The 142949-nt window shown below is 31.4% G+C and overlaps 15 protein-coding genes across 25 annotated transcripts; 8 read left to right on the top strand and 7 right to left on the bottom strand.

The window, feature by feature from the left end:
• Window positions 1-1636: 1636 nt before the first annotated feature.
• On the top strand, window positions 1637-11098 carry LOC137838001 (zinc finger protein BRUTUS-like). Of its 3 annotated transcripts, XM_068647200.1 has the most exons (14): window positions 1637-2242; window positions 3094-3303; window positions 4090-4284; window positions 4411-4769; window positions 5498-5726; window positions 6080-6248; window positions 6333-7568; window positions 7653-7824; window positions 7953-8171; window positions 8244-8381; window positions 9362-9596; window positions 9757-9816; window positions 10307-10378; window positions 10519-11098. In XM_068647200.1, exons 1-14 carry the CDS (start codon window positions 1940-1942, stop codon window positions 10648-10650), a joined length of 3729 nt encoding a protein of 1242 aa, XP_068503301.1. In that variant the 5' UTR covers window positions 1637-1939; the 3' UTR covers window positions 10651-11098. The 3 variants fall into 3 exon arrangements, 2 of the variants coding, with proteins under 2 accessions (XP_068503301.1, XP_068503300.1); XM_068647199.1 differs by having other exon boundaries at window positions 1638-2242; window positions 6080-7568; XR_011085542.1 differs by lacking the exons at window positions 9362-9596; window positions 9757-9816; window positions 10307-10378; window positions 10519-11098 and adding an exon at window positions 8827-8868 and having other exon boundaries at window positions 8244-8528.
• Window positions 11099-12741: 1643 nt separating this feature from the next.
• Window positions 12742-15039, top strand: LOC137838002 (uncharacterized). The gene is made up of 3 exons (XM_068647201.1): window positions 12742-13670; window positions 14506-14578; window positions 14685-15039. The coding sequence occupies exons 1-2, from the start codon at window positions 13170-13172 to the stop codon at window positions 14575-14577; spliced, it is 573 nt and encodes a 190-aa protein (XP_068503302.1). The 5' UTR covers window positions 12742-13169; the 3' UTR covers window position 14578; window positions 14685-15039.
• Window positions 15040-17596: 2557 nt separating this feature from the next.
• On the bottom strand, window positions 17597-18845 carry LOC137838005 (uncharacterized). The gene has a single exon (XM_068647202.1). It carries the CDS (start codon window positions 18388-18390, stop codon window positions 17614-17616), a length of 777 nt encoding a protein of 258 aa, XP_068503303.1. The 5' UTR covers window positions 18391-18845; the 3' UTR covers window positions 17597-17613.
• Window positions 18846-28618: 9773 nt separating this feature from the next.
• On the bottom strand, window positions 28619-34738 carry LOC137838006 (AMSH-like ubiquitin thioesterase 1). Of its 2 annotated transcripts, none has more exons than XM_068647203.1 (14): window positions 34346-34738; window positions 33258-33322; window positions 33041-33116; window positions 32778-32957; window positions 32537-32634; window positions 31798-31903; window positions 31671-31717; window positions 31049-31400; window positions 30784-30873; window positions 30322-30384; window positions 30157-30231; window positions 29912-29974; window positions 29616-29668; window positions 28619-29079 (listed from the first exon to the last, which is right to left on the bottom strand). In XM_068647203.1, exons 1-14 carry the CDS (start codon window positions 34460-34462, stop codon window positions 28905-28907), a joined length of 1560 nt encoding a protein of 519 aa, XP_068503304.1. In that variant the 5' UTR covers window positions 34463-34738; the 3' UTR covers window positions 28619-28904. The 2 variants fall into 2 exon arrangements, with proteins under 2 accessions (XP_068503304.1, XP_068503305.1); XM_068647204.1 differs by having other exon boundaries at window positions 34281-34723.
• Window positions 34739-37777: 3039 nt separating this feature from the next.
• Window positions 37778-41321, top strand: LOC137838007 (cysteine-rich receptor-like protein kinase 44). The gene is made up of 5 exons (XM_068647206.1): window positions 37778-38102; window positions 38964-39174; window positions 39275-39512; window positions 39589-39739; window positions 40807-41321. Exons 1-5 carry the CDS (start codon window positions 37902-37904, stop codon window positions 41167-41169), a joined length of 1164 nt encoding a protein of 387 aa, XP_068503307.1. The 5' UTR covers window positions 37778-37901; the 3' UTR covers window positions 41170-41321.
• Window positions 41322-42067: 746 nt separating this feature from the next.
• On the bottom strand, window positions 42068-44384 carry LOC137838008 (small ribosomal subunit protein eS7-like). 2 transcript variants are annotated; one of them, XM_068647207.1, is made up of 6 exons: window positions 44263-44384; window positions 43378-43460; window positions 43200-43273; window positions 42992-43115; window positions 42509-42691; window positions 42068-42365 (listed from the first exon to the last, which is right to left on the bottom strand). In XM_068647207.1, exons 2-6 carry the CDS (start codon window positions 43450-43452, stop codon window positions 42246-42248), a joined length of 576 nt encoding a protein of 191 aa, XP_068503308.1. In that variant the 5' UTR covers window positions 43453-43460; window positions 44263-44384; the 3' UTR covers window positions 42068-42245. The 2 variants fall into 2 exon arrangements, with proteins under 2 accessions (XP_068503308.1, XP_068503309.1); XM_068647208.1 differs by having other exon boundaries at window positions 44268-44343.
• A 1101-nt stretch (window positions 44385-45485) lies between these two features.
• LOC137838908 (transcription factor MYB62-like) lies at window positions 45486-46968 on the bottom strand. Its single transcript, XM_068648117.1, has 3 exons — window positions 46806-46968; window positions 46544-46673; window positions 45486-46095 (listed from the first exon to the last, which is right to left on the bottom strand). Exons 1-3 carry the CDS (start codon window positions 46966-46968, stop codon window positions 45486-45488), a joined length of 903 nt encoding a protein of 300 aa, XP_068504218.1.
• A 14796-nt stretch (window positions 46969-61764) lies between these two features.
• On the top strand, window positions 61765-63666 carry LOC137838009 (transcription factor BEE 3-like). The gene is made up of 6 exons (XM_068647209.1): window positions 61765-62233; window positions 62364-62483; window positions 62678-62743; window positions 62832-62900; window positions 63020-63097; window positions 63374-63666. Exons 1-6 carry the CDS (start codon window positions 61838-61840, stop codon window positions 63464-63466), a joined length of 822 nt encoding a protein of 273 aa, XP_068503310.1. The 5' UTR covers window positions 61765-61837; the 3' UTR covers window positions 63467-63666.
• Window positions 63667-71017: 7351 nt separating this feature from the next.
• LOC137838010 (uncharacterized) lies at window positions 71018-79350 on the top strand. 6 transcript variants are annotated; one of them, XM_068647212.1, is made up of 10 exons: window positions 71018-71362; window positions 71932-72201; window positions 72384-72618; window positions 73036-73205; window positions 75634-75776; window positions 75913-76090; window positions 76166-76745; window positions 76879-76991; window positions 78141-78384; window positions 78895-79350. In XM_068647212.1, the coding sequence occupies exons 2-10, from the start codon at window positions 72011-72013 to the stop codon at window positions 79120-79122; spliced, it is 2082 nt and encodes a 693-aa protein (XP_068503313.1). In that variant the 5' UTR covers window positions 71018-71362; window positions 71932-72010; the 3' UTR covers window positions 79123-79350. The 6 variants fall into 6 exon arrangements, with proteins under 6 accessions (XP_068503313.1, XP_068503311.1, XP_068503312.1 ...); XM_068647210.1 differs by having other exon boundaries at window positions 71025-71362; window positions 73033-73205; XM_068647211.1 differs by having other exon boundaries at window positions 71026-71362; window positions 71937-72201; window positions 73033-73205.
• A 366-nt stretch (window positions 79351-79716) lies between these two features.
• LOC137836540 (VQ motif-containing protein 20-like) lies at window positions 79717-80708 on the bottom strand. Its single transcript, XM_068645206.1, has one exon. It carries the CDS (start codon window positions 80564-80566, stop codon window positions 79850-79852), a length of 717 nt encoding a protein of 238 aa, XP_068501307.1. The 5' UTR covers window positions 80567-80708; the 3' UTR covers window positions 79717-79849.
• Window positions 80709-87222: 6514 nt separating this feature from the next.
• Window positions 87223-95100, top strand: LOC137838012 (uncharacterized). Of its 2 annotated transcripts, XM_068647217.1 has the most exons (15): window positions 87223-87333; window positions 87409-87823; window positions 88668-88742; window positions 88822-88929; window positions 89556-89588; window positions 89697-89786; window positions 90390-90515; window positions 90780-90923; window positions 91457-91870; window positions 92050-92184; window positions 92819-93040; window positions 93156-93425; window positions 93699-93836; window positions 94067-94369; window positions 94563-95100. In XM_068647217.1, exons 2-15 carry the CDS (start codon window positions 87629-87631, stop codon window positions 94788-94790), a joined length of 2481 nt encoding a protein of 826 aa, XP_068503318.1. In that variant the 5' UTR covers window positions 87223-87333; window positions 87409-87628; the 3' UTR covers window positions 94791-95100. The 2 variants fall into 2 exon arrangements, with proteins under 2 accessions (XP_068503318.1, XP_068503317.1); XM_068647216.1 differs by having other exon boundaries at window positions 87265-87823.
• A 2240-nt stretch (window positions 95101-97340) lies between these two features.
• Window positions 97341-103567, top strand: LOC137838013 (CRM-domain containing factor CFM3, chloroplastic/mitochondrial-like). The gene is made up of 10 exons (XM_068647219.1): window positions 97341-98259; window positions 98981-99446; window positions 99526-99656; window positions 100225-100569; window positions 100933-101089; window positions 101167-101459; window positions 101544-101603; window positions 102268-102357; window positions 102678-102873; window positions 103121-103567. The coding sequence occupies exons 1-9, from the start codon at window positions 97510-97512 to the stop codon at window positions 102789-102791; spliced, it is 2406 nt and encodes an 801-aa protein (XP_068503320.1). The 5' UTR covers window positions 97341-97509; the 3' UTR covers window positions 102792-102873; window positions 103121-103567.
• An 870-nt stretch (window positions 103568-104437) lies between these two features.
• On the bottom strand, window positions 104438-107686 carry LOC137838014 (caffeoylshikimate esterase-like). Its single transcript, XM_068647220.1, has 8 exons — window positions 107357-107686; window positions 106760-106789; window positions 106402-106528; window positions 106162-106308; window positions 105633-105763; window positions 105409-105549; window positions 105203-105301; window positions 104438-104829 (listed from the first exon to the last, which is right to left on the bottom strand). The coding sequence occupies exons 1-8, from the start codon at window positions 107504-107506 to the stop codon at window positions 104593-104595; spliced, it is 1062 nt and encodes a 353-aa protein (XP_068503321.1). The 5' UTR covers window positions 107507-107686; the 3' UTR covers window positions 104438-104592.
• A 16950-nt stretch (window positions 107687-124636) lies between these two features.
• LOC137838015 (NAC domain-containing protein 100-like) lies at window positions 124637-127489 on the bottom strand. The gene is made up of 3 exons (XM_068647221.1): window positions 126933-127489; window positions 125795-126060; window positions 124637-125696 (listed from the first exon to the last, which is right to left on the bottom strand). Exons 1-3 carry the CDS (start codon window positions 127093-127095, stop codon window positions 125145-125147), a joined length of 981 nt encoding a protein of 326 aa, XP_068503322.1. The 5' UTR covers window positions 127096-127489; the 3' UTR covers window positions 124637-125144.
• Window positions 127490-134493: 7004 nt separating this feature from the next.
• On the top strand, window positions 134494-138252 carry LOC137838016 (uncharacterized). The gene is made up of 6 exons (XM_068647222.1): window positions 134494-134888; window positions 134969-135393; window positions 135613-135969; window positions 136405-136782; window positions 137060-137277; window positions 137459-138252. Exons 1-6 carry the CDS (start codon window positions 134743-134745, stop codon window positions 137702-137704), a joined length of 1770 nt encoding a protein of 589 aa, XP_068503323.1. The 5' UTR covers window positions 134494-134742; the 3' UTR covers window positions 137705-138252.
• The last annotated feature ends 4697 nt before the right edge of the window (window positions 138253-142949 follow it).

Raw genomic sequence — 142949 nt, forward strand, 5'->3', positions numbered from 1 at the left:
TTATCTTGTTAATTATAATCCTCTGATTTTTGAAATACTTATTTATTTATTTATTATTATTGTATTATTATTTTAAAGATTAAGATAATATTAATTAATATTTGGACGAAGTATTTGAATGTGTTTAGGTGGTAAATGGATAGGTTAATGGAAAATGGTGTGATTGGTTTGACATACTAGTAGAAAGGGATAAGAAAAAAGGTTAATAAATGAAGAGATTGTGAAAGGAATGAAGAAGGATTGGATGGTGGAGGAATGTGTTGTGCAAAGCCAAGACAGGCATAAGCTTGCACCAGCATGGGGCTATCAAGTGCCAACTAATCCTCGCCACACACTCTCCTCGTGCCTCCCTTGTGCCTTTCTTATCCTATGCCAACTCTTTCACCTTTCCCTTTCTCCCCAAACTAACATATAATATAACTATTTCCTCATAAAAACAATAACTTTTCAAATTAAAATAAATTATTCTAATAATTTTACACTAGAGACAACTAAATGTAAAATTTGAATCACAAAACTATAGTACAAATACGAAACACTAAAAACAAATAACATTCCACGTCTAATGCTTCTTCTAGTCTCATGTTTTCAACCCTGACGAATACAACCTATGAGGTTCAGACACTTTTATTAAATGACGTATCTGTATCCGACACATGTATCGGTAGGATACTTATCGCTGAATTGTTCAATTCAAAAAATATTTGTTGGATTTTTTAAAATTTCAGCACGGTTCTAACACAATTTTAAAATGTATAAATACAATTATTTTCTAAAAATTCAAATTTATTGTATAAATTTTTATTATGATTATAAAAAATAAGGAATAAATTCTTTTGAACCAGTAATGAAAAATATCTTCCTGCTCCCAAAAGAATCTGGAACATACTCACATAAATATTTATTTTTAATTTATATAATTTAAAATTATATAATATATAGATTCGTGTCTCTGGATCTTACATTTTAGAAATTATACATATCTCCGTATCCATATCCGTATCGTATCAGTATCCGTATCCGTACTATATGCTACATAGGATAGAACACTTTCTCATTATTATTACACTAACTCTCGTATACTCATCCTCTTCCCACTTTCTATCATTCATCAATCTTCAAAACCCTTTCAACCATCACTTTATTTAAGAAGAAAAATTATGATTCCAATAAATAATTGAAATAGTGATATTTTTATCGCTGTAAAAGTTATTTTTGGTTAGAGAAAAATAGAGTCTCACATTTTTCAAGTAAATGAAAAACTTACTAAATCGAATTTTCAGAAACACAAGGTCTAAAAAGCCTCATATTCATTGCAGAAATAGCAAATGCAATATATTTTTAAAGAAAAATAAATAAAAAAGAGCTCATTCTAATTAAGTTTTTAAGAAAAAAGGGAATATTTAAATTTAATAAATTAGAATAGAAAAACATAGATGACATCAAAGCTAAAAGAAATAATAAAATATAGTAAGAGGTACGACGAAGTAAGAAGAAAATGCAAAGACGAAGAAGCAATCCAAAATACTCTCGTCGTGACTCGTAACCCTCGTTTGACATCAGCATCCTACGTGGCGCATTGTAGCCACGTGGCGATGACTGAAGTATATAAACATGATGATATACCTCAGTCAGTCAGAATACACCAACCTCGCAGGTTTTTTAATCTTATCGCACTAACCAAACAACCCCTTCTTCTCCGCTGAGAAGTTAGAATAGAACGAAACAGCAACGACACGAAAAGAACGTTACTCTTAACTCCTGCAATCAAAATAACCCACCTCTCTCTCTCCCTCACGCACGCGCTCACGCGCACACTCCATTTCCAACTAACAAATCTCGCGAACCGACGCGCCCTGCAGACCTAGGGAGAGAGGACCTTCCCGGAAAATTGAGCCGCGAGAAAATTTACCGACGGAGGAGAAAAAATTAGAAGCGGATGGCGACGCCGCTGACGGGACTGCAGCACATGGACGGCGGCGGCGGAGTGGCGGTGCTGGCGAATCCGGTGAGCAAGGTGGATTCCTCCGCCAATGGCGGCGGCGGCTTCGGCCGGTCGCTGTCGGAATCGCCAATTCTGATATTCTCGTTCTTCCATAAGGCGATTCGGAACGAGCTCGACGCGCTGCACCGATTGGCGATGGCGTTCGCCACCGGAAACTGCTCCGACATCCAGCCCCTCTTCCAACGCTACCAGTTCCTCAGATCGATGTACAAACACCACTCCAATGCTGAGGATGAGGTGCAAGTTTCGGAACCGTTGTTATTCCTTACTTTTTGTTCTTAATTTGATTTTTTTCGTTCCTTGTTCGATTGAATAATCGAGTTTGTCTCCGTGAATAGTGTTGAAAATGATGGTTGATGTTTGATAGCTTTAATTTAAGTTTCAGTGCAAACGTATAATTATATATAGTCTTTTTGTTATTCTCGTTACTTTTTTCCGCATTTTGATTTTAAAAACATGAACTAGATGTATAATTATATGTAGATTATGGAATCCGAATATGATTCCCAACGCCTTTGCTTTTTCTTTATCCTCTACAAAGATCGTAAATCAGTTCAACCGTCCATGTCGCTATGGTTGTTGAGCTATGTATAGTGATTATGCAGTTAACGGCGGTGGGGGTTGAACTATGCGGCTGTCACTAAATAGCTGTAATTAGGTTTAAGAGAATGTATTCTGATTCATGACTGAATTGAGCTTTTATATGACGGTTAATAATTGTCGTTACCCAGTAGTGATCAGCTAGCAGCACATAAATTAATTCCATTCTAGTGTGGTGGATGTGAAATGACTGGGCTAGGTGACTAAAATGTTTGGTCACACCTGTTGCACGGATTTACTATATTTTTTAAAAATATTTGGACGAAGATGCTGTGGACTGTGTTTGATTTACCTTTTTCAGAACATCCTATAGACTTCTTGATAGAGTCCAATGGCTGCCTTTTTGTGATTTTAAGGCTGTATGCTACATGTTTCCCACGAGGAATCCTTTTCTCAAACCAGTACCATTTTTCTATTAATATTGATTAATATTTGCTGCTTTTCTGCTGTGTTCAAACATTCTGAGGAAAATCTGTTCTCGATTGTAGGTGATTTTCCCAGCTCTAGATATACGGGTAAAGAATGTAGCACAAACATATTCCCTTGAACACCAGGGTGAAAGTGAAATTTTTGAACATCTATTTGAGCTGTTAAACTCTTCCATCCATAATGTTGAAAGTTTCCCAAAGGAGTTAGCATCCTGCACAGGAGCTCTGCAGACATCAGTTAGTCAACACATGGCTAAGGAGGAGGAGCAGGTATAAGTTTGATGAATAATTCTTTCCTTGATTTCCACTTGAACTCTGATTAAGAGATAAAGGCAACGTTTAAGATATCAGAAAGATGGACTTTGTTTTTTCCTCCATACAAACTAAAAGGCCTATTATTTACTATTTGGTTATTTCAGGGTAGGCGCCGAATCCTAAGTGCTGTAGCTATAGCAATTATATTTTCCCTATTTTATGCATACTTTTGCTTACTTGATGGGTTAAATATTCTGGTTATTACTCTTAACCCAACCATGAGGTCTTAAGCTAGTTAATAATAATTAAAAATTGGTAATCATTCATTAGTATAAATTTTCTGGCAACAATAGACTTATCAGATGCTGTCTCTAATGTTAGCAATAACAGATTTTGCTTCTATGACGTTCATTGCTGTGATTGGATTACACAGTTTACGACTTTAATAACTTCATATCTTCTGTCTAGAAAAAAAAAAGTGCCTGTCATTTGACAGAATTCAGACTATATTTCATTACTTTGTTTTATTTGTTGACATGGAAATACCATTTAGGAGAAAAACATGCATGCAGATTTGTGAATGTTCATGATAAAATTTTAAAATTTGTGCATGTGTATGAGGTTATCAACTAGAAGATTCAAACAAGCATGCTTAGATATGTTCATGTCTGACTGTCGATCTTAAGGAAGTTTACAAACCAATATCATAAATGGTTCACAGTCACACCCTTCATTTAAATGGCTGAAAATCTTGTTGCAGTAGTGATTTATATGATATTTTTGCTCGTTGGATGATATCAGGTATTTCCACTGCTTCTTGAGAAGTTCTCCCTTGAGGAACAGGCCTCTTTAGTTTGGCAGTTTCTCTGTAGTATTCCAGTGAATATGATGACAAAATTTCTTCCGTGGCTCTCAACATCTATATCACCTGATGAATCTCAGGATTTGCGGAAGTGCTTAAGTAAGATAGTTCCAGAGGAAAAGCTTCTTCAAAAGGTGTAGTTTTGTGTACTGTTTTACATCTTGTTCTTTTCTTCTCAATGCTACATTATGCATTGAACAAGATTTTTGTACATTTGATTTTCATGGTAATGTATCTGATTAAATTCTTGCTTATTGAAGGTTATTTTCACCTGGATGGAAGGGAGAAGTCGTGCTAACAACACAGTTGAAAATTGTGTAGATCATTCTCAGGTGCGATGTAGTCGTAATCCTTCAACCCATCAGAATGGGAAAATAAAATGTGTATGTGAGCCCACAGCAACTGGGAAAAGGAAATATTCTACGTGTATCATAGATGTTTCTGATACCATGACAACACATCCTATAGATGAAATATTGTTCTGGCATAATGCGATAAAGAAAGAGTTAAATGAGATAGCAGCACAGACCAGAAAGATACAACTCTCTGGAGATTTTACTAACCTGTCAGCTTTCAATGAAAGGTTGCAATTCATTGCTGAAGTTTGCATATTTCACAGGTATCATTTTAATTATTTTAATTATTTTTTACACTTCCAGGTTCAAATTGTGTGAACAACCACTTCACTTGCAGAAGTTAGTCTGTGTATGTATATCCTAAGTATCTGGACTAGCTTTTATGAGATTATTAGTAATACTAAATGAATAAGAAAAGGAAAATGTCCATCTTAAAGAAGTGAATAACAGTTGTCAACAAACTTTCATGGAATGCAGCATAGTATTTTTCTATCAGAGGAACTCTTGTGACGTAGCATGTTTGATTGACAAAACAATTGTCATAAAAGATACATGTGTGATAACTATCTTAAAATCTATCTTTTGTGCTACATTTCTTATGTAGTGCTAGAAGTACATGACACTACAATGAATGGGTAAGAAATAAGGTGTCATTGAATATGGTTGGAGTAATTTTTAATGTGATTGACCAAACAATTATCATAAAAGATTAATTTGTGGTGCTATCTGAAAGTTATCCTCTATACTGCATTATTTGTCTGGTTAGAAGTCTGTGACCACTATAATGAATGGGTAAGAAATAAGGTGTCATGGAATGTAGTTGTAGTAATATTTACAAGAGGATCTTATGATCTACTATAGTATATAGAGTGTCAGAATGACTGTCAAACCAAAGGTATGCTACATTCTTAAATGATATCCTCTATACTTCATTCTTTATGTAGACTTAGAATGTACAAGGAATGTTAATTGTTTATTTATATGGATGCAGTATTGCTGAGGACAAGGTTATTTTTCCAGCAGTAGATGGAAAGTTTTCTTTCAGTAAAGAGCATGCTGAAGAAGAAAGCCAATTTAATGAGTTCCGTTCTTTAATTGAAAGTATTCAAAGTGAAGGAGCAACATCTAGTTCAGAAACTGAATTTTATTCAACATTGTGTTCACATGCTGATCATATATTGGAAACAATACAGAGGCATTTCCATAATGAAGAAGTTCAGGTAATTCTTCGTTTGTGATGAAATAATTTTTCTCAAGAGCTCCTCAAGCGAGATGCGTATGTGTTAGTATTACAATAGGATGATTAGTAAGTTGCTTGGGGGGGAATTTTTGTCCTATTTGCAGAAGTTAAATCGTAGCTCATCAAAGGTTGATAACTATGAGCGTTTGTTGTATTACCTAATTATTATTGTTATTGTTGTTAGTTTGATGGAAATGTATGACTCAGGAAGGGGAGTTCTCTACTTCTTAATCCAAAGTTGGGCATATATAGGAAGCATTTCCCAAAATAATAGCCTTTTCAAGCTACTTTTTAATGTATTTTTTCCATGTGCCTAATTCCTCATTTCTGTAGGTTCTTCCTCTTGCACGGAAGCACTTTAGCTTCAAAAGGCAACGTGAACTTCTCTATCAAAGCTTATGCATGATGCCATTGAAGTTGATTGAGCGTGTCCTGCCATGGTTGACTAGTTCATTAACTGAAGATGAAGCACAGATGTTTTTGAAAAACATGCAATTGGCAGGTATTTTGCTTCTTTCTGAAAGAAAATATATTTTTAAGATATTTAGTTGTCTTCTATATTTGACTATTTTTCAATTTTTTCCAGCTCCATCAATAGATACTGCTCTACTCACACTTTTCTGTGGTTGGGCTTGCACAGCTCGTAAAGATGGTCTGTGTTTGTCTTCTAGTGTGTCAGGCTGCTGTCCTGCCCAGCGAATTACTGATATTGAAGAAAATATTGTTCAATCTTCCTGTCCTGCTTCTGCATTGTCTGATAGAGATTGCTCAATATTAGCTGAATCAGATGGGACCCAACAAAGATCAGTCAAGCGAAACATACAGCAGGTGCACAATGAAGATGTCTTTGAAATTTCAGAAAGTGAAAGTACTCAGAAACAATGTTGTAGTTCGCGGTCTTGTTGTGTGCCAGCTTTAGGAGTCAGCAGGAACAATTTGGGGCTGGGTTCACTCACTACAACCAAGTCCTTACGCTCTTTGTCCTTCACTGCTTCTGCCCCGTCCATTAATTCTAGTCTTTTCATATGGGAAACTGACAACAGCTCAAGTGATGTTGGCTCTACAGAAAGACCAATTGATACCATATTTAAATTCCATAAAGCCATACGCAAAGACTTGGAGTATTTAGACATTGAATCTGGAAAGCTTTCTGATGGTGATGAAACAATTATTCGGCAATTTAGTGGAAGATTCCGGCTTTTGTGGGGTTTATATAGAGCTCATAGTAATGCTGAAGATGATATAGTATTTCCTGCACTCGAATCCAAAGAGGCACTTCATAATGTCAGCCACTCTTATACCCTGGATCATAAGCAGGAGGAAAAATTATTTGAAGATATTTCCTGTGTTCTTTCTGAACTTTCTGTCCTTCATGAAGTCTTGGTGAGAACCCCTATGTCAGCAGATTTAAGTGAAAATAGTTTTGCAATTCCTGACGCCAATGATAGGGATAATATCAAAAAGTACAACGAGCTTGCAACTAAGCTTCAAGGGATGTGCAAATCTATTAGAGTAACCCTGGATCAGCATATTTTTAGAGAAGAGCTTGAGCTCTGGCCACTGTTTGGAAAGCATTTCACTGTGGAAGAACAAGATAAGATAGTTGGCCGGATAATTGGAACTACAGGTGCTGAAGTTCTCCAATCAATGTTACCATGGGTAACTTCTGCGCTTACACAGGATGAACAGAGCAAAATGATGGACACATGGAAACAGGCAACCAAAAACACCATGTTCAATGAATGGCTAAATGAATGCTTGAAAGAAAGTCCTGTATCTACAACACAGGCAGAAGCTTCCGAGCGTAGCACTTCTCAAAGAGGTTTTTATTCTGAGTTTCTTTTATAATCCCATGGAAATTGCAGAAGGAATATGTAAAGTATAACATGTTATAGTTTTGTTCTAGGTGGTGATTATCAGGAAAGCTTGAACCTGAATGATCAGATGTTCAAGCCAGGTTGGAAAGACATTTTCCGGATGAATCAGAATGAACTTGAGTCAGAAATCCGGAAGGTCTATCGTGACTCAACTCTTGATCCAAGGAGAAAGGCATATCTTGTGCAGAATCTAATGACAAGGTTTGTTCCAATTATCCTAATTCCCTCGTTTCATATAATTACAACATAATAAATTGCATGTTCATTTCATAGTAGTTTACATATTGTCTTCTTCAAGCTTTTGTTGATTAGCTATTTATTTACTGTAGTCGCTGGATAGCTGCCCAACAGAAGTTACCTAAGGCTCCATCTGGGGAATCATCCAGTAAACAAATAGAAGGATGCTCACCATCTTTTCGGGACCCAGAGAAACAAATATTTGGTTGTGAGCACTATAAGCGAAATTGCAAGCTTCGAGCTGCTTGTTGTGGCAAGTTATTTACTTGCAGATTTTGTCATGACAATGCAAGCGACCACTCAATGGATAGGTATATTTTTCTCAGGATTTCTTAATATTTAGTAATGGAATGTATTTCTTAATATCTGTTTAATGATTACAGAAAAGCAACAATGGAAATGATGTGTATGCGGTGCCTTACTATACAGCCTGTTGGGTCTGTATGCATATCTCCTTCATGTGATGGACTTACAATGGCGAAGTACTATTGCAACATTTGCAAATTCTTTGATGATGAAAGGTACTTTTTGGTTCTTTAGAAATCAATAGATTTAGTAGAAAACTGTTGTTTTCTTTTGTTTTTTGGTTACAGAAAGAGGCCTTAGTTATAGGCCTAAGAAAGGGGTCAGGGCCAGAACAGAATCCATGATATCAAAAGCACACCACTGTAATTATCATTCTAGCTGTCATGTGAACTACGAGCTCCTTGCCTGCTTTTTCCTTCTTACTGTCTTTCTATACTTGCCTATTAATGGGCTAATAGTTGGAACTTACTTTCTGAAGTTGGCAGAATCTTGGTTAATCGTTAATCCTTCTCTTGGTTGAACTTATATTATTATTTCCCAACATACTTCTTTTCTTAATTATGTTCCCCGCCTACAATAACTATCATATAACAACACTTGCCTATCTAAAAAATTATGCTCCAGAACATCAGTGTCTTAATATGCCCTTATTTGTCTCAGTGATTGCAATGGATGTCTTTGAGATCTATGGCATGGGCCAAGGTACCTTGAGTCTCACAGTTAATTGCATTAGGACATAGAATAACAACTTTGTACTTATGGGCAATCGGTAGTTCCAATCCACCATTCTATCATAGCTACACTTAAAAAGTTATGCATGTTACAAAGAAGATATACAAAACATTGAGAACTTATTAAATGGTTGAAGTAATGCAAGGCCAGATCCATACACTTAGAGTAGCAAAATCATCTCTTTTGGAAAGAGATGGAGAATGTTCTGACAGGTTTGAAAAATATGTATTCTTTAACATATGTATTGAGAGATTGGGAAGTTGTTACATTCATTTTCTTTTCTGTTGATAGTTCTCTATTTTCTTGGTAGGTTTAATGTTATATGATTATCTTAGCAAGAAACACTTGGAAACAGATGTCATGTACGATCTAATTAATTAATAACCTGTCAACTTTGGTAGTTTATTAATTTTAACTTTTGTTGTACCTTTTTGGTTGTAAACCTTGCATCATTCTTTTTCAGGAATGTTTATCACTGCCCATTTTGCAATATATGCCGTGTTGGACAAGGGCTTGGAATTGATTATTTTCATTGTATGAAATGCAATTGTTGCCTGGGGATAAAATCAGCCTCTCATAAGTGCCTGGAGAAAGGTTTAGAAATGAACTGCCCAATTTGCTGTGATGACTTGTTCACATCAAGCGCAACAGTGAGAGCTTTACCATGTGGGCATTACATGCATTCATCTTGCTTTCAGGTATGTCGTGTTCATTCGAGGGTTAAGTAATGGCAGGCTTGAAAGGAAAAACAAAACTGAGAAAATCTGCATTTGAATCATTTCTCTTGTCTCTTCTTCGAATGAAGTAGTCTGAAAGAAGGTTTTGGATTCATTCTTATACTTTGTTGTAAAATGTTAGGCATACACTTGTAGTCACTACACGTGTCCAATCTGCAGCAAATCATTGGGAGATATGGCGGTAAGAATATTCTTTTTTTTATATTTACTATGAAGTCGAATACTGCAAAGTTGTTTTGTTGATATACATATAGTTCTATACATTTATTACATTTATTGATCCTGAACAATTTCATTTTATGAATGTGTTGACACACTATTAGGAATTTGAGATAATTGAAGAGTGTATATGTAACTACTATCCCATTGGCACTTGATTAAAAGATTTATTGAAAAGAAATTATAATTACAATGCTCTGTTAAGTCTCAATACCTTGTAGTCTTTGCGGTATGATTAACTAAAGAGGTAACTATAGAAAGTTAATTTTTGTCTTATCTCACTGTTTAAGTTGTGATCGAGCGAGGGCTTTGTGAACCATTTGTTGTGGGTCCACTTCTATTCTCGGTTGGGTATTGAGATATAAATATTAAGTCAAAAGCCATGTGTATTGAAAAGTGAAGTGCTTTAAATTTCTTCGCATGCAATACTAAGCTGTTTCTTACCTACCCAGGTTTACTTTGGTATGCTCGATGCTTTATTGGCCGCTGAGGAGCTTCCTGAAGAGTACCGGGACCGCTATCAGGTATTACTTCTGTCTCTGTCTCTCCTTAAATATTTATTTGGTCCATGCTATATTACTGGCACCTTAAATTCCCTCTCAAAAGTTATTGCGGTGAGTTCTCTAGTTCATTTTTTTTACTCATTTTCACAATTACGGTGCAGGATATACTCTGCCATGACTGTGACCGAAAGGCCACTTCACGCTTCCACTGGCTATATCACAAATGTGGATCTTGTGGCTCATACAATACCCGGGTAATCAAGAGTGAGGCAACAAATTCTAGCTGCATTTAGCGTGCTTATCTTTTACCATGGAAGTTCAGAGTGTGTAAATATCTGTATAGCCCATCCAATTTTCCCCCAACCAGAAAACTGGTTACATTCCCTTTTATACCAATGCAAGACACTTGCACGGAGGCCTCTCATGAGTTAACTTATCTTCTCGTAAGCCGGAAATAGATAGAAGCACCAAATCAATTCCATAGTTGTCATGTATAGATAAGCTTTCTGCCAAACTTTTTGCTGTGGATTCTTTACCTTTTCCACTTTTCTGCTTCTTCTATTTCTAGGTAAAGTTCATTTAAGTGCGCACTAGCGTTTCTTACACACCCTGAGTGAAGCTAGAGTAATTGAGTCATGTCAGATTCTGTTAGATTTTTTAATTTTTTTTAATGTGACGATATATACCATATGATTTTATGGGGCGGGCTTAATAAACAACACCATATCATTTTGAGCACAACTGTGGTGACTCTATCAATTTAGATAGTGATGGGCGAACCAGAGCAGGAATTGAAATCTCAGTGTAGTCATCGCGTGTAAGATGTTATATTATTACTTTTGCACACTTGTAACGGCCATTATTTTGAATAGCAGTTTGCATATCCTTTTCAAACCACCCAATCATAAAATATACTAAACTTCTTTCGTGTCAACTACCAAACGAAACCTTAGCATCTACTCTGAACCTGTCCTATGTATAATTTCTCTAGGATATAAGATATCCATATATTATATAATAAAAATTTATGTGTATAAATATATTTTATTTTATTTTTTTAAAATGTTTTTTTATTGTTGTTTCAAAAAGATTTGTTTCTTATTTTATAAACATATTAAAAATTAATGTATTTTTTTTAAAATAATTGTGTTGGAACGGTGTGTTAAAAATATCAAAAATTTAATAAATATTTTTGAATTGGATTCTTCATTGATATTTATCTCACGAGTGTCGAAGTCTAATACGGTATTCAACATGGATATACCATTTAAGATAAACCATTGAAAAGTCTTTGTTTTTCAATTTATCTTCTGTTTCTTTTCTGTCAAAATCACCATGAAAAAGTATCGCCCTGTTAATTAAAAGCATGCATTTTTTTAATAACAGTTACATAGACAGCCAATTTCTAAAAGAATATTAATTCATTTAAAAAAAGGTAGTTTAGGCTAGCGTTTTCAATTAATTCCTAGTTTTCTTTAGTTTGAAAAGCTCGTGTTTAATCATATCGTAAGTATTTAGTAAAAAAAAAATATTTTTAATAGCTTGTAGATTTTTTTGAACCATTAATACTTTAATTCATAACTTTTTATATTTTATTTTAATTCCACCTTTAAAAAATTTACTATACCTTTTTTTACACTAGATAGCAATATACTATCATATCAATCAACATAAAGAAAGTGTCGATGTCTTAAGTGATTTTTTTATTTTATTTTATGCTGAAATAGAAATATTTTGATAAAAATATAATTAAAATCATTAATCTTTATATGAAAAAATGCACGAGCGCAAAAACTAAAACTAACATTATCCCGAAATATGTAAAATAGAATTAAAACTAATATTAAAAACATATTATATAAGCATATTTATCACATTACTTTATATTTATAATTCACTTGAATAGATTATCTTTCTAGACATTTATTATTTAATAAGTTAATTTAATCACTTTTGCTAACTTTTCAATTACTCTTTGCTAAAGATACCTCTTAGATTTTTCAAACACCGCTAAAAATAGTTGTAAGGAAATCAAAATGATAACAAATATTATATACAGATTGCAATATTAAGAGTAAAAATATGAATGAATAATATAATATTTCCATTTCATTTTTTTATTCCATCATTCATTTACAAATTCTAATATATATAGTTAATTCAATCATCATAAAAGACACAAAAAGGTAATTTCTCATCAGTTGAGTATTAAAACCTTTATACTAATAGTTTATGTTGATTAAACTAATAAAATATTTATATAAAAACACAAGTTCAATATCATTGATATGCACTTTCATAAATTATAACGAAATCCATCTATTTATTAATCCACGTCCTTAAAAAAAATTGGAGATGAATGGCAAGTTGGGTTAATTAGAATCGGGAAATAAAATATTTAGTTTATGCAACGTTAATCTTAATGTTAATTTTAATGTTAATCTTAATCTGGTCTGAACCTTTCTCTCTCTCTCTCTCGTGTCTCTGTTGTGTCTGTCTCTGTCATTCGTTCACGCTTTCATATTCGTAATCATAATAATGCATACATAACACAACAAACAAATCAACTCATTCTCCATCTTCAATTCTCAATTCTCAAATCATTCAAACCTTCATTCTCTCTGCAAATTCAATTCAAATTCAACCCCATCATTCATTCTTTCCTCAAGCCCAAAAAAACAGCTTGAAACACACCACACAGAAAAAAAAAGAACCCATAAAACTTCACAGACACACAGGTACACCAAGAAGAAAAACTCAACGAGGAATCGAAAAGTTCAGTTTTTTCTTCAGTGTGATCATCGTTTCGTCGATGGCCACGGGACCCGAAAGATCGAAGCCACTGCACAACTTCTCGTTGCCCTGTTTGAAATGGGGCACCCAACGGTTACTTCGCTGCGTCAACGCCGACCTCGATCGCCGATCCTCGAGATTCGACGCGCCTCAGAACGACGTCGCTCGAGTCACCAACAAGCGCAAAATGAACGACGGCGACGCCGTTTTCTTGGGGGGACTCAGAGAAGAAGCTAGTGGCGTGGCCACCAATGCCATGATGCCTTGGAATTTGAGGACGAGAAGAGCTGCGTGCAAGGCACCACAGAACGAAGAGGAGCGACGGTTTTTCGATGTGGGGTGTTGTTCTTTGCCGCCGGTGAAGGAGAAGAAGAAGATGGTGGTGACGGGGAATGAGAGAGTTAAGTTTTCTGTTTCCCTCTCTAAAGAGGATGTGGAGCAGGATTTCTGGGCCTTGGTTGGAACTAGGCCCCCCAGAAGGCCCAGGAAGAGGCCCAGGATTGTGCAGAGGCAATTGAATGTGAGTTGATTCAAGTAACTAACTAGCAACAATTTGGAGGTTGGATTGTGTGATCCATGAAATCATATCTTGTTTTAAGGTTCTCATGTTTTGTTGGTTTTTCTTAGCTTAATTGGCATGCCATGCATTTTCATTTCGAGAACTTTTATGCTGTTGTTGAACAAACCAATTAGAAATCGTTCAGGACTTTTAAGGTAATTTTAAAGAGAACAAATTTACCATACTTGGTGTTCTGTTTAAATGGATAACAGTATAAAAAACCTGACTTTTAAGGTATTTAGCTATTTATTATGGAAGTCAGTGAAAGAAGTTGAAAAGAAGGATTTTGGGTATGGGATTCCTTATGTTCAATGCTGAATACAGATCAAAAACTGCTAGAAAAGAGTGAGAATGAATGTTAGATGCAAACCAGAAGGTGTTATACATGGTGAATGTGCAGGAAAAACTGTTAAAAACAGTTGGCAGTTACTGCAAATCAGGGGCCCACGCAGCAAGATAGTTAGCATGCACAAAGGATGTGTGACTATGCCCAAGGCAGAATGGGGTCCTTGGAAGGACACATGTTATGGCCTTGTTTTGATGTCATGAATCTGTGACTTGTCTGGTTGAGGGCTGGTTGGAAACACTTACCATTACCACCACATTCATGTCAATCTGTGATTAAAGATAATGGAGAAAGCCTGAGTTTTAAGGAAGTCACAAGTTGTAATAGTCAGCAAACTTACCATAATGTTTGTGATTAGATGAAAGTGTATATTAGTTGATTTTTTTAATTTTGTTTCAGTGTTGTGAATTTGTGTTACTTATGTTGTTTTTGTGGTTCAATTTATTGCAGACACTTTTTCCTGGCTTATGGCTGGCTGAGGTCAGTGCAGAGTCATACAAAGTGACAGATGTTCCTGAATGAGGTAAATTTTGGTGATAGTTCTTCTTTTCACTATCAGTGTAACTGCAGACATGAATTTCAATTTGGTCTTCAACTGGAATTCATGGGTAAATGGCTGTGTTCTGCAGGGGCTGGCTAAGCATGGTTCTGTTCTGATTCTGAATGGATGATCCAAATATTTTTGCTCGCTGACTTCCCATGTGTTGTGACATAAATAATGGTAAATTCCATGTGTAAATGAAAGGTTTAACTCAATAGTCATGAAATTTTGGAACTTTGCCATCAGTTGTAGTTGTCTGAATGTTGTAGCTGGCAGATTGTATGAATCAACTTCTTTTCACTTCTTTGAAGATAATCTATTCCCCACTAAATTGTAAGAATTTTGTTATCCTGTATAAAACAGTTTTTCACTTGTCAATTGTTTATGTAATCCATACTTACTCATTAAAATAGTGAAAAGTCCTTTTGGTTTGTTGTAGTAAATCTTCCATTTTTGCTCAAATGTTGGAGACATCAGGTTTTTTGTTCATTCATCACAGAGCAAGTTCGATATTCTCTTAGCAGAATTTCGAATGGTGTTGGTGGTAAAATTTATTGAGCCTAATCTTTCTGTAGTCACTGCGTGAATCTGCTTCAATAAGCTAAGATCTCCAATGTTAAGATTTTTTTTATAGCAAGAAAAAAAAAATCATAATAATGGAGAAAATTTGGAATGCAGATATTTCCGTACTGCATGGACATGTTTTATCACACAATCACTAATTATTTATGTTGAAAATCTTCTATGATAAAATAATTTAACTGATAAACTTGCTTCATAAAAGCTTTCAATTCAATTATTAAATCACTAAAATTAACATTTAATTTTTGTAGAAATGAGTTTGATAGAGTTTAGGAGGTATCGAAATTACCAATTTTAAATTAAGATGAACCTTAAAAAGTTAAGTTAAGAAGGATAAAGAAAACCAATTTCAAATTTGAAGCAATCCTAGAATCGTCTTGTAATCATTGTTTTTGTATCTAACTTTGATTCTTAAAGTGAATTTCCTAATATCTATGAACAATCCTTATTGATTTTCGAACTTAATGTCAACATCTACCCAATTGAATTAGTATAAGAATTGAAAATTGTCAGAGGACATTGATGCTAAAACTGAAAAAGAGTAATTTCACAATTCATTAATCTTTTCCAACCTTAAAAAGAGTTAAAACTGAATTTCATTCTGGCTATTTTTAGAAGAGTAATATATATTATCTAGAATACAAATGTAACCAAATAAAATAACTCAATTAGTTGATGGAGTGATTAACACTTACAAAAACGATCGATGTAATAGGAAATAACAATTTTGAAAATACAATATCAAATCTTTATTTTATCTTTAACTATATCCACAACAAGAAAATTATTAAATAGAAACCAATATTAAAGACAAAAAATAACTAGATGTTATATTAACATTAAATACTATTTTAGAAATTAAAAAAATTATTGGTATTTAAATTAGTTTATATTATTGATAAATGATTTTTAAATTGATATCTAATTAAATATCAAAGTTTTAGATACTAATTTTAAAATCTAAATAATTGATAACTAAAACTTAGTAGCTAATTAGATACCAATTTAGAAACTATTTATCAATAATAAAAATTAATTTAAAAATCAATAATTTTTTTATTATCTAATTTAGTTAATATAAAAGCTAATATTTTTTTTTCTCAAAAATTGCTTTCTAATTAATAATTTTCATTCTAAAATTTCAAACATAACAAAAATTTCTACAAATTAACTAACTCAAATTAAAATATTCCCAACATATATTTAATATCTATTATCCTAATAATTCACTTTGTTTATTACTACCTAATATAATCATGAATGCCTCAATCCGTTGACTTCAATTTCCTTTACAAATGTACCCACCAAAAAACTAAAAATTCATTACAAAGGTCCAAATTAATCGATGTTGGTAATTATTTTGGGAATCCAAACCCCACACATTATGGAAAAAGAAAAGTAAATGAATAGAAGTTTTTTGACTTGTGAAAGTAAATATATATGATTTCTAAAGCAGTGTGCAAACCACCAGGAATTATGAGAGTGCATTTGTGAAACTTAATCATTAGTTATTTTACTTTAAGCTTTGTAATGTGAAACAAAATTCATTGGAAGTTCAACTACTAGATAACTGATGAAACCTCCCCAAATGGAATCAAAGTACTTTCTTATTGTTCAATACATAAAACATGAAGGGTTCAGTATATTTCCATGTGAAATACATCAACTCTAAGACAAAATGGGACTTGTTAGATAAACAAAAGGAGTAGGATGGTCCATGATTAGGTGAGTTGAGGGAAAAAACCAATTCAAAAACCAAATTTTCCACAAGGTTTCATCAATGACTTGTTTGTTTTCCCATGAAACTGTCACCTTAGTTGTCATACATTTGCAATTAGAGACAAAATGTTAGTTAAATGGATGAGGAAATATTACTCAAATAAAAACCAGTGTTTGTCTGAATAAACCCCTAAAGGCTAAAGGTTACATATTTATATATTTTTTTAACATATAGATTATCATCTAATCTCTCATTTTGTTTGTATTGTTTTTTTAATAATAATGTTTTCATGTGATGTGATGACAGGTAATAGTTCTTATTTGATGTGTGAGTCTAACTTAGATGTCAAGTTTCATGATGATATTTAATAATGAAAGATTTTATAAAAAATATTGGGAGGAATCACATAAGAAAACAAAATTGGACAAAACACTAAGATGGATTCCCATTGTTTATGTCTGCAAGCTGGAGACCTTTTATCTGCATGGCCATGGCATTCAGAAGACCCATGATCTGTTACAATATTATTTAAATTTACAATACTAATAATTAATCATTATCTTCATATAGCTTCATCAACTTCATTGATTACATTTAGTAATTAGCCTTTTATTAATTCTCAATTTCTTAGTCTGATCATAGCAAACAATGATTGTGATAATAGAATAAACCAGGATGATTTCATGACATGATGATGATATAGCAGATGAACAAATCACTTCTTGCTCTTCTTAACCTTACCAACGCGTAAAAATGAACCCAAACTGAAGAGATTTGCACTTCCCTTTGAAACACAAGGAGTTGGTACATTCAAGACAGGGTTAATCCTAAGGCCATTGGGATAATACCCTCCATAACCCTTCCCTGAAGCAGATTTTTGCATAGGATACATATTTAAGGCAGAATATGAATATGATGATGATGATGATTTATGCTTGTTTGAACTCACTTTCTTTGGATTCGGCACTGACCCTGTTGAGTTGCTTCTTGACAGAAGAGGTATAGAGCATACCATGTTCTTCTTTGTATCACGATTCAGACTCTTGCTTCTGTTGAATCCCCAAAAAGACTTGGAAAGAGGCTTTTTCTCATGATCAGGAGCCACATCTATGAGTTCTCTAATGGTTTCTTTCTTCACTTTGTCAACACATGGGCGAGGAGGGAGTTTTGTGTGAGGATGTTCCACATGGTGAGTGAGTTTTCTAGCTGTGGTCTTGTCTTGCATCTGAATTGGAAGGATCACTCCATTGGAGAAAAGTTCATCTGCTGAAGATGATTCAAAGTTGAGGCTGGTGGTGCTAGTGCTGAACTCAAAATCAGAATTTGAGTCATGCAACAATGTGTCTCTACAAGAAATATCTTGTTTCATTGGTGAAACTTGTAGTTCAGAGAGATCATGGGAGAAAGAGAGACGGGGTGGACTTGTTTCTGAGCACATCACAACACAACAGATTCCTCCCACACACACAAAAAGATGCAAACAAAACAACATGCACAGAAAAACAATATGGCTTTAAGGACTGAAAATGAGGTTGCTTTTGATTCAGAAGTTCAGAAAACAAGGAACAGAAAGGACCCTTTTTCATAGTCTTTCAGATATAGAGGGATGCAAAAAGAAAGGGCTAATCATGAACATTTATTCAAGTTTCATGGAGTGGAAAGATTGTGTGTGAGTTGGAAGATCAGAGAAGATTTTGTGTGTTACTGTTGGAGAGTAGAAGCAAAGGAGCAAGAGAAATCTGTGAGAAATTGGAATTGTAAAAGATGTTTCACTCTAGAAAATGAGTAAAGAAAAGGGTTGATTAGAGGAAAGTGACTGCAATCACAAAGTAATTCTGCTGAATTGAAGGAATAATGTTTGGAGTGATTGTCTATAAAACAGGCAACCTACAAGACTTGTTGTGTAAGATATAGACTTTGGGGGGTTTTCATTCTAACCACTGATTAAGCCTTTTGTTCTTTTCCCTTATAATATATCATATTATATATAAGATAAAGGGACCTTGTCTTCTCTAATTTAAACAACCATGGTATCAGAAACAAAGCTACTTCCTAATACACATTCAAATCAATGTTATGTTCTTCTTTCCATCATATTTTGTTTCTTATATATGATTTCTTAAGTACATGATCATTAGAAAAGTACTCTTTTGTTCCTCACCACGTTGTATAACAAAGTTAAAAATGAATGAAATGATCACATGATTTTGGACAATATTTTATAATTCACTGTAAGAATTAGATAAGAACTAATTTTACATACAAAAATAATTAATTACTATTAATTAAATTAAATATCATAATTTAAAACTCATTTTTCTTGTTTCTATTTTTATTTTACATGCATCATTTATTATATTTATCACTTATTATTTAAGTTATGTATTCTTTCTTTTAATTCATTTGTGTTTCTAAATTATTTTCATCTCATAATGTAATCTATTCTTATTTCACAACAAAACCTTTTATGATATTTAATTATTTTGTGTGTGTTTTTTAATTTTTTACTGAAAATTGGTATCGAAGAGGATATGCTTGAAAAAGAAAAGTAGGTTCATATTTTTCTATCCAACAATGTTACATGACTATTTCTTTTATAAAAACACACACGTCACTTTATAACGTAATACATTATTAAAAAATATTAAATAAAAATTAATTTTAAAGATAAATATAATTAATAGTTATATTGATTAAATAAATTTTATTATTATAGAATAAAAAATTGTTAATATTTAAATTAATTTTTATTATTAATAAATAATTTTTAAATTGATATACTTATTTAAATTTTAAAGTTAAAAAAATATCAATTTAAAAATTAATTTTGATATTTTTAAAATAATATTTAATTTAATTAATATAGTATGTAGAAAAAAATTAAAAAATATTACTAATAATGATGTGATTAAAAAAAAGATGTAAAAAATAGGAAATTTAGTTGTATTAACTAGTTGAGAAAATGGGGAACAGAATTGCATCCTCTCTTGCATCTTATCATCAATTTTAAGGCAACAATTATTATGGTTAACTTTAAAAGTAAAGAAAAATCTGCTGGATTTGTTGAAACATGATGAAGTTAGAGTTCCAAGGAAATAAACAAATACAATTAATGAATTAATTAATAAAGTTCCCTTAGTTCAAAACCTTTGAAATGTGTTTGTTGTATAACTAGGAAAGAGGTGCAATGAAAGAACTTCTCATCTGCCAACAAAATCTGTAATATTCAAAGGAAGGTTAGTGCTGCAAAAATGTTACACTTAACCACTCTTCTATTCATTAGGTACCATTCTCACTCTCTTCACAAATTTCACATCATGATGAAGTTGACAAAGATCAACACCATAGTACCTTATTACATCATCATAGACATAAGATTTTTTTAATAATAGAATGGTAGATTTTTTAAAATTTTTCTATCACTTGAGGAGTGTACATCGTAATATATAAATTCTCAAAATCAAATTTTTTTTCGATTGATATTTTAATGTATATAAATGTTTAAAATTACTGATGGTTAAGGATCTTCTTCTTCTTTTTAGGTAGATTCTGATTTGGGTGAGAGGGAATTTTGTTGAGTGTGATTTAATCTCAGATACTGAATAGGAACAAAGAATCAACATACTTTTGTGGAGATGTCATGTCTTATATCCTTGACATGAATTATGTTGTTTTCTTATTTTTTGTATTATAGTATGTTGTATATTGACTAAATTAAAAGAAAATTATTGAATAGAAACCAATTTTAGAAATAAGAATAGTTAGTTGTTATATTGACTAAATTAGAGATCATTTTAGAGATTACAATTTTTTTTTATTTCTAAATTAGTTTCTATTATTGATAAATAATTTTTAAATTGGTATCTAATTAGCTACCAAATTTAGAATCTAAATAATTGGTAGTTAAAACCTTGATAGCTAATTAGATACCAATTTAGAAACTATTTATCAATAATAGAAACTAATATAGAAACCAATAATTTTTAATTTCTAAAATTAGTTTCTATTTAATGATTTTATTATAGTGTATACGCAGATTTTGAGACAGAACTAAGCATTTTATACCTAGATTGGAGTACCTCAACAATGTCATTTATATTATTATTTGTTAGTGATTAAAAAAAATAGTACCTTATTAGCATGGGAAGTGTTAATACCACACCCAACTATAAAAACTAAAATGCATCTACAATCTTCCCATGTTCTGAAAATGTGATATTGAAGTGTAGTTTGACAATTGACTCCACAATAAATAATGAACATTAAAGAGAAAGTTTATGTGACATGCTATCTATCCACTTTTACTTGCTCAATTGGTTTGATAAATGAATGAAAGAGACTTTTTTTTTTTATTGTTTTTAGCCTAAAGATTAAAAGGCCGGAATATGATGCTTGCCAAATATCATACCTTACTTCTATCAATGGCAAAATGTAATGTCACATAAATTGCTAGTACTTTTCATTCAACAGGTCAAATTCAATTTCTTATTATCAAATAAAATGCTATCTATAAATAAAAGAATTAATTTTGGAAGGTTCTTTTATAAAAAATTAAGTTAAATATAATTTTTGTTTCTCAATTTCACGTAAAATTAATTTTTATCCATAGTCTAAACTTTAGAATTTTTAACTATTTGTAATAAGTAAAGTATAAGAATAGGTTATTGTAATTTTCTTTTTACGTGACAAATATAATTTCAATATAAATAGCACACCAGATGGATCATTTAAGTTGAAGATGAAGAGTTAACTGAATGTTAAAATATTTTATACTGACTTATTGATAATCGATAACAGACTTATCGATAACACGAATACTATATATTATAATATTATATTAAAAATTTATTTGTTATAAAAAAATACATAATTTTCTTATTATAAATATTCAACAAGTTAAATTCGAATAACAGAAATAAAAAAAACATATTTAACCCTAATTTTTTTACGTACACTAGTGATCAAAATAGCATTTTGTCTAAGTTATTGAGTTGTATTATACATTGTGTGAGTTTAACTTTTTTTTTGTTGATAAATTTGTAAATTGAAAAAAAATATAGGTTTTTGAGGCCTTGATGGGCATGTAGTGTACATGGCATGGGTTGTGGGGGATGAGATATGAGGATGGAGCCAAAGTCTCTCCACCACATAATAACTATTTTCTTGATTTCAGCAAGACAAATATCCCATTTTTGTGAACTTGGCATGTGAACAATCTCCCAAATTGGAAAAATGAATAAGCTCATAACCTTGATGACAAAATAGTCCTTCAACCCTTATTTGGGATGCTGAATTCTAGCCACAACATGGGACCCTACCCCAACCACTATTTGAAGGACCCCCAAAACCATTTCTGGATCAAGAAGTGGCATCACCACAAAAAGTTGTTTGGTGCAAGAAAAGATGTAACCAAAAGTAAAATATGAACTAAAAATGCAATGCACTTTAGAGACTTGCCTCATATTCTCATCATATTGCTTTGTTCAATCCAAAATCACACACAGAAGAAAATGTATTTTGGCTATGGCAAATAGATAATAATTCGTTTATGTAGGTCGTGGTGGTTGTGTTGATGGTGGTGCACGTTAAGATGCCTTGTCATGTGTGAAGAAAAGAGCTTTTCATTGGGAGAAAAAAAAAACAAGTATTGAGGACACTGTTTCGTCATTTCCATGATAATCTTTAGTGATGGAAAATTGAAAATCTCCAAATCGAAACTAACCATTTTTTTTATCAACAATAAAAAATAAATAAATAGGAATCACTTGAGGGATGGTTCAATCTTTTTACAGGAATACATAAAATTATTCTCCTAGGTAGACACTCATAACAAATGGACTAAGAAACAGTCAAACCAAACCAAACGCTAACTAACTTTAAAGTGTCAGCCGCATACAAGCCCAATGATCCAAAACCCAACTAGGATAGGAAAAATAAGCTAAGCGGGACTTTGCAAATATCCAAGACCAAACATTTACTTGCACCGAAGCAAAAACTTCTAACACATCTGTCACTCCTCCATTAAAGATGACCGAGTTCCTATTTTTCCAGATTTCACTCACAATTCCAACCCAAATTGCCTCTCAAACATCATTAACCAAATCGGAAGTCTAGCTCAACCTGAACTGGAGAAAGTTTTGCAGAGGATCCAAATGAATTACGAATGACACTCCAAGCCACTCAAAGCAAAGACACCAGACCCTTCAAGCGAAGTCGCAAACGGAGAACAAATGACTTGACTCTTCAACCTTCCTGCACAAACAACACACAAAATTTTCAACCACCACCCCACGCCTTACCAAATTAACCCTGGACGCAATCATATTCTCCAACACCCTCCAAGCCATGAATAAAGCATAAGGCAAGACTTTACACCTCCACAACCTACTGTATACCGGAGAGGACTCCCCACCTCGATCCCTCCTTACCCGAACATAAGCTGAGTTAACTGTAAAACTTTGAAACCCCCCAACCTTCCAGACCCAACTATCCACCTCCCCCAAACCCAACTTCACCCCTTGTAGCAACTGACCCAACTGCTCCTCCAACACCTTCTCCCAATCGAAGAAGGATCTACGCCAGCTCAACTGCCAAATCCAAACACCTTTAGACCAATTTCCGAGCTCGACCACCTTAGCAGCTTTGGCCGAGCTAAGAGAGAATAATCTCAAAAAAACTCCCTCCAAAGCACCGCAACTCAACCAGCTGTCCTCCTAGAATGAAATTTCCTTTTTATCACCAACTTTCCACTCAACCCCATCTTCAAAACTTTTGTACCAATCCTCTGAAGCCCACACCTCCTTCAAATCTTTCCACCAAAGGGAGCCCCTACTAGGTTTAACTTTCGCTCTCAAACTTCTCCAACCACCGTATTTAGAATCGAGAATCTCTTTCCACAGACCTCCCTTAACCGTACCCCACCTCCAAATCCACTTACCTAACAGAGCCAAGTTAAAAGTCCTTAAATCAATGATTTCAAGACCCCCGAAGTCCCGAGGCTCGCACACCTTTTTCCAAGAGGCCCAAGCGATCTTCCTTCCGTCAGAACCCCACCCCCAAAGGAAATTCCTTTGGATCCGAACTAACTTGTCAGCCACCACTTATAGCACTTTGAATAATGACATAAAGAATAGTGGAATTGAAGAGAGAACTGACTTAATCAAACAAATCCTCCCCGCCATCAACAAACACCGAAATTAACCAGGATTCACTCAAAACATTAAGATGTAGTGTAATTTTATTGGGAGTGTATTTGAATTGAAATTGTATTAATATGACACAATTTAATGTAATTAATTAATTTTTATAGAAAATCGTGTTATATTCATTTAAATCTAATTATAATACAATCGTATTAAGATGAAGTTTTTATTTATTTTAATAATTTTTTAAAATTTTACATATCTTAGTAATTAATATATAAAATTACTGTAATTTGATAAAAAAAATTATTTTTTTCATATTCATTCACAAAAAGTGGGTAAAATAAATTTAGAGATGAGTTTGGATCCTTTAATTATTAAAAATATTAAAATTTAGTTTTATAGATAAACAAATTATACAAAAAAAAATGAGTTTTTCAAATTTGCCGACACTTTTTTTATGTGATGAATCTTTAGTATTTAGAAAATGCTAGCCCAAGAAAATAAAAATGACTAAAATAGGACATTTTGTAATTTCAAAATAAAATAAAATATATGTAAAACCTAAAGTGTAAGTTGTTTTCTCGTCAGTTATAAATTAAAATAAGTGGTTACATTTTTACTGTGAAGTTCCAAATTAAAAATAAAACAAGTATAGATTTAAATCTTTTAAATTTTATATAATGGTTTTTCTGAGTTTTTTAAATATTTAACAATAAAAATTACATTAATCGGCACCAAACCTTTTTTAAAGAGTGTAAAAGTTTGATGGTACAAGATTTTTTTAAAGAGTGTCTTCTAATATTAAAAATATACAATGTCATTAAATTATTTTATAGATTCAATTTTGTGTATATATAATAAGATATATTAATATTACATTGGTTTACTAATTTCACCAAAATCTTTATACTCTTTGATTTCTTCTTTTTTCCGTTGTTACTATAATTTTCTTCTCCCATGTTGGATTAATATTTCTCTTTTTATGTAAATTAATAAGATGAAACTCCAAATTTGATAGGAAAATAATAGTACTATATGCTACAAATTTTGTTTCATATCTAGTCCTAGGTTTTTTTTTTTTTTTTTTATTTATTTTAGATTACAAATTTAATTTAAAGTTATTAATATATTTTAATAGTTTATTATGTTTGGCTTAAAAAATTTGGAATAAAATTGGGATATTTTATGAAATATATGCATGTGAAGAAACATATATTATATGAATAATATTGAAATTTTCTCTTATAAAAATACATTATATTAAAGTTGTTATGAAATCAAAATGGTAAATCATATATTTGTTATTAGGTAAATTATTATCACCAAACCTGCAATTCAACTTAAAATTAACAGTTAGATGTTTTTAGTGCAATTGTAATGGTTTAAAAAATATAAATAGCATATTAAATATATTTATGGATTGTATAATTCGTAGTATTAGTAGTTGACGTTTGTCACGTAAAATCAATATTAATACTAAATCCATCATATATTTCGTAATGTGAAAGAAATAAACAAGTACAAAAATGACATTGTCTACACAAAAATACAAAAAATTAAAGTTATGGTCTTAAATATGAAATATAATTTAAAATTATCGAATCTAATATAATTATAAATTGAAAAGATTTTTTTTGAAAATGAATTATTCTTTGAGATAAGTAGAAATTGATTGTATAAGTAAAACTATGTTTATTATTGTGTAATGGTTTATTGGACCAGGTTCAATATGTGGGTTAAGCAGCAGTATTACGTTTTTTAGTTATTTGATAAAAAAATTAATAAGAGTAGTAACCTATATAGTACAGACATTGACACGGGTACTGATACGACACAGACATGAACACGGATATACGTATAATCTCTAAAATGTAGGACACGAGGACACGAATCTATATATTATATAATTATGAATTATATAAATTGACAATAAAGATTTATGTGCACAAGTATGTTCCACATTATGTTTTGGAGCAAAAAGATATTTTTTCATGACTGGTTGAAAATGATTTATTTTTTATTTTTATAATCATAATAAAAATTTATACAATAAGTTCGAGTTTTTAGAAAATTAATGTATTTTTTCTTTTTAAAATTGTGTTAGAATCGTACTATAATGGTCAGAAATCCAACAAATACTTTTTGAATAGGACACTTCACGGATACGTGTCCTACAAATGTCATACGAGTGTCGGTGTCCGATATAAGTATCCGACACCGACTCGTCATTTAATATGAGTGTCCGAGAGCTTCATAGATAGTAACTATGCATATATTTTATGGTGTAGACGTTACAAATAAGGTTGTTATGATTAGTTGTGTTTTATTTAAAGTATCATATTATATGTTGGATATTTAACATTTTGTTTGTTACATTTAATATTATTAGATATGGTTATGGAGGTGTAGGGGCAATTGGACGTAGGAAGAAAAAATCTAGATCTGAGAACATTAATGTTATAATTGAAATGTACTATGGTTGTTGGTGGTTAGAGGCTTTGTCCAAAGCATTCTCTTGCATGCAAACAAATTTGTAACATGTTATCCGAAAAAGTTGAAACTAAGGTAGTAATAATATGTTGGAAAAGTTTTGAGATTATTAAATAAAGTTAATATGCATATTTGATGTCTAGTTGTTGAATGAAATTTTGTTTCATTTATTGTCTAAATAGAGATTATCGTTGAAATCGGGATAGATCTAAACTTCTAAAGATGTTTTTCTGATTTTTGATGTTGAGTTTCAATTTCTAAATTAAAAGACTTTGGTAGTAGTTGAGAATCGAATTGCAAACATGGTAAATAATTCTACTATAAACACTTGTTACGAACAATGTTATGAATTATATATTATTTATAGTTCATTTTTTTCACGTCAAAATGGTATCTATGATGTTTGATTGAGTTGTTTTGAACTATAATACAATTTGTATTAATATATTTCATAAAAATATGTAAATATACGATTGAAAATCTAATAAAAGCAAGAATAATAATGTATAAATTGAAATATGAAAATAAAGTCAAAATATATGCATAATGAAGAACAACTACATTGGATGTTGGATATGAATATGCATTTGAAACATGTATTTAAATAGAGAAAACAAGTAAGGTTTCAAAAAAGACTATGTATATAAATTCTAGAATTAAAATTAAAATTATTTTTTGTTCATCTGTAAATTGTAAATATTAAATGGTATCAAACTACATTATTTAATATACATGCATTTAGAAATAAAAATAAAACGTGTATGTTCTTAATACAAGACTTTACTTGTCATTGAATTGAAATTTGATTGGAATAAAGATGTTGATCAATCATGTTATAATTTAGCTATGCATGTATGAACCTATCTTCCAAGTGACCTGTAATGAATCCATTGGGATAAGGCATAGATGAGTAGTAATTTTAAGTTCTTTTTGTTAATCTGTAGTAACTTTCCTATCTTTCAACAGTAGTAAATTCTTCAAGAGATCAATATTTAGATGGAATTCTACATAAAAAGAAATTAGTTTATTTTTTGTAGGTATGCAAATTGAATATTATATAATATGAATGTATTGTACTTGGTCTTCTGACTATGTTCCTTTAATTATATAAGATTCCATTTGAAAACCACTCTGAAGTATTGTTTCATAGTTCATCTAGTTTATTAGTAGTATTAGACAAAAACATAATTAGAAAGTTTTGTTATGCAGTGGGCAAAACCCCAATCCTAGGCTTCCTTAATAGCTTATATGTATTTTGGTCATCTACTAAGAATCCTAAAACCAAGCAAGTTGCTCTAATGGGATATATTGTGTTCTCCACGGTTCTAATATCTGTATAAGATATCTGCCCTTTCACAAATGTTAGCATTCTACTTAGGTAGAAAAGTTCTTTAGCACTTGGTGGAACCACAAAATTGTTAGCATTCTTCCATGTTTGAACATGTGTCCACCTTTTAGGTTTCTTTGTCATTTCGGCAACTAAAATTATCAATGTACTCATGCTTATTGTGTGAATTAATGTAGCAAAAAAAGTAGAAAGGTAAAATTTATTTCTTTTGTAAACTTTTTAGTCTTGTGAAACACTAAATAATTAAACAAAGTGAAAAATAGTATTGAATCTCAAAGAAGTTCTTGGTATTTTCAAAAACGTCCTAGAATTTATGTATGTTCAGAGTAATGCTGGACTAGAAAATCTAAAGACTACAGCTGAGAATAAAGCATAAGAACTAGATATAAATAACGAAGAACAAGACAATTAGTAACAAATAATAATAAACTATTCTTGTTACTGTAGGACATGCAAAAGAAAATAAAGCTTTTCAAGATTTAAACTTGAAATTTTATTTGAGATCATTAAACTGGTGAAGTTGACAAGTGAGGGGGGAGTGGGCGAATATCATTATCAGAGTCATATGTTTTGGATTGCATCAAACGGAAGCCAACACAATTAGAAGCAGAAGATGCATCATTCTTAGGTTACTTTGTAATGATTATGAGAGGACATTTCATTTTTTTTTATTTTTTTTTTTTTGATCAGCATGAGAGGACATTTCATAAGTGAAGGAAGTCATGAAGAATTCAAGATGCGATAAATAACATTTCAAATCAGTATATGCATTCTAACAGCATAGTGAGCAGTAACCAGTGATAGGATCTTCACAAGTTTGATAGCAATACAAATGTGCATGCGTGCATGCAGCACAGCAATACGAACTTAAAATTAAACAGTCAACGAGCAAGATTTCTTTTTACAAACACGACTGGGACATTCCTTATGGCCACAGCTGAATTAATGGTAAAAGTAAAACCTATATGTATAAGAGGAAAAAGCTTGGTCTATATATAAACAATGATGGCATAAATAACTCTCTTATCGAAGATCAATGACATCAAAATTTAAATCTGGGTTCATGTATACATCTGTACATGTCTGGTAAATAGGACCACCTTCTGGAGGCGGATTGTGTGGATGAAAGCCACGCTGATCACATTGTTTAATCACAGACATTCCACCAGGGCTGGTCAACCGAAAAATGCCATGGTTTCTGTGCATTCAAATTGGAAAAAGTAATTATAAAACATGTAGGAAAAACATCTCAATGACAGCTAACACATTAATATTCAGAGACCAAAAAATTCAAATAATGATGACACAATGCCCGAAATTCGATACCTTGCGTAAATATGATAATTTATCTCCAGTTTTATGGGGGCAAAGGGGTGGTCAATACGCTGATGTAGGAATATGCCAAACAAGAGGGAAGCAACTATATTCTTTTCAAGTATTCTTTTCTTGACAAATATTTTACTCTTTTTTGAAACATGGATTATTAACTATTTGTAGGAACAATCATGGAATTCGAGATCTGCTTAATATTTCTCCATGTTACATTATTAAAAAAAATGCTTTTGCCTCCGTTCCAGATTCTATTATGTCTTTGGGATTCCTAAATTTATAATGTCACGTTTCTATATAGCAAACTTGCGATCATTTTAGAATTTGACAAAAGCATTAATTCTGTTACTGAGATGCGTTTTCTATCATCCAATTCATCAAAAGACGTCTGAGATGTGATCTTACCTTGTACTATCTTTCGGCGCCATGACTATTGCAACAGATTCTGGCAGCATAATCTAAAGAAACAAGAATTTAGATATGATCGGTTAATAAAGTTAAAAAAACTGATTCTAGGATGGCCAGTTACAATAATACAAAACAGTACAAGAATTTAGAGACATAACTAGAGAATAAAATATTCCTATCATTAGTAGTTCTACAGTTTTCACTTCAACCATCTCCTCATTAAACACAACATGTAGACGTCCAAAGACAAAAACAAATAATGTCTTTGGAGATTAATTAAAAGATGAACTCACCTGATAGGAGTAGTGGGTGTGCAGATCAATTGACGACATGAAACAAGATTGTGTAGGATGTGTCTGTCAATTCAGAATAATATAGTTCAGTGTTACAACAATGGAAGAATAATAAAGTAAAACTATAAGAAATGCGGGTAACCATTGTATTTCTTCAATACACCAGATGAAAATGCGCTTACAAAATGACAAACAATCTTCCCCAATCTGTGCTAGTTTCTACCAAACACAGTTTAGAAACTCACATGGATCCACCCAAGGGGAAAAAGAGATCGTTTATCCTGCACTTCAAATATTTCCTCTTCATTTGTAGTCTGACACTGCTCAGGAAGAACAGCGATAAATGTAATGTTTACAGACTAATAGTAATACATATTCCCCAAAATATTTAAGGTCAAAGAAAATCTTACAGAATCTGATGTTGACTCTTGCTTTGGGATTATAAGGGCAGTGATATAAAATTTCCTGTTTTTCTGCAGATCAGGTGTTTTACAAAATTCCAATCAATATCCTAACAGTTGAGCATAAAATATTGAAGGCTAGAGAGACTAAGCCATTGGAGCTCAACTAAACTTTGGAAAATTTTACTAACTAGTACATACAAATACCATGCATACGTCAGGTTGATCCATAATAAATAGAAAAGTCAAAAAGGGAAGTGTTATTGTATTTGCACAAGAACATAAGCATACACTATATAGTCATACATACACACACACATAGTTGCAAGGATTAGAGCAATCAGTTAAATACTGTTTCTGAGTCACTTAATCCAGAATTCAATTCAGGGATTCCAAGACCCTTCTTGATCTACCTCTGCATGTAGCTTTAGGTTAAGACAAATGAAAAAAAAAAAAATGAGCAGCACTTACAAGCAAACCGGCAAGGACACCACAAGTCTCTAAATTTTTTTTTGTATTTGACTTGGCAAGCTTCATAAAACTCTCCATCAAAGAAGTTGACTGAAATAGAAACAATTATTAGAAAGAGGAAATGAAGTCAAACTTCATTCAATGATAAATAATTTAGAAATTGTAAAACTAAATACTCAACACGAACTTAACTGTGCCTCCTCCCCAGAAACATCAACCTAAAATTAATACACAAAAAATAGATAAGAAAATGCCATTGACTCACAATGTGCAGTTGCAGAGGAGCCTCCGCATGAACACAACTATCTGTTGATGAAATCTCTGCCTTACATCCTGCCTCATGAACACAAGGTGACACTGCAGAGACCAAATCTTGTACCTCAGCAAGTACAGGTGGAGGAGAAGGCTGCCTGATAACAACCTCTACTTTAGGAGTGGTTTCTGTTGTTTCAAAAGAAATAAGAGAAGGAGGTTCCTGATCATGCTGAAGTTGAGGCTGGGGCTGGGGCTGGCAGTCCTCACTTTGGGTAAGAAGTGAATCTAAATCTGACTTATAGTGTTCTGCAATGCTATTATCTTTCTTACTCACAGATTCATGTTCCAAGGAATGTTGTAGGCTGTATGTTCCAAAAGTAGGAAGGACATAATCACATAGTTAATATAAAAATAAATAGATAAACCAGCTCCAGAAGCATCATGGACAACAATCTTGGTTTTTAAAATATTGAACTCTGATGAACCAACGAATCCTTTTAAAAGATGATTTCAAATATAGTTCCATCATTTCAAAAAAGGCTACCATTGACATACAAATAACTTTTTTCTTAGAATAACTTGGAAAGCCAACAATAAAGAAAGCACTAGAGAAACTTAAAATAAGAAATAACCTTGGTAATTCAATAGGCGACAGATCAATGTTGTTTGGATACCTGATCTACATCCACATCCAGACAAAAAAGTCAGGACAATCATCAAATAGAATAGAATTAAAACATAAAGATCCAAAACACATACCCATTTATCAGTGGAAGGTGGTCTCCACTGCCCCTTTAACCCATTGGGACCAAGGATAGAATGTCTAGAGAGAGTTTCCTCCTTTGGAGGTGGAAGAGTTATAGATCTACAAAAGATCAGCAAAAATGTAGGGAACCTCTTATTTTCCAAAAAAAAGAGCCCGGACAAGTAATCTTTGAACTAATTTGAAAAGCCAACATAGACTAAAACTTTTATTTCAAGCAGTGCTACTAGATCAAACATAATAAAGCACTTTTTTAAACCAAAACTATCATCAAACCTTGCTGTATCCGGTTGCTAGTTCTTGAAGATATAAATGTATTTCCATTTCCCTATTATTTAATTTATTTACATATAGTAAATTCTCTTTTTAACTTTCTAAAGTTTTTTACTAACAATTTTTTCAAGGTTTTCCAATGAAATTCAGAAACAGGAAATCATATCCAGCAACATCTTAAAATTTCGTAATGTATCTGCAATAGTATACAACCCAAATACTCTTTTCAGTTTGTAACAAAGATAAATTGCATTTCAACCAGCAGCTGGTTATAAGCCTGGAAAAGCAAATGTTATAACTGTCATGATACTAGAAAACAACCAAAAGATGAAAGGAAAGCTTCCCTTCACATTACTTTATTCCCGTGAAAAAAGAAACTGACATGTCTATGCAATACCTGTCACAGTATTACCACCACCACTAAGAAGTCAATTATATATTAATTTTGACTCCAATACTTACAGTCTTCGTACATGCTCTTCCACAGGCCTGACATAAGAGAATTGTTGGGTCCTAGATCCTTGGTAAAGAAGCTCCCCATTAATAGTAGGTCTGGCTGCCTGGTCAAATATACAATAATGTATGGATGCTAAACTTCTTTTCAGAAGGGGTAGAAAAACATAAAAGATTTTATTTTAGGGAAAGATTATTACTAATGAATGACAACCTTCGTCTGAGTGAATTCTCATGCAACAAATTTTACCTTTATTTGGCCATAACTGGCTGATGTTAGCTTTTTGACGGGAGAAAAATCCAGTGAATTATTTGAATTAAATTTTCCATGCCCATTTTGTTGGTATGGGAGATTGTTGTTAAGCTCGTTGATCTTCTGTTGGACCACTGGTTTCAATTTCTCCAGTTCATTCAAAGAAATTAACAATTTCTATAGCAAGAAATTAAAAGTCAGATTAAAATTAGGATTTTATAGAAACAAATTTCACTTGGAGAATAGTGTCAACAATTAACCTTTTTCAATGATTCTTTCTGCCTTTGTGGAGATGATCTATAATCTCGGTGACGTGGTATTGTCTCAGACACCAAACTAAAACCAAACAAAACAAAATGAAGGACCCCTCAACACAATTCAATGACAAAGTAACAAATACAATCAAGTCCAGATTTTTAAAACAGTTCAACTAACGGAAAAAATACTACATACCAAATATTGATGCAAATGCTTTACCTAGAAAATCTTAAAAGCATGACATAAAGGTCAATAATATTCTTCTCAGCACGGAAGATATCAGCCTGCAAAGTTAAAACCATAGTTTGAGCTTGCAGTTTATGCAGTGCAACTAAACAGTCAAGAACACACCATGAACACAAATAAATAAAAAATAAAGCATGACCGTAAATTCCAGGACGGAAGAAAATACATTAGCAGAAACAACTATCAGTAAAAGCACATAATATGCTGAGACAGAGAAAAAATTAATCACCAGCAACAATAGTGCAAGGGAAAGGCAAAGATGAAACCAGACAGTTACATTCATGCACGTCATTTTTCATATCACTCTAGCATTATCGCATTTACTATCCCGTGGTACATTCTAAATTCTAACGAAATTTGATAAGCAAACCTAAGATGCCCACATTACACATTCAAATCTAACAATGCATTTCATGATTAAACAATGAACTATCTTAAAAGAATTTGAAATATTTTGTAAAATCTAAAGCTTTCTGTGCAAGTCCTAGTTAAGTTCAATTCTTGTCAATACAAAAGAGGTACACTCTAGAATATAGCCAATTTGCCAGCTTTACGTGCAATTAGTAGATTCAAATTGTCTTCAATACGAATAAAGAGAATAAACCCATGTTCTATGGTTTACATATAAATGATACTCTCACGAGTAAGGGGACGACTAAAAACCCCCTTTTAACTCCAGTTATTACTCTGATGCATTCAATCTCTTTCATAGGAACTTCTAAAATATTACAACGACATTTTACACAAAATCCCAAACGAACAAAAATGCTTCTCTTTCTTATCAAATACAAAAACCACCACCTCTATCCCACAAAATATTGCACCACATTCAGTAACATAAATTGCACTTTTCAGTAAACCTATTATCCTCTCTCTCTGATCAGCGAACAATAAAATCTATGAATTGAAATAAAAGCACATATTTATGAAAAAAAAAACGTTAAATATTTCTCAGAAGACAAAACAAGTTCTAAACTAGATTCTATCTATCCACACCTAGGGTTTTCCGTCCCAAATTCCCGGACGCGACATTGAAATAGCAGGAAGACGAAGAAAAGGACCTGTCGGAGGATGTTATCGGCGATGCGATAGTAGAATCGAAGAGCGATTCGGTTATCGACATCGAGTTTCTGAGCACTGGCAGCGATGTTGATCCTGTCCGAAGAAGAGGACCTCATCGGTTTCTCTTATCGTTTCACGCAACGCAGCGTTTCACCGTCGTCGTCGTCGTTTTCTTCCTATAAACGCAACGACGACACCGACACTGCGCAAAGCGAGGATGACGAAGCTAACGGCGATCGATCATCGACGGCGGCGTAGAAATCAGATCGGGTTGAATTGAAGCGATGACGTGAATGGATGCGAGAATAGTAATTTGGAGTTGTTGTGAGGGCAAATGTGGAAACGCAGGGTTGCTTCAGGGTCCTTTCTTTTATAATGGAATTTTATATGTTGTTGCACCATATAAATACTTTCCATATTTGGTGAACTCTCACTTCAATATTTAAGATATGATTAGTAAAATAATTGTTTAATCATTCGAAAATTAAAAATCAGTTTTAATGCTTCGTAACTTTTTGAAAAAAATTATAAAAAATAAACATGAATTTTCCTTTTTAAAACAAAATATCAATTCAGTTTTATAAACATAAATTAAAGTTTAAAAAAGAAAATACTAAAACGTGTTTTAAACTATGATATTTTGTTTCAAAATTTAGAATTTCAATCTGTTTCAAATATATGATTTTAAACATAAAATTTTTATTTTGAATATTTTTCTATTTTTTTATAAGGGGATCTTAACTAATCAGTAATCAACTATATTAATTATACCAAACTAAGTTTAAATATTCAAAACAACTATCTTCTCACTGAATTCAAATATTGTGGTATTTGCAATTAATAAATTTCACCTCCTTATCTTTATCTTAGTAGACAAGTCTTAAAGATAAATTCAATGAAATTGTTCTTTCACTTTATGTCAAATTAGCAAGTTCATATTAGTTTAAAAAACAATAATGAGTTGTTCAAACAAGAATTTCCTACTTTTTTATTAGAGTAATAATAATGATTGGAGATTTAATATCGATTAAAGATAAAAATATTTTATAATATATAAGTGGGTACAAATCTTATTTTATAAGTCGGTTGGTTTTATAAGGTTGAATGAAACTTAAAATCATGTAAAATTTATTTTAACGAGAATTTGTTGATCTTATCAGATCACCTGCTATTGGGTGTTGGACATCCCACATCAAAAATTCAAAATTCACTTCTAATTTATCTTAGATTTTAAACAGAGAAAAATTTATATGTAAAATTCATTATGATTTGACTCTATAAATTGTTATACATAAAACTATTAATAATATAAAGAAAAAAAAAACTTATATATATATTCACTATTTTTATTTTTTTTTGTCATCATCCTAATATTATTTCTTAATCTTTCCAAACTAATTACTTTATGAACATAAAAAAGACAAAAACTTTTTGAACATAGAAAAAAGATAGTTGACTATGAGAAAATCTTTTTTTCTTTGTGTTTTATTATTCACATGGTCTATGGAGTATATAACATTGGTGTCAAAAATATATATTTGAGAAAAAAAAGAGTAGCAATGGCTTGGTTGACCAAATAAATGTGTTCATCATTTATTTATATTTCCAAATTCGCCTTCTTTTCCTTGACCAATAAACTTAGCCATTGCATTAAGAATTATAGGGTTAAAACATAGTCAAATAGCATTCCACTAATAATCTTAACCATGTCATTAAGAATCATCTCGTCAAGAAGTTGAAGCTTCTATGGTCAACATTGTGAAAGTTAATCAATTCATTTCATTTGATCTTTCCTTGAAAAAATTTTAAAATTATATTTATGTTTTCTATATTTAAATATTTTAAAATCATATTATTTTCCAAACCATGTCTTGCTAAGAAATATGATAAAATCATGTGTTTTGAAAAAAAATGTCCGTAATTTATTACATATTTAATATATTGCTAAAATTTATATATTATTTTCCTAATTTTCTGTCGCATCCTACACGAAATTTTTTAAATAAATCCTCAACTTAAAAGACTATTGTTAAGCAATTTCTCCACAAGTGCTATAATATTATTAGAAAAAAGAAAAATAATATATATATATACTTTTTTTGACTTTTTAACTATTTTGATGCAATTTCATCTTAAAATCACTAAAATAGACCAAATTTAAAACTTTACAACAATAAATAATAAGTCGTATTTTGTGTACATAAGCATAACTTAAATACAAAATTAAACAAAACTTATACATGATAGTAATTGAGTTATGTTGATTATTTTTGGAGTGAAACTGTGTTTCATCTACATTACTTTTCTTTAATTTGTTTCAGGCATAGGTGAACTAAAGTGGTAGAATTTTGTTATTTTGTTTTGTATTTGTTAAAAATATTCTTATAAATAAATAAAATATTAAATAACAATTTTCATGTTTTTTAGCAAACCACTTGTTTTTTTTATTAAATTTAAATTTATTAAATAAATCAGACACACAAACCTAAAAAAAAGTAATGTACATAAAACACTACAAAATTAATTAACAAAAGTGTGTACAATTTTTGTTGTTTAATTTTTCATTGTGTTTCATTTACACCACTTCCTCTTTTAAAGAAAGAGCCCAACTTCACCTAATTAGCAGATAATTAAACAAATCAAAATTATGTTTTAATGAACATGATTTTAACATATCAGAATTTTAGAACTAAAATCATGTTATTGGTGACTTCTTTATTAATTTCTGTGCTTAGTAAACTCGATTATTCTAATTATTTATTTATTGCTGTAAATTTTTTGGATATAACCTATTATGATCATTTCAAAATGAAATTGCATGATAATGGCCCCACTTTTCTTTCATGTTTTTTTTTTTGCTTTTTTTGTGTTGTTTATGAAATAAATGCGTTAATGTTGGAAGACAATTGAGGGAAATTGCCGTGTTTGACTGACTCAATATTATTATCATTAAAAAAAGACTAATTATTCAATTACGACAACTGCTATCATAAAATCGCAGACCTGCAACGTTACAATTAAGTTTTTACGAAATTATTATATTTCTTTTCCTTTCATCCTATTTATAAATAAATGAAAATTACATTATTAAAATTAAAATTTGTATGTTCAGATAACCATACAGTTAAAATGATAAATTGTTGAGTTTTGTGGAGTTTTAAATTTTATTGAAGTATAGATAAATCATTTTCGATCATAAAAGTGTAGACAGATATTATTATTGTAATGGTAAGGAAATGAAAAGAAACTATCTTAACATATAAAAAGACAAAAGAAATCATTTGAATACAATATTTTCTAAAATTAGAAACCATTATTTCTAACCTAAATATATACTCTAGTAAAAAAAAGATTACAAGAACATTTATTTCACTTAACAATAACTATATATATATATATAAGTTTTTTTTTTATATAAATAATATAACAATAAGACAGAGAGGGGTTGCGGAAGGAAGACCTGAAACATTGGTTTGAGAAGACTGACAGAACAACATAGTCAACTGAATAGTCAGTGCTGCCACCTCGGAAATCGTGCTTAACAACGTTGTCCTCATGACCTTATTCTCCTGGTTGTGCCCATGTTTCAGGAAGGGCGGCGCAACCTCCGACGCCGGCGGCGACCACCACGACGATCCCACCGAGCCGGGGGACTCCTTGGACCTGATCTTCGACCTCCACACTCTCCAACTCGCTACCAACTTCTTCAGCAGCCTCAACCAGCTTGGTCATGGAGGCTTTGGTCCTGTCTTCAAGGTACCATTCCCCTTTCTCCTCTTCAAATTTCAATACCTAATTAGTTGCCTCACCAAAATCAAATTTGCACATTTTGTTCTTGGTTCTTGCCATTTTAATAACAACTAGATTTTCTGGTATAGTAGATTTGTGATTTTAGTTCCCTGATTCCAATTCTCAAATTACGATTTTGGTGGCTCAGTCACAAGCCTGATCAACAAATTGCAACCTGTATAAAAATTAAGTCACACAATTACAAAAATTTAAAAATTAAATTGATATAATTGTAATTTTCAAGTATTAAAATCTCTATTAACTATGGAAGAAGATCTTGTTGGCACACGTGGGACCAAGGAATTAAAATAGTTACTAATTTATAGAATCTTGAGAATAAAAATAGAATTCACAAACCAAAATACAAGTGATTTACCAAATTTCATCTTCAAATGTATTCTCTAACCAAAAATTTCTAGTAATTAATTTTCTCTCCAGGTTATGCCTCTCGGACAAAAAAGCTAATTCACAAACCATAGTAATTTATGATTATAAAAAGTGTTTTCAGTTTGATTGCTTTCTAGTTCTAGTTAAATTCTTAAAAATTATGAATTCTTATAAAAGTGTCGTTTTAGATTTTGGTCACTGGATGACCAAAGATCAGTCATGAGACAGTGGTCCTAATTGTTGAAATTTCAGGGATAAAATGACTCTGGTCGTTTGATAAATTTAGAAACTAAAACGACGATTTTTGCTTAATTAGGAAGCAAATTAATCAGTAAGATTACTGAAGTATTATTTCAATTCAATTTCTAACTATACCCTTTTTCCAATTTTTTTGAGAAGGACGGTTTATGTAATTGATTATATCATGCATGCTTTGTGCAGGGAATGATGCCAAATGGTCAAGAAGTAGCGGTTAAGAAGCTGTCATTGGAATCTAGACAAGGAGTTAAAGAATTCACCAACGAAGTCATGCTATTACTCAGAATTCAGCACAAGAACTTGGTTACATTACTTGGTTGTTGTGCAGAAGGGCCTGAAAAGATGCTTGTCTATGAGTATCTACCTAACAAAAGCCTTGATCACTTTCTGTTTGGTATTGAGAAAAGATGTTTCTTCGCCTATTTATTTACTTCTGTTTTGTGGTTGCTTGTGGAAAATGATTGACAAAAGTTGTAAGACAAAAATTTTTTCAGATAAGAGGAAGTCTTCATCTTTGGACTGGGCAAAACGATTCAGAATAGTTACTGGTGTGGCAAGAGGACTTCTCTACCTGCATGAAGAGGCCCCAGAAAGAATTATACACAGGGACATTAAAGCTAGTAACATATTATTGGATGACAAGTTAGTTCCGAAAATTTCAGACTTTGGTTTGGCAAGGCTGTTTCCTGGGGAAGACTCTCACGTGCAGACATTTAAGATTTCCGGTACACAGTGAGTAGACTCTTCCCTTCTTGGTGTTTGTTATTCAGGTGTTCGTATCCTAACACTTTATATTTGATGAATGCAGTGGTTACATGGCTCCTGAATATGCATTGCGAGGATATCTGTCAGTGAAGACGGATGTTTTCAGTTATGGAGTTCTGGTCTTGGAAATAGTTAGTGGGAGAAAAAACCAAGATATGCGACTTGGGCCAGAAAAAGCAGATCTCTTGAGCTATGTAAGTTGATCAGATGGCAGACATTTATGCAAATTTAGTATGGACAACTTATGCTCATGAACTTAGATTCTTGTTATAAATTAACTAACTTACATATTTTTTACCAAGAAAAATGCATATTTTCTAAGCTTGTGCTGAGGATTAATAAAATGGAAAACTGCTGTGTCATTACATTAGTAATGATGCTTGTTCTTGATATTCACTTATATATGTTAAGGTTACCCAAACAAGCATGCTTCTGAATTAATTCTGCGACACAACTGCTTCCACAAGTGTTTTCTCTGTTACCATGTATAGCTGTTTAAAGGTGAACCTAGGTGTAATGTAAACTGGGATGGTCACAAGTCTAGTAAAAAATTAGGCTCTCCACCTATAAAGATTGCATAGTTTTAACCCTTCTACCTTCAATCCATAATAGTGGAGTCTTGTGCACTAGAACACTCCTGTGTTAAAATTTATTTCGCAAAAACTTGTTCCATAATCAGGGTGCAAATTTCAAAAGAGTTTGAGGCATGGATAAAGGTCACATGCCAACCATTAATCCCTACTTTTTCTTCTTGATAAACCACTATTCGGTTTACCAACTTTTGTCGGGGAAGTGATTGTGATTGTGATCATATTTCATTTGACGTTGATTTGTTTGCCAGCTTTGCTATTTCTTGATTATGTAGTAAGATCCGATGTCATTGGAAACCACTTGTTATGGGTTGTAAGTGTTCTAACCTCAGTCTGACTATTGCATACACAAAAAAGACCTCGTTGATCGTCTGCAATCATATATAATTTGGTTTATGTCTTTGCTGGTAAACAGTAATTTTTTTGCATTGAAATGACATCATAGAGCATCTAACATGAAACCATTTTTGGTGAGATCTAACATATGAAACTGGACAACAGAACATGCATTTTATGGAACCATGATATGTATATTTTAGTCCCTGTTATTTGACTTATGTGGTCAAAGGGAATTAACATGAATTTCAAACCATAAACTCAAACCAATCATTAAGAAAAATAAAGTGACCATTTCATTCACACTTGTGCATTTTCTTCATTGAATTCTGCAGGCATGGTCGCTTTATCAAGGAGGGAGGATAATGGAATTGATTGATTCAACTCTCGGTAAATACAATGGTGACGAGGCAGCAATGTGCATTCAGCTAGGTTTGTTGTGCTGCCAATCAAGCATAATTGAAAGACCTGACATGAATGCTGTTCATCTCATGCTCTCAAGTGATTCCTTCACTTTGCCAAGACCAGGTAAACCAGGAATTCAAGGTCGTGCAGGACATTGGACTACAACTACATCTACTGCTTTGACCAATACCAATCCTAGTAATACTACCAGGGCCTCAGGTGGTAGTGGTAGTTTTATAGAGGATTATTCTAGAAATTCTATATCTACCTCTTCTTTTGATGAAGGCAGATGACCTCCATCCATATTGTATAGGGTGCAATAGAAGCTCTATTTATTGAAGGGTATTCTTTTTGTATTATTGTAGTTACCTTAACAGAGAAATGGTTTGATGACAAACAAAATTCAGCATAGTTGATATGATTCTTGACCATATTTTTTTTGAAAGGATAAATTTCACTTCAATAATCTTTACATATCGAAAGGATTAGAACAATTATTTGGAGATATGCTTGGTCTAAAGAAAAGAGAAATAGTTTGGTATATTTAATAGTATATAAGGATTGAGGCCTTTTGCTTTGCTGCATGTACTCTTGTACAGAGTTTTTATATGGCTAGAGAATAATTTGATAACAAGCATGAGGATCTTCGGTTGTTATGGAAAATTTAAGGGCTCATGTGACACTTTAACTAATTTAATCGATGTGGAATCTTGAAAAGAATTGAAATTTATACCTAATTATATGTTATTAAATATTCAACAATACGAAACATGGAAAATGTGTTTTTCATATTAAATCATTTTTTTATAAAATCTTTATTTTCTTTAACTATTCAGATAATATTTAACATCATACAAATATACCCCGCTATTCAAAAGAATTGAAACAATTTTTTACTTTGAAAATTTACATTATCTAACCGATATTCACCACATTCTCATCCTTACACTAACATTATTACACTAAATGTTTAAAATATCAATTCTGGGTTTATAATTAACAAATAAGATTTACATGTTAAAACTAAATTATATATAGCTTATTTTTAATTTACATATAAAAATAGAATAGATTAAACTTTGTTTTTCTTGCTTATTCTCTTCAATATGCATTTATAAAGAAAATTATCCAAAATAAACCATCAGTAACCTTTAGGCAAAGAACCAAACATCGATTGACAAATAGTAGAAATAAGGGAATCACATTTGGATGTTATAAGAAAATATATGAAATTCTACATTGATAAACCAGGAAACAGTATTTTCTAAAATCCCTAAAGGATATTCGGAAATAAAACCAACTCAACAAAACCAGCATCCAGCATATGTAATGTAATTCAGAAACAAATTCCAAAGCCTACAAATGGAACCTAAGCCTCGGTTGTAGGATATTCAAATACAACATCTTTGCCTGAAAACTTCCTGTATACTGCAGCAAAAGTTTCCAACTTGTATTCAGTGTTGTTTCTCTCCTTGGGGTCCAAAAACACCTATGCAGACAAGAGCAATTTAAGCATAAGTATTTATTTTCTGATATTACATTCATATGCTCACAGTAGCATGGTTAACTTAGATATGATTATTAAACACACAATAAGAGTAACTTAGGAAGTTCTTTGGGTATAAACTGTACCTTCATAATCTTGGAACCATCAATTCTATACCTAACCCGCTTTCCAACAATCTCAGCAGGTAATACAATGTCCTCCAGCATTGCCTCATGCACAGCAGTGAGTGTGCGGCTGCGTGGACGCTGAACAGCTGAACCTTTCTTTGGTGGCCTCAATATCCTACGGGTGGCAATCAGGACTACATCCTACAGTACAAGATTAAAGGTCATTAACATATAACAAAAGAAGTATCACACCTTTTAAAAAAGTACATGAACTACAGAAGCCTCAAAAGGATAGATGATTTTCATGGCTAATTTTATTAAGTCATCACAGTAACTTTAAAACAGTTGCATATAAAGAGAAACTCAACTACAGACCAAGGAGAATTAAGAGATACTGAAAAGAATAGAAAGTGAAAGACACAACAGATGTTAAGGATAACAAGAATAATTTCCAATCTATTGAATCCATACGTATAACAAAAGGGACAAGACTCTGCCTACCTTCCCGCTAAATTTTTTCTCAAGTTCTCTCACAAGCCTGACATGGATCTTCCTGAATCCTTTCCTTAATCTGTAGGGGACATGGATAACCACAGCCTTGCGGTTCCCAGAAACATCTATCTGGCTGTAGATTATGAAAAATGATAGTCAAGAGACAAGCAAAAATTTCATTATCTTCCCACAAACAACCATTAAAACATATTCTTACACGGCTGAATTTATGTATAAATCTTTCAGATCACTTTTCAGCTCATTGTTAGTATTTTCAAGATCAAAGAATGCCTGCAACAACAATTTATGAACAATGCGTTAATCATTGCACTTGAAACTGATTATTGGGCTCCAGCATACAGCAACAACAACAGTGTAAAGAACCAAAAATAAACCTGTCCAACTGACTCCTCAAATTCAGTTGGCTCAGCATCCTTATCTTTGTGGATTTTCTTCCTTGATGTGTACATCTTGACAACTGTAAACAAACAACGGAATTAGATAAATACTGTAGATTAGATTTATAAAATGAAAGTTTAACACATAAACATCTGACAACAAACACAGTCTAATCATCAACGAATATACTAATTAAACCTGTATCAGATACCACACTGGTCTAAATAATGAAGAAACAACTTTTTAATCCCAGTCACATCTCATCATTTTTCATCAACAAACTGTCCAGATTACAGAACATATTGAGCACGAATAAGCCAAACACTCTCAGCACTGTGAAGATAACAACACAACAATCTTCCATTTTTTTCTCACTCAGCGTCATTTACCGATTTTAAAACTTATACATTGGTCAGAAAGTTCAATGGTTACACTTCTCCCATTGAGACAGTGTATCATGAAGACGAGAAGAACTCTATCTATAAACCTATAAATAAATAAAACAACGCTAGAAGTTACAGCACCTAATAGTTTACAAAAAAGTGTGACACAACAATTAAGACTGAGATTCCTGTCACTTGTGAGGTTACAGATGATCAAACTCGGAGAAACCAACGATTATTATCACTGCCAGATAATGCTAAAGGTGAAACATGTTTCTGAATCTAATTAGAAGAAATACAAATATAAAAAAAAAAAAAAAACAGAATCTCAGAACAAAGCAAAACAGAATCATCGATCAAATTTCCATAGCAGCCATTACGCAAATGAACAAATTTTTCACAAAAACCTAAAAATGAGAACTTGTATTCCTCTCTCCGTTGATTTTGGTGAAGAATTTGTAGAGTGACTCAAATTCTAAAAGGGTGTCAGAATCCTACCTCACCCAAAGAAGATGAAAGCCACCGAGTGCCGCTGCAAAAGAGTGAGTCCCTGCTCTGTTTTCGCTGCAGTGAAACCCTAACAAGAGTGATTAAATTTACTTTATAAAGATTGAATGAACGACTCAGATCGGGTGTTTAGCACACATGGACGGTTGTGATTCCGTGATAGAAACTGTGTATCCTGGCCGTTCGATTAACACATTTTCTTTTTAATTTTTTTTAATGTAAATAAAATTTTATGTTTTTTAATTTCAGTAATATATTTGCGGAATTAATGTAACTTTTAAATTTCCTTTTATGAAATTAGGTTAAGCAAGGCAAAAGTTACATGGTATGATTTTTTTTTTCTTCATAAGATAAGTAGTGGGTTGATTTTGAGTGGAGTTTTTTTTTTATAGATTTCAAATTTGCTTAGGAGAGATAATTATATTTTTTTGAAATATTTAATATAATTATATATTTAAAATTTAAATTCAATAATATTAGTTAAACTGGAATAATTTCGTAGCTGCATACACTTTTTTCTTTATGATTTATTTAAAAGAATATTAAACTATTTATTAAAAAATTATAATTATCAAATTATGTGTAATTATTGTATATATTATACACGATTATATACTATTAACTTAGTAATAGAATTTTATGATTAATGTAATTGATTTTTAAGAGAAAGTATTACACTTGTATATAGTTTCTAAAAAACGTACCTAAATTTTATTACTGATTTATTTTTAAAAATAAAAATCATTTAAATATAAATAGATTCATCAAACAACATATGAATTAAGGAAAATGTTAAATAAGCTGACAGAAAAGAAGAATATGAAAAAATACCTTCCAGTTGTTTCTATTTTTTTAATAAAAGAATATATTTCAAGAATAAACGTTTCTCAGTTTTTGCAAATTTTCACTTTCTTCTCGATGAAATAATATGTTCAATCAAAGTTGGTTGTGGCTGCACTTCAAGCATATTTATGAAATCTTTGATAGTGTCATGGTTTTACACTCACATTTTCATTTTTTGTATTAATTTAAAAAAGAAACATATCTAGATATACCATAAATTATAAAATTCTTAACATTTACATTGGTAGCTAAGTTATTCAACAATTGATTATCTATCTAATAACAAGCACTACATATAAAAGATAGTTTGTGAGTGGTTCTGAAAGAGTTCTCTAAAATCTAAATCTTCATCTTTGTATGTTCCTAAATTGTCAAAATTCATCATTATTCCTTGTGCTACATTCAGATTCCATATTTAGCCACTTGGTTTCTGATATTTGGCAACCAATCACTGTGGCTGTTAGGTTGAAGGAATCCATGTCATAGGCATTGTTATCTAAGTTGTAACAATCATATGAACAGATGCCAAAATCATAGTTATCTAAGGCCTGAAATTGATTTGTAGTGCACCCCAAATGCTGACTCATATTTTGCATATTTACTGATTCTGAATTGGAAATGCTTGAACCATTGTTGTGTACAGAGTCTGAGTTCTGTTCATGCTGATTCAAGTGACTGAGACCTCCCTGGCAAGTGATTTGTGTTTTTGGTGTTGCCCCAATCCCAAATGATGAATAATGAGAACCACCATCAGAAGGGAGAGGAATTTCTTGGTCTTGGAGTGACTTGGCTGAAGGAGATGATTCTTGTGCTTTAAGAAGATATCTTGTCGTCTGTAGACCCTTGACAAATTCTAGAAATCTTGTTGTTCTCTGTGTCTCAAATTTCACATATCTTGCTTGTTTCTGAATCCTTGTTCTCCAATAGTTCTTTATTTCATTGTCTGTTCTGCCTGGCAGCTGTTGTGCAATTTTTGACCACCTACAAGTATCACAAAAGTGGGAATAAGAATCCAAAGAAAGGATGTTATTTTGAAATTGACTAGCATAGCACATGGTGTCCCATTTTGCTTCTTTCTTAAGAATAATAAAAAGCTTTTTGTTTTGAACAAGTTAGTAGGCGACCTGAAACCTTTAAGATCAAGAACAAGTATGCTCTTAACCTATTGTGTTGTCTGTTTCTTCTTAGAGACTTTCCTAGTATATATACATTCAAACCTTTGTATCTGGTCTTATTTTCAATCCTTCTTCATAGTAAATGTTTTCCTTTATTTATATACTAACTTTTCGGAATTCTCATAATTCTCTCGATACGCATAAAGTGTCTTTAAAACAAGATCAACATCGAATTCTTCATCGGATTCGGCCTATGATATTACAATTTTGAATAAACACAGTTTCACAAAGACAAGTAATTATGAGATATTCACCTGTTACCCCACTTTGAGTGGAGTTCAAAAATCAAAAGCTGCTCCTCTGAGGTTAAATTGCCTCGTTTAATATCTGGCTTTAGGTAATTTAGCCACCTTAATCTGCAACTCTTTCCTGTTCTCCTTAATCCTTTGAGAAAAATTAGTCATCACAAAAGATAAAGAAAGTAATCAGAATTAGCATGCAAATTGTTCAGAAGAGTATAAAAATACCAAATAGAGTATCACCAACAAGGTTTTTTTCATTCTTATCTTGGATTACCTGAACTTATAGCAAGCAAATTCCATCTCCCTTCTCCATGATTGGCAATGTAATTGATAAGAAGATTGTCCTCTTCAACACTCCATGACCCTCTTCTAAGTTCATTATCTTCTTCACTGTAACAAATGATACTCTTTGAAGGAGTAGACATGGCAAGTCTCATTGATCAAAACTCAAAACACCATGCATATATATGCAGAGGAGAGCTATTATGAGTATGCAAATTAGCCTACACCAGATATATAAGTACACATGGTTTGAATCTAGTATACAGTGCAACATATTTTTTGTGGATTTTGTCAATGTGAACAACATGAACTTTGTTGCTTTTTCTGTAGACAGGAAAAAACTACTACTGTTGTTACAAATTCCATATCATGGCTTCTATATACTTTTCATGGTCTCTGCCCCATGAAACAGTAAAAGGTGGACATGTTCATTGTTCAGCATCTTACCTCATTTCTAGAAGAATAAAAATATTACAGTGTATTACTACAAGTTACTGGTCACATACTCAAGACAAAATTATAGTGTTTTAATTCGAGTAGAGATTAAAATATTTTATTTTTTATAATTGAATGCAAAATTACAGTGTAAGAAAGTTTTGTGAAATTGGATTAAGTTTAAAATCTTTAATAACTTGAAATTGGCTATGTTATTTAAGTCAGAACAAATTCTCTTGAATTGCACTCTATAACTTAATATTTTATGCAGGTAATATCACCTTTTGCACATTGGACAAGGAGTTTCATCCCTTAATAAGAAACTTATTCGAGTGTTGCTAATAAAAATAATAGGTGTGAAGGAGAATTTTGTCTTTGTAAACACAAGTCTGCAGTTAAAAAGTGAGTTCCAAATACAGATGCTAAAGGGATCTTAGACCAAAAATAATATTTTATACTAGCATCAATAAAGATCTCCCTTTTTCTCTTCAAGGGTAGAAAATAAGAGTTATAGGATAAAATCTCCTTTTAGTTCTTTGAACAGCAATGTTCTTGTCCCCTCCAATGGTTTTATGTATTTGTTTGTAAGTAACAAGTTAATCGTTAAAATGAAATTTAAGTGATTTTATGCATTTGTAAGTATTCTTTGTCAGATGATTGTTTGAAGTGTAAGTCTAACTGAGATGTTAAGTTGCATAATAATGTCTAACATAAAAGATATTTCTCATGACGGTTTCAAAAAGATTTGTAACTTATTTTTATAATTATAATAAAAAATTATATAATAAGTTTTGAGTTTTTAGAAAATTAATGTATATAAATTAATGCTTGAATTGTTAGAATTGACATAAATCTAATAAATGTTTTTTTAAATTAAACACTTCACCCGATACGTGTATCCGACATTGACACACAATTTAAGAGACATGTCCGACCTCATAGACTATTACTAACCACAATAATATGATTTTGACCATTATAATTATAACAAAAAAATTGCATTATAAAAACAGCAATATTCTTACTTTATACCACATATTCTAAAGACCTAATTGTAATTTTAGTTTTGTAGCCATTATATTTAATACAAACATTTTATTATTTTATCAACAATATATTAAATGGATGAATTTATGTGATATTGTTTTCCATGGTTACCTCCATGAACAGTAACAATAGATATATAGCATAAATACTCCCAAATCAAAATTTGATGTTAAGGTTGTTGTTGCTGTAGTGTGGGCCAGGATTGAAACACTGCTACGAATCTTACAACTCACCCACATTTTTTTTATTGGTTTTCAATTGTCCCATGATGTCTGATTTGGTATAAGAATGAATTCAATGTGGTTCTCCTTTCTCCTAATTATAAATCTTCCATTGGGTTCTCTTCTGGATGAAAATTCAGTGAGAAGAATATACAAACAATGAGAATAGTCCTCTATAATATTTTACTATTCACACACATGTTTATAACTTTCTGCCACATCTGGGTATGGTATTAAACTTGAACAACCAAGAGGGTGATAAATGGTGACTCATCATCTTCTCTCAGTCAACTTGGTTCAAGAATCAACAGGAGAAAAGTAAAATAACTCAATATCAAATTAGATTTTTGTAGTGGAGTTAAACGTGGTAGGTATATCTTTGTCGACAAAGCTAATATAAAAAAACTTACTCAATAAAGAATAGTAGAAAAGTAGTGTCAATTTTTTCGGTAAATTATGATTTTTGGTAAAATTGATAAGTTAGTACGTAATTTTCGAAATGATTTTAGAGTGAATATCGTACATGAATACAATTTTAAACTAGTAAAGACTCTATCGAAAGTCGTATTCTATCGGCACGACTTTGTCAATTTCATTAAACAAAAGTCAATTTCATTAAACAAAAGTCATATGATACCCTAACTATTTTGATTAAATCTGAAATTAACTTTAGATAAAGCCGTACATGATTGGTACGACTTCAGTTGTATCATTTTACATTGACGTCTCCGACGTCATATAAGTCATGTATGATTTTCACTATAAATAATCTAAATGATGTAAAATTTATCCATTTTCATGAAAAAAAATCCAAACTTTTAATTTGTGAAAAAAATTACACTACTTTCATATGAAAAAACTATAATAAAAGTAAAAGAAAAAAATCTTGCATGATTGGGAATGGGAAAGTGAGCAAATCTTCTCTACAAATAATTATCTTCTATAATTAAGTTTTCTGCAATATAACTTGATTTTGTTCTAATCAGGATAAGTGGATTTTTGTTTTTAAGTATATATTCCAAACTGGTTTCAAAAGTAAACATGGCTTGGAAACTCAATTTTGTGAAAACAAAATACTAATATACTAACTTTATTTCAAACATGTTTCTTGTGATTAGTATGAATCTTGGTTTGGGATAGAACCATTAGGATAGAGCAGAAAAGAAACAACTAACTAGCTAAGATGAAATACACATAACCATTTTCATTTTGTCAAATGTATGAATATCTAGGTTTTTAAAGTTTTCAATTAGATAGGTCATAGACATGGATGTTGAAAAGGTGACATGAGATTGGACAGGTTGAGTGAGAAAGTTGTACAAGTTCTCACATGAATTGCATTCCATAAAGTATGGGAGAAAATAAATAATTTTGACCCTTTATATCAAAAGGGGGTCTATATTTGATGACCCATAAGCCACAACATTAAGAAGTAGCCATAGTTGTAGGATTTTTAGGTAACTATTTTGCAATAGTTAATAGATAGTTAGTGCCCATTTCTGTTTTGTTCTATAACATAACATAACATTGAAAGCCCAACCCATTCTCCATTTTAGCATCTCATAGTGAAGTTATATACGTAACACAAAGAGACTCATAGTTATAATAATACGACACGGATATAAATACAAAAATATATATAATTTTTAAAATATAAAAAATATATATAATTTTTAAAATATAAGACATGAAGATACAGATCTATATATTATATAATTATAAATTATATAAATTGACAATAAAAATTTATGTGCACAAATATGTTTTAGTTTTTCTTTAACAGAAAGATATTTATCATGACTGGTTTAAAAAGATTTGTTCTTTATATTTATAATCATAATAAAAATTTATACAATAAATTTGAGTTTTTAGAAATGAATGTATTTCTTCTTTTTAAAATTGTATTACAACTGTGCACTACAAGGAAATCATGAAATAGAAACCAATTTGTAGAAACCAAAATAATTAGTTGCAATAGTAACTAAATTAGAAACCATTTTAGAAACTAAAAAAAAAATTAGTTTCTAAATTAGTTTCTATTATTATTAAATAGTTTCTAAATTGGTATCTAATTAGCAACCAAAGTTTTTGCTACCAAATTTAGAAACTAAATAATTGGTAGTTAAAACTTTAGTTGTTAATTAGATACCAATTTAGAAACTATTTAACAATAATAGAAAATAATAGAAACTAATTTAGAAACCAATTTTTCTTTTAGTTTATAAAATGGTCTCTATTTTAGTTCCTATTGTAACTAATTATTTTGGTTTCTAAAAATTGGTTTCTATTTCATGATTTTCTTGTAGTGGTGGTAGAATTATTAGAAATCTAATCAATATTTTTTGAATTGCACACTTCACTACACATATTTTATAAATGTCATATAAGTGTTGGTGTCTAGTACGTGTGTTGAAAGGTGTGTTCGAATCTGATGGTGTAATCTCCTAATTATTAATCAATTAACCTTAATTGATTCTTGTTATGTTCATTTTTGTCTGCAATTATGCAGCTGTAATGTTGGTGATTGTGACATGAAGCAAGCATGTAATTAGCACAGTGGAATTGCCAAGTAAGCAGGCATGATCCATTACATAAGAAGCTTGTTTGCAAAAGTCAGACCAAGAAGCAGAGACCACATAATAGATGAGAGTGATTCAGAGTTTGAACCAGATAAGACATTGTGGTCACAGAGATAATAATAATAAAAATGATGATTACTATTATTATGATATGATTAAATGCTGATCATTAATCAACTGTGTTCATAATAGTTACAAAGACTCACTGATATGACATCATTCATCACCAGCTGTGATAACAGATAAGCTTTGATCAAAAACTTTTCCAAATCCACCTTTTATTTTTCCTAAGATTTGTTCTAAATTTTAACTTTTCTTTCTGTTCTTGTTGGGACAAAACAACAACTTAGAAAGGAAAATGAACTCATCATCCATGATTTATGAGTTTAATAAAAGTGGTTCGCACTAATATCTTAAGCCAATCAAATTTGAGTTTAGAAAGAGATTCGCCATTATTGTTAATTCTTTATGTAGTTTCTATTACTTCATTAACAAATATGAATAGTAAACATTTTAAATTGTTTGATATAAACATTCAATTGTTATAATTTTTTAAATAACAAGATACGATTGTAAATATTTATTACAGAATAACACAAATGATGATTTAATATATTTTACTTTAAAAGTATACAATTATCTCTCCATTACATATTTACTTTACCAAAAAATAGAAAAAAAATGACACCAAAATATAATTTATTATTATTATTATTATTATTATTTTCATAGTAAAAAAACCCAAATAAAAATAAGGGTTTACCTTGTAAACTTGTATAGTTAGATGACAGTGTAGAAAATGTTTATATAGTTATTATCACTACAAGAAAATCATAAAATAGAAACTAATTTTTAGAGACTAAAATAATTAGTTACAATAGAAACTAAAATAGAGACCATTTTAGAAACTAAAAAAAAATTGTTTCTAAATTAGTTTATATTAGTTTCTATTATTGTTAAATAGTTTCTAAATTTGTATCTAATTAGCAACTAAAGTTTTAACTACCAATTATTTAGTTTCTAAATTTGGTAGAAAAACTTTGGTTGCTAATTAGATACCAATTTAGAAACTATTTAACAATAATAGAAACTAATTTAGAAACCAAATTTCTTTTTAGTTTCTAAAATGGTCTCTATTTAGTTACTATTGCAAATTATTTTGGTTTCTACAAATTGGTTTCTATTTCATGATTTTCTTGTGTATTCACAAAATTTCCTATACACTTAATTCATTTGAATAATTAATAAAATGCTTTCAACAATTTTTTTTTAAATAAGAAGAATATAATAAGGGGATTGAATTGTGTTTTGAAAAAATTCATTGTTTTTTCTAAATATTGTTTTATGCTTTGGAATAAGATATGTTTAGTTTTTTTTCAAACAAACTACTCATATTTTCACAAACCTAGTTTTAAAAACTTCATCATCTTAAATACGTAAATAACAATGCACAAAGAGATGAAATAGATAATTTTACACAACATTTTTATACTGGTTTATTTTGATAGCACATACTACTTTAAATTCTTGACCAATTAATCAAATTTTACTAAATATACTAAGTACAATTAAATAGTTTTTTTACTTTCAATCTTAATTAATCTCGTTTAAGTATTCTTTTCACAAATTAACAAAGCATTCTTTTATTAAGTAAATTTTAATTCAATTCAATTATTTTTATACAAGTCACTGATAACTTTTAATCTTATTCTTAATTATTAATTATGTTATGGGCTGATGCGCTATTTTAATTATATATATTGAGTTGTGAATTTTACGGTAAAGAGATAGAGTTAATGACAAGGGTAAAAAGTAAAATAAGAAAAAGAAAAAAAATCAAATAATTAAAAATGTATTATGAGGCTGAAAATTTTAGTTATACTTTATTTTTAATTATATTAATTAAACATTTATCTTATACTATATATATTGTATATATATAATTACTATCGAACCATATACTTTGTAACTTACGATAACAACATTCAAAAAAAGTTAACAACACTGATATTTCAGAACCTATTAATCTTTTGAGGTTTCACTCTACCTAATTTTCTTTTAATTGGTTGACTTATGTTATGAATTATATCTCTCTCTTTCTTAATATTTTATGTATCTATAATTTAGAATGAAATTATGTATGTTGCCAAGTCAAATTATTATTATTTGTCATGTTTCAATGCCTCAATAATTGTATATATTTATATCTTTCAATATTGAATTAAAATCTCATTATATGCTTAATTTGGTCAAAATTAACTTGTCTAAGATACTAGTCTTCCATAGTTAAGGTGAATGGGGTTATGGTGGTTGAGGTTGTGTGATTTGACATGGTTGTAAGGAGCATTAGAGAATGATGGTGAAGGAGAAATAACTCATTTTGCATGAGAAGGAAAACGACAAATTACAAGAGGATTTGTAAGCTACTCAAATAATCAAATTTTGAAGATCAATCTACTGAATTCTATATATCTTTACCTCTTTCTTTAAATAACAAGAAATATTCTATATTTTTTTTACAAAATATAACTGTTGGAGATCCCACATCGACTAGAGATTAGAGTCTTTCATTGGGTGCAAACCTCAATCTTATGAGCCGGTTTTATGGGGTTGAGTTAGGCTTAAAGTCCACTTCGTAATATGGTATCAGAGCCATTTCGAGCCTATCCTAACGAGTGTTTGTGTTGGGCCTATCGTGCCACCCGCTATCGGGCCGCTATCGGACCATCCAAAATATATAGTCCCACGCACGAGCTTCTATCTATCACTCTCGGCGGGAGGGGGGTGTGTTGGAGATCCCACATCGACTAGAGATAAAGACATTTCATAATATATAAATGGGTGCAGACCTCAACCCTATGAGCCGGTTTTATGGGGTTGAGTTAGGCTTAAAGTCCACTCTGTAATAATAACAAAAAAAATTCTTTAAAAACACACTATATTGTTGTGGTAAGCATAAATTATCCTATAAGATGCTCACAAGAAAAGATTTACCAATAAATAAATAAGTGTGAGAATCCACAGTAATAAAAACATTAAATAATAATAAATTTAGAAGAAAAAAAAAATTAGTCACTATATTGACTAAATTAAATACTATTTTAGAAAAAAAAAATATTAGTATATAAAGTGGTTTTTTATTAATAAAAATCTATAAAATAGTTTCTAAATTGTTATTTAGATTAACTACCAATGTTTTGCTACTAATATTTTAGATTCTAAATTAATTTTGTAAAAGACTTATAGAGACTAATTTATAATATAAAATAGTTAGTAGTTAAAACCTTAATTAATAGTCATATACCAAATTGGAAACTAATTTATAAATTTTTATTAACAATAGAAACTAATTTGAATACCAATAATTTTTTTACTTTATAAAATAGTATCTAATTTAGTGAATATAATAACTAATTATTTTAATCTCTAAAATTAATTTTTATTTAATAATTATTTTGTAGTGTTTTATGATAATCTCTACATTTAAAAATTATAATTTTTGAGGGAGAGGAGGTGAATTCGTATGCATAACATATAAACGAGTTGTTATCAAAATTTAGAAGTTTATGTAAAAGGGAATTTAAATTACGATCATATACTAATATTATAAAAAAAATTATTAAATAAAAACTAGTTTTAGAGACTAAAATAAGTAGTTACTATTTAACTAAAAGAGAGACTATTTTATAAATTAAAAAAATTATTGATATTTAAAGTAGTTTTTATTAGTTAAATTTGGTATATAACCATTAACTGTCAATGTTTTAGCTACTTACTACTTCATATTTTAAATTAGTTTCTATTAGTTTTTTATAGACTAATTTAAAAATTAAAATATTAGTAGTTAAAACTATTATAGCTAATTTAAATACTAATTTAGAAATTATTTTATAAATTTTTATTAATAATAGAAATCACCTTAAATACTAATAATTTTTTAATCTTTAAAATAGTATCTAATTTAGTCAATTCAGTAATTAAGTATTTTTTATCTTTAAATTTAATTTTTATTTAATGATTTTTTTTAAGTTTAAAAAGCAATTTGTTTGATGTGCAAATAGTATTACAAGGATATTGTAAATCAATCACTTGTTAAAAGCACTATAATAAATCCGAAGGATTCAATGAACCCTCTTAGGAATATATGTTAATAGTGTGAGAGTAATGATATCCTTGAGCCACAATCAAATTAATGTAGTAATGAACTGTTGAGAGATTGCAACTTTCTTTCTTTTCCATTTATAGTTGATTTCATACGCACCCACTTACAATTTTTCTGCTTCAAAATGTTTCCTTCAAAGGCCATAAGATGTGAAGGATGCATTTAGACATAAATATAACTAAGTGGACATCTTATCAGTCATCAAATCATCTTTTAGGTCAAGAAAAGTAGACCATATTTTGTCACTGAATCTGTCATCTTTCCTAGGTTGTTCAATATGATTGCACCATAGTTTTCAGATAAATATTTTAAGGAAATGTTGAATCCTGTGAACATGATTAACTGTAATTATTATATTTGGACTACATTGGGATTTGAGGTGATTTAAATTGAACCACCTAATACCCTATATATGTACTAAATGTGTGTGATGCTGCTGTAGTTTCATATGGTGCAGTGGGTTACGATCTTCACAAAAAAAACTGATTTTTTTTCTTTTAAAAGAAAACAATCTACTTTCTCATTGCAGGAAAGGACACAAAATTGTATTTTAGTGTATACCGATCGGTTCGTATGATCAATTCGAATTCCATTACGTCGATTAATATCATTATATCTAAACAGAGAATTTACGATTAATCAAATATTAAATAGTATATCCTTAATTACATATTAAATTTTTAATCAATCAATAGGAAGGATCCACAATAATTATATAAATAAACACAAATTTCAAGAATCAAGTACGTCATCATCTAGAACTAAATACACTAAGCGTCGAGAGCCGAAGTCTTACTTGAACATCAGAGTGTCTTTTTCAAGTATCATACGAGTCCGAAATTCACGAAGACGAGGAGTTCATTCGAGAGGAAGGAGGGAAGAACAGACCGACCGATCGAGATGAGGTTTAATAGTTCTCTTGACTCCAACCCCACTCAAAAAAAGAATCCAAATTATTTCTCTTCATTCTTATTTTCCTCGAATAAAAAATATATAGTTAAGGTCTGAACGAATGACATAAGGTTAAGTATATTTGTTAAAGTATGTATTAATAAGATCAAGTATATTTATTAAAGTATGTATTAATGATGACCCATGTTTTAATTAAGACTCAAGAAGTTTGATACTATAAATCCGCGTTACAAGTAAGATAAATGTATGTTTTAATTAAGACTCAAGAAGTTCGATACTATAAATCCACGTTACAAGTAAGATAAATGTATGTAATTATTATAACATTTATTGTACCCATTATTTGAATACTTGAATTTTGGAATTTTTTTTTGTAAGTGTTATCTCAAAAGTCGAAACCCAAACGACTAAAGGTAGATGGATGAAAGTGAGTGAAGAAGAAAAAGATTCAATTGTTCAACCTATGGAATGTGAAGAAAAAAAAATTAACGGTTTCATGTAATTTTAGAAGATAACTTTCAATGAAAAAGAAAAAGGGATAACTTTCACGTTTTGTGTCTAAAAACACATGAAATATTAAGAGGATGTGTTAATTTGTGTCAGTTTTGAACCAAATCATGTCATTCTCAAGTATTTGTTGCTCTCTTTGTTTTGTATTGATAGTTTTTCTTAGTTTTAAAGGGCCTACAAAAGTGTATTCAATCTGCGTTTTTGAAATGAGCAGATAGAATTGTAGAACTTGCTAAAAAGCATATCCAATTAAGTCATATTTCCACAAAATCAGCTTCTCATACTTATCTTGCATAGGCATCACTTCTGTTACATTTTTTTCAACATTTAACTCTCAAGAGTGGGTGCTGATACGTACCAAGAGATACCAAACCAAAGAGGATATTGAAAACTTTCATCTTTTCTGAACTAAAGAGAAGTTTGTAATGAAACAAAAGAGAAGTTTGTAATGAAAACAAAAGAGAAGTTTTGCCAAACCTACTATATAATATCTTTCTCAAACCTTGATCACGTTAATGAGAGACATAAAAGGTATTTAACTTGTAATTTTGAAAAACACAGCTAATATATATAACTTGCTGAAAAGTACAATGAGTTAAGTGCAAGTAAATTTTCACCAAATAAATTTCTCAATATCGGCAATTCTTCTCTTTCTCTCACATTTTTCAGTATCTAACTGACATACATATATGACTTTTTTAAGAAAATATTAGTGGTCATGAGAAATGTTATCCTAAAGAATTGAAGACAAGGTGTATATGAAAACAAGTGCAAGGAGTAGATTTTAGCTCCCAAATGTCAAAAGTCAAGACTATTACAGTTATGTTAGGTGAATCCGGCCTATAGCTATTGTAGCCATAGACTAGCCATTCTTCATATGGCATTCTCTTCCAAAGTAACTTGTTTGGATGCACACCTTTGATTCATACTAAGGCTTAAAGGAAAATGCATGGGCAAGTTCACCATTCCACGTTTACAATATGGAAGATATTTTCCCATATGGTAGTGTGACATCACAACCAAATCCTTTATAGTCCTAAGCTCTTGCATTTAGTTTTCAAAACTCTAACTATGTAGTTTTGCAAAAGGGTAATGAAGGGTTTTTAGTATAGTACCGATCGGGCCAGATGGTAACTGGATGACTCGGTATCGAATACCGACCGATCAACATGTTAATGCATTAAGGATAAAAGATTATTAACAAGATTAAGTCGTACGGAAGGAAAATTAGATAATATGTCTTTACTATCCACATACTAATCTCGGCTCAGTAGTAATCAGGTTCATCACAACCGTATAAATAGATCCAACAACTAAGATAAATGTACGTCATTATTACATATTTATTGTACTGAATACCGAATGTTTACTTGAGTATCATAATACTTTTTGCAGATATTTTTCCGACTGAAAGTTGAAGATAACAAAGTCAGATCGAATTGAAAGAGTTAATTGTTCAGCCGGTGTGAGTCCGTTTATACAGTAACATTTACTATAGGAAAAGGTTTGTTTCAAAGTGAAGTAACTCTTTGTCTTTCTGTGTGAGCCGTCAATGGCTACAAGCAAATGATGAAAAGAATGGCCATTTTTGGCAAGGCTACAATGGGGTGTGTTTGCATATAGGGGCAACTCCAACTTTTGAATGCCCATATGGTTTCTTTAGAGTGTGAGTGAGACCAAGGAATGTAACCCTTAATGAGAATTAAATGAACTGCCGCAGGCCAAACACACACCCCACATGTCAGAAGGCTGTTTCAAAGTTTGGTTCATTCATTTCTTAAATATCAGTTCAAATCAGAGGCAGTGTGAGCAAACATAGGACAACAAATTCTGTGGCCGAACAGTAGGAATTGAAAGGTTCAACAACTTGGACACCCTTTCAAATTTATTTAACCTATTTAAATCAGATTCAAGATTAAGTTTATGAACAGTTCATACATGACAGTTTTTCTATGGAAAAATGTTTAATTATTTTGCACTGAGATAGAATCTAAACCATGTTTAGATAAACACCTCCATTATACAAATCTGTATTACAAGAAAAACATAAAATATAAGAGTACATTCAATTTCTCTTTCTTCTTTTCCTTGTTTTTTCAACAGCACCACCAAAGAAGTTTTACTCTGAACTTTGTATTAAACCAGTTAGTTTTCTTCTTATTTATTAAAAGAAGTACAAAACCAGAACTTTTCAGAAGATCATCTTTCGTCCAAACACGCTTAACTACGAAGTTCTGATGAGATCCGGTGCATTAGTGCTGATATGATCGCATCTTATTAAATCAGTTAGTTTTATCAAACTATTTCTTTAGTTTAACTTTGAATAAAATAGTAGGTGTGGTATGAGTTTGCAAGAGAATCCTCTGGTACTAAAGAAATTTTGGTTGTTTTAAATTTGAAAATAATGTTTAGGCCTTTGGTTAGGTTGGTTGATACATTGACCAAACACAGTGTGTTAATGTGACTTGGTGATTAAGAAAGCTATGGTTTCGTCCTTTTCTCACACATACATGTTGGTGAGTTAATGGCTCTATACCCTCTCCTCCATTACGTAACAATAACACTTTTAATGGGGTGGAGCAAAGGTTCATGGTACTGAATATAAAGCACCATGCTTATGTGGCCTCAAGTATGGACAAGGCAGAAGAACAAGTTGCAGAAAAGATCGCACTCTAACAATGACAGTTTGTGTGCACAGTATGCATCATACACCATTTCAAATATTCTAATGCATTCTAATGGGGTGCTTTTCTCTGTTTTCTCCAATTTACTTTAATATATATAAATAATTTTTCTCTTTTGTGGTGTAATATCATCATATAAGGTTTGCATTCATATGAAAAGTTTTTATATATAGTTTAAGTAGGATTTCTAAAATATCTTATTTACTGATGATTTGAATAATCTGATAAGGTTAACCAACTTTTCGTTGAAATAAATTGATTATATATTATATTAAGTGAAATTTAAATTTAATTCAATCTTATAAAACCGACTCTTAAAATGTGATTTACACTGTTTATATACTATGAAAAGTCTTTATCTCTAATTGTGATCTCCAACAATATTAAATTCAATAAAATTATTAGAATATAAATTTAGCTATAATTAATCACATAAAATCAGTGAAAGGGCATTTTACTCATTTTTCTTTTTCAAATTCTATTGAGATTTTAATTTTTCTTGTATACCCTTCTAGTGAGTACTTTAATAATATGATATCTGACCATTTAATGAATTTAAGATGAATTTCAATATTATTTTATAAAAAAATGATAATAGAGTATAAAAAAGTATTAATGGAGTCTGATTTAAACTAACTCATTACTCAATTTAATAAAAACATTTTGGGTCGGATATTAAGTAAGTTTTTTTGGTGTTAACATACTAGACTTAATTCAACTTTAGCTCATCTTTAATTAAGTTCGACTTGATTTAATTAATAATATTTTAATAAAACGCATCTATATAATAAAACAATAGAATAAATTGAATAATAATTATATTGATAGTATTGTTAATATTAATATTATTTAATAATGTTAGTTGAGTTTAGTTCAATTTTAAACTTAAATATATAGAATCAGTTACTCCATATCTCTAACTAACTGAGTTAAGTTTAACTCACTTTGTAAAAAAGAACATATTATTTGATGTATTAATCTTCTTAGAATAACGACATTTTGACATTTTTCTTCTTTTATATAATTATTATACAACTAAATTTACTATTTTATTATTAAAAAAGTTATTATGTAGTTATTTTAAAGAAAATATTGTATTTTTAATAGTTTTATGGATGAAATTCTCGCACGTAGACAAATACTGGGGTAGTGAACAATGACGTAGGTAAAATCGATTTGATTGGTACAAATTTTTTTGGAATGCAACACTATTTTATTGTGAAATATTTTCACATTTGTATAATTTTGATTTGTATAACTTAGTCCAACCAGAACTAACTATCTTAACAAATATAAATATTTCTTTATTTAGTCTAATTAGATATTTTTTAAATGGTAGTGCATTATTTTATTTGTATGCTTTTAATTTTTTTTAAGTTCTTAGATTTTACTTGGATTAATCATATATATTTATGTATTTTTATAAATTTATATGTTTCTCACTTGATTTTTTTATTTAATTATCTATTTTATATTTTAAAACATTAGTCTCTATAATTAGTAAGTTTAGAGAAACTCAAGAGGGAAAAAAAGTGGTTAACTTACTAATAGAATGCAATAGAAAAAAAAAATATTGAATACATCAATCAACTTTTTGTTATAATTTAATTAATGATCTTTAAATTTGAATGTTAAGTAATCGTTAAATAAGAATTGTACTCACGCTAAATTTTCGATAAACTTTATGTTATAATTTAATTGATAATCTGTAATTGTTAAATAAAAATTGGACTCGTGCTAAATTTTAGATAACTTTATGTTATAATTTAATTGATGATCTTTAAGTTTGAATGCTGAATAATCATCCAATAAGAATTGGACCATCGCTAAACTTTAGATGAATCTGATATTATATTAAGAAGTGAATTTTAAGTTAAATCTAATTTTATAAAATTGATTTATTAAGTGAGATTGAACACTTCTATACTATAAAATGTTTTATCTTTAGTCGATATGGATCTTTTTAACAAAGAAAAGAAAGCAGAAAGCATGTGAGTTTGCATTATGTTATAAATATGAATATGAGAAGAGGAGGAAGAAAAGAAAAATGGAAGTTATGGTGGTGACATAGAATAAGGAAGAAGAAAGGTGATATATTTTGGAAGATTTTGCACCAAGGCCATGCTTCCCCACTAAACAAGTGCACTTTTTGTAATTCCCACTAGAGCTAAAAAATTGAATGATAGCACAACACAAATTAAAAAGTCTAAAAGCTCCAAAACTAGGCGTGCTTTTCTCACAAAACATGGGTCCTTAATGATATTGGACATTTTTCCCTGTGCAAGGGGCCAACTAAGGGAACAAAAACTACAGAAGCTTGAGCTGCCACGTGGCCACCTAAGAATACCTTCTATTCACCAATGTAGCCACAATTCCACAGTATAAATACAACAAGTGTAACCCACATTATCCAAATACCACTTAAACACTTCATAAACACTCTTTCACTTCCTCATTCTGTGATTTATAATCACATGGCTGAATTCACAGAAAATCTGCAACTTCAAAGCATTAGACCCTCTTCCTTTCCCTTCTTAGACATTGATCCAAGCATGGAACTCTTAAACCAATTCATTGGGATGAACCAACATGTCATAGACAACTCAAACTTGACTATGCACAACTTGATGCCATTCTCCTGTGACACCTTCTTGGGCCCTCAGGAACCTGAGTTTCCAGGAAACTTGGAAGAAAATTTCCCTGCCCTTGTTCATCATGTCAACCACAATGCACTTCCTGTTTCCCTCCCCATTTTCCAAGCAGAAAACAAGATCCATGATGGTAAAAAGAGGAAATCAATGGATCTTCCAGAGACCAGTTCAGCTAACTCAACTCCTGCAGTTTCTGAAAGTGGAAGCAAGAGAAAACATGTAAATTTCTTCTACTGGTTTTTCACTTCTCTTCCCCATGCATGCACCATGTCTTATGTTGGATAATTTTGTTTGAAAATGCATGCCAGAGCAAGACTGAATCTGGTTTTTCTTTTGTGAATAATTTCAGAGTTCTGGCAGAGGAAAGAGAGCAAAAAGCAATGTGACAGAAGAGGAGAAAGCAAAGGAAGTGGTCCATGTGAGAGCCAGAAGAGGTCAAGCTACCGATAGTCATAGTTTAGCAGAAAGGGTGTGTATATATATATATAGTTCCTAACTTCACTTTCTTCCAACCTAGAAAGAATTGTTAAATACCAACACAAAAGTAAAATAAAAATAAAAATAGATGAATTTATTCAATCTTACTTTGGCTACTTTTCTTGTCTGTTTGATTGTGATGAACTTGGACTAATGCATATTTGTGTATCATTTATTGTTGTTCAGGTTAGAAGAGGGAAAATCAATGAGAAATTAAGGTGCTTACAGAATATTGTTCCAGGATGTTACAAGGTAGAGACATGTTTCCTTCAAAAGCTCCAATTGTGTGTTACTTCATGAACCAAACTCTTATATTTCAATTTTTAATCAATGTTTGCAGACCATGGGTATGGCAGTAATGTTGGATGAAATCATAAACTATGTGCAGTCCTTGCAGCATCAAGTAGAGGTGAGTGATCAAAATAAAAAGTAAAAGAGAGAGAAGAAGATGGTGTTCACTTTTTGTTAGAAAAGATACTTTTATGCCTTACAAATATTAATAGCAATCCACCTTTGGCTTTTTTGCAGTTCCTTTCTTTGAAGCTTACTGCAGCAAGTACCTTTTATGACTTCAATTCCGAGACAGATGCTTTAGAAACAATGCAGGTACCTACTTCTAAAATTTTCTGGTCTTATTTAATGTAAAATAAAGTTGTGTTGTTTTAATGATTGCTCCTTTTGTGTGGTATTCAAATCAGTAAGCATGAAAACCTCTTAGTTCATATATATCTGCAAATTGTTTTGATGGATAAGAACAAATATAAGAGATGGTGAACATGAAATACGTTTGATAGTAGACAAGGGTATGAGTAGTTGTGTCACTTAATGTTCAAATTCAAAGTATATTATTATATTCATCTTTATTTTTCTAATTTGTGGCAGAGAGCAAGAGCATCAGAGGCAAAAGAGTTAGGGAAGTATAAGAGAGAAGGGTATGGAGGAGTTTCATGCTTTCAACCAAGTTGGCCACTTTGACTTCAGTTTTGGATGTTTTAACTCAGCAGCCATACAAGATCACACTTCATCAGCTCTTTTACTTTTACTTTCTGCAAAGATCAATTTGTTTCCACTCTGTGCTACTAGCACAAGTGGACATTCTTGCTTGTACAATCCTTCAGACATGTGTAGAAATCAAATGGAAGTTAATAAGAAGAGAATAGACCACATTTTATATATATTTTTTTTTTATATTTGTGGAATGTGTGGTGGGTTGCAGTACTTGCAGATTTGACAATATATGGCCAAATACACAGACACCAATAATCATACCTCAAATAACAACAATCAAAAAGGAAAAAAAAAAAAAAGAAATAATTCTACCATGTATTTCTGCCTTCGACCGAAGCATGTGCATTCTAGGCTAGTTATTAATTAATCCAACAATAATTGGAATTAATTGCCCTTGTGCATGCAAAATCTTGAACCTAAAATTTTGTTGTTTGATATGTTTGCAGTAAGTGTTGTGTAACAAAACTGCATTATTCAGCAAGAACAACAAAGTATAGTTATTCATTCATGCATGAACAATAATCTTGCTAGATACATTTACACCTCAAAGTTTAAAAGCTCATGCCAGAACAAGGATTCTTTCATTTTCTGAGTAGAAAAGGCGCATATCTTTTTACGATTTTGGGAATAAAATTGTTCTCGGATCATATTATTCTGATCACTGTACACATTTCCAAAAAAGTATTGAATTTGATGAATTCCCTTTCTCCATTTTCTTTAAGAAATAAATTTGACTATCATGGTAGCAAAAATAATTAGTTTGGTAACCTCAAATGTAACCAACCCAAGACTTTAATTTCGGTGTTTAGCATTTGAGTTCATCCCAAGTATATCAGTTTCCTTGTCAATTGCCAAAGATGTGTATCAGTTACTTGTCAATCTGAACTTTGAGATTCTAAGTTGAATTTGAATTTGGCTGGTTATTCGTATATGTCACTTTTTGGTGGTTGAGAATATTAATCGTACATAAATAAATCGCACATAACTACTTCCAAATCTTGCTGAAATTCTTGGCAAATATTTTACTTGCGAAAAACTACTGTGAAAAAACTATTCACGTGATTCCATTTGTTCTACCAAGTTCCACACATGGACCCAGATTGAATTGTTGCGATCATGAATCAACTAGGAGGTCCATGTCTCGTAGGACCTACTGCAACAACAATAATATTAACAAGTGTTTCTTTTTTGTTGCAAATTCAACAGTGTTTATCTTTTCACTTGGCTTTTCAGAACCTGGCTAAAGGTGTTGTTAATGAAACTGGAACCATCAAACTTGGTGACCAACCCTTATCACAATCACAGTATTATATTATCTCACAAGTTGATTACATAAACTATACAGTCGTATTTAACTCGATCATAACATAACAGTTCATAAATCTGTTACTGTCTCTTTTTTTTTCATCTGCAAGACTTAAACTAGAATTCTTATTTGAAAGAAAGGAACAATATTAGTAAGTGTTGTGAGATTTGTCTAAGAATTTCCTTCCATATCTGTTTTGGTCTCTTTGGAATGGACCATGTTAATTAAGAGGGGGAGTATAAAAGAAAGTAGTAATTTTCACTTGATGTTTTATGCTCACAATAAAGTGGTGTGAATTGAGCAAGAGGTGATGCTTTGTCAAGAAGTAGTTTAAAAATCTCGTTTGTCGGTAAAACAAGGAAATTGCTTATCCATTTTGGCAGTGTAATGAGGCGTGAGTGCAACAATTGTAGTAACATGACAAAGCAGAAGGCAAATCCAAGGGGAACAGTGAGCATGGAACCCACCTGAACCAATGAATTCATGAAATCTTGTGGATGTTGCCAATTCATTAAGTGAATGATTGAGGAGAGAAAGCATTAATGAGGTTGTAGCACATTTGTTGTTATTGTTTAATGAAAGGGGAAGGAGGGGTTAGATGCATTGCATCCATGGAATTGGTAGAAGAAGAGGACAGCTTGAATGGGCCAGAGCATGCTGAAAAGAGGATGGGCAATGTGGGTTCTCCAACTTCAGGAAAATGATAAGAGCTTGTGAACCTTTTAAAGCCACTTTTGCTTCTTCACTCCAACTCAATCTCCTTATTTGACCCACTTTTGACCATGCTGTTTCCTTGTCTCTTAGAGCTAGCATGCATGAATAAGGAGGAGGAATATGGACTTAAAGGGTCTTAAAGTTAAGTTGATGCTTGAAAGATGTGTATATCATATATTCCCAATATGGATTCAGATTTGGGGACACATGTTTGGAGGTAGTAGTTGGGGTTGTAGAACACTAATCATCAAATTAACTTCCTCATTACTCTATGCATGCATCAATCATCCCTTTGCTATATATATAATAACTCTGGTAAAGGTTTTCTTAGTTAAAGGTTTGGTCTTGGGTTACGTCAAGGCACCTTTAACTGTTTTTTCTTATTCGGATTGGTGTTTTGATCCTTTGATTTGTACGATGATGATTAAATGATGTGTTAAGGTGTTGGTTAGATTCTCAGTTGGTTTTTGAGTATATGCATGAGTTTTGTTATGTTATCGGTAGGTGGTTTTTAGCAGAGTTAAGGAAAGATTAACTATTTTTCTTTTTCGATTTGTATAAGAGTTATACCATCACTTCTGAACCTTTGAACTGAAGTGGTTCATATTTATTTATTCTTTTTCTGATAAAAAATAATAATAACTCTTCTAACTTACTCAATAGTGATCACAAGTTTAATGTAGAATTTTCTGTTTGTTAGTGTTAAAGTTTGAGTGTTTACACTGATTTTACCTTATCTGACTGAAACAAAATTGTTTGTTATAAAGGATAAAGTAGTCTTCTACCAAAAAAAGTTGGGCAAGTTCAAGGATCCAAGCAGAAGTACAGTGGGCTCACAAGTCACTACCAAGGTTGTGAAGTGAAAGTGGAAGTTGCTAGGTGGTGAGGAATACCATAACCCCACCAATTTTGCCAAAATGGAAGCAAAACCATCAGTATCTGTTTGTATGGTCTTCTTTTAACATTGAAAACAAAGTTCATGACTCTACAATTGCAACAAACACTCTCACCCCAATTTTGTTGTTACCTTCTTAAAACCAACATCTTCACCTCCCTCTATTAAGGTCAAGTGGTGTTGACTTGGCAAGATAGGGTTTGGACCAAAACCAACACTGCTGTCTCTTCACAACACTGCTGAGGGATTCTGAGTTTGTAATCTGCCATTCAGTTCCTGCTAATTATTCACTTCACATCAGCCCCCATTTCCACAGAGGTTTTTTGCACCTAGACTTTTTCTAACTGCTATTCACATAATACATTATTCCTAGTCACATATATAGCCAACACAATAAGTTAGAAAGAACACACTTCTTCAACTCATAAACTACAAATGCAACTACTCAATCTTTACCCACATTACTTTATTAATCACTGCTTCTTGTTTACTATTTTTTCTTGGCTTTAACATCACCGTTCTCTTTATCCTTTCCACATTTTTTGTTAACAGATAACACACTGGAACCTGTGCTGCTGGGTCATACTATCACCAATACTTTTTTTATATATATTTTGTATCTCTTACTTTTCATCAACGTGACACTGACATGGACACTGACACAACACGGATACGGACACAGATACAGAGATACGTATAATATTTAAAATATAGGACACATAGACACAGATCTATATATTATATAATTATGAATGATATAAATTGACAATAAAGATTTATGTGTACTAAGTATTTTTCAGTATTTTTTAACAGAAATATGTTTTTCATAGCTAGTTCGAAAGGATTTATTCCTTATTTTTATAATCATAATAAAAATTTATACAATAACTTTGAGTTTTTATAAAATTAATGTATTTCTCCTTTTAAAAATTGTGTTAGACCTGTGTTAGAATTTTCAGAAATCCAACAAATAAGACATTTAACCGATGAATGTCATACAAGTGTCGTGTCTGACACGGACACGCCATTTAAAAGAAGTGTCTGAGCTTCATAGTTTCTCATTAAACGAATTTTATTCATAATTTAATATGTTTTTTTTATGTTGAACAAAATTATAAATGTTAAACTTAAGGGGTTAAAGAAAAATTTGAACTTTAAATCTTAAATCATAAAAGAAACTCATTTTAATCTTTCAAATTTAGTGTTTAGAAACTTCTTCTTTTTTCAATTTTGAGAGAGTAAAAAACACTTTTCTTAAATTTGAAACCAAAACAATTTCTTTTTAAAATTTTAAAGCTGAAAATATAATAAAACCTAATAATTTTTAGCTGGTATCATATTTTGTTTATGTGTTTACTTTTGGTAAGAGCCTTGAAATTTTATATTTAAGTAGGGAAGGAAATATTGATTTTTCTGTTCATGAGTTAAAAATATTCTGTTTAAAGAGAAGATGGAAAAATATATTATCCATTTAGTAAATTAAGTTGACTTAGGATTTTTAATTAAATTTATGTACTTTTTTGTTTAAACACGCAATATGTATTTCAATAAGGTTTTATACGTATAAAAGATTATGATTTTATGGTTTATAATATTTTTGGAATTCCTGCACTCCCATAATTTTTAATCACACCTCATAATTTTTAAAATGTAATTTTTTGATTATCTACTCTGGAAATCTTCAACAGATTTCTGAAATTTTTTAAATAAAATTTTCAGAATTGAATTTTCGAAATAAGCTCTCAAAAACTATGAAATGCAATAAACATATTTTTTAGAAAATCTTTATGGAACAATATAATACATGCATTTCAAAAAAAAAATTCAAAGCAGTATTTTTAGAACAAGTTTTCTAGAATAAATTTTTTAAAATAAATTTTCTAGAAGAAGCTTCCAACTAAATTCCTCCCAAAAAGTACATCAGTTGGTAGAGCCGGTGGCATGGTGCAGCGAGGGAAGGTCCTTTTGTCTTTTCCTTTGTAATTAGAAGTGGAGTTAGTAATCATGGGGGGCAGAAGAAAAATCAATTAAATTTTCATCACTGTTAAAACCATAGCGAAAAGGCCCATAACGGAAAGCCCATATTAAATTTTCTTCTTTCAACCCTATAATATAAAAAGACTGATTTATCATTATTATAATATATTTGAAATATATTTCAATTGAACAAGCTACATAATCTTTATATATATATTAATTACGTAATAAAAATATAATTATTTTAGATTATATAATTTGAATATATTTAAGATAATTTTGAGTTATATAATCTAAAAATGTCCCATATTATATATTTTAAATTTTAATTTCGAATTAATTATAAAATATTATGGCAGGATTATGTTGAGCACTTTTTTATATTATAAGGTTGAGAAAATAAATTATTAGAGTGCAGTGAGAAATCCCAATAAACAGGATATGAACTACAGTTTGTTAAAACCCAATGTACCAAGTTAAAGCCCATTTCATTTGTTCCTTTCAGAACCCACTCAGTTCTCTGCCCAATTATTAAAGGGGTGTTTATCAAAATTCTTCTTGCACCCCATCAATTTTTAAAAACACTGTTTTATTTTTTTTCTAATGACTTTTGGATTATCTTTTTTGAAAACCTTTTTCAAAATACACTCTTCAGAATTCATGTATTCCAAAAAAAATTTCTGAAATTTGTGAAAAACATTTTCTAAAACAGAATTTTTAGAATAATTTTTTCAAAATGTATATAATACACTTCAGTTTCAGAATGCATTTTCTAAATTACTTATTAGATGTGATATTTATTCATTTCACTTATTTGATGGAGTGCAAGATAAAACACTCTTATTGAAGTTTTTTTTTTATGTTTTTTTTTACCAAATATTTAAGCTTTTGTTTACAAAGAAGGCATTTTATTAAATATTACTAACCATTTAATTAATGTTATGGTGGTTCAGTTTTAAGTATATTAATAAATTTATATTTTATTTTTTTTAACCTCCACTTCTAAATAACATGAAATTATTGATGTAAAAAAATTTTGAAAGGAATTTTTTTTAAAAATATCTTATTTTTCTACAAATTTTGAAAAAAAGAAATTGGCCATATTTCTATACATAGAAATAAAAGTTCCCAACCCCAAATGATTCTTTAAAATTTCATCAAAACTATATTTTTTTTCATTACCTAACTTTATAATTAATGGGATAAAGTTATACCTAACCCATACTAATGTGAGGTGGTAGAGAATTGAACTATAAAACCTAATTCTTCACTACTTCATATTCTCACCTTCCTTTTCCATCTCTTTAATTCTTTTTAAATCTCTTTACCTCTTTATAGGTTAGCAATCTTTCTTTTGTCACTTTCACGTTTTCTTTTCTTGGCATTTATCTTGTATGAATTATTTGGTTATTGAATGAGATTTCTACTTTAATTTCTTATTTTTTTTAAGTGCCCCTTTTCTTGTTATTTCTTTTATTGTGCCTTTAAGAAATATAAAAATTAGTAAATTATAACTTTTAGACTCGTTGAAAAGTAAATATAATCTTAAGAAATCACTTGTGTGTATTTGTTGATATTAATTTGAAAATTTGAATATTTTAAAACATAAATCTTTATTGCTATATTTATTGGTATGGATCGAACGGTCAACACCATGACTCAATTTCTACAATTGAACCGACCGAATGACATACATCCGTACGGGTCGATCGAATCCCTTGATCCATTAACCTTCAAATAAAGGTTAGTAAGACTAAACTACCATTAAGAATTAGGTAATACGTTCATAAGTACGACCTATTTCACTAATTCGGCCCAACAAAGTAAACTCATTAAAATAATATGAATAGGTATAGTATGTTCTAAGAACAAGGTACATCATTAATTACTGTACTATGTCAAACCCCCCTTTACTGACATGAGCGTCGGGGTGACTTCTGTAAGTACTCCCATTCAACATTCTCCTTGAAGACTGAGTGACCGAGCAACCAAGACTTAAAGGAGTAGCACGAAAACTATAAAAGTTAGCTAAAATACGAGCTGACCGACCAGTAGAAAAAAGAAAAATGAAGTTAGTCAATTATTATTTAGGTCTCATTTCCCAACACTATATATATTTAAAGCATGATAGAAGAATATCATATTATTCAATTATTTTATGTACTGATTAATTTTGAAAAATATATTAAATAATTATTTTATTATTATTACTAGCAAAAATACATATATTTTTCTTTGTATTTGTATTTATTATTATTATTATTATTAATATACTATTATATATATTCGTATTTTTTAAATATTAAATATTATTTAAAAAATAGAAACATTTTGTATATTTTAACATATAATTTTAATAATTAAATTATTATTAAAAAATATATTAATAAATTTAAATTTATAGTACAATAAACATAATTATATTAAAGTAATTATACCTATTATTTTCAATAATAACTAATTTTGATTAAGTTACATCATACTAACTACTAATTAACTAATTTTGTTTAAGTTACACCATACTAACAACTAAGTTCTAATTACGTGAAAATATTAAAACTAAACTGTTAATATTTAAATTATTTTTTAAATGATCATAAATTTAAAATGGAATAACTAAATTTTCTTTCTTTTCCTGCATCTGGCAGCTCCTGATTATGTCCCTGCACAGGGTACGGATTCCATTACTTCCCCTTTCAGAAAGATAAAACCTCTCTCTCTCTCTCTCTCTCTCTCTCTCTCTCTCTCTATCTCCATTTTGTGCTTATCCATCACTGAACATTCTTTTCTTTCATGAACCTCAATCTATCCAACTACGGATTCTTTTCTTTGTGATGATCCAAGTTATCCACTTGTTCGATATTTTGTTGCAATGGGGTGGTTCACAATCCCTTCTTTCTCTGAGATCGTAAAAATCTCTCAATTTCAAGCTAGCCCATTTGCCAAAGTTGAGATTTTCATGCGCTTAGAGGTAGGTCACTTGGGTTTTGTTCGGTGCTGCTTAATGGGGTCACCTCTGATTGAATGTCTGGCTAATTCATTTGTTTGTATGAATTTAGGAGGACGATGATCATTGATGAGTTTGTGCAAGTGAAATCGTAATTGTGTGTGTTTGCTTTCTGTTGAAATTGAAATAGTTAAGCATTCTATTTGTTCTCAATTTGCATTTGCTTCTGTGAGTTAGTGGCACGTTGATTATAGAATGTAAATGTTTCACAGATTAACTTATGAACTTCAGTTTTTATGGCAACTTTCTCTTCTGACTTCTCGAGAAGTTGAGACGGATTTTTTTTTTAATGGAGGAAGTCTAATTCATTTTCTTCTTCTTCCTTAAGTGCTTATTGAGAATTTTGTTTTCCATTTTAAGAATTGTTTGTAGTATGAAAGTGTGACCACTCTGTTCCAACTGAAATATTTTAAGTTATGCTGATGGGGTTGGATAGGTTGAGCTTTTTTGGGTTGGTACTTGGTAGTTTGGTTTTATAGTTTTGAGGATTCAATTTGGTGGGACTTATTTCATTGGTAACCTTTGTGTTTCAGTAAAGACAAGAACTTTAAGATCGATTGGATATTGGATATCTTGTTTTCCAATCCCGATAAGATCTTGAGGTGAAAACAGATGGCTGTAGGCAGCAAAACCAGAAATATGTTTGAAGGTTTGGTAAAAGAAGGGTCATTTAAATGGTTGCTTGGCAAGAAAAGTTACTTTGATGAAGAATTGGAAGAGATGGAAAATTCTCCTTCTGCGGGAAGGAATTTTATACGAGAGCTCTCTCCTGTTGCAAACCTAGTTGTTCGTAGATGCTCAAAGTAAGTGCGATTCTGTACATATTAGCTTGTTTACTTGGGAATTATTGCTTCATAATCACTTTTCAAATTTCAGTCTTGTTGGATTTTGTATGAGTATTAAGTAGCATTGGACCTTCCCCTGTTTATTGTTTGACACAAATTGATTGGGAATTCAACTGTAATAAGAAAAACAAATAATGCAGAATCCTTAGAACCTCTTCAAGTGATCTTCAGGAGAGCTTCAATCAGGAGGCTTCTGATTCTATAAAGCATCGATCACGATATGCAAGGAACTTATTGGAGTATTGCTGTTTCAAGGCACTTTTCCTGACTACACAAATGACTGGTCATCTCTTTGATAAAACATTCCGGCGTTTGACATTCGACATGATGTTGGCTTGGGAAGCCCCTGCTGCTGACAGCCAACCTTTAACTCATGTATGATTTTTCAAAGTACAATATGTTGAGATTGATTTTATCAGGAAACTTGCCTAATACCCTTTTTGTTGTTAATACTGGTGGGCTTTATACAATAAAATGAGAAATATGGTTCAAAGAAATGAATAACTAGAATATTCTTAGATTAATAACATTTTTTGCTTTGTTAGTTATGTCAGTTCATTTATATGGATAAACACAAATTATACTCAAAATATCTTCTTTGGTATTCTCTGAACTTGGATAGTTTGTGAGTTTCCATTGTTATGTGCATACAAATGGATATAATTATTAATTGTATGTCCTCCTAATGATCTATATTCGTGTCTTATATGCATACTATACTATAGGTTTGTTTGTGTTATCTTTAGTAATTTGGTCTTTCTAAAGATTGACGGGTGTCTAACATTCTAGAAGGTTGACGAGGACATATCTGTTGGTTTAGAAGCTTTCTGTCGAATAGCCCCTTCAATTCCAATCATTGCCAATGTCATCATTAGTGAAAATCTTTTTGAGGCGCTGAGTTCATCAACTGGTGGTCGCCTTCAGTTCCCCATCTATGACAAGTACCTCAGTGGCTTAGAAAGGTTTGATATTATACCTTGAAAGTTGAAAATACAATGTATCTTTTTCTTTTGTCTGGTATTCCTTTGACTTCCAAGTTTCATTTATACAAGCCATTTTTGCTGCTTTTTTTGTAAGGGCATGTTTGATTTTTTTTCTCTCATCTCATCTCCTTTCTTCATTTTTTGGGGGCAGGGCATAGGACATGGGACATATTTGTCAGTAGGAGTGCTGACAAATATTATTTCACACTTGATTCATAGTTTAAAAGGAAACTGGCTGGATATATATATATATATATTTATATATATGTATGTGTATATATATATATAGATATATATATGTATGTATGCATATATGTATATATGTATGTATGTATATATATATATATGTATGTATGTATATATATATATGTATGTATATATATATATATATGTATGTATGTATATATATGTGTGTGTATGTGTGTAGATCGGTTATACACCCTTCCCTAGTTTTATAAAATTCTACCTAGGTAGTGTATGACCTAGCATTTTGGGTTTTATTTCTTTAAAATAGAAACTCCTACAATTAGCTTAGCTTCTATAGAAGCTCTCTTGTTTTGGCTTAATTTCTCCTTTTAGGGTGAGAAGCACAAAAAGTGTTGGTTCAGATGCTACTCTGGCTCTGAAAAGGATGAAGACATTTAAGTTTTTAGCACATTTAAGATCAGACCTTCTAATACAAACTGCTATAGAGAATTTTAAGAATAAAAATCTATTGAACAGAAATATTAGAATTTATTGCGAAATCACAAGAGAATCAACTAAAAGGAATTTAGTCTTCCATATGGAGGCAAATGAAAGAATTACAAAGGAAAAATAAATTTAGGTCTAAGAGTGCTTTTCTTCGCGCTTTGCATCATGTTTGCGTCGAGTTTCATAGTAGTTTTAGAGTTATCAATTGCTTAAGTTCCTTCTAATTGTTCTTAACTTTTTGAAGTGTTCCTATATTTTTCTGAAATAATTTAGTGGAATCCCTCCCATCTATTTTCTGCAATGATTATCCTATGAATTTATAAGAGAATAAAACTGTGGGAGGGTTGGCTTAGAAGAATATGGATAGTACTGCTCTTCTTTACTTGTTGAAATTTCAAGTACATGGAATGTGAAAGAGAGCTAGAGAGGAGACCATATGAAAATATAGTTTAGTATTAAGCTTTGTATATTATGATCGGAGGCATAACACCTCTACAATTGTCCCTTCAGCTTCAGCACTTTTTTAGTAAGGCATCTTTGCTTGTGTATTTTATTTCATCTTTGGTTATTGAAAAAATACATATATTTCTTGTTAGGATATAGAATAAAGGGAATTAGAGTAGTTACTTATTAGAGAAACATCCTATCTATAAATAGGAAGATACTAGGGTAAAGGGGAAGCATTCAGATTAGTATACCTTTGTGGGAATAGAGCAGTAGCACCCTTGTAAAGGGGAAGCCCTCAGAGGAGGAAGTACTCTCCTATTTCTTGTTCTTTACATCCTATTCAATAAAATCTGTCATTTCTTTCCCATTCTCATTTCTTGGTTCCTAACAACATTAATAGCATAGATAGCATTGAAAAAAATTCATTAAAAGCTTTTAGATCTACTTAAAATTCAGCGCAGTTTTTCAGAAGTAGTTTTAGAGAAATTTATGGACCCTTAGATTTAATGGTTGTGCCAACAGCACTAAGAAGAGGATAGGGCAGAGAGTAGTTAGTAGTTAGAAATAGTTGTTGATTAAAGCTGTAGAGGCAGGGAATTAGGTTAAATGCTTAAATATGAGAGGATAGATGCAGGGGCATTCTTTTTTGTCATAATTTGAGAACTGGGCTTTAGCGCTATTGTTGAAAGGGAAAATCCTTAGAAGGAGAATTTTTCCATAGTTTCTTTGTTTATAATTCAATAAAGATTACCAAAATATTTTTTTCCTTTTTTCTTTTTTTCCCCATCTCTATATTTCTCTCTCTGAAAACTCAGAAGCCACTTTTGGGTTCCTTTAACAATAGGAAAAGGGTTAGTGCAGTTTTACTGTATCCTTTAACACGGGAAAAGGTGATGATGTTGTTTAAAGACTCAAGACAGTCTAGCTTATTATTTGAGAAATTTCTCCTCATATTAGCTCACGAGCACCTTATTAAGTTTGTAATGAAAATTAAGGCAAGTGTACGCCCATAAATGTGATGGTTATCTGTCAGAAAGAAAGGCTTGTGGACTGAAGTCTAGGTCCATTGCTTATAATCACACGATGATTTAATGAATTTTCAGTTTAGTTTTTTATTTTATAGTTGTTAATTTCAAAGATCGAGCTCCTGTATTTATCTGCTTCAGTTTCTGATGCAACAGTCTGTTGTTTTCTTGTATTTTTAGTATGTGATCAGTGGTATGCACAATTTTTTTGTGTGCATAATTATTTAATTTTTTTTTAACAGAGCTATAAGAAAAATGAAGAGCAATTCAGATTTGTCTCTCTTGGCTGCTGTAAGATCCTCTAGAGGAGAGAAGATTCTCGAGGTTGATGGAACAGTCACAACACAGCCAGTCCTTGAGCATGTAGGAATATCCACCTGGCCTGGTAAGTGTGCAAAAAAGATACATTTATCAGCCATGTTTCTTAAACACATGCTCCACCAATTTATTTTATATATTTGGTGATAAAGTAGGAGTATGCATTGTTTATCCTTAACTTTTCTCTTTGTGGCATGATGCAGGAAGGTTAATCCTGACAGATCATGCACTTCATTTTGAAGCACTTCGTGTTGTATCCTATGACAAACCAAAAAGATATGACTTATCAGAAGATCTTAAACAAGTTGTTAAACCTGAGTTGACTGGACCATGGGGTACTCGACTTTTTGACAAGGCAGTGTTCTATAGTTCATCATCCCTGTAAGTAATTTAACAATTATAACTACTTCTGAAAATTTATCTTGCTATTAACTTTGAAAAGTACTTCTCTTGTAGATCAGAACCCGTTGTACTAGAGTTTCCAGAACTTAAAGGTCATGCACGTCGTGATTATTGGTTAGCTATCATCCAAGAGATTCTGTATGTTCACAGATTCATAAGAAAATATGGAATTAAAGGGGTTGCACGGGATGAAGTGCTTTGGAAGGCTGTTTTAGGAATTTTGCGATTACAAGCTATTCAGGATATTGGTTCCCCGATTCCTATACAGAATGATGCTCTTCTCATGTTTAATTTATGTGATCAGCTTCCAGGTGGAGACTTGATATTAGAAACCCTTGCAAATATGCAAAACATAAGAGAGTCAGATCGTCAGAATGATTTAAAGGGTGGTAGTGGAATGCATTCTATCTCAGCCTTGGACATGGTTTCTAACTTAGGATTTGTATTTGGAGCAAGTTCAAACAATTCAAATGAGAGCAGGATTGCAGTGGGTGAAATATCTGTTGGAGAAATGACTGAATTAGAAATAGCGGTTAAAGAATCTAAAAACAATCATAAAAAGGTTATATCTGCACAAGCAACAGTTGATGGTGTTAAAGTTGACGGCATTGACACGAATTTAGCTGTCATGAAGGTACTATTTTAGTATTCTCTTTATAACCCTTTAGTCAAACTGTGCTATACACTGTAGAATAATAAATTTTAGAACAGTTAACCTAGCTTAAGTATTATCCTATTCTGAGACTTATCATTTCACCTACTTTCAGGAGTTACTTTTTCCTATAAATGAACTTGGGAAGTCTCTTCAATCTTTGGCTTATTGGGATGATCCGAGGAAGTCTTTCGGGTTTTGTTTGTTTTTCAGTTACATCATTTACAGGTAAAACTTCTTTAGATCAAGTAATATTCTGTTCATCTGTATTTTGTTGAGAGACAGGAGAGAGAGAATATATTTTTTAAAATTGTTATAGAAATTTGAGAAGTAATTTTCAGGGGGAAATTCTGGATGATTTGCTATGGGATACTATTTGTTATAATAAAAGGGGTTGGGAATAACTCAACAAACATTGAACATGAATTCTTTTTTGGGTTTCTTTTACACCATTTGGACTCTGCTTGGGTAGAACTAAGAGCAGCAAAGCTTTTCCTACCAAGTTGCAACATTGAATAAGCATTTATGTAGCTTGGTAAGAATTCATAGATTCAGAAGTTATAGGCTTGAGTTGTTGAAATTATAGGGCTTTAATGTAGAGGAGGAAAGAGGAACAGAGATCGAATAATTTGAAATTGTTGTTGATCTGATCCGATGCAATTTGATGTAATATAGAAGACAAAGCACCAGCCTCTAGTTATATTAATCTTGGTTTCTTTGTGAAAACCCATGCTAAGAGATCGTGTAAGATACTCCAAAATGTTTTCTTGATATTCATTATAACATGATTCTTATGAATCATATCTAAGCAATTTTCAATCTAATTTATAATATAACAGAACAGTGATATTCCTTTAAGATGATTTCCTCATAAATTGATCTGGAAACCAATGTTACCTACCTTACCAGTAACCCTCCCCATTAAACATGCCAGGCTCTCTCACACATCCTTATCCTCTCTCCCCCCTAACTGTCTTCTCTGCCATCAATCTTTGGTATACTCCATTTTTCTAGTTCACAATCTTTGGTATCACTTTATTGTACATGTTATCATATGATGCAGTTTTTCAGTTTCTTTTCTTCTTTATATAAGAAACACCAATATTTTATGTGAGGGAAAAACACAGAAAATTGAATATTCAGAACTTGTTTGATTTAAAAACAAAATACTTTCTTTGTTATTATTTACAGAGTCACAATGTCACTTTGTTTTCTTTTAGTTTCATATTTTCAAACAATGTATCAAGAAATGGTGAAATCAGAAAATATTTTATTCAAACCAAGCCCTTCAGTTCTCATTTTCAGCATTCCTTTTGGTGCTCGTTGTGATCACAGACTTCCCTTGTTTTGTTGACTAAGATAATCTGATTACTGCAGGGATTGGCTTGGCTATGCGGCAGCACTGGTGCTTGTGTTATTTGCTGTTTTTATGATAATTACTCGATATTTTAGCGAAGATAGGTCAGTTCCTGAAGTTAAAGTAACTGCTCCTCCCCCAATGAATACAATGGAACAGCTTTTGGCCGTTCAGAATGCTGTCTCTCAAGCTGAACAGCTCATCCAAGATGGCAACGTAATTTTGCTCAAGTTTCGCGGTCTGTTGCTGTCCATTTTTCCTCAGGTGCTGTCTCATTCTTTCCCATTTTTAATGAATAATACATACACTGTTTAAATTCCAACCATAATTACCCTCTATAAAAAGTTTCTTGATTTCATAAAAACTCTCTTAAAAGTCATATATCTCCAAAGGAAAATGATAGTTTGACAATCCTGAGAGTTGTATACAAATTTTGATATGATGGGTTTAGAAATAAATATATATAATAAATGATAAGTTTGGAATTAAATGAAAAGAAAAAATATTAAAACAATAGTATTGAGAGTTGTAATGTAATTATATAAAAAATTGTGGGTTGTCAATGTATCATTACCCTATCTCTGATTGGTTGAGAGTGTAAAAACTTTACACCCTTGCAACATAAGTTATTAAACTCGTCAACTTTTTTGTCTAGAAAGAAGCTTGGATGTACTTAAAGTGCTATTTTTGAGAATTTCATCCAATTCATTACACACATGAGTGTCACAATATGTATGATGATGCCTGATTCCATTCCATTTATATGATTATCAGGCCACAGAGAAGTTGGCCTTTGGCCTTCTATCAACAGCATTGATTTTGGCTTTCTTGCCTTCTAAATACATAGCTCTGCTACTATTCTTGGAGATATTCACAAGATATTCGCCTCCAAGGAAAACTAGCACAGAGAGATGGACGAGGAGATTAAAGGAATGGTGGTTCAGCGTACCAGCAGCTCCTGTCACAATTGAAAGAGATAAAGAGGAAAAGAAGAAAAAATAGATTCATGCATGCATGGTTAAATGTGTTGTGTATATGTTTTTCTTTAATATTACTTTTCTATTGTATATAGAGATGTGCAAGCAAAGTAATTAATTAGAAAAATGAAATTACACTCTTCCTACGTAAAAAAACTCTTGCAGCAATGTTCGAACGCGTCTTGTTTCATTTATACCTGTGACCTGTCAATTATTATGATTTAGTACTTCTAATTTAAACAAAAAGACACAATCTTTCTTATAATTGATTATCCAAACAGACAAAATATTAGGTGGGGTTCTGAAATATTTATAACTTGTGTGGAAAACCACATAAAATTGCTGGTGGTACCTAACAATTCCCCACCTAAGGAACATGCTTTTAAAAAATATCATCTAATACTTGAGAGCAGAACTTTTTCATCGTGTTTTTCCAAACATATACGTGTACACAAATTAAAACGCATCTACGTATAAAACCAAACATGATCCACAAAGCATGTGGAAGTTTCATATAAAAAGAAAGGATCATGTCATGGCAAACATTGCACATAGAAAGCTATATCTTTCTTCATTATTCTGAATTACAATCTATTGAAACAGAGTATCAAGGTAACAACTGAAAAAAAATCCCTGTAGATACAACTTTTCTACAAAAGCAAAACCATTATAATTCTTAAAAAAAAAGATGTTCTATCCTGAAAACTAGAACTTTTATTGACTGAAACAAGAAGAAAAAGGTTAAACTATAATCAATGCTCATGGAACTCTTTCCTCCCTTCCAATGTGGTCCTCAAGTTATGTGAGAAGAACAGAGAATCTGAGTAATTCATCAATGGCTGACTCGAACACACGAACTTTCCCGAGCTCGGCGGCAACATGGTCACGTAAGGGTTCAACGGAGGCTCCAGCATTGCTCCCTCCCCCGCCATGAAACAAGAGTTAACTTGGTTTTCTCCTATACAATTATTCTCCTCTGTTATCACCGACGAAGCCTCGTTCTCCTCGTTTCTCACAATAATCATGCTTTCTCCATCACTCTCCTTGTCTCCTATCACCGCCGCAAGGCTCCCCCCAGACTCCTGCTTTGAAGATTGTTGCGGCGGTGGATCGTCATCGTCCTCCTCCTCTTTAGCACGAGTGAGGCCGGTGAGTTTCTGCACCAATGACATGAAATCCTTGGGCTGAGTGTGGATAACTTTTGGAGAATGTGTGTAGATGATCACAGGGTGACGTTGCTGTTGTGGTCTGTACGATGGTGTCGGCATTGCTTGTGTCATTGCATTGTTAACCAGGGAAGATGATATCGATGATGAAGATGAGGATGAGGATTGTGGGGGTGATGAAGATGATTTTTTTATCAAATGGGATTCTTTGTTGATTTTCAAAGGTGGTGGAAGCAATCCATTGGTGTTGTTCTTGTTATTGGTGGTGAGTTCTTTCTTTGGATGGAACTGTGAAGGGCTCATGGCTTGAAGAAAGGTGAGAATCAGCAACAAGAGAAAAGGAAAGTAATTGGTAATGGGGTTTTCTTTAATTGGATTTGAGGTGAAAAGAGAAAAAAGTGAATAGAAAAAGGGAAAAAAACTGAAGATTAGGGTTCTGTGTGGAGATGAGAGAGGCAAAGATTTGGAGAGAGATGAGTGTGTTTCTGTATATATAGAATTTGGTTTTGCATGGCGCATGCAAGTCATGCCAATGGGGTCGTGACACGTGGGAATGTGAGAACTGGGGAAGGGCAGTTTGGGGATTTGGTTAAGATGGAAGAAGTGCTGAGGTGGCGGAAAGAGCGAAATGGCGCGAATCGGTTGAGGTGTGGGGCCCACGCGTTACTGTGAGCGGTGTTTTTCATGTGTGGTGTGGCGGCGCATACGGAGGAAGAAGTTAAGGTTGTTCTTCCATAAAACGTGGAACAATAGAGATTTCTGCTTTAATTCATTTTTTTTTCAGAGACTAATAGTGCCAGTGAGAAAATATATATGAAAAAAACACACACATATATTTAATTTAAAATTTGTTAATATATATATATATATTTATTATAGTGTTAGAATATCTCCACCAAAGAATAAAACATAGTTTATGAGATTATTAATATTTTTAATTTAATGATATTTTTTACAAGTATAATTTTATACGGATAAACATCTGAATTAAAACAATGATCAGATATTTAAAAATAAATAAATAAATAAATTTAATTTTTTTAACATCTGTTAGTATACATTTGATATAATAATTCACAGTAATTTGTTATCATATACTTATTTAAGTATCATATCAATTATCGTTTGTTACGTTAAGCAAGATTTTGAAATTCAAACCTGGAAATGCTTTTGAACATTAGAGAGAGGAATCAAATTAAACAAAAAAGTTCTTAGCCTCTATTCCATTTTTCTAAGCTAAAAATATATAGTTTTTTTTTTTAACTTATATTGTCTTTTTACTACCATCCTAAGCTAATTTTTAAAAAAAAATATTTATACAATACTATATATATAATACATATATTAAAAATCACACAAATCAACATAATATAAAATAAAGTATATCGACCTCATATTAATAAAATGTAATTTTTCATAACCAGTATTTTTACTTGTACTAATCATATCTTATTTGAGAATAAATATTTTTTTTTATTAATGAATTTCGTGTTTAATACTATGAATATTTAAGATCATAATATTATTTTAGGTATATCTTCACTACACATACCTATAAAGAACAATACACGAGGGACAACACATCTAAAAGGGTTTCACTTGAGAAAAATTCTATTAGTTGAACAATCATATATCTTTTTAAATCGATGAAAACTTTCTCACTTAAGTAGTCTCACAGAGTTTAAACAATACAAATTCAAATAGGAGAATTGGTTTTGTCTCTTTCTCACTTAAACGTTCATCCAATTTAAATGTTATTTGAAATGTTGTATCATCATCTTACAAATTCTAGAAATATTATCGTTTTTCATTAGTACTTGAGCACGAACATATTGCATGGTCTCAATTATTTCAAAATCCCATGCAATGTTATCAATCTCCCTTTAAACAACCTCTTTATTATTACTTAAGTGTTATTTGTTCTAAATGAGAAAAAATTATCTATATAATTTCTCTTTCACTCAAGTTTTAAGTAATTGTTTAAAGATTCATGGAGACATATTTACTACTTAACCAATATGTCACATGTTAAAACAATATCAAATCAAAATCACACAAATTTACATAAACATAACATGTATTATAACTTTCAACCTCAAAACATACCCATCAAGGTTTATATTTCCAATATATACACCATACATCCATATATTACTGAATGTCACTTGATTGACCAACTTAATGTTTTATTAATATATACAAACCAAAAAAAAAAAAACAATAGATTCACAAAATATTTTTCTAATCCAATTTTATCGTTCTAAATGTTTTATACCTCAAATGCAACACATTCTTGTTATGAAGATCATAATTTTTTTCCACAAATAAAAAATGTGTCGCAACACCTATATCATTTCAAAATAATACATTACATTGATTTGAATTCACATGAAATCTTAGAATCCATTTATGTTGGAGATCCCACATCGACTAGAGATTAGAGTCTTTCATTGTATATAAGTGGGTGCAAACCTCAACCCTATGAGTCGGTTTTATGGGGTTGAGTTAGGCTTAAAGTCCACTTCGTAATAATTCATACTATAATGTTAATGTTAACAACCAATTTCAAATCACTAAAAAAATTCCAAAATAATAAATAATTCACAATCTTAGTTTAATTTCCTTTATTTGGTAATTGCTTATTTAGAAACATTAACGATTTTAAGATAAAAAAAGAAAAAGAAAAGGTTGAGATTAGAAAGAATCTACCAACCCAAATAAAATCGACTAAAATAACTAAATAAAAGTCGAACCAAGTGATAAACTAATTCTCTCAACTAATTGAACTTATACATTTTAAAACTTACATACAAAGTCAAAAGGAAAAAAATATAATAAATTTTAGAAAAAAAAAAATTCGTACCCTAAATCAAATTCTAATTAGTTGAAAATATTCTATATTCAACCACTTCTTAATTATCATAATTCAATCGAAAAAATAATAAAATATTATTAAAAAATAAAAAATAAAGAATGTATAAAAATGTTTAAGAAAATATAATTTTGAAAATAAATAACTCTTGCAATTGTATTTTTAAAATATAACTTAAATTTGAATCTTGTATCTTTTAAAATATCTTTTATAAACCGGTTCAAACGCAACCCATTTGGAATTTTTGGATATTCTTTGTGTTCATAATTCAAACACCAAAGTTTCATAGTTGAAAGTGAACTTTCAGAATGATGAATAATCATTAAATTGTCTTTTTCCCATTCTATATTTTACTTTTCTGTCACATTTGTACTTTTGGGAGACTATGTCTTCTCTGATATAATTCTCCATTTTTCAGATCAGTTCCGTGGCCTTTTAATATTGTCTCTATATTTTTGTTATCATTTTTCTTTTGGGTTCACTTCAAATAATCAACAGTATATGTTTGAAGAATAAAACAAAAAGAAGTTAATAAAACTATTTAAAATCTATAATTTTTTAAGATTTAATCTTAGCCTTTAATTTTTTTTTTTAATTTTAGTCTTTAAATATAAATTACTATTATAATTTAAATTTTTGAACAAATGATAATTTTAGGAAATTAAATGAAGTCTTTAAAATTTGAGAATTTATTTAACTTTTTAATATATATATATATATATATATTTGTTTTTACAAGGTTGAATATGTCTAAAAGTGACTTCTTCTATAATTTTTACTTTTCTTGATATTTAGGTGTTGTTATATCTTTTCGTTTTTAGTTTTTTCGCTTTTGTTAATGACGTGAAAAAATACGTGTAAAAATACTGACGTTTATAAAATCAGTTCGAGTACAATATGCAAGTATGAGAATTGAAAAAAATACTTATGTTTCTTGAATGTCTCTCTTATTTATACCTTTTTCTTTGTTAGATTCTTACTGAATTTAGATTTAACTATGTCGGGAGATAAATGTGTAATCGACTTCTCTCTTTCAATAGTGTATATATAATACAAGATAAAATTAATTTTTTTTATGTTAATTTGACTATTTTAAGTTATGCTAAAATACTCAATTAGTTAATTTTAACTTGCTTATCACATAGAATAAAAAAAATACTAGTTATATAAGTGAAAGAAAATGAAAGTTACGGGGAATAATTAAAAAAATCTTAAATGAAAACTAAAACAAAATTGCTTTGAAGTGAAAATATCTATATAATGATGAGTACACAATAAATATTTTATTTTATGATATTTTTTACTACAAAACAAAAAAAATATTTATACAAAACCTAAACGATAACTAGAACTTGTACTTTGTAAGCAAGCTAAGCAAGTGGAGTACTTCAATTATTTGATTATGATATGTTTTCATTATTTATTTGTAAAGAATCTAAAAGTAATAGTTTTCTTTAAAAGAAGTTACATCACAAAGATAAAAAATTCAGAAAAATTTTATTATGTTTCGATATTAAAATTATTTTGAAAACTGTTGTTGATAATTTTCTTATAATCTAGAATAAGTAGAATTAATGGGTCAATATAAGTAGGTGAATTTTAAAATATATTATTTTATTTTCCAACATAGTTTGAAAAGTAGTGCTTTTTTTGTATTCATGGAGGCCATTAGTTTTGACCAACTTGCACGCGGCTACACCACATGCATGTGGATCCCACCACAGACAAGTTTTGTCTAATTAATGACAGCCGTTGGATGCTCCAACTGAACCAGCCGGCCCCAGATCTCATTGACTTATAAAATTATGGCTGGGTCCCACCAATCATTCATTAATGCATCTTTATCCTAAAATATTATCTTTTATTTCCATTTTTAAATAATAATTCTTTTAGTTTCTCAATATTTTTTTAATATCTCTATATAATTAAGAGAAACAATAAAATATTAGCTGCATTATCAAATATTATTTCATGATGTTTATTTATATACATAACTTTTATGAATGAAAAAAAATAATGTAATTTTTTAATTAATTATTATTTTACCTTTGTTAATTATATTATTTAAAATATTTGTAAATTATATATTTATTCTGATCTTAATTGTCATAGATTTTTTTTTCTATTTTTTAATTAGTTTTAAATGATTAAACATGTCTAAAAATTTGATAGATTGGAATTCTACCTACCACTACAAAAATTATTTATAAAAATAAGATAAACATTTTCATGAATTAAAATTTATTTATAGATTAAAAATAATTGTTAGAAAAAATCATTATTTTTTATAATTAACTTATATAAAACTAATTGTAATTTTTTTTTATATTTATCTAAACATGATTTTTTGTACAGGTTTGACATTATTTGCTGACTCGTGTCTGTCACTTGCGTACTGTCGCATGTAATCTAACCTTCAGTGTCAGTTTTTTTTTTCTTTTTGTTTTTTCCCAAACTTATCCAAAAAGACAAAAAAATATTAACTATTATCTATTTCAAATACCTTTATTTCTACAAATAAATAACTTACTTTAGTTAATAAATTATTTTGCCCACAAACAAAATTAGAAACTATTTAAACTATTTATTTCAAACAGATTATGAGTATGTTGGATTAATTTTATTAAGCAAAAAATAGTTTTCCATAAATATGTATGTTGTTTGATCAAATTTATTTTAAAAAGTATCAGAATAAAAAAACATAAAACTATTATCGTAAAAGCAACTTAGTTGCTTATAAGAAGCAGAAGAAGACAAAAAAGACAGTTAAAAAAGTATACAAATTTGTTTATGATTTTCTCTGTACAAAAATATCTTCCTAAAGATCTCATAATAATATCTTATTTTTCAACAGGTCAAGAAATATTTTGCTTACTATTTTTTAGTCAATTATTTTAATGATAATGCAGGTACTTTTAATATAAAAATTACTCAAAATTGAATAACCCTTTTCAATGTCATTTATTAAAGTAAAAATAAACCGATGCTAAATTTAAAAAACAATAACTCACTTTTTAGTTTATAATTTTTTTAAATTTCTTATTAGATTATGTTGATAAATTTTTTTTTGAAAAAAATCTTAAAACTAATATAAGACACTGAAATCCAAAATAAAATAAGACCACATGGTTACAATAGCCGTATTTATTAGAAATTATAACTCCACTTTTAACAAACTTGTATACATGTGGTACTGAGTTATGATATATATATATATATATATATATTATATATATATATAAACTATTAAAATATTTTTTGACTAAATTTTATATTTAGTGTAAATGATCTATATATAAATAAAAGTAAAAAAAAAAACAATTTTACACCTATTAAAAAAAGTTAAGTGCATACATTTTAGTAATCTCAATATTTTTCTTAAAATGATTTTTTATAAAACAATATCTCCCACATTAAAGCATTTTAAGAAAAATATTATTAAACAAAATAAAAATAATTAAAAATGGTTTATAATTAAAAACAATATATATATATATATATAAATGTCTATTTCATTTTGTAAAATGTACCTAATCAAGTACAAAGTTGGTACCACAGGTGTTATGTATAGTCCATAAACTGTTGGACATGATAGATACTTGTATTAGTTAGATTATTTTCATATAATTTTTAATGTAAATTAAGATTATTTTGGCATTTTCTCATTTTTCAGGTTTATTTTGTTAGTTATTTCTATGATAACAAGTAAATATATCAGACCCTATTTTTTTATTAAAAAACAATGTATTTTGTTCACATGTTTAGGCCAAGAGGAGAACTAACAACATATTTTTTTAACACAATATTGATTAAAAATTATAAATTAAAAGAAGAAATATTAAATATAAAATAAGTGAAAAGACATTGTAATTTCCATAAATTTTAATTAGTATCAGAATCTATTGAAAAATGTGATAACAGAAGGTATCTTCAAGGATATTTCTCTTGTGGAAACATTTGTTTGATTCTGTATCAGAATTCATGCATAGTTCCAAATTAAACAGCTTATTATCCTTAAACCAGCAAGAGGCAAACCAAATGATGTGACTAAAAATAATAGATTCAATGTAAAAAAGTTGAAAAATGGGACCCACCATTTGGAACATGAACCTTTACAAAGGTGGCTGAAGGACACAAAATGTTGCACTATAGATTTTAATTCAGAGTTTTCCAACACTTCAATTCTTTAAGCACAAAGGTCATTTTTTTTTTGCATCAAAGTGTTATTTTTTCATTCCCTTAGCTGACTTTTCATCTTCTCTGTTCCTCACAGCTTCTTCTTCTGAATTATAACAACCCTTCAAGATTTGTCAACTCCAAACATTCCTGGGTTATGGTTTTTCTCCATCCCCATGAGTCTTTGACCTTGGTGTTGTAACATGGATAGGAAAAGTTGACCCTTTGGGAATTAAGAGAGCCAAACACCAAAATCTCCAAAATCTGAACTCAAAAACTTCCCTTTTGTGATTCTGGTGCTTACCAAGAGCAAAACAATGAGCTTGAAGAAAAGGGTCCTTTCAATTAACATTGAAGAGGCTGCTGTGGACTTTTTCAACCATCTCTTGCAGGAGAAGCCCAGAATTCCGGTTTTCATTCCTCTGATTCTGATTGCTTGGGCTGTTGAGAGATGGCTCTTCTCTGCCTCCTCTTGGGTTCCTCTTGCTCTTGCTGTGTGGACTACTATACAGGTTCTCACTCCTCACTTTTATTCATTATTACTCTCTTGTCATCTCTTTATGCTTTTTGCACAAATATGTCTCCACAAAAGTTATTTTGTTATGAATCATCTTACCTGATTAATCAATTTGATTTCATATTAAAAATGCATTTAATATTTCTTGATTTTGTTGAATTGGGGCAATTCTCAGAAGTCATGCTTATTTGTGAGATTTAAGTTTCTGTTTTGAATGAAAGTGATAGATAGAACTGAGGGCCACACCTCACTACAGGTCACGTGTCAAATGCGTCAATGACACGTTTAGACTGTTAACTGAATCCTACCATGCTTTTTGCCCAAATATGTTTCCACAAAATAGTTACTTTGTTATGGATCATCTTATGCATTTGTTATTTCTTGTTATCGTTGAATTGGGGTAATTTCATAAGGAATCCTTACTTATGAGGTGAAATTTCGTTTTTTGTGTTGAAGAAATATGATAGAAAGGAGAGTGACCAATACTATTTGGTACAAGTAGTGTGTCAATGGCATGTTAGGAGCCTAAACTCATTTCCAATAATTATAAAATTAAATTGTAGATGTTTTCACGAAAATCTATAAATTTCTTAGGTTCTTCAATTATATTCATGATAAAACTATAGTAATATTTCCAATCTTACATATTTAAAAATTGATGTATTCTGTATTTGTATCCATCACAGTTATGACTAACTTTTTTAAAAATATGTTTGGTTAACTTCAAATTCTGTGCAAGCAAATCTCCCTGATTTATTATCTGAGTTGAGTTATTGTCTGCTTTTTATGTGGTGTACTATTCTGGTAGTTAATGTGAGGTGGTGCTTTTTCATTTTCAGTATGGGAGATACCAACGCAAACTACTTGTGGAGGACTTGGATAAGAAATGGAAGAGGATCATACTGAATGTCTCGGTACTTTTTTCCCCACCTTTCCTCCTTTCACCTTTCAAGTATGATTTTTGAAGTTGACCCCAAGTTCCTGTTCATATAGCCCATCACACCATTGGAGCATTGTGAGTGGTTGAACAAGTTGTTGACAGAAGTCTGGTCCAACTATTTTAATGCCAAGTTTTCAATAAGGCTTTCTGCTATTGTTGAGGTGAAATTTCACTACCTTTTCTCACGTGCTACACATTGAGTAATTTTTCATCCTCATTCAAGAGTCAATACAGAAATTGTGGTTAAATAGCTTGGTTGCACTACACATACATACATGTATGTATGTATGATGTATGTATGTATGTACGTAAAGCATATTACATACACATCCTTTTTCATCTATGATTTAAATGGATTGTATAAATTCTACTTATACTTTAAAAATAAAGAGGAAGTGCATAGCACTGTCAGACTGTCAGACTTATATTTACAGTAAAAGAATGTAACATCTGTTAAGTGTGCATAGTATAAAACCTTAGACTCTGAACAACACAAGCTACATGCTTCAGACTTTAGCTAACCTGACATTTCATGTTGCCACTCTCAATTCAAATATTGAATAAAGAAACAGAATGCTATGCTGATTATGTCTTGGCCAAAAGGATCAAGAAATATTTGTTTACCTTTCGTCATATAGTAAATAAAAAGTTGCACAATAGTGGATAAACTTCTTGTTAAAAATTCGTTAATGTTACATTTTATGGTCAGGATCCTTCATTCTGTTTAGACATGTATTTTGTATTTTGATAGATGAACTAATCTAATTTCTATCTTTTGTGTCTCTAGAAACGTATAAAGCTCCGGAAACCAAGACTTCTGGTAAGTCATCATGTTTTATTCTACGATAGAACTTTAATTAGTTTATCAAAACAGCTTGAACACTTTATGGACATTGGATAATTGTGTGATGATGTGTACTGAATACAGGAACGAGTTGAGTTGCAGGAGTTTTCGCTAGGATCATGCCCTCCTAGCTTGGCTCTGAGAGGGATGCGTTGGTCAACTATTGGTGATCAGGTTTTGGTTTCCTTCTATTTCAAATTTCACTAGTAAATATAATTCTTGTATATTTAATCTTCCCTTATATAGTACTTTTATAGTGATATAGGGGAGGGGGGAACAGGAGTAGCATTTATATCATCATCTGTTTTTGTTTTTGAGAGCAATGTGAGAAACATATTCTTGTCCGAATCTGTATTTTCATTTTTCCTTGATGTGGTTTTGCACCACCACTACATTACAATCACTAGGATCTTTAATTTCACTATTTTTGTTGCCCTCTCTCCTTCTAGTGCCACTGCTTTTGTGATCTACATGAGCAAGTGGTCGGGGAATTTTCTAATATACATAGTTTGGAGAAACTAAACCTTTACTTGCAAATTAAACATTGAAGATAGTAAGTAATGAATCTATGAACCTTTTGTCAGCTCACCAAATGCCGCCACCTGACTGTTTTTGGCTGTCGTACTTCTATTACCATTGCTTAATTTGCTTGTAAGGTAGTTTTCCTGTTCACCATTCATTTTTCTTGAGGTGTATGACTCTGTGCCTTGTCTTTAAGTATTAATATATTACTAGATATCCAAGATTTTGATCAAGCATTCTGTTGGCTTTTTTCAGCGATTTCTGCAACTGGGTTTTGATTGGGATACAAGTGAAATGAGCATTTTATTGCTTGCTAAGCTTGCAAAGCCGTTGATTGGAACTGCTCGAATTGTGATTAACAGTCTTCATATCAAGGGTGATGTATGTAAAGCTATCCTTTTCTTTGCTTCTTTAATATGTGAATGAAAATATGTAAACAGAAGTAAGAGACATATAACAAATTTGAAGCAAGTAATTAACCCTTGATACTTTAAGAATTGCCAACCTATATTACCAGCTTATTGCAGTTACTATTAGATTTTCTTTAGTTATTGGACCTGGTCACCGATTTTCTAGCATTACTAAGAAACTGGTTTAATCCTTTTTCTTTTTTTTAATCTAATAACCATTATATTTATTTTGCAGCTTCTTGCTACACCAATTCTAGATGGAAAAGCACTTCTATACTCATTCGTATCAACTCCTGAGGTGAGAATAGGAGTTGCCTTTGGAAGCGGCGGGAGCCAATCACTTCCTGCCACTGAATGGCCGGTTGTTTCTTCTTGGCTGGTGCGTTACCACCAAGTTTAATATCATGCTAGTAAAGTTACAAATTTGTCTTTCTGAGTTAAATTCCCTAAACTATCTTATATTTATGGTGCTATTGTAGAAAGGTACGCACACTTTTTGGTTCAAATTGAACCTTATCCTATGTGTCAATGGATTTCAATCTTATGCTTAAGTTGATGGATATTTTTTCCAGATGGTTATAGGTTTAATATAAGGACTGCTAGTCACATATAACTATCAAAGAAGAGGAGATGAAGTATTTTCACATTAATTTGGAGAAATTGTAATATAAATCAGGTTGAGTCTATGTTAATTAATTAGAAATTTAAGCCAACATGAGAAGTAGTTGATAACTGATAATATTGAAATAGCTTATCAGTAAATAACAGTTTTTTTTTTATGAAAATATCAATTAGATGTTTGGTATCACATGCTCAATGTCGTAAATTCTCTCCATGTTTTCTTATTACTTGCTGCTTTTCCACATCAGCTTGTTATATTTCATACTGATTGGAAGTTTGCATTTTGTGCAGGAAAAACTTTTTGCTGACACCCTGGCAAAAACCATGGTGGAACCTCGGCGACGTTGTTTCACTTTGCCTGCTGTTGATTTAAGGAAAAAAGCAGTTGGAGGCATTATATATATTAGAGTGATTTCAGCGAATAAACTTTCTGGGAGTTGCTTTAAGACATCTAGGAGGCAATCAAATGGGTCAACCAATGGTTATTCAGAGGACAATTTTGATGACAAGGATCTGGAGACATTTGTAGAAGTAGAAGTTGAGGAATTAACTAGGAGAACAGATGTCAGAATGGGTTCAACCCCCAGATGGGATGCACCATTTAATATGGTTTTACATGATAATACAGGAACTCTTCGTTTCAATCTTTATCAGAGCCATCCCAACAATGTGAGGTGTGACTATCTAGCAAGTTGTGAAATCAAGGTACTTCCTTTGGTTAATGTTCTCCTTTTTGAGCTAGCAACAAGAGAATATAATTTACCTACTATAAGTATTACATTTGTTCAGACAAGAATTCTTTTTCTAGTCTTTGTTTCTTTTCAACAAGTACTTCTTTGTCTTCTAATGCTGTGATAAATTAATATTTATATGCCTTTGTGCAGTTGAGGCATGTTGAAGATGATTCAACAATAATGTGGGCCGTAGGACCTGATTCTGGAGTCATTGCAAAGCAGGCACAGTTCTGTGGTGAAGAAATTGAAATGGTTGTCCCATTTGAGGGCCCCAACTCTGCAGAGGTACAATATTTTGTATTGTGTAATAACCAATAGCCAGGTTCCTCCTACCCTATTCTAGCATGCAAATGTGGAGGGGAGTGCTGAAAAGTCCCACATCCCCTTCCTTGGGTGCAACTTGTTAAAGATATGATCTGATTATGTTAGTGATATGATTTAATTACATTACATAGGAAGATATGTATGATTTGATAGGAAGATATCTGAAAATGAGTGCATATTATTCAATATTTGTTCTTTATGTGTGTCAAAGGAACTTGATTATACCATCAATCATGTTGGTTGATTTGTGAATAAACATTGTATTGTACTAATCATTTAAAATGGACGAGTTTCATATTGGTGGTGTTTCTGGTGTAATGCTTGTAACTGCACCAACATTCTGCAATCCTCTACGTCTTGAGTTTATTGTCTTAATTCTTTGGTCTTACTAAATTAAATGGCCCTTTAATATACCATATTCTTACAAAAGCACAATCTTTTATTCTTCTTTTACTGGTTTCTAATCTTAGAGCTCAACTCAAAATGCCCTTTTGTCACATTTTGTACTTGAAAATGGATAATTTGCTTACCTTTCTGAAAATAAAAATGTGATTGAATCAGAGATTTTATTCATTTCACCTCATCATTTTTTCAGTTGAAGGTGAGCATTGTAGTCAAAGAGTGGCAATTTTCTGATGGTTCGCATAGCTTGAACAGTATCCGGAGTACCAACTCTCAGCAGTCAATTAATGGATCACCAAATATTCAGTTAAAAACTGGAAGGAAAATTAGTGTAATTGTTGTGGAAGGAAAGGATCTTGCTGCAAGAGACAAATCTGGAAAATTTGACCCTTATGTCAAATTGCAGTATGGAAAGGTGAGTGGCACTGCATGTCTGCGAGACACTGCCTGTACTTTCATTGCCTGATTAACTGAGGCCGCAAGTTAAAGGTTATTGGTTTAACTAGTTTTGTTTTTAACAACTTTTCTAGGTTGTCCAGAAATCAAGAACTGGTCATACTCCAAATCCTGTCTGGAATCAGACATTTGAATTCGATGAGATTAGTGGTGGGGAATACTTAAAAATTAAAGGCTTTTCTGAAGAAATTTTTGGCGATGAAAACATTGGTAGTGCTCATGTGAATTTGGAAGGACTGGTTGAGGGCTCAGTCAGGGATGTATGGATCCCTCTTGAAAGAGTGCGTTCTGGAGAATTAAGACTTCAGATATCGGTTCGAGTGGATGACCAAGAAGGATCGAAGGTGTGCTTATTCACTTGGAAATATTCAGATTTTCTTTTGAATGTTCAATTATTTCAGTGTAATTATCAGGCGAACAAGACTAGAATCACGCTTTGTAGGATTTGAACTTAGTGATTCTTTCAACCATTTAGTTACAAGATGAATATAGGATGCAAAAGCCTAAACAAATTAATTGCTTATTATCTCTTCAATTAGTGATTATTTCAGTCATTTTGCTCATTTGTTTTTGTTTTGACTGCTTGGATATTCATGCTAACATTTTGCAATGGGCAGAGTTTGGGTTCTGGCTCAGGCAATGGTTGGATTGAACTTGTTCTGATAGAGGGAAGGGATCTTGTTGCTGCCGATCTCAGAGGCACAAGTGATCCATATGTGAGGGTACACTACGGAAGCTTTAAGAAAAGGACAAAGGTTGGAATACTCATTCCTCTCTTTTTCCTTTGAAATTTTTCAATGTTTTCAAACTTGATATACTTTACTACATGTTCTGAAGAGAAATCTCCTACCTTTTCATTCATAAGTTATACCCTTGATTTTTCTCAGTATTACACCTTTCCTTTGCATTTCCATACGTTTTTTTTTACTTCATCCTTGTAAATCACAAAACTCAAAATACTTACTAGCTGTGGCTTTGTCTGTAGGTCATATACAGAACTCTTAATCCTCAGTGGAACCAGACCTTAGAGTTCTCTGATGATGGAAGTCCCCTAATGCTTTATGTCAAAGATCACAATGCATTATTGCCCACATCAAGTATAGGTGAATGTGTTGTAGAATATCAAAGGTTGCCTCCAAACCAGATGGCTGACAAGTGGATACCTCTCCAAGGAGTGAAAAGGGGTGAAATTCATGTCCAAATCACTAGAAAAGTTCCAGAGTTGCAGATGAGGCAAAGTCTAGACTCTGAACCTTCCTTGAGTAAACTACACCAAATTCCAAACCAGGTGACATCTTCATACGCCATGACTGAAAAGTGAAAAAAAATCTTTTTGTAACATTAACTAATTCAGATCAAAGGATAAAGTGTTTGATTATTTTCAACTCAATGCATATGCCTTTATAATGTGAAGTTATCATTATTATGATTTTCCTTTTATGCTGTTATTCTAACACTTTGTGTGAATTGGGGTTTACCAGATAAAACAGATGATGATCAAGTTCAGGTCCTTCATAGAGGATGGAAATCTTGAAGGACTCTCTACAACATTGAGTGAGCTAGAAACTCTTGAGGATACACAGGAAGGGTATATATCTCAGCTGGAGACTGAACAAATGCTTCTTCTCAGCAAAATAAAGGAACTTGGCCAAGAGATCATTAATTCTTCTCCTTCCCTCAGCAGAAGATCTTCTTCAGCTGGAAACTGATCTGCATTAGCTCAGTATTAGTTTTCTATACGTTTTCCCATGCACAATATTGCTTGTGGGAATCATCAAGAACAGATTTTGTACATGTTTTCCTAAACTAGATAGCCTTCTTATACCACCACATATAGCTTTTACATGGTTATTTGATAAATATTTTTTTCTTTCTCAAGTTCATTTCTGGGTATGGGGATGCAAAATAAATGGAAGGAGGTACCTATTTCACACTTGCACAGGAAACTAGGTTCTGCTCTGGATTTCTGTAATTAATTACTATTTTATTTTGAAAGGAATGATGTTTTGCAGACATGAATCTGTTATTGTTATTGTTGTCTCAGTTCAATTGTTTACATCCAATAATCAATATCTGAAACTATTTAGGAGGCAATATATATATTTTTTCTTGTGACGGACTGAATACATTCATATATTTGTACTCTTTACCTTTGATAATCCATCCAACTCAAATGATGTAAAGTAACCCTTTGATTCTAAAATTTCCAAACTATTTGAAAGATATTTGGGAGCTTCAGAAAAATTACCATTTCTAATAATAAGTGCTTTAAGGCTATTCATCTCCTTGAAGGTATTTCATTCCATTATGCTATTTCTTCTTTGTCAAATATAGGGAAATCTAGACATTTGATTTCAATTTCACTAGTTCCTGCTGATGCAGAGGGCACAAGTCAACCACACTACTATTACATGTTCATCAATAGTTTAAACAAATTGGGATATTACAAAGAAAAAAAAAAGACAACTATGATGTGAACATATGACATTTTTTATAGGAAGATTAAGTTATTCAAGAGAATTTTTTTGCATGAAACCCACACTTTTGTTGTTGTTACATGAAGAAAATTCTAACAATAATGGTAGCATATTTGATAAATGTCGTTTTTCTCAGGGAAATTAAAATAACTTCATAGCAGAGACCGTTTAACGCAGTGCAAAACTCTCTAACACCAATAGATGATAGTATAGTTGTGTTCAGCTGACTTTAAGTCGTCTCAAAACTTATCTACCGTGAAAGCGATTAGAAATAACAATGAAAATAAAATGAGATTGAGATTTTTATGTAGAAAAATAAAGTAGAGATTATAAAACAGTAGAAGGAAGCAGTTTGACTCTCAAGCTTTTCTAGTAACAAATTCTTCACGATTTAACCGTCATTCAATCATCTAAACAAGTTGAATTGAAGTTCACTAATATATTCAATACATCAGTCGTCTATATGCATTTACTCATAACGTTTCTAATCTTTTACTTCTTAAATTATGCACCCAATAAATTGTTTGAAAAATATAAACAAGAGTTTAATTAAAGACATAATTGAATTATCAACATAGTTCAAACAATTCCCAAGACAACAATTAAACTTATAAAAAAACCAGATATTTAACACACAGTAAAATATTAAAATTTTAACTACATATAACCTCAAAATTCATTGTGAAATTATAAGAGAATCAACTAAAAATAGTTTAGCCTTACAATGGAAGAATTACAATAAATAACTTAATGTTCTGTTTTTCAAAAGTTGCTATCAAACTTTGAAGTTAGATGATTTTTATTGAAAGTTTGTATTATTTTTATAGTTTTTTTTAGCTTCAAGGATCTTGTAAAAAATTCTCATTCATATTTTGTTCACAGTTACTTAATTTCCAACTTTACATAATTCTTAGATTTTGTTCACTAATGTTACTCTGTTTATTCATATTTCCGCACAGATAATTTACTTTCAATTCTATTTTTAATATATTGTATATTATATTATCTAATTCTTTAATTCAAATTTTATTTACAATTTTAACTAAGAGAAACAATTTTGACTTTTGCCTTATTAAGTCTTATTAAATTGTCTACTACTATGTAGTAGTATTACTTAAAAATACAAAATTAACATAATAATCTAAATTAGTTAAACTAATTTATAAAATAATAAATTTATTCATGATTATAATTCAATTATTAAATTTTTTAAATGTAAATAAAATTATGCTTATAATATATGATATATGAATGCTTAGCGTGGAATTCATATCATAGTGTAACATAATATACATTATTAAAAATTTAGGTCTTAGCATTATAATAAAAAATATAAAAATATCTTAAAAATAATATAACATAATAAGATCTAAAATAAAACTTCAATCACTTATCTTGAAAGCATCTTTGAAAAAAAGAAAAATACTGAAATAAAAGTAAAGACTTTAATTATACTTTAAATAATTCCTTAAAACAATAAATATATCACAAAATTTCACTGTTTTGTATACATATTTTATTTATAATATATTAACATCACTATATTCTTTTACTTTAGTCTCATCTCCTCTTCAAAGTAATTACCAAAATTACACACTTATCATATTCCTTTCTTACTTTAGAACTCTTACTCTTTTTTTTTTTATATATATATATATATATATTTATATGATTCTTTTAATCTTAATTTAAATCTTAAAAAGATTTAATATATATATATATATATATATGTGTGTGTGTGTTTTCTTTAATATTTAATAATTTAAATTGCAAGTTAAAAAAAGGTTCTGAAACAAAAACATCTTATCATGTTACATGTTACTGAGTGACCCTCCTCGTCGCTCTCATCCTTTGTTCTTCCTTTGTTCTGTTCCTCACTCTGCAACTTTCTCTTTATCCAAACTCAAAGAAAATGTTTCACAAAAGCTAACACTAATATACCAACTCAACAATGGCGTTTCCCAACACTTGTAAACTCTCAGAATTTTCTTTTTCATCACTCAACCCTCCTCCTCCTTCTCGCTCTTTCCACAAATTCCCATTTCGCACACTCACCTTTGCTTCTCTCCCAACCCCTAAACCTAACGCCTCTGCACCCTGGCTTACCAAATCCCCCTCTCCCAAAAGGGTCACCGAACCCCTCACTGTCGACGACCCAATTCACCGCACAACCCCAAAACAACCGCAGAACGCCGTCGAGAGAATCGTCCTTCGGTTACGCAACTTGGGTCTGATTGAAGAAGAAGAAGAAGACGAAAAACCAGAACAAAAGGAAGAATTGCCGGCTAGTAATCCGGCGCCGGTGACCGGAGATGAGAGGCTGAGCGAGTTGCTCCGGCGGGACTGGGGAAGGCCGGACGCCGGGCTGGTGGGCGAGGATGAGGAGGAGGAGATGATGCTGCCGTGGGAGAGGGAGGAGGAGAAGGTTGTGGTGGTTAGGAGTGGAAGAGATGAAGAAGGGTTGAAGACGAGGAGGCTTACGGCTCCTAGTTTGGCCGATTTGACCCTTGAGGATGAGTTGCTGAGGAGGTTGAGGAGAGAGGGGATGCGTGTGAGGGAGAGGGTGAGTGTCCCCAAGGCTGGACTCACTGAGGAGGTGATGGAGAAGATTCATAAGAGGTGGATGAAGGAGGAATTGGTGAGACTCAAGTTTCATGAGGAACTTGCAAAGGATATGAGGAAGGCTCATGAGATTGTTGAGGTTCAATTCTTACCCTTTCTCAAACACTTAACATAAACACATAGCATGGCATAGACACCAATTACTGGTTCAAAAATGATCCACGGTAATCTATACTGAGAGAGAGAACGAGAGTGAAGTTTAAAAGTGATAAGTGATGTAATGTGCATTTGGTTCCTAGATGTGGTTTTTCATGTTTACTAGAAAGCTAGAGTTATAGCTTACACATTCTCAAAGGTTTTCCAAATGCATGTATAATGTGACAAGAAATGAGATAGAGATAGAGATGTCAATTGAGTGTTTATTGTTGGGATGTCCAAAAATGTTATTTACTAGTTACATCACTTCATTGTTGTTCTTGTCTTAGCCTCTGTCTGGAGAAATTTCTCAAGAAACGATTTAATGCGTAGGAAAAGAAAACAAAAAACCAATGAATTGAACATCTTTTATAAGTTTAAATCAGCTCATGTACATTGGTTTTTACTTAAGTCAGAAGAGAGAACCTTTATAAAGTTTAAATACATAAGTTGAGCTTTTATTTCTCGTGTATGTGCTTATGGGGATGTTTCTCCAATTAGGGTCTTGGTGAGTTTTTAGTTGCATTTTAAGTGTGCATTTGTTTTTCTTCCTTTTCTATCAAATTAGAATGTTGTTTCTTGCTGTGTGTTTCTGTGTATGTTGAATGGTGATGTTGACTGTGTTTTGTTTGATGGACAATGGACTGATTAGTTGTAGTGTGCAGCGTCGAACTGGCGGATTGGTCACATGGAGGGCAGGGAGTGTTATGATGGTGTATCGTGGTATTGATTACCAAGGGCCTGACTCAAGGAAGGAAGTTAATGACAAGAAAGGTAATGACTTTTTTGTGCCTGATGTCTCATCAGGAAGTTTGTTGAAAAGTGAAGTCAGTAATGCAGCCACATCTCGGGGAAAAAGTGAGGTGGTTGTGAGGGAGCAAGAACAGTCTAAGAATGTCACTGAGGCAGAAAGAGAGTACAATGCACTTCTTGATGAATTAGGTCCCCGTTTTGTTGGATGGTGGGGTACGGGGATACTCCCTGTTGATGCTGATTTACTTCCAAAAACAGTTCCAGGTTACAAAACACCGTTTAGGCTTCTTCCTACAGGAATGCGTTCTCGGCTGACTAGTGCAGAGATGACCAATTTAAGGAAACTTGCAAAATCAATTCCTTGTCATTTTGCCTTAGGTAAGATTCATCCACTGCAATATTTATTAAATTTCTTTTCCGTTGTGCTTGTATAAATATTTTTTTAAATTTTTTGAAGGGAGAAATAGAAATCACCAAGGTCTAGCATGTGCTATTCTTAAGCTTTGGGAGAAAAGTTTAGTTGCAAAGATTGCTGTCAAACCTGGCATCCAAAACACAAACAATGAACTGATGTCTGAGGAGCTGAAGGTTTGGTTATTTGTAATTTGGAAATTTTGACTTGTGTGCAATCATGCTTGTGTCAGATCTAATACATTTCATTCCATCGATGTCTTGACCTTTCAATTAATACACACTTGGATGTAAATCTTATATTAAGTTTTGGACCTAATCTAATTGTTCTTCGAAGCTGCTGGCTTTGCTTTTATTCTGCTAGTCACCAATCAGAATTATAATTTGTTTTTGCCTTTATCTTTGAGGAAACCACTGGTTTTCCTTTTCCTGTAATTTTATCAGGTAGCAAATGAGTAGCTAGCTAGGAATAATTAAAAGGAAACTATATACTCACACACAATTAATATGCCTTCACATTTTTTGCCAAAATATCATTCACCACTGGAGTTATTTTATATTTTACTGTTATCACAAGACAATTCTGTTATATTGAAGATATAACACATTCTCTGGGTTTAATCTATGTAATGTGGCTAAATCTTGTTTTTTCTCCATGTCCATCTAATTGCATAGACGTGATACACTGCTAGCACTGTCAATTTCAATTTCAGAAGAGTGATTATTTTTTCTTGTTTTGATACAGATGTTAACAGGAGGTACCTTGCTGCTAAGGAATAAATATTTCATTGTTATATACCGTGGGAAAGACTTCGTTCCAATAAATGTGGCTGCTGTTTTAGCTGAAAGAGAGGAAATGACAAAGCAAGTGCAGGATGTTGAAGACAAGTTACGGTACAGAGCAGTGAATGCAATTCCATCAGGGCAAGGTGAAGCAACAGCACAGGCTGGGACTTTAGCAGAGTTCTATGAGGCCCAGGCTCGATGGGGGAGGGAAATATCTCCTGGAGAACGTGAGAAGATGCTGGAAGAAGCTGCCAAAGCCAAGACTGCTAAACTTGTCAGAAAAATTGAACATAAACTATTTATAGTAAGTATCTATATATTTTTTAAAGATATTATATGCTAGTGATAGTAATTGGTTTATTTCACCTGAAAGTGAGACTGGGTTTATAGTGCATTGGTGGATATAACTTATTCTCATTATATATTTTAGTAGTCTCTCAGATTGGAATTCTTGATTGATTAGAATATAAATCCTGCCAGCTTTTTCAGCTTTATTTTTAGCTGCTGTATGATTGTCTGGTTGGAGTAGGCTGTAATTTATTTCTGCAATATATGCGTATATGAGTGCAGCATAAGAGGATGTAACTGTAACAGTTCCTTTTTATGGTTGTCTTTACAAAACTGGACTTTCATTGCTCATCATATTACCATTCTAATGTCTGAACAGGCCCAGACCAAAAAGCATAGAGCAGAAAAGCTCTTAGCTAAAATAGAATCATCGATGGTTCCAGCTGGTCCTGATTATGACCAGGAAACAATCACAGATGAAGAACGTGTTATGTTCCGTAAAGTTGGTTTAAGAATGAAACCATACTTACCACTTGGTGAGTAATTTTAAACTCTACAAAAGTTGCTCTATTCTAGCAATGCAAAGCTGACATCTTTCTATTATAATCTCCAGGTATACGTGGTGTTTTTGATGGTGTCGTCGAGAATATGCATTTGCATTGGAAACACCGAGAACTTGTAAAATTGATGACAAAACAAAAGACTCTTGCTTTTGTGGAAGACACAGCAAGGTTACTTGAATATGAGAGTGGTGGAATACTGGTTGCAATAGAAAAAGTTTCCAAAGAATTTGCTCTTATTTACTATCGTGGAAAGAATTATAAACGCCCAATTAATCTGAGGCCAAGAAACCTTCTAACGAAGGGAAAGGCATTAAAGCGACATGTAGCCATGCAACGTCACGAGGTTCCTATTTTCTATATGACAACTACTGATCTATTCCTGACTTTGTATCTATGATGTTACATTTGGTCTTGTGTGAATTTGCAGGCTCTGAGTCAGCATATTACTGAACTGGAAAAGACTATAGAAGAATTGAAAAAAGAACTTGTAAGTATTGGTAACTTATTAGCAATTATTTAGTATTACTTTGATGTAGAGGAGAGGTCACTGCTAAAAGTTAGACAGAATTGACTTGATTGATTACAGTCAGAATAAATAGTTTCTTCATCATTATGACTGCTTGACAAGACAGCAACTACCCTCTCTGCATATGTCGAGTTATAGACTCTGAAATCAATCTTAACCCATCTGCTTCCTCCTGTGCCTAGACTAACATTATGTTACGGGATCTGCTTTAGATATTTTAAACATGTGAGATTGGTCATGTCATGAAGTCGTCAAGTGTCTCCAGAATTAGTTTGGAATGGTCTATGTCTGAAAATCTTATGTTCTTAGTCCCTACTTCTGTTTGTCCCAGTGTTAGCAATTATATAATTCTATAAATTCACTCTGCTCAATTAAATGTGAAGTTGACAGCCTATTAACAGGTCAGAATCGTGGTTAATATACGCCCTCTTGATTTGAAGTTAGGTAGAATTGATTTTGATATAATTAACTTTGAACAGTTGGATGTGATGAGATGCGTGTCTAAATTAATCTGAACCACATATGCACATTAGAAAGTGTTTTTCATTGGAAAATGTGAGAATTGACTTTCAAATTTTAAAATAAACCAGGGCCTATATTAGCTAAGTCTTTTAAATTTAATCAGGATAAGCCTCAAGATTTGAATGATGAAGATGGGTCGAGCTCAGAGGAAGAGGATCATAACCAAATAGACAACATCTCAGAATTGACCCTTGTAAGATACTCCTAGTCTCTGTTCATTCTCTTGACTGCTTGATTTTGGTAAGGCTATCAAATAGTTTTTGCCAATTTGGTGCTATTTCTAAATGGTAGCTCGGGCATTTATAATTTCATGTACTTACAGTTAAGTTTCTCAGGTGAAACTCAATGGTAAGTTTTTGGAATTTATTAAATGATTAATATGGAATATGATACTGCTTATAATAATATTTACTTATCAGCTAAAAGAGGGCAAGGGGGAGAAAGATTGAAAGAAAGAAATAAGAGCAAAAATAATTTTTAACTACAATGACAATCCAGTTATTGGGAATGCAGAGTGAGAATGAAGATTCGGATGGTTTTGATGACGAGGACAAAAGCAACTGGTTAGATGATGAGGAAGAAAGTGATTGGGAAGATGATGAGGACCTGAGTTTTCAAAATTCGTAAGTGACGAGCATTCTTGAAGACCGGTTGACATATTTGTATTGAAGTTTCCTGGATCACATCTTCCATTACATGACGCTTAAAGGTATTAGCTTTGCTACTGATCATTTAGCTCATAAGTTTGCATTTGCAACACACTTCATTTTAGGAAAGCATAATAATCCCGAGTTATGTAATTCTGATGCCATGCCTTAGCTCTGTGATTCTTGGATTGTCAATACTAAAAGCAGTTTACCTAATGCGCTGGTTGTAATTCTCAATTCTGTTCTACGGTTGAGGCATTTTTTTTTATCCCTTTAGGGATTAAATGCAGTAATTTTCCCTACATGTAGGATTATCAAGAGGCAGGTTATAAGCAACTTGTATGGTACTTCCTCTATTAGCACATTCTTTTGAGATGAAAATACGGTGTTCATTTATTCAAACTTGTACAAAGATGTGCCTAGATTCGGGATCTTGCAGCAGCAAAAATTCATCATCCATTATATACTCGTCTCTGGTTTTTCTACTACCATCTTTTAGTATGCTGGTTGACTTTTGAGCTGCATGGACAAAATTTGCGCTGTATACAGGAGCCTATTCCCCACATTGTAGCTGATTATTGTAAATCTTCACATTGTAATAGGCTATTTGGCAAAGGATCATTCTTCTCTTGTATTTACTATATTGATATTACTATGCCTTCCTGAGATTTTACTTTCAATTCGGTGAAGTAGACAATAAATGTGCTATGCTGATTTAATGGGATAAGAGGCACAATTTTGGTTATAGCTATCAAACATGCTCTACTGTCCATATTTGCTTGCAATTTTTACTTGTCTTTTTGTTGACATTGGTTTTATGTAAAAAGTATTTAAGAGGAATTTAATGATAAATATTGAATGTCAAAGGAGGCACAAAGGAATTTGGCAAATGGGTTCATGCAATAATCAAATTATAAACCTGATCCCTTACTAGCTTAGATATCCGATTCCCATGTGTTTTATTATAATTTTGTATGAAATCACAAGTAATGATATTGAAGATTGGATTTTCCAAATGTAATTTGATTACACATGCAAAGCTGGCTTATTTGTAGTAAAGACTGTTACTATATAGATATATGTACTGGAGAGAATAATGATGTTCCAATCTAAAGTTGCATGTTGTGTAAGTCTTATAAAAAAAGTTATATTATCAAATGTTCCAATTTTGATAAAGAGTACTAAAAGTATTTGCAGTATTATACATAAGTTGTCTGTCAACTAAAGCTAATTGCAATATGTTACTGTTATAATTATTGATGAGTGCTAACAAAGAATCAACATCACCCGAATTAGAATAAACAAAAACAAGCAAACTGGGCACTTTTGATTCCTCTTCATGTTGAAGATCTTTGATCCCATTTGAAGTATAAACTGACTCAAGCCTTGGCTTTTATTTATTTTCATCACAAGTGTTAGGGGTGATCAACCTCAAAGAAGTATACCATGGGTTTGGATAAATGTAAAGGCTACTGGTTACAGCCTAAGCAAGTTACTTAGATTACATATGATACAAAACCAAACGCATGTAGTCGTTGACATGGTATCATGCAACATCAACAAATTGGATTTTCTTATTAGACATCAATTAATTGAATTTGAACCAAAGAAGAGAGAAAATTGATATTCAAGCAACCAAACAGGTGTAAATTGATATTCAAGCTTTGAACATTAAAGTCCACATTTGATTGTTTACTCCGAGTCCATTTCACCTTCTAATTCCCCTAATAAAACATTACACAAACTGAATTTAATGGCTAATTTTGTGGCAAACCAATATGCTAAGGTGCCTGATATGTGTTTTTTCTGCTGCTATGCTCGTCAAGCCAAGATATAATATCACCAAGTACGTGAAATATAGTTTCATCAGGTTCACCTTCAAGTAGAGTATGGAAAGCATCCTTATAGAGGCAGAGTTTCTTGTCTTTAACTTTAGCTTTCTCATACAAAGCCTTGCTAGCTGATGGATCAGTAATTATATCAGCCTCTCCATGCATGATCAACAGTGGCAGAGAAACCTGGCAATTAAAACTCTTCTGTGAGTTTCATTGACAGAGAAAGTTCATCCAGAAACATGTCCAATAGCTCAAGAAAGTTATTATAAAAAAGAAACATGTGGAATAGCTCAAGGAAGTAACAAGACTTTGATACCACAAGTTTTTTTCCTACAATTATGCATTAGCTTAGGTTTATTCGTGCAGTCACCAAAATATCAGGAAAATTAAGACCAACCTGATATGTTGTTTGCTTGTTTCGTTTGTTTTAAGGAATTTGGTTGTTAGTTTCCTCATGAAATCTTATTCAGCATTTCAAATATATAGTTTATCTTCATATAAAGGAAGGCAATTAAATAGTACTGAAAAGCAAGTCAAGGGGAAATATATCATATACTTCTTCCAAACGCTGTTCTAGCTCCTGTGTGGCTTTCAACAGCTCCAATGCAGTTCCCAGTCTTGGCCTATCCTTGTAGAGTAACACATTATAGGGTGCCTGGAGAGAACCATTTAGAAAAATCGTTAATAGAAGAAGAGAAAACAAACATGGATTATTTCCTCTATTTAACTTCACATAATTCAAGCTTGATGTGGTACACCCACCAGTTTTCTCTTGTTCGGATCTCTAAATATATTATCTTTCACCTCTTCCTTTTGTGGAACTAACTTAGTTTTGGGAAGGACTTTGGCTACACCAATTAGTATTTGCTTCACCAACCAATGTGGAATCATATCCTCAGCAAACTACTCAAGAAAATTGGTTAGCATACTTACATATGGATTGAGCAATCAAGTAATTCTAGTTTTTCAAATTCAAGGAGATACACCTTGCACAAAGGTGCAATAAGTGCAGCACCATTCCATGCAGTAGGTTGTTTGAAGTGAATATTCAAGGCAACGGCTCCTCCCATGGATTCACCCAACAAGAAGCTTGGCACATCTTGATACTTCTTTTGTTCTGTCATGCAAATGCAACAGAGTTATTCACACAAAATTCAAAATGAAAATGACAAGCCACTGCATGGATTTGTGCAAGGACAAAATTTAAAAACAATTCCTTAAATATTTCCAGTATTGTTCTTCAATTTGCATTAAACTTTTCGAATGAAAACTCTAGTTATGATTGGATAAAATGTAATAGTGCTAAATGTTGTAAATATTGTCAGTGTTGTTCTTCAATTAGTACTAGACTTTTCTAATTAAAAATCTAGTTCTAACTGAATAACTACTAAAAACACTTCTGAAATTGTATTTGAGTTGTTATTTGTTCAAGAAGAAAACTTCATGCAAACATTTGAGAAAACCCACAATGACACTAAAAAGAATTATCTGAAATAATGGAAAATCAGATCTTACCCTTAATTTTTGAGAAATGTTCGACGGCATCATTCACTAGATTTTCAAAGCTAGGAATATAACCATGAAGACCATCTGATAGGCCAAATCCAGGGTAATCCAATGCAAATACTCCATATCCAGATGATGCTAACTTCCTTGCAACTCCTAAATTCAAGACACAATGACATCCTATTATCTATCTCTTTTCTTCATAAACATATTAAACTAATCTCTCATTTATTATAGATCTTTTCATGCCTTCGAAGTAAAATGTGCAAGTGTCTGCATATCCATGACAGTAACAAATGATTGCTTTCAAAGGAGAACTTTCTGGAAGCCAACTTTTAGAGAATATTTTTATTCCTCTGGAGTTCACTTCATAAACCTGCATACAAACAAATATTGGAATTATTTCATCAAATTAATGATAAGTCTTGTGTGATACTATCACCTAGAATTTCACAAACAATGTAATTAATGATTAATTATACATGAACACACTTTTTTTAATTTATTCTTAACTCTCCAAGTTTAAAGTCAAAGTGAACTGTAACTAGAGCCATCAAGATTAAGCATATAAATTGAATGAGAGAATATAAGAATGAGAGTTCTTTACCTCTTTCATCTTCACCCCATCTGATGGTAACTGCAGCAAATTTCAAAACAGAAATGAGCTACAATAATCTTCTCTATACTCACTCGATATTTTTGGAATAGATGGTTTGTGTCACAATATGTGATCAAATTAATATTCAGAATACCAACCTTTTTGGCTCTCATTGTTTGAGCATAGTTCATATTTCATGTCCAAAAATCTCTTTCACATTTAGTATATGTGTTTGAACTAGTGTTTATAATGAATTTTACATTAATGATATTTATGTTTAGATGTTTTTATTAACAAAGTAAATTTGTAATAAATTTCAGTATAATTTTTTTATCCAAGAAAAAAAAACTGTATAGTGTAGTTCAATTTAAACTCAAAATTCATTTTTCAACTAAAACAATGTATTGGGATTAATTTCACAGTGATAAATAATCAATTGCTTCTCATGATAAAGATAAAACAAGAAGTTATCAGTTCAAACTTTTTTGCATTATATTACTATATATGATTTCTGTGGAATATGTTAACTAATATCTTTCATGAGATTAGAGTGAAATCAAACATAGCTTAATGTGATATAAAAAGAAGATACATTATATTAGTTACCCGAAACAAGCAATGATCAATGGCAAGTTGAATATGCTTAAAGGCCTCACGAGCACGCCTTCTAGCAGGTGCCTCATCCAAGTTGGCCAGAAAAATGGTTTGCAACTCATCATTCATATATTTCACTTCTTCATTTTTGCTTCCACCCATTGCTCCTCTTCTCTTGTTATGCTAATGTATGTGACTCAAATCATGAAGAAGAAAAAGAAGGAAAATTTGGGTGGTTGTAGGAAGAGTAAATGAGAGAGAGAGAGAGAGAAAATGAAAGGTTCCTAAAGAAAAGGGTGACATGCATTAAGTTACATTTGGTTAGATGGTAGTGGCTAGGTCAAGATATCAGAGGAGTTTGGTTCCAAAATTTAATTACAAGCTGCTGAGGAGTAAATATTTTCTCACCTATCATTTATGACATTGGATCCACTTTTCTTTACCACACTCTTGGTTAATCAATGTGCTACCTAGTTCCTTTCGTACCATGTACTATTCTATGTATAAATATCAAATCACTAAACTTGCTAAATCAACACTATGATGACTATACTATTTATGTAATTTGGATGTGCATGTATCAAGGTGATGATGGGACTTTTGTTTTTGTTAGGTGGTGGTTGATAGAGTATTTTAGGAAGAGAAGGAGAGGAACAAGAGAATGAGAAAACTTCTATAATAAGTGAGTACACTTTTATAGACTTAAGTAGGTTTAAGTCCCATATTGAATACAAAATAACCAAGATTCCACATTAATTAGAGATAAAGATATTTCTTAGTATATATGTGAGTTATAAACTGATTTTATAAGGTAGAGTTAAACTTAAAATTCACTTTTTAATATGGTATCAAAGTAATTTAAACCATATCCTAACAAGAGTTTGTTGACCTTAGATCACTCGTTATCGAATTGTTATTGGACAACCGTTATCGAGATGCTATTGGACCACCGCTATCGAACTCCTATTAAACCACTCATATTTTATAAATTTGAATTAAATTTTAAATTTACTTCTTCGTTAACAATTTTGAATATTTATCCTACTCTAATATGGAATCATGCAACTACTTCTCTAATAAAAAAAAATCACAAATTGATAGTCTTGAGATTTTAAATTGAATCATAATCTCCTTTACAACTTTGGTTATGTCTTATTAGTATTTTATTAGTATTGATTTTTTTCATTGTATCTCCTTAAAACAATCCAAGAATAATGTTAATGTTGATATGTTTTGGTGGTGGAGCAGGAAAATAATAGCTGATATATTCCTTGTAGGTAAAATGAGGAATATTTTTAAGGTTCATTACTAGTTTGGTTATTAGAATTTCAATTGCTGAGTTTTCATGTTTTTAAATTCATAAAATTAAATCGAATATTAATGCATTTATAATCAAATGCAACTCAAACTTTTTAAGAAAAGTGTTTAAGGTAAAATTGCTAAATGTGACTTCTATAATAAATTTTAAAATAATTAAAATAATTATTACCTTTTACATTGTAGTCTTATCTTATTTATTATACCTTTTTATTGATTTTTCTTCTATATTAAATCTTTTAAACTTGTGCAATACAAATTGTAAAAATATAAAAGAAATAAGCATTAACTTAAATTGCTATGATTCTTTACTTTATCCTTTGAAATAATGTAGCATATCATTGAGATGAACAGTGTGAAATCTGACACTAATAAACAAAATTTTTGTTTCATATGAACAGTCTGAAATCTGGCATTTTCTGATTTTGTTCTGACCATGCATGTGCTTCCCTTCATAATCAATTACTGTAATTTCCTTATTTAGTATTCTGAAATAAATCATTTTTTCCAATTCATGCCATTTCAAATGTATTGTACTCATGCAGCATTACTATTTATTGTTCTCTTCCCACCACCTTTTTTTCTCTCTTCACTTTCACTCTGCTCACCTGCATTCTTAATAAATGTCCATAACTACTAGTTTTCAATTATGCGTCTCTACAAATAAATCATTTTAACATCTTAAATTATAAATTATAGTGAGTTTCTTTTTCAATTATGTGTCTCTACAAATGAATTATTTTAATTTTTAAAATTAGTTTATATTTAATATTTTTTTACTTCAAAATTCACATTATAAATACTCTAAATTAGTTTATAATAACTAATTTAAAATATAAAATAGTTAATAAATAAAATTTTGGTAATTAAAGTTAGATATCAATTTAAAAATTAATTAATAATATTTTACTAATAATAAACTATTTTAGATACTAATAATTTTTTAGTTTATAAAATAATATCTAATTTAATTAATATAATAATTAATTATTTTTATATTTTAAATTAATTTTTATTTAATAATTTTCGTGATCACATTACACACATTACAAGAAAATCATGAAATAGAAACCAATTTTAGAGACAAAAAATAATTAGTTGCTATAGTGACTAAATTAGATACCATTTTAAAAACTAAAATTTCTTTGTTTTTAAATTAGTTTCTATTATTGTTAAATGGTTTCTAAATTGGTATCTAATTAGCAACCAAAGTTTTTGCTACCAAATTTAGAATCTAAATAATTGGTAGTTAAAACCTTGGTAGCTAATTAGATACCAATTTAGAAACCATTTAATAATAATATAAACTAATTTAGAAACCATTTTTTTAATTTCCAAAATGGTCTTTAATTTAATTACTATAGTAACTAATTATTTTTTGTCTCCAAAATTGGTTTTTATTTCATGTTTTTTCACCTTATTAAATAATAGGATATGCTACCCTCTTTGGGTAACACAACAAAGCAAATGTATTTTCATAGCCCTTGTTATATCCACATTGAATTTGAGTTAATTTCTTCTTTGTATCTTCCATAATAACAATATACCATTAACATTGTAGGTTATTAACCTCTACTTCATTCCCTCCCACATTCAATCCAGAAACACATTCTTACTTATTGTCTCCCTCATAGATCACTTAAGCTCTCATTTATTAGAATCAAAACTGTAGCAAATTTTAAGCATCACTTTAAGATAAAAAATTCCAACTTTTCCCCAAAACCAATTCTCATTATGTAAGATAAAAATTTCTAATTTAATGTATCATGTTTCTCATGTTCTACCTTAAAAATTATTCACCCTTTCCTTTTTCTTGTCTTATTAATGATTTCATTTATGCAGAGCTATGACTCTTTCTTCCTACACCTTCATATTTTCTTGTGTTATCCCATACTAAATGTAAAATATCGTTTTGTCCTTTTTTTTTGCGCCACCTCCTTGGATTTTGAAATAAGCCTATGGATTATGTAATATGGATATATCCCAGATTACATAATCTGGAAATATCCCAGATTACATAATCTGGAAGTCAATCTCATATTTAGAAAATAATTTCGGATTATGTAATCCAAAAGCTAATCACACATTTGAAAAAAAGGCTTCCAGATTACATAATCCAGAAGCTAATCTTATGGATAGAAAAAACTTCTGGATTATGTAATTCGGAAGCTAATCACAAAAGGCTTCCGGATTATATAATTCGGAAGCTAATTCTGGATATAGAAAAAGACTTTTGGATTATGTAATCCAGAATATTAAAAATGGTATTTTTGGAATACAAAAAACTTATGAAGGTGGCACAAGAATGTATGGAGGTGCAGGAAGAAACAACCTTGTTTTATCTTAAGTGCAGAAATTAAGGATCACGTGCTAGTGTTACTGTTGTTAGTGAGCCTTATGGTCTAATCATTGAGTGTTTCTTCCTGCACCCTTACATTCTTTGAAAAGTTAAAGTTATATACCCATCTAATATGGGGTTTTAGAAATTTTCATAATCCCACACCTTCTCTTTCACATCTTCTCAAATTTTTTATTAAGAGGATAATATCCTCCTTCTAATTGTGTAAAATTTAACACATCTCAGTTTACTCTATTCCATTCATTCTCTTTTATCCTCTACCAAAACTTGTGAAATTTTGTCCTACTTTCTGCAATTTTCTTCTGGGTTCGTATTGCGCTGAAAAAATTCACACAAGTACTTTCATATGTTGTTTGAACCCAGGTAAGGAGGCATGTCCATAAACAGATTACAAAGAGAAGATAGGGAAGAAAAGCCAGGACGTTTTTGTTTTCGGAAAACCGGTTTTGTTCACTATCGGTATGGGACTTACTACGCCTTACTCCTTGGGTATTTTGGTATGAAATTTTTACTAGACATTCGTCATCATGTCTATTGAGTTTTGGCTGAGATTTCAGCCCCAGATTTGTCCCACAAGATTCTCAATAAATTTTTTACTCATCATTGCTCGGGCTGATAGGAAGGTTTGTTTTTGTGTGAAACTGTTTTATTTTTTTCCTAGGTGATACTCATCCGTTTGACCTAAAATTTGTTACGTTTTGTCCCAAATTCAGTAGATATTCTTACGAGGAATTTCAGGAAAAAACTATTTCGGGAGAATTTTTCAGAAATTTTGTGCAAACCAAGACTATCCTCTACCAAAACTTGTAAAATTTCGCCCTACTTTCTGCAATTTTATTCTGGGTCCGTATTGCGCTGAAAAAATTCCCACAAGTACTTTCATATGTTGTTTGCCCCCAAGTAAGGAGGCACGTCCCTAAACATATCACAAAGAGAAGATACGGGGAAGAAAAACCAGGACGTTTTGCTTTTCGGAAAACCGGTTTTGTTCACTCTTGGTCTGGGACTTACTACGCCTTACTCCTTGGGTATTTTGGTATGAAATTTTTACCAGACATTTGTCATCGTGTCTATTGAGTTTTGGGTGAGATGTCAGCCCCAAATTCCTCCCACAAGATTCGCAATAAATTTTTTACTTATCACTGCCTGGGCTGACAGGAAGGTTTGTTTGTGTGTGAAATTGTTTTATTTTTTTCCTAGGTGAATACTCATCTGTTTGACTTGAAATCTGTCGCGTTTTGTCCCAAATTCAGTCGAGATTCATATGTGGAATTTAAGGAAAAAACTATTTCGGGAGAAATTTTCAGAAATTTTGTGCAAACCAAGGCTAACTTCTACTGAAACTTGTGAAATTCCGGCCTAATTTCTACAATTTCATTCCGGGTCCGTATTGCGCTGAAAAAATTCACACAAGTACTTTCATATGTGTTTTGAACCCAGGTAAGGAGGCACGTCCATAAACAAATCACAAAAAGAAGATACGGAGAAGAATATCCAGGACATTTTGTTTTCGGAAAAACAGTTTTGTTCACTCTCGGTATACGACTTACTGCGGCTCAGTCCTTGGATATTTTGGTAAGAAAATTTTTCCAGACATTTGACACTGTGTCTATTGAGTTTTGGCTGAGATTTGAGCCACATATTCGTCCCACAAGCCTGACAATAAATTGTGTATTCAACACTGCCAGAGCTGAAAGAAAGGTTCGTTTGTGTGCAAAACTATTAGATTTTTTTCGTGGGTGAATACTCATCCGTTTGACCTAAAATTTGTCGCGTTTTGTCCCGAATTCAGTGGAGATTCTTATGTGGAATTTTAGGAAAAAACTATTTCGGAAGAATTTTTCAGAAATTTTGTGCAAAGCAAGGCTATTCTCTACCGAAAATTGTGAAATTTCGCCCTACTTTCTGAAATTTTATTCTGGGTCCGTATTGTGCTGAAAAAATTCATACAAGTACTTCCATATGTTGTTTGCACCCAGGTAAGGAGGCACGTCCATAAAAAGAATCACAAAAAGAAGATACGGGGAAGAAAAGCAAGGACGTTTTGTTTTCGGAAAACCAGTTTTGTTCACCCTCGGTCTGGGACTTACTACACCTTACTCCCTGGGTATTTTGGTCTAGAATTTTTACCAGACGTTCTTCACCGTGTCTACAGAGTTTTGGTTGAGATTTGAGTCCCAAATTCGTCCCACAAGATTCACAATATTACTTTTACTCATCACTGTCCGGGCTGATAGGAAGGTTCGTTTGTGTGTGAAAGTGTTTTATTTTTTTCCTAGGTGAATACTCATCCGTTTGACCTGAAATCTGTCGTGTTTTGTCCCAAATTCAGTCGAGATTCCTACGTGGAATTTCAGGAAAAAACTATTTCGGGAAAATCTTTCAAAAATATTGTGCAAACCAAGGCTTCTCTACCAAAACTTATGAAATTTCGCCCTCCTTTCTGCAATTTTATTCTGGGTCCATTTTGCACTGAAAAAATTCACACAAGTACTTTCACATGTTGTTTGCACACAGGTAAGGGGGCACATCCATAAACAGATCACAAAGAGAAGATACGGGGTAGAAAAGACAGGAAGTTTTGTTTTCGGAAAAACGGTTTTGTTTTTGGAAAACCGGTTTTGTTCACTCTCGGTTTGGGACTTACTACGCCTTACTGCATTTTTCAGTCGTGATTCTGACGTGGAATTTCAGGAAAAAACTATTTTGGGAGAATTTTTCAGAAATTTTGTGCAAACCAAGGCTATCCTCTACCAAAACTTGTGAAATTTCGCCCAATTTTCTACAATTTTATTTTGGGTCTGTATTGTGTTGAAAAAAATTCACACAAGTACTTTCATATGTTGTTTGCACCCAGGTAAGGAGGCACGTCCATAAACAGATCACAAGGAGAAGATACGGGTGAGAAAAGCCAGGACGTTTTGTTTTCGGAAAATCGGTTTTGTTCACTCTCGGTCTGGGACATACTATGCCTTAATACTTGGGTATTTTGGTCTGAAATTATTACCAGAGATTGGTCCTCGTGTCTATTGTGTTTTGGCTGAGATTTCAGCCCCAGATTCGTCCCACAAGATTCGCAATAAAATTTTTACTCATCACTGCCCGGGCTGATAGGAAGGTTCATTTGTGTGTGAAACTGTTTTATTTTTTTCCTAGGTGAATACTCATCCGTTTGAACTAAAATCTGACGCGTTTGGTCCCAAATTTTGTCGAGATTTTAAGGTGGAATTTCAAGAAAAAACAATTTCGGGAGAATTTTTCAGAAATTTTGTGCAAACCAAGGCTATCGTCTATAAAAAGATGTGAAATTGCGCCCTACTTGTGCAAACCAAGGCTAATTTTGTGCAAACCAAGGCTATCGTCTATCAAAAGATGTGCAAACCAGTTTTGTTCACTCTCTGTCTGGGACTTACTATGCCTTACTCCTTGGGTATTTTGGTCTGAAATTTTTACCAGACATTCGTCACTGTATCTATTGAGTTTTGGTTAAGATTTGGGCCCCATATTTATCCCACAAGACTGACAATAAATTTTTTATTCATCACTGCCAGGGCTGAAAGGAAGGTTCGTTTGTGTGCGAAACTGTTTGATATTTTTCGTGGGTGAATACTCATCCGTTTCACCTGAAATTTGTCACATTTTGTCCGAAATTCAGTGGAGATTCTTACGTGAAATTTCAGAAAAAAACTATTTCGGGATAATTTTTCAGAATTTTTGTGCAAACCACGCCTATCCTCTATCGAAACTTGGGAAATTCCGCCTTAATTTCTGCAATTTTATTTCAGGTCTGTATTACGCTGAAAAAAATCACACAAGTACTTTCATGTGTTTTTTGCACTCAGGTAAGGAGACATGTCCATAAACAAATCACAAAAATAAGATACAGAGAAGAATATCCATGACATTTTGTTTTCGGAAAACCAGTTTTGTTCACTCTCGGTCTGAGACTTACTACGGCTTACTCCTTGGGTATTTTGGTCTGAAATTTTTACCAGACATTCAGCACTGTGTCTATTGAGTTTTGGATGAGATTTGAGCCCCATATTCTTCCCACAAGACGGACAATAAATTTTTTATTCATAACTGCCAGGGCTGAAAGGAAGGTTCATTTGTGTGTGAAAATGTTTGATTTTTTTCGAGGGTGAATACTCATCCGTTTGACCTAAAATTTGTCGCGTTTTGTCCCGAATTCACTAGAGATTATTACGTGGAATTTCAGCAAAAAACAATTTTGGGAGAATTTTTCAGAAATTTTGTGCAAACCAAGGTTAACCTCTACCAAAACTTGTGAAATTTCGCCCTACTTTCTGCAAATTTTATTTTGGGTCCGTAGTGCACAGAAAATATTCACACAAGTGCTTCCATATGTTTTTTGCAGCCACGTAAGGAGGCACGTGCATAAAAGAATAACAAAAAGGAGATACGGGGGAGAAAAGCCAGAACGTTTTGTTTTCAGAAAACCAGTTTTGTTCACCCTCGGTCTGGGACTTACTACGCCTTACTCCTTGGGTATTTTGGTATGGAATTTTTACTAGACGTTCTTCACCGTGTCTACTGAGTTTTGGCCAAGATTTGAGCCCCAGACTCGTCCCACAAGATTGGCAATAAATTTTTGATTCATCACTGCCAGGACTGAAAGGAAGGTTCGTTTGTGTGTGAAACTGTTTGATTTTTTTCGTGGACGAATACTCATCCGTTTGACCTGAAATTTGTCGCGTTTTGTCCCAAATTCAGTGGAGATTCTTACGTGGAATTTCAGGAAAAAACTATTTCGGGAGAATTTTTCAGAAATTTTGTGCAAACCAAGGCTATCCTCTACCGAAACTTGTGAAATTTCGCCCTACTTTCTGAAATTTTTTTCTGGGTCCGTATTGCGCAGAAAAAATTCACACAAGTACTTTCATATGTTGTTTGCACCTAGGTAAGGAGGCACACCCATAAAAGAATCCCAAAAGGGAGATACAGGGAAGAAAATTTAGCACGTTTTGTTTTTGGAAAACCACTTTTGTTCACTCTCGGTCTGGGACTTACTATGCCTTACTCCTTGGGTGTTTTGGTCTGAAATTTTTAACACACGTTCGTTATTGTGTGTACTGAGATTTGAGGCCCAGATTCGTCCCACAATATTGGAAATAAACTTTTTATTGATCACTGTTAGGGCTGAAGGGAAGGTTCGTTTGTGTTTGAAACTGTTTGATTTTTTTCGAGGGTGAATACTCATCCGTTTGACGTGAAATTTGTCGCGATTAGTCCCAAATTCAGTGGAGATTCTTACGTGGAATTTCAGGAAAAAACTATTTTGGAGAATTTTTCGGAAATTTTGTGCAAACCAAGGCTATCATCCTCTACAAAAACTTGTAAAATTTCGCTATACTTTCTGCAATTTTTATTCTGGGTCCATATTGTCCTGAAAAAATTCACACAAGTACTTCCATATGTTGTTTGCACTCAGGTAAGGAGGCCCGTCCACTAAAGAATCTCAAAAGGGAGATAGGGGAAGAAAATGCATGACATTTTGTTTTCGGAAAACCAGTTTTGTTCACTCTCGAAATGGGACTTACTACGCCTTACTCCATGGGTATTTTGGTCTGGAATTTTTACCAGACGTTCTTCACCGTGTCTAATGAATTTTGGCCGAGATTTGAGCCCCAGACTCGTCCCACAAGATTGGCAATAAATTTTTGATTCATCACTGCCAGGACTAAAAGTAAGGTTCGTTTGTGTGCGAAACTGTTTGATTTTTTTCTTGGGCGAATATTCATCCGTTTGACCTGAAATTTCTCACGTTTTGTCCCAAATTCAGTGGAGATTCTTACGTGGAATTTCAGGAAAAAACTATTTCGGGAGAATTTTTCAGAAATTTTGTGCAAACCAAGGCTATCCTCTACCGAAACATGTGAAATTTCGCCCTACCTTCTGAAATTTTATTCTGGGTCCGTATTGCGCTGAAAAAATTCACACAAGTACTTTCATATGTTGTTTGCACCCATGTAAGGAGGCAAGTCCATAAAAAGAATCACAAAAAGAAGATACGGGGGAGAAAAGCCAGGACGTTTTGTTTTCGGAAAACCAGTTTTGTTCACCCTCGGTCTGGGACTTACTACGCCTTACTCCTTGGGTATTTTGGTATGGAATTTTTACCAGACGTTCTTCAACGTGTCCACTGAGTTTTGGCCGAGATTTGAGCCACATACTCGTCCCACAAGATTGGCAATAAATTTTTGATTCATCACTGCCAGGACTGAAAGGAAGGTTCTATTGTGTGTGAAACTGTTTATTTTTTTCGTGGGCGAATACTCATCCTTTTGACCTGAAATTTGTCGCGTTTTGTCCCAAATTCAGTAGATTCTTACGTGGAATTTCAGGAAAAAACTATTTCGGGAGAATTTTTCAGAAATTTTGTGCAAACCAAGGCTATCCTCTACCGAAACTTGTGAAATTTCGCCCTACTCTCTGAAATTTTATTTTGGGTCCGTATTGCGCCGAAAAAATTCACACAAGTACTTTCATATGTTGTTTGCACCCAGGTAAGGAGGCACGTCCATAAAAAGAATCACAAAAAGAAGATACGGGGGAGAAAAACCAGGACGTTTTGTTTTCGGAAAACCAGTTTTGTTCACCCTCGGTCTGGGACTTACTACGCCTTATTCCTTAGGTATTTTGGTATGGAATTTTTACCAGACGTTCTTCACCGTGTCTATTGAGTTTTGGCAGAGATTTGAGCCCTAGACTCGTCCCACAAGATTGGCAACAAATTTTTGATTCATCACTGCCAGGACTGAAAGGAAGGTTCTATTGTGTGTGAAACGGTTTGATTTTTTTCGTGGGCGAATACTCATACGTTTGACCTGAAATTTGTCGCGTTTTGTCCCAAATTCAGTAGAGATTCTTACGTGGAATTTCAGGAAAAAACTATTTCGGGAGAATTTTTCAGAAATTTTGTGCAAACCAAGGCTATCCTTTACCGAAACTTGTGAAATTTCGCCCTACTTTCTGAAATATTATTCTAGGTCCGTATTGCGCTGGAAAAATTCACACAAGTACTTTCATATGTTGTTTGCACCCAGGTAAGGAGGCACGTCCATAAAAAGAATCACATAAAGAAGATACGGGGGAGAAAAGCCAAGACGTTTTGTTTTCAGAAAACCAGTTTTGTTCACCCTCGGTCTGGGACTTACTACGCCTTACTCCTTGGGTATTTTGGTATGGTATTTTTACCAGACATTCTTCACCGTGTCTACTGAGTTTTGGCCGAGATTTGAGCCCCAGACTCGTCCCACAAGATTGGCAACAAATTTTTTATTCATCACTGCCAGGACTGAAAGGAAGGTTCGTTTGTGTGTGAAACTGTTTGATTTTTTTCGTGGGCGAATACTCATCCGTTTGACCTTAAATTTGTCGCGTTTTGTCCCAAATTCAGTGGAGATTCTTACGTGGAATTTCAGGAAAAAACTATTTCGGGAGAATTTTTCAGAAATTTTGTGCAAACCAAGGCTATCCTCTATCAAAACTAGTGAAATTTCGCCCTAAATTCTGAAATTTTATTCTGGGTCCGTATTGCGCTGGAAAAATTCATACAAGTACTTTCATATGTTGTTTGCACCCAGGTAAGGAGGCACGTCCATAAAAAGAATCACAAAAAGAAGATACGGGGGAGAAAAGCCAGAACGTTTTATTTTCGGAAAAGCAGTTTTGTTCACCCTCGGTCTGGGACTTACTACGCCTTACTCCTTGGGTATTTTTGTTTGGAATTTTTACCAGACGTTCTTCACCGTGTCTACTGAGTTTTGGTTGAGATTTGAACCCCAGACTCGTCCCACAAGATTGGCAAGAAATTTTTGATTCATCACTGCCAGGACTAAAAGGAAGGTTCGTTTGTGTGTGAAACTGTTTGATTTTTTTCGTGGGCGAATACTCATCCGTTTGACCTGAAATTTGTCGCGTTTTGTCCCAAATTCAGTGGAGAATCTTACGTGGAATTTCAGGAAAAAACTATTTCGGGAGAATTTTTCATAAATTTTGTGCAAACCAAGGCTATCCTTTACCGAAACTTGTGAAATTTCGCCCTACTTTCTGAAATTTTATTCTGGGTCCGTATTGCGCTGAAAAAATTCACACAAGTACTTTCATATGTTGTTTGCACCCAGATAAGGAGGCACGTCCATAAAAAGAATCACAAAAAGAAGATACGGGGGAGAAAAGCCAGGACGTTTTGTTTTTGGAAAACCAGTTTTGTTCACCCTCGGTCTGGGACTTACTACGCCTTACTCCTTGGGTATTTTTGTTTGGAATTTTTACCAGACGTTCTTCACCGTGTCTACTGAGTTTTGGTTGAGATTTGAACCCCAGACTCGTCCCAGAAGATTGGCAAGAAATTTTTGATTCATCACTGCCAGGACTAAAAGGAAGGTTCGTTTGTGTATGAAACTGTTTAATTTTTTTCGTGGGCGAATATTCATCCGTTTGACATGAAATTTGTCGCGTTTTGTCCCAAATTCAGTGGAGATTCTTACGTGGAATTTCAGGAAAAAACTATGACGGGAGAATTTTTCAGAAATTTTCTGCAACCCAAGGCTATCCTCTACCGAAATTTGTGAAATTTCGCCCTACTTTTTCAAATATTATTCTGGGTCCGTATTGCGCTGAAAAAATTCACACAAGTACTTTCATATGTTGTTTGCACCCAGGTAAGGAGGCACGTCCATAAAAAGAATCACAAAAAGAAGATACGGGGGAGAAAAGCCAGGACGTTTTGTTTTCGGAAAAGCAGTTTTGTTCACCCTCGGTCTGGGACTTACTACGCCTTACTCCTTGGATATTTTGGTATGGTATTTTTAGCAGACGTTCTTCAGCTTGTCTACTGAGTTTTGGCCGAGATTTGAGCCCCAGACTCGTCCCACAAGATTGGTAACAAATTTTTGATTCACCACTGCCAAGACTGAAAGGAAGGTTCGTTTGTGTGTGAAACTGTTTGATTTTTTTCGTGAGCGAATACTCATCCGTTTGACCTGAAATTTGTTCCAAATTTAGTGGAGATTCTTACGTGGAATTTCAGGAAAAAACTATTTCGGGAGAATTTTTCAGAAATTTTGTGCAAACCAAGGCTATCCTCTACCGAAACTTGTGAAATTTCGCCCTACTCTCTGAAATTTTATTTTGGGTCCGTATTGCGCCGAAAAAATTCACATAAGTACTTTCATATGTTGTTTGCACCCAGGTAAGGAGGCACGTCCATAAAAAGAATCACAAAAAGAAGATACGGGGGAGAAAAACAAGGACGTTTTGTTTTCGGAAAACCAGTTTTGTTCACCCTCGGTCTGGGACTTACTACGCCTTATTCCTTGGGTATTTTGGTATGGAATTTTTACCAGACGTTCTTCACCGTGTCTATTGAGTTTTGGCCGAGATTTGAGCCCCAGACTCGTCCCACAAGATTGGCAACAAATTTTTGATTCATCACTGCCAGGACTGAAAGGAAGGTTCTATTGTGTGTGAAACGGTTTGATTTTTTTCGTGGGCGAATACTCATCCGTTTCACCTGAAATTTGTCGCGTTTTGTCCTAAATTCAGTGGAAATTCTTACGTGGAATTTCAGGAAAAAACTATTTCGGGAGAATTTTTCAGAAATTTTGTGCAAACCAAGGCTATCCTCTCCCGAAACTTGTGAAATTTCGCCCTACTTTATGAAATTTTATTCTTGGTTCGTATTGCGCTGGAAAAATTCATACAAGTACTTTCATATGTTGTTTGCACCGAGGTAAGGAGGCACGTCCATAAAAAGAATCACAAAAAGAAGATACGGGGGAGAAAAGCCAAGACGTTTTGTTTTCAGAAAACCAGTTTTGTTCACCCTCGGTGTGGCACTTACTACGCCTTACTCCTTGGGTATTTTGGTATGGTATTTTTACCAGACATTCTTCACCGTGTCTACTGAGTTTTGGCCGAGATTTGAGCCCCAGACTCGTCCCACAAGATTGGCAATAAATTTTTTATTCATCATTGCCAGGACTGAAAGGAAGGTTCGTTTGTGTGTGAAACTGATTGGTTTTTTTCGTGGGCGAATACTCATCCGTTAGACCTGAAATTTGTCGCGTTTTGCCCCAAATTCAGTGGAGATTCTTATATGTAATTTCAAGAATAAACTATTTCGGGAGAATTTTTTCATAAATTTTGTGCAAACCAAGGCTAACCTATACAGAAACTTGTGAAATTTAGCCCCACATTCTGAAATTTTATTCTGGATCCGTATTGCGCCGAAAAAATTCACACAAGTACTTTCATATGTTGTTTGCACCCAGGTAAAGAGGCATGCCTATAAAAAGAATCAGAAAAACAAGATACGGGGGAGAAAAGCCAGGACGTTTTTTTTCTTCGGAAAACAAGTATTGTTCACCCTCGGTCTGGGACTTACTACGCCTTACTCCTTGGATATTTTGGTCTGGAATTTTTACCAGACATTATTCACCGTGTCTACTTAGTTTTGGCTGAGATTTGAGCCCCAGATTCGTCCCACATGATTAGCAATAAATTTTTTATTCATCTCTGCCAACACTGAAAGGAAGGTTCGTTTGTGTGTGAAACTGTTTGATTTTTTTCGTGGGCGAATACTCATCCGTTTGACCTGAAATTTGTCGCGTTTGGTCCCAAATTCAGTGCAGATTCTTATGTGGAATTTCAGGAAAAAACTATTTTGGGAGAATTTTTTCAGGAATTTTGTTCAAACCAAGGCTAACCTCTACCGAAACTTGTGAAATTCCGCCCCACATTCTGAAATTTTATTCTGGGTCCGTATTGCGCTGAAAAAATTCACACAAGTACTTTCATATGTTGTTTGCACCCAGGTAAGGAGGCACGTCCTTAAAAAAATAACAAAACGAAGACACGGGGGAGAAAAGTCAGGTCGGTTTCTTTTCGGAAAACCAGTTTTGTTCACCCTTGGTCTGGGACTTACTACGCCTTACTCCTTGTGTATTTTGGTCTGAAATTTTTACCAGACGTTCTTCACCGTGTCTACTGAGTTTTGGCTGAGATTTGAGACCCAGATTCGTTCCACAAGATTGGCAATAAATTTTTTATTTATCAGTGCCAGCACTGAAAGGAAGGTTCGTTTGTGCGTGAAATTGTTTGATTTTTTTCGTTGGCGAATACTCTTCCATTTGACCTGAAATTTGTCGCGTTTTGTCCCAAATTCAATGGAGATTCTAACGTGGAATTTTAGGAAAAAAACTATTTCGGGAGAATTTTTTCAGAAATTTTGTGCAAACCAAGGCTAACCTCTACCAAAACTTGTGAAATTTCGCCCCACTTTCTAAAATGTTATTCTGGATCCGTATTGCGCTGAAAAAATTCACACATGTTCGTTCATATGTTGGTTGCACCCAGGTAAGGAGGCACGTCCATAAAAAAATCACAAAAAGAAGATACAGGGGAGAAAAGCTAGGACGTTTTTTTTTCGGAAAACCAATTTTGTTCACCCTCGGTTTGCGACTTACTACGCCTTACTCCTTGGGTATTTTGGTCTGAAATTTTTACCATACGTTCTTCACCGTGTCTACTGAGTATTGGCTTAGATTTGAGCTCCAGATTCGTACCACAAGATTGGCAATAAATTTTTTATTCATCACTGCCAGGACTCAAAGGAAGGTTCGTTTGTGTATGAAACTGTTTGATTTTTTTCGTGGGCGAATACTCATTCGTTTGACCTGAAATTTGTCGCGTTTTGTCCCAAATTCAGTGGAGATTCTTACGTGGATTTTCAGGAAAAAAAATATTTCGGGAGAATTTTTCAGAAATTTTGTGCAAACCAAGGCTATCCTCTACAGTAACTTGTGAAATTCTGCCCTAATTTCTGCAATTTGATTTCGTGTCCGTATTGCGCTGAAAAAATTCACACATGTACTCTCATATGTTGTTTGCACCCATGTAAGGAGGCATGTCCATAAACAAATCACAAAAAGAAGATTCAGGGAAGAAAATCCAGTACGTTTTTTTTTCGGAAAACCAATTTTGTTCACTCTCGGTCTGGGACTTACTACGCCTTACTCCTTGGTTATTTTGGTTAGAATTTTTTACCAAACATTCGTCATCGTGTCTATTGAGTTTTGGCTGAGATTTCAGCCCCAAATTTGTCCCACAAGATTCGCAATAAATTTTTTACTCATCACTGCAGTGGCTGATAGGAAGGTTCGTTTGTGTGTGAAACTATTTTATTTTTTTCATCATCTATTTGACCTGAAATTTGTCGCATTTTGTCCCAAATTCAGTGGAGATTCTTACGTGGAATTTCAGAAAAAAAAAACTATTTCAGGAGAATTTTTCAGAAATTTTGTGCAAACCAAGGCTATCCTCTACCAAAACTTGTGAAATTTTGTCGTACTTTTTGCAATTTTATTATGGGTCCGTATTGCGCTGAAAAAATTCACACAAGTACTTTCATATGTTGTTTGCATCCAGGTAAGGAGGCACGTCCATAAACAGATCACAAAGAGAAGATACGGGGAAAAAAGTTAGGACGTTTTTGTTTTCGGAAAACCGATTTTGTTCACTCTCGGTCTGCGATTTACTAAGCCTTACTCCTTGGGTATTTTGGTTTGACATTTTAACCAGACATTCGTCATCGTGTCTATTGAGTTTTGGCTGAGATTTGAGTCCCAGATTCCTCCCACAAGATTCGCAATAAATTTTTTACTCATCACTGTCCGGGTTGATAGGAAGGTTCATTTGTTTGTGAAACTGTTTTATTTTTTTTCTAGGTGAATACTCATCCATTTGACCTGACATCTGTCGCGTTTTGTGCCAAATTCAGTCGAGATTCTTACGTGGAATTTCAGAAAAAAAAAAACTATTTCGAGAGAATTTTTCAGAAATTTTGTGCAAAAGTATCGTTGTTGTATGAATCACTTTTGACTGGATTTTAGTAATTGAAGCACCCCTTATGTACTTTTCATTATTTTCTTCTTTTTCTTTTTGTTAATAAAAAAAAAATCCTTCTCCATTACTTCTGTCTGGTTTAGATTCACATTTTCGTCTTTTCTATTTAGAAGATCAATATTCGAGACCAACTTTTTTTTAGTTTAACGTGTATATTACTATAATTCCATTTCACCATGACTTTCACTATTTTTAGTTTTTCTTTTATGGCATGATCTTTCTTTATATATTGGCCCTTATAATCTCCCAAACCTTCTCAATTATAGATTAAGATTCCTTCTCTTGTAACCAAAACCTTGAAGTGTTGATAGATATATCATAAAAATTCTAAACTCTAAATAATAAAACCTACAACATTTATATCCATTTGCATGTACTCGTGTCATTAAGTCCTTCAAAATTAAGGTAGGTTTAACTAAATATCTCTAAAAAAAAGCAACTTTTTATAAAAGTAAAATTATTTATAAATAAAAATATTATCTTAGCTTCCTTTTTTTTCTTTTTTTTTCATTTGTATATAATAATTTTAACTTACATATAATTTTAAAAAAATCATATATAGATTCATCCATATCTTTTTTTTAATCAACAAAAAATAATTAAATAAAATGAAATATTTATGTATCACAACCCATATATAAAATTAAACCTAAAATAAATTAACAGGTTTGTACAACAAACAAAAGCAAGAGAACTAACATATAAGTACTTAAAAACGCAAAAACATATAATTTCAAACAAATCTCCCATAGATTTTCCGAATTATCCAACTCTTCAAGTTTACCAAAACACTGAATCATGACCAAAAATTCAAACAAAACACAAAAACTCTAACATTTTTTGGATCATCAGAATTTGTTCATTGAAGCATAACTGCATCCATGCATCCTTCGTATACATACATCCATGCATAACTGTGGACATAGAAATGGATTATATGATTGTTAGAAGTCCATGTACAAGTTTTTTTTTTATATTTTTTAGGTCGAAATCAATTCTAAAACATGAAATTCAAGATAATTGAAAGAGTGCCTCTTCGTGATAAAACACTAAAAGGAGTTAACATTGATTTAAAAGTCGTCTATTTTGACACCTAATTACAATAGAAGAGCAAGGTTTAATGGTGCTATTTTATTCATGGGAGTTTTAGGGTTGGTGTAATTACACAATGTTAGTTTCCTGATTTAAACAGATTCACCAAATGGAGTCCAAATTGAATGGTTGCTCCTGTTGTTGCTGCTGCTGCTGTGGCATACATTCTTGAACTTTTGAAGAAGAGGCTCTCAGATTTGAACTTAGGTCAGTTCCAACAACTTGGCAAACTCCTTGAGCCATATATGATGCAAGATGATCTGCTGCTTCTCTTTGTTGATAACTCCTAAGTTGCAATGCCTTCAGAAGCAAAGAATTTACAGAAATAGTTGGACTCAGCAACCCAGAAGGCCATGGCAGGGATGGAAGAGAGGGAACCTGAACCTCACTTGCAACTGCCCAATTCATGGCCAAGTTCATGTTTGTGTTAACACTATTACTCAGATCAGCATTCATAAAAGTGTCTCCTGAAATATTGTTGGTGAGTCCACCTGAGGAATTTGCAATGCTATTCAGATTAGGAAGCTCAAAGTCACCAAACTCATTGGCCATTGAGACTGTGTCACATGGGGACTCTGGTGGTGATGAGTTTGTTTGCTGTGGTTTCTTCACTTGTAAGCTCTTTTGGAAAACCCTGCAAACCACCCATTCATTCTACAAAAGCAAACATCAAGACAAAAAGTTTATTTCTCAAACCACAAAACCTAATTAACATGTGATGGATATATATAAACATGCATTAAGTTACTAACCTTGGAAGGTCTTAAGTGATGCTTGTTTTCAAGTCTATATTCGTGCATGACCCAATTACTTTTCTCTCCTCTCGGAGCTCTACCCCTATAGAAGACTAGGGTTTTCTTCATTCCTACCAAAACGCCATTACCAAAAATTTCCTTGTCTTTCCCTGTGGTTTTCCAGTAACCTGATTCAGTGGCTCGGTTTGTCCGAAGTCCAGTTGGATACTTTCTGTCTCTTAAGCTAAAGAAGTACCATTCTTTTTCTCCCATGGAGGCCTTACCTGTTCAATTATAACATTAATATGTCAATGATTTTTATCATTATTTAGAACCGTGATATGTATATATTCAATTAATAGTTGTTAATAGACGGATTCTCTTTGAATTTTAAGTTTTCACATAATTGTGACAAGATAGATACTCAGAATTTTTTTTAGTTATATATCTTTTTTGTTTTGTAAGAGAGTTGGATGACCCTTTGAGTCAAATTTATTATATTTTTGATAAAAAAATTATTTAATTATTTTATGTTTATTGTGTAAACGACTATGATATGTCAATGAATCTCTACTCATCTAGGTACTATTCACACTGAAAAATAAAAAGTTGAAATATCACACATATATGTTTATATATCAAAAAAATTTCCTAAACAAATTTATATTGCTAAATTAGGATATTACACATTATCATCGTATGCATGAGTTGTAAGCCACGCCGCAGAAATAGAAGGGATCAAACTTCTATTATATATATAAAAGAACAAAGACTATGTGATTAATGTTTGTTTGATGAAACTGAAAAGGTTATGAAATGATCAGTTGCAGAGACTCAGGAATGAATACAATGTTTTGTATACATGTGTTATCAGTTAGAAAGTTAAGTTTCAAGTGAAAAAGGCGAAAAATTATTATGAAATCAATAACTTTCCTACCATGAGTTTTTCCCTTATTATTCCAAATTTATCTGTATAAATATTTTTCAATTAATAAGTTATATCATAAATATTCAAAGAAAGCTAGATATCCTTACATTCCAAAAACAAATTTGTAAAAAAAAAAAAGAACAGTATAATCTAAAAAAAAACTAATCTACCATACTTTCTACTGTCTATGACATGTCTAACAGACAACACCAAACACACAGAAATTACCTGGTAGGTCCCAAGGTTCAGATTTGTTGAGATCAACAACTGCTATAGCTTTGGATGTGAAGCTAGAATCAGAAACCTTGTTTGTAAGATAACATGTGATGAGTTCTTCATCTGTAGGATGAAACCTGAATCCAGGAGGCAGATTTTCCTCCATCAGATTCATGAAACCAGCAGCAGCAGCAGCAGCTTCTGATATATCCCTTGACTTTAAAGAAGTGAAGAACTCAAAGTAAGCTGAATAACATCACCAAGATCTCTTCACTTCATGCTTTTATAATTCACCCTTCAACAACAACCATTTCATACTTCTTCATATGTCTTTGTTAAATATACAGATAACTCTGAGAGGCCTTAGATTTACCAAATTGTTTCTTGGATTTTCGTGTATTTACTGAACAAACCAGAACATAGCTGCAACCTTGACTCTATCAATGTGTATATATATATTGATAGATAGATACATAGATGTAATGTGAAAAGATGTTTTATATTTATTGGGAAGACTAGTGGATATGATAATGTTTGTGCACGAGGGAGTTGAGTCTCTGTTACACCATATTTCAGGTATATTAATTTCAATATATATATATATATTCTATGATCCAACCACCTTCACCCATTTCTACCCACCACAAAAATCTTTCACGCTACAATGGGAACATCGACTCATCTAAACCATATTCTCTTATTCTTTTTTAACTATTCAACTTCTATCATATGTGTTGTAGACACTTGCACCATTTTTTAATCATCTAAACCATGTTCATACAGAAATCACAGTTAAAAAGAGAGAAGGTAAAGTCCAGCAAAAAACTATGTGAAAAATGACGGCATTACCTAGGAGAAATATTCATTTCATGTTCATATACTAAGCTTTTTTTTTTCAATTTTTGATGTGTGTGTGGTGACTAATATTACTGAGTGGTTAAAATGGTCACCAACCCAAGACACTGTGTATATATTCTTAGGGTAACCCTTTCTCTTTGACCATAATTTCATGTGTTATTATTTAACTATAACCTACCCTAAATGTCAATCCTAAACAAGAAATTTGTGAGTTCTAGGGTTTCTAGAAGCACACTCTTATCTCTCTAATAATAATGCTTTTTTTTATAATAAATTTGGTGATTGGGAAGTGAAGTATATATAAACCACAAAGTCAAAAAGGCAGAGATCAAATTAGGAATTGTCCTATTTGGCACATGTTTGCTGGTAGCTCAAGCTCAAATTAATCATTATTTTTATATTTGTTTTTTTTTATCGACAATAAAAAATAAATAAATATAATTACTTTATGGGTAATACAACCCTTATACATGAAACTCAACCTTTAACCTCTCCCTCCTATCTAAATCCGAGAAAAAATCACCTAAGGTTTTCACTCATACACCTAAAAATGTACATCATGAGATCATTCCAATACAAACTAAAGGATCAATGCACCAATCAGAGAAAGAAAAATGCGCAGAATGTTATTTGGATGTAATCCAAGACCAAGCCTTAAGTTGAATCAAAACAAACACTTCCAATACATCTACTACCCCTTTAAAAATTACATTGTTTCTATACTTCCAAATCTTGTTAACAACCGCAATCCAAATCACTGTCCAATCTCATTTACCGAAGTAGACGCATTACACATCTTAAATTGGGAGAAATTTAGCAATGGATCGCTATGGACCACATCCCGAATATAATCGCGTTATTTCTACGTCTGTTCTTTAATATAATCGCGTTTCCGAATTTTAGACCTAAAAATTCAACACAGTTCTAATTTCATCATCTTAATTTGTCCCTTTCTTCTATCTTTTTGTCTTTGTTCAAGTTTTCAAACGTTCACCATCTCTCTCTAGATCTCTTTCATTCTCTATCTCTTTCGAATTTTCGAAGTTCAAATTAACGATATTAAACTACCACAAATCTTCCTTCTCTCAATAATTGTACTTTTTTTCACCTGAAAAATTCATCAAACGTGTTTCAGTTTGGCTAATTTTATTTCCCAAACTGAGGGTGTTATTAATAACTTTATTTAATTTGATTGTGGCGTATGTTTAAGTGCTCATAAACATGTATATGTGATATTATATTTGCCATGTTCAAAAGTCCAAAGTTTGAATAGATATATATTCATCAATCAAATCAAAGTAATTTTAAGCTTCAAGTTTTTTTTATTTGTAATAAGTAATATATTGAACAGACACGACTTTATATTTACAATAAAAATTGTGTTAGACTTTTTACATTGAAATCGTTATACATTTACAGTGTTTCTTAACATATGTAATTGAGTTAATAACATTTAAATCTTTATCAAAGTTAATCGCCAAAGAGAATGGTATATTTTTTCTTATTGTGAATGACAAATATAATTATTTTTATTTAAATACCGTGTAACATTTTCTAAACTGTGGAATTACTTGTATCCTTTTTTGTACACTTATTATATTTGTTGATTAAAATATCTTCTACTTTTCATTTTTATTTTTTTTTGCCACATTTTGGATTTGTGTGGGCTCACGATTTGATACAGTGAAAAGATCAAAGTTCAGTTTCTAATTTCTATATATAAGGGTTTTAAATGAGATGATTAATATTTAAATTGTTAAAAACTTTATAAATAATTTTTTTAATTATTTATACTTCCACTACAAGAAAATCATAAAATAAAAACTAATTTTAGAAAAAAAAAGTTTATACTAAATTAGATCAAACTAAAAAAAAAATTGGTTTCTAAATTAGTTTCTATTATTGTTTAATAATTTATAAATTGATATCTAATTAGTTACCAAGATTTTTGTTACCAAATTTAGAATATAAATAATTGGTAGCTGAAGTAGTTAGTTAGATATCAATTTAGAAACTATTTAACAATAATATAAACTAATTTAAAAACAAACAAAAAATTAGTCTCTAAAATGGTCTCTAATTTAATCACTATAGCAACTAATTATTTTTTGTTTCTAAAATTAATTTTTATTTCATGATTTTCTTGTATTGTTCATTTGATACGAAGAATCTTAATTTCTTCAAAACATATTTTTTATATTCTTTCTAATTTTCTGATAGATGTCAGGATACGAGTTTATCTTAGTGACCTCAGTTAAGACAACATTTTTTTATCAGAAAAAAATTAATATAATTGATTAAATAGTGTATTTGGAGTGCACCAACCCATCACAAAATGATGTACATGTTGATCAATTTTATGTTTAGAGTAAGTTTTTCTACCCCTTTTTCTTGGGTTGGTTGCATGTTGGGTGGTTTGCATGCAGAAAAATATGTGTTTTGCATGTTTATTTTTGTAGACAAAGATAAATCTATGTTAATCTAGTTAGGATTGTATTCTTATTTTCATTTGATAATTAGAGTTTTTTTTGGGCAAGTTTGATATAGACTTTGTATGATATATTTTATACAAAGATAGTGTATTGATGTGAATTTACTCTATTATATATTGTATTTTGAGATGTTAGAATATTTTATAAGATTGTGATGATGTCTTATGATCGTGATAATTGTTTCAGGAAATTTTATGTGATTTTCAAAAGAATTTCTGAACATGTTTTTGTTTAGTGAAAATAATTAGTAGTTTAGAATGAAAATTAAAACTTATAAAGGAAAATAATTAGGTGGTCTTAATCTCATTCTTAAACCCTGAAAAAGACCAATGGCCACCTGAACAATTGTTGTAAAATATTTTTTAAAATTTTCGGCCAATTTTTTTATCTGTTATCAAAGCCAGAATATTTTGTTTCATTGTACTCCTATTACAACATTTTTCTTTGTTAGGAATGAGAAAGAAAAATGTTGGTAAATGCAATACTCTATATTAGGTTATTATTTTCTTAAAAAACATATGGAACATCTAGAAGTTAAAATTATTTTAAAAATATTATTTCATAATGAAAAATTTTGTGTGCAAATTTAGAAGTTAAAAGTCAATTTTGAATTTAATATTCAAGAAGATTATATTTGAAATTTTCTTTTTCAGAATATGTTATGAATATATAATTCGAAAGTTTTATAATATGAAAATCCTTTTTTAAAAATTATAAAAATTTTAAAAAGCAATTTTCATCATTACGCTGCAACACGAAATCCAAAATAAAAAAATGGAGAAGTGTGAAAAGCAATTACCTATTTATCGAATCTGTCAAGTCCAATTTAAAGTTTAAACTTTAGGTTTAGCCACTTTCTCAGTAATATCACACAAATAACTAAAAATAAAAGAAAACAATAGCAATGATTCAATAAACTACCTCAATCATAGGTACTCCATTGTAATTCTTATTTAAGATGTTCCATTGTTTATTGTGTGAAAAACATTTTTTAATTGAAAAAAGGATAAAAACAGCTTAATATATAGTAAACATGTAAAAGAGATTAATTGTTTATTAGTTTTGTCTACTTCTCTAACACATCATTTAAACCAATCAATTAGTCTTCTTTTATATGCATTATTTTTTTAAATTATTATTTATAAAAACTCTCATTGATTTATATAAACAAATACTTCCTTGATTTATATATATTTTTTATTAATAATAAAAGAACTGAACTTTTTCATTTTAAAAAGTAGCAAACAAAGTTGTGTGAACAACTAATAACCCAACAAAACTTCATAAAATAAAATAAAATAAAATCATAAAAAATAGATGAAATTATTTTGAGGACACCATGAATCTACAATCTTGTAGCCAAGTTGAAGAGAAGGATCAATCAATGGGTTTCCTAAATGCTTTTTGACATCATCTTTTTAAAAAGCCTTTTTATTCCATGGGTAGGTAAAGAAAACACTTAAAGTCTTCATTGCCCACAAAACTCTACAGAGACAAAAACTTTAATTCATTTTAATTTCATAGACAAAAACTTTAATATATTTTAATTTGGTGGAAAAAGCATTTAATATATTTATGCAAGCGTGCCGAATACAATACTAATTTTAATTAAAAACTATATGCTATGTACTCAACTTTATTTTTAAAGAAAAAGGATCACATCATTCTTTCTACACAGTGAAGTTCAACCTTAGTGTATGGTTTGGTTTTACTCTCTTTTCTTTTCATTTGTTTCCGCACGTGACTTCACATATCTCTCATGTAGAAAAAAAAAATATTATTTTCGAATTGGAATTGAGAGAACAATTCTCTTCCTTTTCGAAAGGTCAGTTTACCTCTCATTCCTTTTTATGGAAATAGTCTCTTAATTTTCTCTTCACTTTTTTACTTCTCTTCCTCGTGAATTTCAAGCTCGGATGATACCTACAAAAGACAATCTGACGTTTAAGTGAAATTTTGGTATTCGATTTTCGGTACTCTCCGTATAGAATGATGATGTACTTCTATTCTCAAAATTTGTACTTATTTATATTATTATCATAAACCATTTGTTGTTGAACTAAATTAGAATTTTGAATCATGATTAATAGTATATTACCTAATGTTTGATTACTGATTAATTTTATTAACCTTCTGTTTAAGTATAATGAATTTAATCGTGTCGATAACCCTGACCGAATAACAAAGCTTTTAACTATTATATGAACCCAACCAAAATATATATATATATATATATATATATATATATTATAATTAAAAATAAAAATATTTTATATAGTAACTAAAAATAAAAATATTTTAAATAAATATAAATCTCATCTTATAAATTTAAAATCACTTATTAATATCTATTATAAACTATGTATTACATGTACAAGTACTAAAAGCAAGTTTTACGCGTTTTTTTAGGGAAAGTGTTGTGAAATGATTCCCTTGTTTTTCCTTTTCTTTTCCTGCTAATAAGGAAAACTATGTTCCAAACCAATTCCTAAGACACGGTCTAAAATACAAAGTACTTGCACACAAATAAATTATGTAACACGATATGATAATGCACGAGTCAATATATTGTTTTAATATCACTTCATTAACACATATTATGTATCCTTTTTATTCACGATTATTCTGGCTAAAGAACATGCCAAACACATTAAAAAACACAAGGAATAACACATCCACTTTAATATCTACTCTCATCATTTTTTATGATTACATAAAGAGTTAAAGTTCTAATAAATAACTATATTACCTTATGATAACTCACTTGAGTTTTAAAATTCTTATAAATAACTAGAGTCTCTGTCCAAAATTTTCTTACAGATTTTCCTATAAGTTTCATACTATATAAACAAATGTTTTACTCTGTTTTTTTGTTAGAATATTCCTTTGAGTAGCTTAAAACTATTTTATCAAAATCGTTATTTTATATTGTTATATATATATATATATATATATATATTAATTAGTAACTTACACAAAAAAATCATTAAATATCAATCAAAAATTAAATTTAAAGACAAAAAATAATTAATTAATATATTAACTAAATTTGATATTATTTTAGAAACTAAAAAAATTATTAGTATTTAAAATAATTTTTATTATTAATAAAACTTATAAATTAATTTTTAAATTGATCTCTAAATTATCTATCAAAATTTTAACTACTATTAATTTATATTTTAAATTAGTCATTTAAAGGCTAACATAAATTTATTTTCTAAGGTATTTAATAGCTAAAATAATACCAATTTAAAAACTACTTTATAAATTTTAAATAATAATAAAAACCACTTTAAATATCAATAATTTTTTAATTTATAAAATAATATTTAAGTTAATTAATATAATAATTAAAATTATTTTAATATTTAAAATTATTTTTTATTTAATAATTTTTTTATAGTTATTTTAATCCAAAATAGTCATCAGAGGATATAATAGAAAGTTTTGGCATATAAACTCATTCTGTATATGGATTTGGATATTTTAATTTATAGGCTACTTTACTAAAGCAAACTCTCTTTATGATTTCCAAACAAAAATAAACATTAAAATTAGTATAAATAACAACACTAGATCTTGCCTTAGGAACTCTACCAAAAAAATTAACTAGCATGTAATATACTAAAAAATAATTTTATCAAGACGAATAAAAAATAAATTATAAAATATGTATAATAAAGAAATATTTTATTTTATTTGTTATATGATGATTAGCAAAATTTATTTATTATGAAGGAGAAATATTCTACACACATTTATCTTAGTGTTGTTGACTTTTTTTTTTTACTAGAAAAAAAATATAATAAATGTGACTCACTTTAGGGATGATTACAAAGCAAAAGAGACATACACCTCAAGAAAACCATGACGGTCTATCCTACTACAACTAAATAAAAAACGACTTAAAATTCAAATATTAAGTCACCTTATCCGCAACTATTAATTGAATACATACATATCACGGATTCTAGACACCAATCAGAGAAAAAAAATAATCCTATTACAACTAAAATAATAAATAATTTTTTATTAAAATGAAACAATTTTGAAGTTATAATAGCCCAAATCACAGTTACTTTCAAAGTAACATTTTCTTTTATCTTGAAAGTGAAAAGAAATTCTCAAATTTGTGATTTTACAAGGTCCATCAGTATCCTAATATGAAAAGCATAATCCCAAGTCCCAATATATCTAGATCTTGAAGGCCAACAGATCTTATTGTAAGAGAGAAGCCACAATTGTCCAATCTTCTAAACATTTAGAACAGCATGACAAATTTGCCCTTCTTGCATCTCACAATTGGAACACACATGATGAGGGTAAAAAAACCACATGACATGAGTAATTTTGAACCTATGTTGAGAGAGAGGGATAGATGTTAATATGTTAGGAAAGCAACCAAGTCCACTTTTCTTTTAGGAGTTGCTTTGCTTAGTGGAGAGTCCTTTGGATCAATCACAAAGAAAATGCCATGTTCCAAAGAAGAAGCTCTTGTTAGACTCTTCTACAATGTCTCTAGCTCCTTCCACCTTCTCTTCCTCCTCCTCTTCTCCTCTTCCCTCTTGCTCATCAACTTCCTAAACTTCATTGCCACCTTCACCATCTTCCAAAGGTCTTCTTATCCATCTTTCTCTACCTCACTCACTTCCCTCCACCACCTAACTCACACCTTTTCTTTTTTGCATGTTGCAGAGATCACCACTGTGAATATGTGTCTTCTGAGAGTGATGAAGAAGAAGAAGAAGATATTCAAGAAAGATACTCTTATGTGCATGATTCTGGTGACTCAGATCACCTAGTAGCTGACATCATTTGTGGTGGAGAAGCCCTTTTGTTTGTGCACAACAACCACCCTCGAATCACTCATTCTTCTTCTGATGAATTCACCACTCCCCGGGATAGCCTTATTGAAGAAGATCAATCAGAAGAAAAGTATTCAACAGAAACCTTGTCTTTTCACAAGTCACCTTTGGTCTCAGACTCAGAAAATGAAGAAGAGACAGAGGAATTTCCAGCTGAAGATGCTGATTCTGTTCCAAATCAAAGCAGGCCCACATCGCCCATTACCCTGAACCTCTACAAAAGTGACTCACTTGAAAGTGACAAAAACTATGACGGTATCTATTACGTACCAAAGTTTGTTACATAATTCACATGCAACATTATCAGATACTCTTTCATGTGATACCATGATTAACATTATCAGATACTCTTTCATCATGTAATAGCAGATCATTGTTGTTGAAGTATCAGCATATAACTTATATAAAAGTTTTTATATAAAAAAAAAACATTATCACATAGTTCAACTATTACTGATTCTATTTTCTGTGCAGAAGATTGTGTTGAAATTGGATTTGAAGTTGAAAATAAGAAGCCGCAAGAGGAAAGCCTCACACGAGATGAGAGATTCTTGGTCTATGCTCCTACCCAATTGGAGGCCAAGAAGCTCATTGTTGAGGAAAAGGATGATGAAGAAATATATGGTGACTCATGCACTGTTGGATCCACTTCCAAGAGTTCCTCTGAGTGGAGGAGCTCCATTAACTGCAGAGACTCTGGAACTGATGACCCTTTTTCTTCCTCATCAAGAAGAAGTTGCCCCAAGTGGGAATCATACACAGTTTTCCAAAAATATGATGAAGAAATGTCATTCCAAGATAGAATTAGTGCACAGAAGCTTCAAGAAATTGGTAATTTTTCACATTTTTTTTGTTCATTGTTCACTCTTCAAAAATGTCATTACTGATAGAAGAATTCTGATATTTGGACACTCAAAATGGTAACAAGCACTTAATTAACACACTTGGTGTCCTTTTTTATCATTTCATTGTTTCCTAATCATGTTAATCAAAAGCTGTATATTTCTCTCCAGATGTTTACATCAAAAAAGATGTCCACCAATCTTAATTCTTTAGGATAATGCATGCATTATTAGACTCACAATATCTACAATGATAATTTAATTTAGATTAAACAAAGGTTATATTGGTGGAAAGTAATCTTAATAATGCCTTAACTTTTTTCCCACTGTCATATGAAATTATTTTATAGTGATTCCAAGTTTAAACTGTGGTGGAGGATTGATTTTACCAATTGCATGTGATTAACAACTTGATTAATTTCAGAATCTTTGAGGTCTATCAAGGTATCTCCAAGGTCAATTTCAGAGCGCATTGTGTTCAAGTTTTCAAGTATGAATAAAAAACCAGGTGATGCACGACACAACCCATATCATGAACTTGAGGCTGCATATGTTGCACAAATTTGCTCAACATGGGAAGCTCTTAATTGGAACTACAAGAACTTTCAATCCAAACGAGCTTCACGAGGCCATGATGTTGATGTGGGTTGTCCAGCCACCATTGCACAGAGATTACAACAATTTCAAGTGTTGTTGCAGAGATACGTTGAGAACGAGCCTTACGAGCATGGTAGAAGACCAGAGCTCTATGCTAGAGTCAGGCATTTGACTCCAAAATTGCTCCTAGTACCAGAATATCGAGGTAAAACTTTGTTTTGGTTCTTTAAGGTAGTTAAGAATTCTCTAGTAGTGTTTGGTTCTTGATGTTGCAGCTTCTTAATTTAAGTCTAATTTAACTTTATAAAATCATAAATTTTCTTTAATTTTTAACATTACAAAAACTATCATTTTAACTAGCTTTAAAACTAAATCAAACCTTACAAGATTTATTAAGTAGGGGGATTAAAGTCAAAAGTTCATATACATCTGTAGCACTGTGATGCATGATTAACTAATTAAGGACTTATTTCTGTGTATAGAATCAGAAGATGATCAGAGGGACGAAAATGGTTTTCAGTCAAAAATACCATCAGCTTCATTTCTTATTATAATGGAAGATGGGATCAGAACGTTCATGAGTTTTCTGAAGGCTGATAAAGAGAAACCATGTCAGATATTTGCAGCTTGCTTTAGGAGAAACCGAAGACCCTTGGTTGATCCAACACTTCTACGCCTCACCAAGAAAGTTAATCAAAAGGCAATTAATTAACTAAATTAATCATTTTCTTAAGTGCCTTCCAGATCATTATTCATTTCATATTATATATATATATATTATCTTTATAACTTTACATTATATAGAAATCAATTTTAGATATACATCTTATAGTTTATCAGAACTAACATGCAGTGTTTTTTTTTTTTGTGTGTATGTGCAGAAGAAGATGAAAGTGAAGGACCTTAGACGATCAAGAAAATGCTTGAGGAAGAGAAAGTTGAAGGGAGAAGAAGAGATGGAGATTTTGATGGCACTGATAGACCTGAAAGTGGTGTCAAGGGTTCTGAGAATGAGTGAGTTAAGTGAGGAACAGTTGCATTGGTGTGAAGAGAAGATGAGCAAAGTAAAAGTGGTGGAAGGAAAACTACAAAGAGATTCCTCTCCACTTTTTTTCCCTGCACATTGACCCACAAAAAGGTTTATGTATATTGCTTGGTGACTGGATCATGAATGTGCATGGCTACACCAAAAGAATATCCACAACACACCCTTTGTTTGTAAATAAAATATATGTGTGTGGTTAAAGAAAACGAGGGACCCTACAAATCAAAGTGAAACATGTGTTGGCATGGATTTTGGAGCCTGAAATGGGAGGAAAAGAAGGGTAAAGACGAATGCTTATGTCATTTGATGAATGGTGAAAGTGAAAGAGCAGAGAGAGAAAGCAAGGAATGAAGATAGAGACAAGAATGAACAGCTTTAGTATGCTTTAGCTTTATCTATAAGGGTTTTAAGCTGAATCAAAAGATGAACAAGACTCAAGCACATGCAGTTGAATAAAAAGTAGTCTTGCTCTATTGGAAAAAAAAGAAGAAACAGTATATCATACTATTAAGGAATGGTAGGGTTAGTGATTCTTTTTTCTTCAAAATAATATTACAGAAAGTGTGTGCCACTTAGTTTTGTCAAAGAGAAAAAAATTGGCAATGAAGGAATAAATCATGCATCAAAGTACGTAGCATATAAGGATCAACTCATCATGATATATATATATATATATACATATATATATATATATTAACCTATCTTTAAGAAAAATCTTTCATTCGAGTTTGGTAAATGAAAATTAATAATAATTAAAAAAAATCATTAGAAATATCAGTCAAATTCTCAACAAAGATTTAAACAAAACTATAAAATATTGTGTACTAATATTATAGTTACCTAAAAAATATTGTTTTAGGTAACATCTACTACTAAAAAAAATTATTAAATGAAAATTAATTTTAAAAGTAAAAATAATTAGTTACTATTTGAAAAAATTAAAAACCATTTTATAAACTGAAAAAAATTACTTCTATCTAAATTAGTTTCTATTATTAATAAAAATTTATAAAATAATTGTTAAATCGGTATCTAACTCCTAATTACCAATATTTTAGTTACTTACTACTTTATATTTTAAATTAGTTTTTATTAGTTTTGTAGAGACTGATTTAGAATTTAAAATATAGTAACTAAAACCTAGATGGTTAATTTAGATATCAATTTAGAAACTATTTTATAAATTTTTATTAATAATAGAAACACCTTTAGATACTAATAATTTTTTAGTATCTAATTTAGTTAATATAGTGACTAATTATTTTTTTCTAAATTTGGTTATTATTTATTAATTTTCTTGTAATGATTTATTTATTTTTAATTTATCTCATAACATCTTGGTCAAGTAGCTCTAACAAGTTGTTAAAGACTATTTTATATCACTTTTAACATTTTGTATAATAGTACAAAGTTGTTGTTAATTACTTTAATTAATTAATGGGCAAGTTAACTTTTTTTAAATCTAAAAATTGTAAAATGTTTCTTAAATACTGTTTAAAAAACAAAAAGAGCAATGCATGGGCTTTTTGGAGAGCCGCCTTGAATCAAGTGCTCTTACCATCTTACATTTCTTTTTATCTTTCTTCTTTAATTATTATATCACTCTTTATATTTATATTTTTTTTAAAAATATTGCCTGCAATCAGAAAAGTAAAAGTTCAATCAGTGCCCTTTATTTTATTCCAAAACCATGCAAAATTAAAGAAATATGTTTGTAAAAGAAGTATACACTATTTGAGCATTTTAATAAAAACATTTTTTGTTCTTTCTCGATAACTCGAATTTTGTTAGCACTCACGTATAAATGAATGCAACAAAAAAGTAAATGTCTACATGCGTAAACAGATAAAAAAAAAACAAAATATTATCACTCACAATTTTTTATAAAAGAAAATCATAAAATAGAAACTAATTTTTAGATTCCAAAATAATTAGTTGTAACCGTAACTAAATTAGAGACCATTTTAAAAATTAAAAAAAATAATTTCTAAATTAGTTTCTATTATTGTTAAATAGTTAATTAGTTTTAACTACCAATTATTTAATTTCTAAATTTGGTAGCAAAAACCTTGGTTGCTAATTAGATACCAATTTAGAAACCATCTAACAATAATATAAACTAATTTAGAAACCAAAAATTTATTTAGTCACTAAATTTGTCTCTAATTTAGTCACGGTAGTAACTAATTATTTTTTATTTCTAAAATTTGTTTCTATTTCATGATTTTCTTGTAGTGATACAAATCACATTACAATTTTTAATATAATTATTTTAACATTTCTGTATCATTTAATTATAAATTTATTTTTTATTGTATATATTCATATTTAAACCTATCAAGAATTGGATATAATTCTTGAGAAAAAATACATAAAAGAATTGGGACGACCAATTGAGGCCCAACTTTACATACAGTTTTGAGTTTTTGCTTCCTGCAACCCTTTTTTGCTATCTGCACGTCCATAAGTTTTGAAATACCTAGGTTTCCCCTTGACATTTTATTTCAAACCTTTTTCTCCTTCACTAGTGTCATTCCACTGCTAATTTTCTCCTTGAAGCTTGAAAGTAGATGTATGGGGTGTGGTGGTTGTGGTAGTGTGGTAGTTGTGGAGGTGTGGTGGTTGTGATTGTGGTGGTGTTTTTAAGTAATTTAGTCCAGGGTACGTGGAGAAGGTATGAAAGGATTTGCTTTAATGGTGTAGAATGGATTACCATATATTGGAGTCTGGAAATAGGGTTTCTGAAAAATGAATTTTTTCCAGATTATTGTATCTTGAAAGTTGTGGTTTTTAAACTTCAACAAAAAGCACATTTCAAAATATAGTAGAAAAAAATTATTTCAAATTATTTTTTTTAAACACTTGAAAGTGCATTGTTCAAAAGTGTTGTATAAGTATTTTGGAATGAAAAATCTATAAACTTTTCAAAACAACAATTCTTTTTTGGCAATATTCAAAGTTTATTCTACAAAACATATTTAAGAATAGTAATTTTATGTTCTGAAATAATAATTTTAGGTGTTGAAAAACATATTTCAGAATAATAATGTTACGTCTTGGAGAACATACCAAAAGGTAAAATATATGTTTTGAATTCACCATTCCAAAATACATATTTTTAGCTCTCAAACCGGTGTTCTGAAAAATAAAATAAAAGTTAGTAGATTTTGGATTTTTTTTCCACTTAAATTTCATTTTGCATAATTAATATGAATGAAAATGGTTACATGGGATATCAAATGATGTTGTAGAGTATGCTTGTCTTGTAATGAATTATATAATAAATGTAGGTCATAAGAATGTAGTTGTGTATTTACAATAAATAAGGTAAATGTTATAAGGTGTATTTTGTGAATGAAATATAAAGTTATACTATGATTTTGTAGATATTTGTTATCTAAGATGACATTTGGACTCAGTAAAAAAGGTTGATCATGACTTAGTTGATACGTTGGTAGGTCATTCCTATATTGATATATTAACATGTAATGAGAATTTCATATTTGTTCATATGACAAAGAGGTCAGTGAAGTTTAAAAATATTTTGATAACAATTAAGGAACATAATGAGATGAATGTGACCACCATAAACATAAAGCAAATTTATAATTCAAACTATGTCTATTGTAGATCAAAACAAGGTCATAAAATTGAAATGCAATCATTTATGATGTTACTTTAACTACACATGTATGTTTATTGGTATAAGTTTAATGAAGGTACAAATATAGTGACGAATATATTTTAGACACACCTTTATTCAATGAAACTACTAAATTCCTTTAACATAATATTCATAACAAATAATTCATACAAAGATATAGGATGTTCTTAGTTGAAATTATTGGTGTTACCTCATCTGAAATAAACTTTTCTACTACATTTGTTTTATCGGCATATTGGAGATTTCCGTAACACTAATTTCATAAAGTTAAAAAAATAAATACTTACTTTCTAGAGAAATATGAAACTTCTTAATAAAGAAGACAACTAGTGTTTTAAGGACATTTTTTACTATTTGTCATACATTATGGAGTGCAGTAGTAAATAAGGGGTGCAGGAAGCAAAAGCTGCATATGTTTTTCCAGCCAAAAAATGTAGCATCGTCTTCAACAAAGAAATCGTCCTTAAAAAGAACTTTTAAAAAGTGTAACTAATTTCGATTTTTGTAACAGAATAATAACGAGTCATGAAAAGTACAAGATAAAATTAAAAATGGTCAATATGACGTTATTTAGAAAAAATAGTAACCAGTAATAAAATGATGCTTTGATTTTTTTTTTCTTCTTGCGACATGTTATAATCCCGTAAAAAATTTAACAAATCAATCAAATTTTAAAATTTAATAGTAAAATACATGAAAAAATGATCACAAAATTTACAAAAAGACGACCGAAAATATAAAATTAAGAGACATAAAAAGAAAACAAAAAAAAAATTATTTATTCTTTCAATAGGATTTAGGAAGATACTTTTGGTACCATGTAATATGATTTGAAGAAAAAACTTGTTGGAAGATATTCTGGATATCATGTAATGTTATATGAGGTCTTGAAGTATTTTTGGTTTAAAAAAAAATATTTTTATAAATTTTTTATAAAAAGAATTAAAAGAAATAGAAAAAAATATAATTGATTTTTAAATGATATCTGATTAATGTCTTTTATATAAGAGTTGAGGTATCTAAACTACTCTTATTTAATTTATTTATTTTTGTTAAAAAAGAAAAACTCCAAAACGAAACTTGAAGTTAGATTTTCTAATCAAAATTTAAAATGATTTGTGAATAATTTTGATGGTTATAGTTGTATAGATTGAATAAGTAAAAGTAGCATTAAGTCAAAGAAACTGAATGAAATTATTGATTAATTAATTAGACTATTAACGCGTGTTTGACTCTATTACACAATCTAAAATCCATTACCTTCTTTCTAAAAATAATTATGAACTTTAAACAACATTTTAATTCAAGAACGGAATCTAATATTCAACTAATAAGATCTTATAAATCATTCCAATGACTATATGATGGCCCATCAATTATTCACACAAAAAAATTAAAGAATTTCGTATTAATTAAGATATATTAGAATTAGACATGTTTCTAAAGAACAAATATAATAAACAATTGGAAGGAAGATATGTAGAAATCTATAGAAATGTTGCCTATGATAAAAAGAATAAAGAAAAATCATCATAGTACTATAAACTTCAAATGTTTTTTCATGACAAAGATTAAAAAAATATAAAAACTTATTAAAAAATTTACTACTCAATTATTCAACTTTTTTATGTCTTTTATCATTAAATTTTTCAATTTTTACATA

Source organism: Phaseolus vulgaris, chromosome 4 (assembly GCF_000499845.2).
Source record: "Phaseolus vulgaris cultivar G19833 chromosome 4, P. vulgaris v2.0, whole genome shotgun sequence".
NCBI classification, from domain to species: Eukaryota; Viridiplantae; Streptophyta; class Magnoliopsida; order Fabales; family Fabaceae; genus Phaseolus; species Phaseolus vulgaris.

Coding starts and splice junctions, on each gene's coding strand:
- LOC137838001 (XM_068647199.1), top strand. CDS start 1,940: ATGGCGACGCCGCTGACGGGACTGCAGCACATGGACGGCGGCGGCGGA. Junction 3,304..4,089: donor TGGCTAAGGAGGAGGAGCAG/GTATAAGTTTGA, acceptor GGATGATATCAG/GTATTTCCACTGCTTCTTGA. Junction 4,285..4,410: donor AGGAAAAGCTTCTTCAAAAG/GTGTAGTTTTGT, acceptor TGCTTATTGAAG/GTTATTTTCACCTGGATGGA.
- LOC137838002 (XM_068647201.1), top strand. CDS start 13,170: ATGGCCACGGGACCCGAAAGATCGAAGCCACTGCACAACTTCTCGTTG. Junction 13,671..14,505: donor TTGTGCAGAGGCAATTGAAT/GTGAGTTGATTC, acceptor AATTTATTGCAG/ACACTTTTTCCTGGCTTATG.
- LOC137838005 (XM_068647202.1), bottom strand. CDS start 18,390: ATGTTGTTTTGTTTGCATCTTTTTGTGTGTGTGGGAGGAATCTGTTGT.
- LOC137838006 (XM_068647203.1), bottom strand. CDS start 34,462: ATGAGGTCCTCTTCTTCGGACAGGATCAACATCGCTGCCAGTGCTCAG. Junction 30,232..30,321: donor AAGAGTCAACATCAGATTCT/GTAAGATTTTCT, acceptor CTTCCTGAGCAG/TGTCAGACTACAAATGAAGA. Junction 29,669..29,911: donor ACACCCACTACTCCTATCAG/GTGAGTTCATCT, acceptor TTGTTTCTTTAG/ATTATGCTGCCAGAATCTGT.
- LOC137838007 (XM_068647206.1), top strand. CDS start 37,902: ATGACCTTATTCTCCTGGTTGTGCCCATGTTTCAGGAAGGGCGGCGCA. Junction 38,103..38,963: donor GCTTTGGTCCTGTCTTCAAG/GTACCATTCCCC, acceptor TGCTTTGTGCAG/GGAATGATGCCAAATGGTCA. Junction 39,175..39,274: donor CCTTGATCACTTTCTGTTTG/GTATTGAGAAAA, acceptor AAATTTTTTCAG/ATAAGAGGAAGTCTTCATCT.
- LOC137838008 (XM_068647207.1), bottom strand. CDS start 43,452: ATGTACACATCAAGGAAGAAAATCCACAAAGATAAGGATGCTGAGCCA. Junction 43,274..43,377: donor TTGAGGAGTCAGTTGGACAG/GTTTATTTTTGG, acceptor TTGTTGTTGCAG/GCATTCTTTGATCTTGAAAA. Junction 42,366..42,508: donor ATGGTTCCAAGATTATGAAG/GTACAGTTTATA, acceptor TTGTCTGCATAG/GTGTTTTTGGACCCCAAGGA.
- LOC137838908 (XM_068648117.1), bottom strand. CDS start 46,968: ATGAGACTTGCCATGTCTACTCCTTCAAAGAGTATCATTTGTTACAGT. Junction 46,674..46,805: donor TTTGCTTGCTATAAGTTCAG/GTAATCCAAGAT, acceptor TTTTTCTCAAAG/GATTAAGGAGAACAGGAAAG. Junction 46,096..46,543: donor CACTCAAAGTGGGGTAACAG/GTGAATATCTCA, acceptor TGATACTTGTAG/GTGGTCAAAAATTGCACAAC.
- LOC137838009 (XM_068647209.1), top strand. CDS start 61,838: ATGGCTGAATTCACAGAAAATCTGCAACTTCAAAGCATTAGACCCTCT. Junction 62,484..62,677: donor GTCATAGTTTAGCAGAAAGG/GTGTGTATATAT, acceptor ATTGTTGTTCAG/GTTAGAAGAGGGAAAATCAA. Junction 62,901..63,019: donor CCTTGCAGCATCAAGTAGAG/GTGAGTGATCAA, acceptor GCTTTTTTGCAG/TTCCTTTCTTTGAAGCTTAC.
- LOC137838010 (XM_068647210.1), top strand. CDS start 72,011: ATGGCTGTAGGCAGCAAAACCAGAAATATGTTTGAAGGTTTGGTAAAA. Junction 72,619..73,032: donor ACAGCCAACCTTTAACTCAT/GTATGATTTTTC, acceptor CTAACATTCTAG/AAGGTTGACGAGGACATATC. Junction 73,206..75,633: donor TACCTCAGTGGCTTAGAAAG/GTTTGATATTAT, acceptor TTTTTTTAACAG/AGCTATAAGAAAAATGAAGA.
- LOC137836540 (XM_068645206.1), bottom strand. CDS start 80,566: ATGAGCCCTTCACAGTTCCATCCAAAGAAAGAACTCACCACCAATAAC.
- LOC137838012 (XM_068647217.1), top strand. CDS start 87,629: ATGAGCTTGAAGAAAAGGGTCCTTTCAATTAACATTGAAGAGGCTGCT. Junction 88,930..89,555: donor GGCTTTCTGCTATTGTTGAG/GTGAAATTTCAC, acceptor TTGTGTCTCTAG/AAACGTATAAAGCTCCGGAA. Junction 90,924..91,456: donor CGGTTGTTTCTTCTTGGCTG/GTGCGTTACCAC, acceptor CATTTTGTGCAG/GAAAAACTTTTTGCTGACAC.
- LOC137838013 (XM_068647219.1), top strand. CDS start 97,510: ATGGCGTTTCCCAACACTTGTAAACTCTCAGAATTTTCTTTTTCATCA. Junction 100,570..100,932: donor TTGAACATAAACTATTTATA/GTAAGTATCTAT, acceptor ATGTCTGAACAG/GCCCAGACCAAAAAGCATAG. Junction 101,090..101,166: donor GAAACCATACTTACCACTTG/GTGAGTAATTTT, acceptor TATAATCTCCAG/GTATACGTGGTGTTTTTGAT.
- LOC137838014 (XM_068647220.1), bottom strand. CDS start 107,506: ATGGGTGGAAGCAAAAATGAAGAAGTGAAATATATGAATGATGAGTTG. Junction 106,790..107,356: donor TTGATCATTGCTTGTTTCGG/GTAACTAATATA, acceptor AATTTGCTGCAG/TTACCATCAGATGGGGTGAA. Junction 105,764..106,161: donor ACATTTCTCAAAAATTAAGG/GTAAGATCTGAT, acceptor TTTGCATGACAG/AACAAAAGAAGTATCAAGAT.
- LOC137838015 (XM_068647221.1), bottom strand. CDS start 127,095: ATGAATCTGATGGAGGAAAATCTGCCTCCTGGATTCAGGTTTCATCCT. Junction 126,061..126,932: donor TGAACCTTGGGACCTACCAG/GTAATTTCTGTG, acceptor ATAATTGAACAG/GTAAGGCCTCCATGGGAGAA. Junction 125,697..125,794: donor ATCACTTAAGACCTTCCAAG/GTTAGTAACTTA, acceptor TTGCTTTTGTAG/AATGAATGGGTGGTTTGCAG.
- LOC137838016 (XM_068647222.1), top strand. CDS start 134,743: ATGCCATGTTCCAAAGAAGAAGCTCTTGTTAGACTCTTCTACAATGTC. Junction 135,394..135,612: donor AAGTGACAAAAACTATGACG/GTATCTATTACG, acceptor TTTTCTGTGCAG/AAGATTGTGTTGAAATTGGA. Junction 136,783..137,059: donor CCTAGTACCAGAATATCGAG/GTAAAACTTTGT, acceptor TTCTGTGTATAG/AATCAGAAGATGATCAGAGG.